The sequence below is a fragment of the Schistocerca americana genome, chromosome 7 (assembly GCF_021461395.2).
Source record: "Schistocerca americana isolate TAMUIC-IGC-003095 chromosome 7, iqSchAmer2.1, whole genome shotgun sequence".
Classification (NCBI taxonomy): domain Eukaryota; kingdom Metazoa; phylum Arthropoda; class Insecta; order Orthoptera; family Acrididae; genus Schistocerca; species Schistocerca americana.
The window spans coordinates 427,971,708-428,093,687 of NC_060125.1; the positions used below are offsets into that span (position 1 = coordinate 427,971,708).

At 42.1% G+C, this 121,980-nt stretch overlaps 1 protein-coding gene across 1 annotated transcript; it reads right to left on the reverse strand.

Moving 5' to 3' along the window:
* Positions 1-7,176: 7,176 nt before the first annotated feature.
* LOC124622582 (acetylcholinesterase-like) lies at positions 7,177-116,820 on the reverse strand. Its single transcript, XM_047148329.1, has 10 exons — positions 116,677-116,820; positions 112,609-112,743; positions 85,733-85,997; positions 69,398-69,583; positions 57,344-57,549; positions 44,848-45,013; positions 37,596-37,777; positions 29,864-29,987; positions 17,036-17,162; positions 7,177-7,397 (listed from the first exon to the last, which is right to left on the reverse strand). Exons 1-10 carry the CDS (start codon positions 116,755-116,757, stop codon positions 7,250-7,252), a joined length of 1,620 nt encoding a protein of 539 aa, XP_047004285.1. The 5' UTR covers positions 116,758-116,820; the 3' UTR covers positions 7,177-7,249.
* Between the last annotated feature and the right edge of the window lie 5,160 nt (positions 116,821-121,980).

The window sequence follows — 121,980 nt, forward strand, 5'->3', positions numbered from 1 at the left end:
CTCTCCGCTGATCACCGTACGGTGGCTTGCGGAGTATCTGCGTAGATGTAGATGAAGTAAGATGTCTCACCGTGTATGACGGAATCGCAGCCAAATCATCCTCAGGAGCCGAAATCATAGAAGATAGTTTTTTGTACTCTGGCATTTTGACCAACCTCGCCTTGCTAACTCATCACAAAGGTGTTCCATTGCCATCAGGTCGGGATTCTGGGCAGGTCACTCCATTTCAAGACATTATTGTCCACAAATCATTGCCTCAAACATGACGTACTGTAATAGTGTGCATTGCCATTCAGGTACAAACATCGTCTTCAAACCGTTTCTCTCTTGTAGCTGTATACTTGTGGCTGTATACAAAGCTGTACCATAACCTCCCGCAGTTAGCAATGTCGTAAGTGTAATAAGCGGCTACATCCTAGCCATGAAGAACACCCCATACTGTAACACAATGTCCTCCGTGTTTCACTGTTAGTGCCACACATGATGACACGTAATGTTAACCAGGGATTCGCCAAACTCAAACCCTTCCATTGGACAACCACCCTCGGCAGTGCTTGATGGTCAGTGTCCGTCAGTGCATAAGGTCAGATATGGTTGTTCCTTCGCGTTTCCATTTCACAATCACGTCACTTCGGCAAATGTTGAAGAGTCATAATGCTCCTAATGTATTTGTTAGTTAGGTTACACCCAGGTTCGAGGTCACTGAACACTGCCGATCCCTCGGCCCTTACTACTTCTCTACTGACGATACAACACACCCCACCCACTTTTATAGTGTTTGGTCTACTTCTCTTGACATCTAGTGGTTAATTCCGCAGTAGACAGGGGTTTATGGATACTTTTGTTCAGATAGTGTACATTTGAATATACGGTATACACAGGGTGGTCAATTGACAGTGACCGGGGCAAATATCTCACGAAATAAGCATGAAACGAAAATACTACAAAGAACCAAACTCGTCTAGTTTGAAGGGGGAAACCAGATGGTGCTATGGTTGGCCCGCTAGATGGCGCTGTCATAGGTCAAACGGATATCAACTGCGTTTTTTTAAACAGGAACCTCCATTTTTTATTACATATTCATGTGGTACGTAGAGCAATATGAATGTTTTAGTTGGACCACTTTTTTCGCTTCGTGATAGATGGCGCTGTAATAGTCACAAACGTATAAGTACGTGGTATCACTTAATATTCCGCCAGTGCGGACGGTATTTGCTTCGTGATACATTACCCGTGTTAAAATCGACTGTTTACCAATTGCGGAAAAGGGCGATATGGTGTTGATGTGTGGCTATTGTGATCAAAATGTCCAACGGGCGTGTGCTATGTATGCTGCTAGGTATCCTTGACGACATCATCCAAGTGTCCGAACCGTTCACCGTATAGTTACGTTATTTAAGGAAACAGGAAGTGTTCAGCCACATGTAAAACGTCAACCTGCAACAAATGATGATGCCCAAGTAGGTATTTTAGCTGCTGTCGCGGCTAATCCGCACGTCAGTAGCAGACAAATTGAGCGAGAATCGGGAATCTCAAAAACGCCGGTTTTGAGAATCCTATTTCAACATCGAATGCACCCGTACCATATTTCTATGCACCAGGAATTGTATGGCGACGACTTTGAACGTCGTGTACATTTCTACCACTGGGCACAAGAGAAATTACGGGACGATGACAGATTTTTTGCACGCGTTCTATTTAGCGACGAAGCGTGATTCACCAACAGCGGTAACGTAAACCGGCATATATGCACTATTGGGCAACGGAAAATCCACGATGGCTGCGACAAGTGGAACATCAGCGACCTTGGAGGGTTAATGTATGGTGCGGCATTATGGGAGGAAGGATAATTGGCCCCCATTTTATCCATGGCAATCTGAATGGGCAGTGTATGCTGATTTCCTACGTACTCCAATGTTACTACAAGATGTTCCACTGCATGACAGAATGAAGATATACCGGGTGAGCAAAGAGTCAGTATAAATTTCAAAACTTAATAAACCATGGAACAATGTAGATAGAGAGGTAAAAATGGACACACATGCTTGGAATGACATGAGGTTCTATTAGAACAAAAAAAAAAGAAACAAAGACACGTCGTTTGGTGATGATCGTGTGCTCAGCCGCCACTTTCGTCATGCTTGGCCTCCCAGGTCCCCGGGCCTCAGTCCGTGCGAATATTGGTTTTGGGGTTACCTGAAGTCGCAAGTATATTGTGATCGACCGACTTCTCTAGGGATGCTGTAAGACAACATCTGACGCCATTGCCTCACCATAACTCCGGACATGCTTTACAGTGCTGTTCACAACATTATTCCTCGACTACAGCTGTTGTTGAGGAATGATGGTGGACATATTGAGCATTCCCTGCAAAGAACAGCATCTTTGCTTTGTCTTACTTTTGTTATGCTAATTATTGCTATACTGATCAGATGAAGCGCCATCTGTCGGACATTTTTTGAAATTTTGTATTTTTCTAGTTGTAATAAAACCCCATGTCATTCCAAACATGTGTGTCAAGTTGTACCTCTCTATCTCCATTATTCCGTGATTTATTAAGTTTTCAAATTTATACTGACTTTTTGATCACCCGTTACTTCCAACTTGATGGATGTCCGGCCCAAATCTCGCGTGCGATTGAAGCGGTATTGAATACCATATTTCATGTCAGGTGGATTGGTCGTCGACGCACCATAACATGGCCCGCACGTTCACCGGATCTCACGTCCCTGGATTTCTTTCTGTGGGGAAAGTTGAAGGATATTTGCTATCGTGATCCACCGACAACTGACAACATACGTCAGCGCATTGTCAATGCATGTGCGAACGTTACGGAAGGCGAACTACTCGCTGTTGAGAGGAATGTCGTTAGACGTAGTGCCAAATGCATTGAGGTTGACGAACATCATTTTGAGCATTTGTTGCATTAATGTGGTATTTACAGGTAATCACGCTGTAACAGCATGCGTTCTCGGAAATGATAAGTTTACGAAGGTACATGTGTCACATTGGAACAACCGAAATGAAATGTTCAAATGTACGTAGGTTCTGCATTTTAATTTAAAAATCCAGCTGTTAATCTAAAATTGTGAGCCATATGTTTGTGATAATTACAGTGCCATCCATCACAAAGCGAAAAAAGTGGTCCAACTAAAACATTCATATTTCTTTACGTACTACACGAATATGTAATAAAAAATGGGGGTTCCTATTTTTAAAAAAACGCAGTTGATATCCGTTTGACCTATGGCAGCGCCATCTAGCGGGTCAACCATAGCGCCGTCTAATTTCCCCCTTCAAGCTAGACAAGTTCAATTCTTTGTTGTTTGTTCGTTTGACGCTTATTTTGTGAGATATTTGGCCCGGTCACGATCAATGGATCACCCTGTATACTAGCTGATAAATCCGGCGCTGCCCGGTTATTTATTTTGCCACTTTTCTATTAGAGACGAAACAAAAAGTGAAATGTGTTGATAATGTAATATTCAGTGCACTTTCTGTACGCTGGGAGCAGCCGCTTCACTTGTCTGCAACATCATTTCGTAAACGTCTTTTATTCTAACGTCTCTTCCCAGCTTTATAGATGGCAGTTGAGTTCACCTGCAAAATCATTTCGTAAACGTATTTTATTGCAACGTCTCTTCACAGCTTTATAGATGGCAGTTGTTTTCACCTACAGCCGCTTATCCTTTCCAGTTGAAAGCTGCGAAAAGCGTTTCGGTGTCAGGGTCTGCCTTAATTTGACTCGACTGTAGAAGTGTCTTAGTAGTAAAGGATAAATGCACGAAAACTTCATACATGACGCGTTTCGTTTCATGCATCTCTGCTTATGACGTCATATCCCTTAAATTATGTATCGAACAATGATGTACAGTATTTGTGTAGGCAGTCAGAGGCATATGTGGATACTGTCTGCAAAATATATTGCAAACGGAGTTAGTAGCAACCAAGTAACAAATTGAAACTTCATGCACAATACAGCATATTCCACGCATCTCTTTGCTTATGATTTCATACTTCTTGAACTACACACATCAAAAAAAGTTTTACATCACCCTGGTTCCCAGAACTCCTGAAGATAGACGTTGACTGTGGTTATTGTATCACAGACACAGTCCCTTTGACTGTTCAGAGATGTTACTAAACCCGACCGAAGATGTATACAACTATACATGATCAGAGCCTTTTAGACGGAGGGGGTCCGACAGCTGATCAGTAGTTCAACCATGCCTAGATGGCAATACCGCGGTTCGATCGCGCCCGCATTGTTACTTTGTGCCAGGAAGGGCTCTCAACAAGGGAAGTGTCCAGGCGTCTCGGAATGAACAAAAGCGATGTCGTTCGGACATGGAGGAGGTACAGAGAGACAGAAACTGTCGATGACCTTCCTGGCTCAGGCCGCCCAATGGGTACTACTGCAGTGAACGACCACTACCTATGTATTACGGTTCGGAGGAGCCCTGACAGCAACGTTATGTTGAATAATGCTTTTTGTACAGCCACAGGTCGTCGTGTTACGATTCAAACTGTGCGCAATAGGCTGAATCAAGTGCAACTTCACTCCCGACGTCCATGGCGAGGTCCATCTTTGGAACTATTTCACCATGTAGCACGGTACAGATGAGCCCAACAACATGCTGAATGGGCCGCTCAGGTTTGGCATCACGTTCTCTTCACCGACGAGTGTCGCATTTTCCAACAACCTGACAATTGTCCGAGACCTGTTTGGAAGCAACGCAGTCAGGCTGAATGCCTGAGACACACTTTACAGCGAGTGCAGCAAGGTGGACTCTCCCTGCTGTTCTGGGGTGGCATTATGTGGCGCTGACGTACGCCGCTGGTGGTCGTGAAAGGCACCGTAACGGTTGTACGATACCTGAATGCCATCCTCCGACCGATAGTGCATCCATATCGGCAGCATATGGTCGAGGCATTCTTCTTCATGGACTACAATTCGCGCCCCAGCTTGTGAATGACTTCCTTCAGGATAACGACATCGCTCGACTAGAGTAGCCAGCATGTTGTTCAAACATGAACCCTATCAACATTCCTGGGATAGATTGAAAAGGACTGTTTATGGACTACGTGACCCACCAACCACTCTGAGAATGATCTACGCCGAATCGCTGTTAAGGCATGGGACAATCTGGACCAACAGTGCCTTGATGAACTTGTGGATAGTATGCCACGACGAATACAGGCATGAATCAATGCAAGAGGACGTGCTACTGGGTATTAGAGGTACCGGTATGTATAATAATCTGGACCGCCCCCCCCTCCCCCTGAAGGTCTCGCTGTGTGGTGGCACAACATGCAATGTGTGGTTTTCATGAGCAATAATGATCTCTGTTCCAGTTTTCTGTACAGGTTCCGGAACTGTCAGTGATTCAAAACTTCTTTCGATGTTTATAAAAGAAATCATATCTACTCCAGTGACTGTAACACTTTCATTATTTCAAGGTTGCAATTTCGGCCTTAGGCCGTTATCAACTGTAGATTTTTGTGGATTTAAGCCATGTCATCTTAATAAGAGTTGATAGATTTGTATGTCTTTTTTTTTTTTTTTTTTTCATTTATTGAATTTCAATTCCCCCCGAAGGGGGCGGGCTGGCAGCAGCTTAGTACGCCGCTCTTCAGCCGACAGATTTTGTATGTCGTTGTCATTACTGTTAAATACATTCGTGACGCTGTTACATGTTACGAGCACATGTACCCATATGACATAAAACAACATAGTCTGTAGACACTCATGTTCGTTAGGCCATCACTAGTCACTTATACCCGGTCAGGTTTGATGCCTTGATGAACTTGTGAATAGTATGCCACGTATCGTACAGCCGTTAATGGGGCGTTCCATGACCACCAGCGGCGTACGTCGGCGCCACATAATGCCACCCCAAAACAGCAGGGAACCTCCTAATTCTTGCACTCGCTGGACAATGCGTCTCAGGCGTAAGTAACTAGTGATGGGCTAACGAACATGACTGTCTACATATTATGTTGTTTTATGACATATTGATATATGTGCTCGAAATATGTAATAGTGTTACGAATGTATTTAATAGTAATGACAGCACTTATGATTGTGTCAGCTCATTTTAAGTTGACATGTCTTAAAGCCACAAAAATCTGCATTTGATAATGGCCAAACCCCAGGGCCCCCTTTTTTCCTCTTCTCTTCTTCTCCCAAAGCAGATTTTCCTCCTTCTCCCCCCCTCCCCTGAGACCCTGCACCCCATACTTTCCTCTTTCCTTCCCACATCCCTCCCTACCTGGCCCTCTTCAGCGCACCCCCCACTCATTTCCCCCATCTCTTCCCCTCCCTCCCTTCTTCCAGTCTCCCTCATCTCCTTGCACCTGGCAGATCCTCCGTTTTGATAATCGTCAGTGTGCCACATCAGTGTTGTGTTTAGTGCTGTTCCTCCTGTGCGGCAAGAGGTGTGATTTTAATTGTGTACTGCCTTGAGGTTCACCGTCAGTGCTTGTTAAGTGCTACGCCATCCGTCGATACCTTTTATGCTCCAGTCATACTGTGCCTTATGTTCTTTTAATTGTCGCAGTGTGGGGCTTTGTGTGTGTGCTACTTTTAAACAGTTTTCACAGTTTTTTATCTCCATTTTGCGGTCACCCCATTTTTTTGGTTATTGTCTTCCATGATGTTCCCCCTTTTTATATCTATGTTCACCATATTCTCGCCTTTGTTATTTTTAAATGTCTTCTCTTGTTTGTTCTATGTCTTTCGGCTGAAGAGCAGCGCATATGCTGCTGCCAACCCGCCCCGAAGGGGAATTGAAATAAAATAAAGGAAAAAAAAATGGCCTAAGGCCCAAATTGCAGTCGTGAAATAAAGAAAGTGTTAGTCACTGCCGTAAATATGATGTCTTTTATAAAGTGGATCCCAGATATAAAAAGTTTTTTTTTATGTGTGTGTGTGATGGGTAAGTGGCTCTTACCCCGACAGCGATTGTTGCTAGATATATTTACCAAGTTTGGTTGAAATCGGTACAGTGGTTTAGGAGATGTGCAACATAAAACACATACACATACATACACACACACACACACACACACACACATACACACACACACACACACATACATTTTTATAATAGGTAACGGACTTTGTAGAGAATGATAATGCTTTGCTCTTCTAAACAGCATTACTGTACAACGCCATTTCTAAGTTATCATTAGAGGGTAAAATTTATTCACACATTCAGCAACATACAGAGTACTGAGAGGTGGTATTCTACTGGTGCAGGATCTGTTTCCAAAAGTCCATACGCTCCTTGAGGAGATCCTGCCGTGTGACAAACTCCAGCTTCATGTCCAGGTAATTCGCAGTGTCCGCCGTGAACGGGTCCCACGTTACTGGACTTCCACCTGGCGCCGGATCGCTGCAAAAACAAAATATACATAATTAAATACGATGGTGCCACTACCAGCGGACAGGTATGCCTCCCATTTATAAAGATGAACTCACCATGGTACAGCCTGTTTGCTCATACATAGGATGCTCACTCCCACTTATATAACATCAGTGACTATGAAAACATATAATCTGCTGGTTCATGGTACAATATTTTATAGATTATGAATGAAAAACACATTACGTGAATGAGATAATGTGAAAAAGTTGTCTGCCTCAAGTCTCCGTGTTCTGGTAGGGCAGTATCCATCCGCTACAAGGAACACTATTGATGCTGGAGGCTTAGAAAAACATACTATTTTTGCAAGCAAGCTGCTTCAGGAGGACCACAGGTACAAGGTGGATCATCCACAAATGGAAATTAATGAACACATCCTTATTTGCCCAAATTTCTTACTGAATGATCAGACACAGTATCCTCATTCACAACTACTAACAGCAGACACTGCAAATAAACCCTTCCAGATTACTTCATAGATTTTCCTCCTGCTTATATATTTAACCGGATCGGATTAGTGGCTTCAGGCCCTCTCTGTTATCGGACCAGAATTTCACATATGTGGTATTGTTTTTATATTATTGTTACTTGAGAAGTAACAATAATTTTACGTGACAAACAATAATAAAATTGGGTTTGTGTGAGTAAAAGAGATTTGATGTACGTATACACAGTGTTAATAAATACACCGTTAAGTACCATCCAAAAAAGGACGCGGAAACGAAATGAAGCTTCTTTGGTGAGGTTGAGAGGGTATGAGGGTATGTGATGTTTCAGTCATTAGAAAATCGAGTCAAATTTACAACTAGCCAACTTAACGGTATGAATGATGTTTCACATCCTCTGGTCTGAATGTATGCACTGATTAGGTTGAGTATAGTTTCATAGTCTCTGTATCCTCTCCTAAGGCAAAATTGCTCCCAACTGTTGTAAATGGCCCATGATATCCTGGATGCTGACACTAGGACGGAGACATGTCCGACCTAGTTCCATATAGATCTGGGGATCATACTGGTCACTGGAGTACCTCAACATCACGCGGATGATACGGAGAGACAACTTCCATATAGACACGAACACTGTCGTGTCGAAAAAGCGAACTACGATACTGTCGCATGAGACATAACCCGTGAGGGCACACGAGATGAGTGACATTCCATTTTGCCGCCCGAGTTCTATCACTCACCAAGCTGTGACCTGACGGTATACCCAACGGATACTAGCACCACGACGCCAGGGGTAACACCATTGTGTCTCTCCAAATCATTGAAAGAATGGGACCTCTCTCCAGGCTGCTGCCATACTCGTCGATGATAGTCATCACCAGTAGTGCAGAAGCGAGATTCATCGCTGAAGCCTCTGCGATGTCGTTCATCAGTAGTTCATGCTTCCTTGCCACGGCAACACTTCAAACGCAGCAGTTCGTGTTGTTGTGTTGTAACACCTATTTTTGATCTATTTTGTACCTGTTTCGATATTTCTAAAGCAGTTTGTAGTATTGCTGATGTATAATGTTGTATCTGTCATGGAAATTCTTTGACTATGTATACATGTTTAGTTATGTGAAACTTTTGAACGATATTGTTTAAATTAGGGTTGTGGATTTAAATACCTAATGGAATGATTGTTATGTAATGTATTGTAGATGACTTGGTCCATAATTAGGGAACACAGAGTTGAATGTGAAAGTTGTGGGGAAGCCCCGCAGCTACGGAAGTAGCCTGGCGGAGTGGAAAATTTGTGGTTGGCGCTCAAGTGGAAACTCGTCCTTTGTGATGAGTAAGGAGTTTGGGCTGAGCACTGCTATGGTTAACACCTTGCTAGCAGTAGCTCATATTTTTGGAGTTCTGAGGCTAGAGGAGCTTAAGGGCAGTATTTATGAGTTTCGGATGCTGCATTTCGTGATACCATTATCACGACATGGTTTTTGGCCCTATAAAAATATAATTCCGACGCCAAGAATATATGTAACAAGGCGAGACCAAGAGTATTGCTACGATTGCATCGCCACCAGGTTAATAGCCAGTACCATCAGCCTTCCACTAAATTGTCTATATTTGGCACTCTGTAAATGGACCAGGTATTTGTGAAATTTGGTTGATTTTAATAACAATCGTGGTGTTGCTAAAAACTCTATCTTACACCCGTGCTTAAACCAAATCGCAAACCTGGACAGGAATCCTATCCTAGTGAATCTAATTCCGTGTTACATTTATTGTTAGAAAGTGGTTGAACTTGAATTTAATGTTGCGTTGTCATTTGCACAATCAATTACACTTTTGAGTAGATCAAAAGACTGCTTATGAAAGCACATTTGATATTTAAAGTGTTATAGTTTGTTCTGCTTTACTTAATTAGTAATTAATGATAAGAATACTTACCATTTCTCTTACATACTTGTGAACTTTTGTTAATGAGCATGGTTCTTCAAACAATGAAAGTTTAAGGGTCTTCATGTACTAGGATAGTTAATGAAGCAATGCAAGGGCCCCTACAGAGACAGCGTAGCTAGATTTGGATTCTGTTTAATTGCTTCAAACCGAGTTCACGAAAGAACTATTTACTGTGTTATCTATTCTAATGCATGTCGGTTAATCCACAGTCATGCAGAAGCTGTACTAAGCAATGAAGTTAGAGATTATAATCATTAGCAGACCCCTGATTTAAATTCAGATTCATTTCAAGCTTTTCCCTTTTCATTGTTGCTACTAGTTTCATGTGTGTCGGTAATTGTTTTATAAACTTTTACACCCAGTTAATTTGAGGAACGTGTTGTTGAGAGCCATACGTTAATGGTTACTTTCTCATTGGCAATTTGTTTGTTAGTAGGACATTTATCTGCAAGGTTAGAACAGGTATAAGGGTAGATTTTAGCGTGTGTGTCGATGAAGTTTAGGTTAGGCTTAGCACTGCCCTCTGCTTTATCATTTTGCTTGACACAAGAATGCCTAAATAGGCTGGCGACCTGTTATAATATGTAATGTCACAATTTACTTTTGTGCTGGGAGAATGTCTGTTCCTGACCCACCTGTTTACTGTTGTTTATGCTCTGCTGAAGAGTTTCGGAAACGAATCCAAGTTTGATTCTTCTGTTTCTATTAGGTTATCTCACGGTCACAACTTTAAAAAAATTCCTCGCAAAGGTATAATGTTAGCAACGGTTGCCTTTTTAAGGTTACCCGTGGAACCGTTACAGTGTTAACGGAAGGCTACGCACGGGACGGTAAGTGCCTATTCTGGCTACTACTTGTCTCGCACCAATAGAGCGGGGTGACACAGAATGTTGCAGTGAGTCCGTTACGTGTTCTGGCATAACAGTTGTAGATATGCAGTGGTTACGACATGTTTAGCGTGCAGTCGGCGATCGTCCCCTGTGATGGTCAAATGTAGTCGAACGGAACCTTGACGGCGATTATGCCGTCCTTCATGTTCCCACATTGGCCAACATAGCTCCACTGTCAAAGCCGAATGCTTCACAAATCTGGATACTACACATTTCGACCAGCTGGCCAAAAGGAGACCCTCAGTAAGACCCCTGTCAAACTCCGTCGCGTGCTCATAACGCTGTCTCATACGAGTACGGGATTCCCTATGCCCTTCGCAGCCGTCACTCTTCATCTGACGCAGTTCAGCCCCTTATATACCCTAGAGGTCTCGTAAGAACACTCAATACCAACATCTCTGATACACTTGTGTGGCTATTCCACCTGTCACAGAGAATTTACACGCCCGCCGATGCTGTGTGGAAGGATGAAGCTACATTGGCACCAAATTAAGTCTTCTCGTATCTTAACTCTCTTCGTCAGACAGTGCAGCACTGACTAAGAGTTAATAAAGTTGGTACTACGAGTTCTAGCAGTACTCTGCTACTGCTGCTATTGCTGCTGCTAATAATAATAATAATGACGATAATAATGATAGTGGCAGATATAGATGTATTTATAGGGGTACAAAACACCTATTTTCTGACTACTGGGAGATGAGGGAGAGAAATTCAGGTGGACTGCACCATCTAGTAGCACTGGGAAATGAAGAAAATTTGGTAGGAAAGAAGTAACGTAGTAACGGGTACTTACAGGGACAAAGGTAGACATATTACTGTTGTTTCATTAGATACGTCATTAACTATCTTTTGAAGCTATAGGTGTAATCCAGTTCTCTGGTGCAGTGATGGAAGTCACTCCAGAACCAGGTTTCTGTAACTGAAAAGGACTTTGTGAAAACGCCTGAGTGATGGACTGGGGCAGAAAGTGTTTTTCTCTGATGGAAACATCGAAATGGCAAATATTGAAATAACCGATCGCGGAATTGAAAAGCAGCTACAGTCAGTCAGTAGCGGAAAGACTTCAGGACTAGATGAGATACCTATCAGACTATAAAGATTATGGGAAAGAACTTGCTCCCTTTCTAGCACTAATTTATCGTAGATCGCTTGAACAACGAAAGGTACCTAACGGATGGAAAAAAGCGCAGGTCATTCCCGTTTTTAAGAAAGGCCGTAAGACAGATCCACACAATTATAGGACTATATCGTTCAAATCAGTCTGTTGTAGCATTATGGAATATGTTTTATGCTCAAGAATTACGACGTTTTTGGAAACTGAACATCTCCTCCATAAAAATCAACATGGATTCCGCATTGAGAGATCCTGCTAAGGCCGGCCGCTGTAGCCAAGCGGTTATGGGCGCTTCAGTCTGGAACCGCGTGACTGCTAAGGTCGCAGGTTCGAATCCTGCCTCGGGCATGGATGTGCCTGATGTCCTTAGGTTAGTTAGGTTTAAGTAGTTCTAAGTTCTAGGGGACTGATGACCTCAGATGTTAAGTCCCATAGTGCTCAGAGCCATTTCGGCCAGATCGTGCGAAACTCAGCTCACTCTGTTCTTCCAGTGGACAACGGCGCTCGGGATGATGACGTGGTCCTTGATTTCAGTAAGGCATTTGACACTGTCCCGCATTGCCATTTAACGAAAACTGTACGAGCCTATGGTATATTGGACCAGACCTGCGATTGGATTCAAGACTTCCTTGCAGATAGAACTCAACACGTCGGTGTTAACGGAACTAAATCGGCAGATGTAAAGGTAATATCCGGAGTACCACAGGGAAATGTGATAGGACCGTTGCTGTTTACAATATATGTAAATGATCTAGTAGAGAGCGTCGGATGCTCTTTAAGTTTATTCGCAGGTGATGCAGTTGTCTATAACAAGGTAGCAACTCCAAAAGTTAGTAAGAATTTGCAGAACGACCTACAGAGAATGAATGGTAAAGACACAGGCAGTTGACCCTGCACGTAAATAAATGTAACATATTGCGCATACATAGGAAAAGAAATCCACTATCGTACAGCAATGCTATTGATGGCAAACACCTGGAAACAGTGTCTGCTGTAAAATATCTAGGCGTAAATATCCAGAGCGATATTAAGCGGAATGACAATATAAAACAAATCGTGGGAAAAGCAGGCACCAGACTAATCGGAAGAATCTTAAGGAAAAGTAACTCATCCACGAAATAAGTTGCTTATAAGGCGCTTGTTCGCCCGATTATTGAGTATTGTTCATCTATCTTGGATTCCCGTCTGCGTAGGACTGATAGAGGCGATAGAGGAGATCCAACGAAGAGCAGTAGGTTTCACCACCGGTACCCTTAAGCTGGCGACTGAGCATTCGGAGATGCTAACCAAACTCCACTAGCAGACGTTAAAAGAGAAGCGTTGTGCACCACGGAGAGATTTACTATTGAAATTTCGGGATAGCACTTTTCAGGAGTCAGACAACATATTGCTTCCCCCCACATGCATCTCGCCTATTGACCACGAGGAGAAAATTCGAGAAATTAGAGCTAATAAAGAAGCTAACCGACAATCATTCTTTCCACGCACCATTCGCGAGTGGAACACGGTTGGAGGGACCAGTCAGTGGTACCGAAAGTACCCTCCGCCACACACCATTAGGTGGCTTGCGGGGTTTGATGTAGATGATGTAGCTATTACAATACATTGAAAAAAGAATTTAAAAAAGTAGTTGACCATGAAAAAGCAACAAATTAAAACAATCGACGGACGGGACTCATTTTTCTGTACACCAAGAAACACATTCTGCTAAATTTGCGAGCATGGATGACGTAAAGAAACTGGTAATGCGAATAACAAAATTTCTGAAGGCACACGCATTATTCCACTGTCAGTTGCAACAGTTGACGATGGAACTGTATGAAGAGTGCGGAGGCTTGAAGTATTACTGCAAAGTATGTTGGTTAAATCAGAATGTCCGCAATGATTTTCAATTTGAAACCCACTTTTCATTTCTGAAGGAAAAAAGAATGCAGGACAGATAATTAGGACGTCCGGATTGCATTGCAGGCCTTGAATTTTACGTGTACTTGACTGGCCACTACCCGGAATAAGGCATTGCAAGGTGAGAAATAACTTCTTTCTGATTTGATGAGTATGCATTTAAAAAGAGATTGTAGAAGGAACAAATTCTGACAGAGTCTTGTTTCCCAACCTCACTGGCGTTAAAGAAAACGCAAGGTTTGATGAATTTATTACGGTCGTGAAGGAATTACAAGGATAGTTTTCTAAACGTTTTGAGGACCGACAATCTTATGTCTGTTTTCCTGCTGGTTTCGAGACCGTTTGCCGTTCCATTTGAAAGCGTACCTGTGCATATGCAGCTGTAACTGATTAATATGCACTGTAATTCCCGTTTTTGTGACAAATCGTTTTATGTTAGAACTGTCCGGACATCTACATTGTTTTCCTCAGATAAGGTTTTCACGCCTGCTTGATGAGATTGCGAAAGTACTAAAATATTTAAGATCTTTCTTCGATTACGAAGGTAATAAATCACGGTTACGTGGCAACCTGCGTGGGAAAATCCGTGAAATCGTCTGCACCTGTCCACATACCGACAGTCTGTATCAGATAAAAATCATATTATGTCTTCCGTGCGCCAAAATTGATTGTTTGTGACCTTCGTTGTTGAGAAATGTGAAATGTCGAACGAAGTTGTATGCAATGCGAGTACATTGCCACTTTAGTGCAGAGCAATCTCAGTTTCGCCCTCCTCATGGTCAGTGTACAGTGGCGGTGGGGGAAATGTGTGCTACGTCACTTGTGACAGGGCACGGCTCTTGAGGAGAATTCTTGGTGCCCTGTCCTTGAGTGATATCGAGAAACTTTAAGATAGCGAATTAATAGAAATGACAGACGTGAACGTTCACGGAACTGCCATACTTCAAATGTCATACTTGAAACGCCTTTTCGGTCAACGTCGTTTGGGTGGTGCTCATCATATTCTAAAACCGTGTGACAAGTGGAGAAATATATTATACTACTTTTAGGCGATCAACAAACAATACTTCCAGTCATTAGAACTGTTAGCTTCAGAACAATAATGAACATGAGACGAATTCTGAGAAACTTTAGGAAGTGAACTGTGCCAAGTACAGCTTAGATTAGTAAAAACTAATGTGTTTTATAGAAGTTTTGTACTTATCAAGCAATTGAATTTTTGGATATAATTTATTGCCTATAACAATGAAATTTTAATTTATCGCCATTTCTTCCGTAGTCATTTCCAAGATAAAGACAATGACTAACATTTTCAGTTTAGGCGATTTGAAATGTGGATCATTGGAATAAAGTTAGGCTACTTTCTGGATGGTTATCAAAGTAAGTTACAAATTCTTGCGGGCTAGTTGTGCCGATGACGTGGCAAATCCTCCCCTCTACACCTTTTTAAAACATTTGATCTCACAAAACTTACAGACACGCAGTTTTATCCTGGAACCTGCTGGCCTACTAGCAGGAAACCGGGCAGTTAAAACTGAATACTGTAAAATATTACACAAGCGTTGTGTGTTTTTAATTCATTATTATAAATTTATAATGAACTGTCGCTTGAGAATGTTTCTACCACTGCATTTGTATCAACCACAAAAATGGGTTCTGTTTAAGTGAGGGAACTAATTTGGCATGTGCTACAACAACGGGCTCAGTCGGAAGTAGAGCTGTTTCAAATGCCTATCTCGCCATCCAGACTTATGTTTTCATTTTTTCCCCAAATTGATTAAAGTCAATGCTGGGATGGTCATTCTGAGGAGAACACAGCACGTATTTTCGCGATACTTCCACATTCCACGCTTGCACTCCGTCAGTTACGATCTCGCGGTCGACGGAATGCTCAGACGTGAAGTTCCTTCTTTGTTATATTGCGAGGTTTAGTAGAATTTAAACGCAGAACCATCCAAAAATAGCGTGAGAACATGTATGGAACCTACCACTAACGTGTGAAGCAGTTCTTCATTCGATTTACACCTATATTCGACGTCGACGCGCTCTTTTCCGCACTCAACTTCATTGTGACGTTATGGCGGTAAAGAACATAGGCAATGTGCGCTCTATACATTCACGAATTTATCTGAACCGTTATGTATAGGCGTTCCTTTTTACTGGTTTTGCCCGGTCATATGTAATGAATTCGACCACATTTCCAGCTGTGTATAATAGAACGTTAATTATATTGATATTACATATGAAGATGGTATCTGTTCTTTCGGACATGTCTGAAAGAACAGATACCATCGGTGACCATACAGCGAGTTAGAATGTAATTACAATGAAATGAATACCCATAACTGCATACAGGCGTTGATCTAAGTCAACGGGGACAGTTGAAAATATGTGCCCCGACCGGGACTCGATCTCGGGATCTACTTCTTATAGGGCAGATACTCTATGCATCTGAGCCACCGAGGACACAAAGGATAGTGTGACTGCAGGGACTTATCTCTGGCACGCCTCCCGTGAGGCCCACATTCCCAAATTATTGTCCCGCACTATACTCATATATGAAGATGATATCTGTTCTTTCCTGCAGTTGGACAGAGCGTCTGCCATATAAGCAGGAGATCCCGGGTTCGAGTCCCGGTCGGAGACACACATTTTAAACTGTCCCCGTTGACTTATAGCAACGCCTGTATGCAGATACGGGTATTCATTTCATTGTAATGTACATGGTTATTAATTAGTCGTGAGAAAATTTTTATGTTATTGAGTAATTTACGAGTAATGCATACTATGTGGCGCTTTAAAGAATAATGTATATAATAGCTGGTGACTGAAAGAATAATTTGAACTGTTCTGAAGCTGTTTTAAGAACAATGGAATGAATGAAAACATAACGAAAGAATAATGGAGCTTTTCATATTTTACCGTAATGGACAGATCTATAGACAATGTTGGTCGTTGAAATAAGACAGAATTGAAAGAGAGAAAGAGATAGAGAGAAAGAGAGACAGAGGAAGACAGAAATGGCTGGGTTTGAGAAGGGATATTAAGCTCAAACTAACACGACGTGTGTGTGTGTGTGTGTGTGTGTGTGTGTGTGTGTGTGAGTGAGTGTGAGAGAGAGAGAGAGAGAGAGAGAGAGAGGGGGGGGGGATGAGGAGTCTGTAGTGGCTTATAGCTCAATTAACGTTATATAAAATAAAAATGTGGAGTTTTGAAGTAAAATAGGCACACTGTACCTCCAGCTATGAGACTCATATCCGAAACCAACATCAAAATAATTAACTGAAATAACAGCGTGTATTTACTTACCCGTACTTAGCGAAATTTGTCCACAGACTGGTCAGCAGCTCAGTCACCTTTCCGTCGTTAGAATTCGGATCCTTGTCTGGCCCATTCTGGAGGAAAAGGTAACTTGCTTCTGCTGCGTGGCCCATACCTGCAATAGGCATCTGTGTCAGAAAAAATGTCTCTTGATGCAAATTAAAAATACGTAGAAGACAACACTTTCATTCAAAACAGATTTATTTCATGTTAATGTAAAAGATGAGTTTTGGGGCACGGTTGTAGCCTGTCGCTTCCTGAATCGTCCAACTTCTTTTCTGGACCAGATACATAATAGCGAGGGGCCAGAAATCCTCATTTATTTCTAGATTAAATTCTTTCTCAGACACTTAAGGAAGGTTGGGTTCCATACATGTATATGATTGTTTGTCTGCGATGAGACTGATGCAGAAGTGTGATAAAACTTAAAGTTTCCTTCCTGGAAGATCAATTTTTGTTTCTTTCTACATTCACAGTTTCACACATTGCGCTAAGTTTCTATACACAGTTAAATTTAAAGATAACAACGCGATTGTCAAATATAGCCTCTAATAACCACGTCGTCTACAATACGTTAAATTCTAATAAGTATCAGTGCCAACAACAGCGAGTATTCTGTAGGAAGCGAAGGAGGTCGTTCGTCAACGGCAGTGAAAAAGACAACGGGTACCGCGACTGGGGAAACACATTCCAAGACTATATAGTCGTAGATTATCTTGTATGTATCGAAAGCCGTTACATTATTGTCACAACCAACAAGCAACATGGCCATTCTACGGCTTCTGCACCAACGTCGAAGACATTCCTACTGACTTCTACCTCGTTTCCTCTAATTTCTACCAGGTCTAACTGGCTTGGTAGAAGTTAATTTTGTTTGCAGGAGCTATTTATTTCCGACGTGGTATTTTAATCTAAACGTCTGAATTTTGTGTTAATCTTTGAGAGAATAGATTATCCATATGCCGATCCCGTTGTCTGTCGCCCAACGTCTCAGGGACGTGTAACATCTGATAGGATACTTATAGTCTGAAGTGTATTTTTCGATGGAACATAGCATTCTTTCTATTTGCCTGCCGCTGTGGCTGTCTTTATCAATGGACATGATTATCTTAATGCTTGTGTAGTCTTATTTTCACACCCACGAACAGCGATTTGCAGCAGGACTTTGGAACATATATTGCGTTCGAACATTATGAATTACCTCGAAGAAAACGGTCTATGGACACACAGTCAACATAGATTTAGAAAATATCGTTCTTGTGAAACACAAGTAGCTCTTTATTCGCATGAAGTGTTGAGTGCTATTGACAAGGGATTTCAGATTGATTCCGTATTTCTGGATTTCTAGAAGGCTTTTGACACTGTACCACACAAGCGGCTTGTAGTGAAATTGCTTGCCTATGGAATATCGTCTCAGTTATGTGACTGGATTTATGGTTTCCTGTCAGAGTGGTCACAGTTCGTAGTAATTTTCGGAAAGTCATCGAGTAAAGACAAGTGATTTCTGGTGTTCCCCAAGGTAGTGTTATAGGGCCCTTTGATGTTCCTTATCTGTATAAACGATTTGGGAGACAATCTGAGCAGCCATCTTAGGTTGTTTGCAGATGACACTGCTGTTTATCGACTAATAAAGTCATCAGAAGATCAAAATAAACTGCAAAGCGATTTAGAAAAGACTGGCGGTTGACCCTAAATAACGAAGGTGAGCTCATCCACATGAGTGCTAAAAGGAATCCGTCATACTTTGGTTACACGATAAAACAGTCAAATCTAGAGACGGTAAATTCAACTAAATACTAGGAATTGCGATTACGATTAACTTAAATTGGAAGGAACACACAGAAAATGTTGTGGCGTAGGCTGGGGAAGACTGCGTTTTATTGGCAGCACACTTAGAAAATGTAACAGATCTACTAAGGAGACTGCCTACACCACGCTTGTCCGTCCTCTTTTAGAATACTGCTGCGCGGTGTGGGATCCTTACCAGATAGGATTGATGGAGCACTTCGAAAAAGTTCAAAGAGGGGCTGCACGTTTTGTACTATCGCAAAATATGGGAGAGAGTGTCACTGAAATAATACAGGATTTTGGCTGGACATCATTAAAACAAAGGCGTTTTTCGTTGCGACGGAATCTTCTCACGAAATTCCAAGCACCAACTATCTCCTCCGAATGCGAAAAGATTTTGTTGACACCGACCTACATAGGGAGAAATGATCACCACGACAAAATAAGGGAAATCAGAACTCGTACGGAAAGATGTAGCTGTTCATTCTTTCCCTGCGCTATAAGAGATTGGAATAATAGAGAATTGTGAAGGTGGTTCGATGTACCCTCTCCCAGGAACTTAAGTGTGATTTTCAGTGTATCCATGTAGATGTAGATATACGAGGGTCGGTCAAAAAGTAATGCCTCCCATTTTTTTTCTACTTAAAGAAATTAAGTTAAGTGAAAAATTTGAATTTGGCGCCATTCCTCAAACCTTCTTCTGCAATCCACTGCAGTAGTAACTTTCTGTGTCAACAGGTGGCAGCACAGCAGAAGTTTGTAAGATGGCCGACATCGATGTTCGTTTGAGACAGCGTTGTGTGATTGAATTCTTGAATGCAGAAGGTGAAACGCCCATACGCATTCATGAAAGACTGAAGAAGGTGTATGGTGTTGTGACAGTGGATGTCAGCACTGTTAGACGATGGGTTCGTCGTTGTAAGGAAGCTGAAGGGCAAACACCGTTGACTGACGAAAAGCGGAGCGGCAGGCCGGTGAGTGCAGTGACTCCACACAACATTCAGCAAGTTGATGACATCATTCGTGGTGACCGTCGGGTGACTGCAGATGAAGTGTGTCGCATTATTTCTCTTAGTAAAGGCAGTGTGATCACGATTATTAAACAATTGGTGTACTCAAAAGTTTGTGCACGGTGGGTTCCAAGAATGTTAACCGATCAGAATAAAGAGGCAAGGAAAACAATAGCCTCCCAACACTTGCAGCGCTTCCGTTTGGAGGGAGATGAGTTTCTGAAAAAAATTGTGACCGGGGACGAAACATGGGTGCATTTTTTTGAACCCGAATCAAAGAGGCAGTCAATGGAGTGGCGTCACACAAGCTCGCCGAGGAAAAAAAAATTCAAAACTGTGCGATCGGCAGGGAAAGTTATGGCAACAGTTTTCTGGGATACAGAGGGTGTGATTCTGGTTGATTTTTTGGAGCAGGGATGCACAATAAATTCTGTTCAATACGTCACAACCCTCAACAAACTTAAAGCACGTCTTCAGCGAGTTCGCCCAACAAAATCAATGGCAGATGTTCTTCTTTTGCATCACAATGCAAGACCACACACCAGTCGTCACACCTCTGACGAGATTGTCAAAATTGGATGGGAAGTTTTGCCTCATCCCCCATACAGCCCTGACCTGGCACCATCAGACTTCCATCTGTTCGGGCCACTAAAAGAAGCTCATCGTGGGATTCATTTTGAAGATGAGGAGGCCGTCAAAACATCCGTGCGTCAATGGCTTAGGAAGCAGAGCTGTGATTTTTACCGTGCTGGGATACATGCCCTTGTTCAAAGATGGACCAAAACTGTAGAGATGGGCGGAGATTACATTGAAAAATGACAAAATGATCCTCAATGTTGTGGTTTTCAACCTATGTAATTGCATTTAAATTTCCTGACAATTAAACGTAGAAAAAAAATAGGAGGCATTACTTTTTGACTGACCCTCGTAGAAACTGACGTGAAATGATGATGAGGTCCCATAATCCGAGGAGCGGGGAGATCCGCAGCGCCGACGAGGCAAGGTCCTAGCGGAGGTGGTTTGCCGTTGCTTTCCTCCGACCGTAATGGGGATGAATGATGATGAAGAAGAGGACACAACAACACCCAGTCATCTGGAGGCAAGGTGAATCTCTGACCCCGTCGGGAAACGTAACCGGGACTCCGTGAGCGGGAAGGGAGAACGCTACCGCAAGACCACGAGCTGCGGACTGAGCGATAAGCCAGACCTGTTGAAAGATTGGAACTCTTGTTGCGAATCTACCCTGCGGGAATGAAGCACGTGTGGCTTACATGTGGAATCCCTCTCGCACAACGTTTACTGGAGGAAGCGCGCGAAGGAGACGGTTGCGTGATGAAAACGGTGGCAAGTGTCAGATTCCAATGCGGGAGGTCTGCTTGCAGCTCACTTTCATTGCCATGATTTTTAAGAGCAGGATTTAGATATCTTGTCAATACTCTGCACTCCAGTCATAGCAATAAATACACTCCTGGAAATGGAAAAAAGAACACATTGACACCGGTGTGTCAGACCCACCATACTTGCTCCGGACACTGCGAGAGGGCTGTACAAGCAATGATCACACGCACGGCACAGCGGACACACCAGGAACCGCGGTGTTGGCCGTCGAATGGCGCTAGCTGCGCAGCATTTGTGCTCCGCCGCCGTCAGTGTCAGCCAGTTTGCCGTGGCATACGGAGCTCCATCGGAGTCTTAAACACTGGTAGCATGCCGCGACAGCGTGGACGTGAACCGTATGTGCAGTTGACGGGCTTTGAGCGAGGGCGTATAGTGGGCATGCGGGAGGCCGGGTGGACGTACCGCCGAATTGCTCAACACGTGGGGCGTGAGGTCTCCACAGTACATCGATGTTGTCGCCAGTGGTCGGCGGAAGGTGCACGTGCCCGTCGACCTGGGACCGGACCGCAGCGACGCACGGATGCACGCCAAGACCGTAGGATCCTACGCAGTGCCGTAGGGGACCGCACCGCCACTTCCCAGAAAATTAGGGACACTGTTGCTCCTGGGGTATCGGCGAGGACCATTCGCAACCGTCTCCATGAAGCTGGGCTACGGTCCCGCTCACCGTTAGGCCGTCTTCCGCTCACGCCCCAACATCGTGTAGCCCGCCTCCAGTGGTGTCGCGACAGGCGTGAATGGAGGGACGAATGGAGACGTGTCGTCTTCAGCGATGAGAGTCGCTTCTGCCTTGGTGCCAATGATGGTCGTATGCGTGTTTGGCGCCGTGCAGGTGAGCTCCACAATCAGGACTGCATACGACCGAGGCACCCAGGGCCAACACCCGGCATCATGGTGTGGGGAGCGATCTCCTACACTGGCCGTACACCACTGGTGATCGTCGAGGGGACACTGAATAGTGCACGGTACATCCAAACCGTCATCGAGCCCATCGTTCTACCATTCCTAGACCGGCAAGGGAGCTTGCTGTTCCAACAGGACAATGCACGTCCGCGTGTATCCCGTGCCACCCAACGTGCTCTAGAAGGTGTAAGTCAACTACCCTGGCCAGCAAGATCTCCGGATCTGTCCCCCATTGAGCATGTTTGGGACTGGATGAAGCGTCGTCTCACGCGGTCTGCACGTCCAGCACGAACGCTGGTCCAACTGAGGCGCCAGGTGGAAATGGCATGGTAAGCCGTTCCACAAGACTGCATCCAGCATCTCTACGATCGTCTCCATGGGAGAATAGCAGCCTGCATTGCTGCGAAAGGTGGATATACACTGTACTAGTGCCGACATTGTGCATGCTCTGTTGCCTGTGTCTATGTGCCTGTGGTTCTGTCAGTGTGATCATGTGATGTATCTGACCCCAGGAATGTGTCAATAAAGTTTCCCCTTCCTGGGACAATGAATTCACGGTGTTCTTATTTCAATTTCCAGGAGTGTATATTTATGTACGAATAACAGTAACCTAGGGGCGAAATGTATACAGATAAAATTATGTTGCACTTATTTACATTCACTCTATTGCAAAAGTTATTGAACTTGTAGATAAGAGTAACTATTATTCGCCATTGGTGACTTTATCTCTTTTTGTTTCCGTCGAAAACTTTTTCACCTAATCGTTTTAGGCATCTCCAGCGGTGTACAAAGGAGATAAGTACATGTTACCTGAACTAGAGACACTTTGTTTACATATTGTTTCATAACAATATCTTTAGCTTTAGTTAATATTTACATAATTCACAACTTAAGAATGAAGTATTAGTATTTACTTTTACGTCTCCTATGTTTTATGTATTTTCATTGGTTCTTCTGTAAACGCTCCTATAGGCATTTCTGAAATCGGAACTCTTTGGTGCAGATATTCCTTGAATTGCATGTCAGCCGTGCTGTTCTCTGCACTTGACCTTGCTGCTAGCTTAACTGAGAGATCATGAGAATTGTAAAGGGTAGCAGTGTCGTGGAATGTTGGGCTGGATATCAATGGAGGATGTGCGATAGTGGAAGTGTTAAAGTATGTACGCACGTGTGTGTGTGTGTGTGTGTGTGTGTGTGTGTTGTATTTTTGTTTCTTTTCAGATATGTAATTTTCATTATTTATAATGTACAGTATGTGCATTACTTAGTGGTCTGCTGTATGTTAGTGTGTATATGGCCTGTGTGAAACGACTTTCTGGGAGTGTGACTATTTTTTTGTTTTCTTATTATAACACAGGATTTCCGTGTTAAAAGCTTCGGCAATCAATTCAATATATTTACAATTGCAGCTATTATATTTGAGTTCATGGATCCCTAAGCTTTTACATTTACCTTTCTCTCCTGTCGCTGTTTTTAATTTATTTGGAATTATACTATTGTTTTTAAAGGTTAGTTTAATTCCATCTCTTCTTCTTAAGTTGGTTCTGCTGTTCTAATAATTGTGATATGCCATGGGGCACGGTTTTCTGTTTTTGTTGCAGAATGATGTTGTAAATTGATTTAACAGTAATAAATAATATCGTCCCACGTTGTGCGCCAAACTGTGGTAAATTCAGCTCTAATGTGTTATATGTTCACCTGAAAACGTCGCTTTTAGTGCCACGAAATCGATAGTGACCTAATAAGGAAGGACTAAGTACAGCTGAAGCGCTTTATTAATACTCAAGATAAATACGAACTGATTGAAGATAAATTTGAACTAACCAGGCTGCTGTGATAAAACACTGATTTAAATATTTAACACTAAGAAACATTTACATTCATTACTGGATCATAATTCGCTGATCAACGATACAAGTGAAAATTTAGATCACTCTGACTGGGCGCAGACATAACTCAGCAATTGTGCCAACGAAATGGGGTGAAGAACATTTTCATCTCACCACTCGGTGAAGTCAGTTTTACATGAAGGCATGTGTGGCTGATAGGATGTTGACACTATGTGTTGATCACCTCACATCTGTGTGGCTACCGGATGACAACCGGCAGCTTTGATCTTCCGCGTTCAGTGGCGTTGAGGCAAAGCCTTAATTCAACAATCATTCTGCGCTGAATAGCCACTAGCCTTAACCCTTGCATGTAGAAAAAACCCGACAACCAACGTTGTGTTATCATCTCAGCACTCGGTGTTTGCTATCAGCAGCGACATTCCCTCCGAGGTGGTGTCAATGCAATTTTTTCAAGTTGAGATCAGAGAAGGCAGTGGAATATGATGCTTAAGGTTTTCAGCTTCGGACGTGGGGAGTCCATTTGAGATGGAATGAAAAATTAGTACATCGCAAGACAATTGACAATTTAATTAATGTCAGAGAACTGAGTCGACAGGTGGTTGATCTGATTGCAGAAAGCAAAGATACAACGCTTTCTGCGAAGCAGCACTAAAAATCACATCTTCTTTAGTATTTCTGAGCTCTCCTCTCACTTACCGATCACTTACAGTCCATCTGACTGCTTCCCTTATTATTTTTCTCTTTCTCCCTGTCTCATTGTCTACTGTGAGTCAGTTTTATTGATGGGCCTCCACTCTATCCTTCATGGTATTGAAATTCCCTTTGTATCGCTATTGTCATTGACAGAATCAATTTACAGTCTCAGTGACTAATCAACGTGGCATAAACAAGCCTCCTAGTATTCACATAGGGTAACAAGATTTATGACCTTGTGGTGGCTAGCAACATAAAACTACAGTGCCACCATCTACACCTGCCATGATCCAAATTAAAGTATCAAGAGTTCAAACGCAGTAATCAGCATGATTTTGCCTGCTAGTTGAGTGAAAGCTTTTTTCATCAAAGACGTCTGAGTCCATACCTGCGTGCAGAGAAACTGTTCGACACATATAACACAAAAGAGACATACAATCAAGTTACAATACTGAGAATTTGAATAGTAAATAACGCAAAACTTTTAACCATCCCAAATGTGCTGATGTTAAACAATATGTACCGTACCTCAAAACAAAATATTAATAACGAACGAATGAATTATTTCTTCAATTTCCTTTGTTTACGAACAGAATTAACCAAAAAAATACGTGATACAAATTCGAATAATAAAATATGAAATTGTGTATCAAAAGACAAGTATGAGACATTCTTATCAACAAACTGAATGACACAATCTCGTTAGCAGGCACGTCCATTGTCTCGTAAATTTGGCTGGTGTTATGATGTTCCAATGAGTTGTGTTTCAGCGCACAATAGAATAGTTATCTGTTGTAAACCTTAACGTAAATGCAGATGGTATTTCTGTAGACTGTGTAAGAAATACAAAATTTCTAGTAATGCATAGTGATTGTCTTTTAATCAGTGTAAACATAGAAAAATCCTGAGAAAAACAGTGTCATCAAAGAGTTATGTCCATAGAGTCATGATGTAGCCCCTTTCCATTATATATTTCCGTATTTACAGAGAGTGAATTTTAGACATTCTTTTTAGGGAAACAAATGCACGAAAGATGAATACAACTTTGAAACTACAGCAAAAGATATTGTGGATAAGAGAAATGCATTGGCAGTTGCGAATATGGACAACTCTTAGCTATATAATGGAATGAAGACAATGAAAATTTGTATCGGAGTGGGCCGAAATCGGAATTCCCGCTTTAAGTGAGGGGTCACCTGAACCACGTTGTCTACCCGTGCGTGACTCACGACCAGACCCAAACTTCCATATGTGTTTCTTCATGCGTCGCAACCAGCAGTGGTCCACCTTATGTAATTCCCGTAGTTCGGGGGGAGGGGTGTGACACATTTTAATTGAAAGTCACTCCCTCGTATCGGCGGACAAACACGGTATAGGAGTACCTATGTTCTTAAGAAGTACGGCGCAATATTGTTGGCTGTTCGTGCACGACTCACGGCCAGATCCATGATTCCATATGTTGTCTTTCATGCCTCAAAATCTGACTCATGGCCAGATCCATGATTACATATGTTCTCTTTCATACCTCAAAATGTGCACTCATATGCATTATGTAATTTCAGTACAGGGAAGGGCAATTTAATTGAAAGCAGTTGCATGCATGTCAGAAAGAGCATTGCATTGCACTTCTTAAGAACACAGGCACTGCAATATCATGTTGTGGATATTCACCAGAAATATTAAATACGTTCATTGTAAAGATCTGTTCTTAGCAATTGAGTTTTAAGTACATCATGTGAGTATATTTACAACTCAGTTAAGCACATAAAATAGCTTCATGATTAACACAGAGTCATCTCTATCTCTGAGAATTTAACTGGTACCAAGAAGGTATAAACAAAAATCCCACTACAACATTTTCTACGGGGAATAAAACTGCACAGTGTACTACTTAAGGAAATAAACTAATTTGAAAAAGCAGATAAAAAGTACCTCTCCAGGAACAAATTCTATAAGATGAGGGATTACTTCAATGTAAAGAGTAGATGTTTAGTAAAAAGAATGTAACAACAAAATTGAGATTGGCAATTTCGGGCCGAAAAATCCATTTTACATTACTGATATAGAGAACAAAATGTTATCATAAAAATTTTGATCAAAATGCACTACAGATGTAAAATACGTAGTAGTAGGAAATATGGAACTCAAAAGTATTCCAATACTTATCTGCATGCAAAAACATAGGTAAAAATTATATAGCCATCTTAAAAGAATGGAACCAATCATATTAACTAAATAAATTGTAGTACTGTATCCAATTCACTGTAGAATTAATACTAAGACCATAAAAAGGACTGCGGGAATGACAAAAACATGGGCACAAAGATGGACTAAAAAAACCTGAAATTCTCTTTGTTTGTACGTCGTTGTATGCTCTAAACGAGAGTAATAATAATACGACTGTGGCACATCGCGAAACATTTTCGTGTAGCAACACTTGTGTGTGTGTGTGTGTGTGTGTGTGTGTGTGTGTGTGTATGTGTGTGTATGCAGTGAAGGTTGTTAACAAATGAAGGTAAAGTGTAGCACTACCATTTTTATATAAACACAGTTCGTGGAAGCAGTTAGTGTCGAGACACTCACAGAAGCGACAGAAACCAAAACCGAGGGTAGCATATTGAAAATCTAAAATTCTGCTCTGTTTTCAAATCTTCCTTTATAGAGGAAAATCCAGAAGTATTACGGCAGTTTAAGTCTCCTAATACTCCGAAGATATGTGAAATAGTTATTACTGTCAGTGTCATTGAAAAACGGCAGAAATAGTTAAAACTGAACAAAGCTCCAGGCCCAATGCAATCCCTATGAGATTATATACCGAATTTGCGGCTGAGTTACTTATCTTCTAAGCTTATACAACGAAAATCTCTCGAACATAAAACAGTGCCTAATAGCTGGAAGAAAGTACTGGTGACTTGTATTTACAAGACAGGTAGGAGAAGCGATCGGCAAAATATATCTTTCACATCCATCTGCTGTTGACATTGGAACTATTCTGAGCTCAAACGTAATGAGTTACCTCGTACAGAATTAATTCCTCCTTGACAACCAGCATCGATTCCGAAAACATCGGTCATGTGAAAACCAACTCGCACTTTCGTCACAAAATATCCTGAAAGGCATGGATGAAGGCAGTCAGGTATATTCAGTTTCTTTTCCTAAAAGTGTTTGACTCAGTATCGCACTTACACTTGTTATCGAAAGTAAGATCGTGTTGTCATGGACTGATATTCTTCGAGAGATGTAGTAGTAACTTAAGGCGTCCCACATTCAAGTGTGTTGGGACTCTTGATGTTCGTGTTGTGTATTAATGACACAGCATACAATATTGCCAACATTGACTCTTCTTAGATAATGCAGTTACTTACAGCGAAGAACTGACTGGAAAGATATACACAAATATTCAGTCACATCTTGATAAGTTTCATACTGGTGGAAAGTCTGGCAACTCACTTCAAATGCTCGAGGATGTAAAACCATGCACATTACAAAACGAACAACGTAGAATCGAATGACTGCAATCTCAATGCGCCAATACTAGCATCACTCAACACATATAAATACCTGGTACAACAATTTGTAGGGATGTGAAAATAAACCATCAGGTGGGCTCAGTTGTAGGTATATCAGGTGGCATTCTTCGACTCTTTTGGTAGAATACTAGGAAAAAGCAGTCAGTCTGCAAAGACGATTGCTTTCAAAAGACACATTCGACCTATCCTAGTATGTAGCTCAAGGGTATGGGTACCATACCAAATAGATCTAGAGGGGTGTATGTTCAATGTACACGATGAAGGGCAGTATGTGTGGCAACAGGTTTGTTTGACCCATTGGAGGGAGTCACGAAGTTGCTGAAAATCGAGAGCTCGCTGACACATGAAGATAGAGGCCATCTAAGTTCGAAAGCCTACTTTCCAGGTTTTAAGAACCACCTTTTGGTGAAGATTCTAAGAACATATTACAACTCCATTCGTGTCTCTCCCGAAGGGACAGCGAGGGCAAGTTTTGACGTATTAAGGGAACACAAACGCATTGTGGCAATCACTCTCCCCAGGCTACATATGGGAACAGAATGGGAAAAATCTCTTCACGGTGGGGTGCGGAGTGTATGTGTAGCTGTAGATGTCTTTCACGTTTAAGAAATTCTTGTCATGCGTGATACTAAGCCTCTGACGGTGTCGGCTAGGCTTAAGAGGATTACGTACGTATTTTAACGATGAACTTATCCTAAAAGTTGCAACTGGCACTCACTCAAACTCGCCTCACGTACGCTTGTCATCACATAGAAGGAAATCTCTTACTGAATCCTACAGATAGTGTTCGTTTATAAGATATCGGGAGATGTGTTACTGCTCGCGTTTCTAATCTCAAAATCCCTACCTTTTGAACTGAGACAACATCACCCTCTATCTGCTGTGCTGTTCCTCAGACTAATTCCATTCCATGTTGACATTACTTGAGGTGTACAGAGCTCACACATCAATTTTCTGAATTTTAAATTTATTCAAACTTTGAATTTAATGTCTTTGTCGCGAATTCTTTGACTGCAGTTAGTCACAACTAATACACAGCCTTTTGGCTCAAAATTATTTTTAACCTTTCTTTGATTTATAGATCCATTCTATATTGAATCATGAACTCGTCATCGAAACCGTCACTGTTACTATCTGCTAGTACTATGACGTGGAACCTAAGTAGGTGAAGCTGTAAAGGCAAAACACTCACCTGTATTTGACCATTCTTGTTACGACATTCTCACATTTTCCAGCCTTCTTTCTCCTATCATCTCACTCTGTAGTCATTACATTTCTTTGAGCCCCTGCGAGATATCAGACTGAACAATTTCTAAATTTAAATTCAACCGTAAATCTCTAGGAATTTCACAGTTTATTGTCTTCCTGTTTCCCATATGCATAGACTTTTCCCCATCCGCTAAACGTTCTGAAATCGTATCTAATAGCTCGCCACAGTTTGGAAATTACTGCCATCTCGTTATATATTTCCTTCTGCTACATAATACACTATTTCCCTTTAACATTCATTCTTCCTAGTATATCGCATCATCTAAAGCATATTCAGATTACCTCTGTATCACCTCACCTTGATACGCCGTTAATAAATTTTGCTATAGCAAGGCCACCAGCGTAACTGAAAATCCGTTTCATCACAATACCTACCATATTGTGTAGCACCGTAGCCATCGTAGTCGAAGTAATACAAATAGACTGGTAGGTCGCTCGTATTGGCCACTGTTCTGGCGAGTGCTTCAGCTGGTTGTATGAAGTACATGTCCGAAACCATCTGCAAACAAAAGAAACAGAAAATTTCCAATACGATCATAGTGTGGATAGAATTCTGACATTGTCTTTTACGGTTACGAATAAGACTTGGTTTTTAAATATTGTACATCAAAATCATTTTTTTAAGATATTGAAAAAGTACCAGCACGCTATTGTTTCACAAACTTAAGGAAATTTCAAAAAAAGTTTTATGTAACGAAATGAAACAGTTTTGCTTCACTGGCTCGATGTTTTAAGTGCTGTAGGGATATGTGTACCAAATGTGATTGAAATCGGTCCAGTGGTTTAGGAGGCGAGATGGAACACACACACACACACACACACACGTATTTCTAAATCCTCCAAACAAACATTGCATTTATATTCTCTCTGTAAACATAACAATATAAACAGCATGCCAAAATTATATAGAAATTAAACCGATCCCTCGCTCACAGAACCACAGAGCCTTACTAGAAAGGGCCTAATGGGTGATGAAGGTCCTTATTATCTCACAAGTGAACTGATTTACTTAGCCAGATATAAGGGGCAGAAATCATGGCGCAATGTTTCACACAAAAATGCAAACCATTGGCAGTTGCGAAAACATTAATAAGTGGGAAACAAATACTGGGACTGCGTGAGAATCAAATCCCATCCCAGGCGTTATTTTATATGTTATATTTCAGTAATTCTTCCGTTGTAAAAATGCTAGTAAGTCACAACAAAGACGAAGCCTTTAATTGCTGACTGATGCCTGTACTCTTCATTTCTTAAACTGATCACATGTCATACTGTTCCAGCAACTCTGTCGACACTTCAAATACTTCATGATAAGTTATAATTACTGGCTGTCACATATCCGATTGAAATGAGATTTGCATCCGACAATTGATTTAGCTATCCTGCTATAAAGGGACAAACAGTTTATCATAAACTTCATATCATGGTGAAATGTGGATTGTTTCCACAAGAGTAATAAAAACCTCAGCATCAGTAACCGATGACATTGTTACTAATATAGATAGGAAACACAGCAGTGTACATGTAAAAGACCTTGGGTTCCCTGATACTATATGAAAACTATTAAAAGCAAAACCTGAATTCTGTAAGTACACCAAATGGCAAATCTACGAAAAATCTCTTTCTCAACACAAAATTTTTTTTTTTTTCTGGTGCTGTTAGACGAGAATTGGGATGAAGTGTATACAGAAAACGATTTAGATGAGAAATTCTGTAACTCCTTTAGAACATTTAAATTATGAGGAATCATTTCCGAAAGCACCACATCGAACAGCAGTGACCAATAAAAGAAACTAGATTACAGCAGGTACAAGAAAAATGGTGGGCAAAATGCAAGTAAAAGTAACAAAAAAGAAAGAAATTCCTGGGTTTTTAGAAGGATTCAATTTAAGTACAATCAGTTCCATGGCCAGCATACCTTACGTAGGTAACGTTCCTCTGAAAACAGAAAACTTACGTAGGTCATGTCAATTGAAAGTAGCTTTCTCGACAATCAACAAATTACAACAGAAATTAGTATGTACCAAAAACAACAACAAAGATATGTACTCAGACTCAGGAATGAACAAAATCACATATAAGACTTGTTAAAGCTACGTCATAGGACAGACTTTCAAGGTTTCTCAAAGTGGATGCACTGAACATATCAACTGTTCCACAAGAAATCAATTCACAAAATCAACTGTAGCAACATACGTAAAATGTATTGGACATGCATTCAAAGACACCGAAGATCTTGAGATACTCCACCGCTTCCAAAAATCATATAAAATTCATTTAACGAAGGAGGTGGAAATTTTTGTATGCCTTAAAGAAATCAAGGAGTAAAAATTCTCAGTGAGAAAGTAGACAGCAAACCAGTTACTTTTTTCATATGAGTCATCATCTCATGATACCTGCAGTAATTTAGATAAACATGTATATTTCCTCATAAACTATACTCAGTATTTACAAAAATAGGAACATAATCAATAATTCAGTAGTCGACAGGTGTAAAATAAATCTTGTAATTTGCAACTTTAGATATATAAAGTAATCTGCAGAAAATGTAACACCTCTAACTGTTTACAGACTCTTTCTAAAACCATAATATCGTCATAGCTCTGTAGCGTAATGAATGCAGTATTCTGCGTTATGATGAAGGCACAATACTTGCAAGCAGGCAAACAAAATTACTATCTCTAACATTAGCATAAAAAACATTACAAGATTTCTTTTATTTTCCGATTGAAGTAAAATACCGAAAATAAAACTTTAGTGCAAGAGAGACAGGAAAACATACACAGAAATATCGCAATAAATTTGCAGGTGAACAAATGCACTTCAAGATGAAAATAAATTCTAGAAACGCGTTGTGTTAAGCATGAAAAAAAATTAAGAAACTTGTATAGTTTATCATGATGATAACCAGCTGAAGCTAAACCCTCGAAAGATACAAGTTTCTGCATTTTATCTAAGGAATAGGGAAGCAAAACGGAAACAAAGTATCACTGGGAGGTGAGAAGAAATATCCCATTTTGATACTCCTAACTGCCTTGAAGTAAAGATGGACCGTTCCCTTACATTCAGAGCCCACTGTGAAGGAGGGAAGCTCGAAGCATCTGCTTACTGTATTCATCTCTTGGTCTCCCTCCAAGATTTGTACCACCCCTGATCCCCACAAATCCCTTCAGTACTAAATTGGTGATCCGTTATTGCCTTTCTTTCCCCTAGTCCATATTCACCTACTCACTTCTCCTTCTCTTCCTGACTGAAAGAGGAAGCCGCCTAGCAGAATTTTGCACAGAGCATTACTTAATCATAGCTAACACTTGGTTCAGGTATCATGAAAGAAGGTTGCGTAGATGGAAGAAGACTGGAAATACTGAAAGGTTTCACGTAGATTATATAATGGTAAGACAGAAATTAAGGAACCAGGTTTTAAATTGTGAGACATTTCCAGGGGAAGATGTGTACTCTGACCACAATCTATTGGTCATGAACTGGAGATTAAAACTGAAGAAACTGCAAACAGGTAGGAATTTAAGGAGATGGGACCTCGATAAACGGACAGAACCAGAGATTGTGGAGAGTTTCAGAGAGAGCATTAAGGAACGATTGACAAGAATGGAGGAAAGAAATACAGTAGATGAAGAATGGGTAGCTTTAAGAGACGAAATAGTGAAGTCAGCAGGCTGGTAGAAATCCTTGGGTAACTGCAGAAATGTTGAATTTAATTGATGAAAAGAGTATATATAAAAATGCAGTAAATGAAGCAGGCAAAAAGGAATACAAACATCTCAGAAATGAGATGGACAGGAAGTGCAAAACCGCTAAGCAGGGATGGCTAGAGGTCAAATGTAAGACAGAGGCATATATCACTGCTAACAGAAAAATTAAACAGGCCCTTGAGAAAAGAGAACCACTAGTATGAATATCAAGAGCTCAGATGGAAACACAGTTCTAAACAAAGAAGGGAAAGCAGAAAGATGGAAGGAGTATATAGAGGGTCTATACAAGAGCGATGTACTTGAGGACAATATTATGCAAATGGAAGAACATGTAGATGAAAATTAAATGGCAGATATGATACTGCATGAGGAGTTTGACGGAGCACTGAAAGATGTAAGTCGAAACAAGGCCCCTGGAGTAGACAAAAAATGGTTCAAATGGCTCTGAGCACCATAGGACTTAACATCAGTCCCCTAGAACTTAGAACTACTTAAACCTAACTAACCTAAGGACATCACACACTTCCATGCCCGAGGCAGGATTCGAACCTGCGACCGTAGCAGTCGCGCAGTTCCGGAGTGAGCGCCTAGAACCGCGAGACCACCGCGGCCGGCTGGAGTAGACAACATTCTATTTGAACTACTGATAACCCTGGGAGAGCCAGCCCTGACAAAACTCTAACCATCTGGTGAGCAAGATACAGAAAACAGGTGATATAGCCTCAGACTTCAAGAAGAATATAATACTTCCAATCCCAAAGAAAGCAGATGTTCACAGATGTGAAAATTACCGAACTATCAGTTTAATAAGTCTCGGCTGCAAAATACTAACACGAATTCTTTACATACGAATGGAAAAACTGGTAGAAGCCGACCTCGAGGAAGATCAGTTTGGATTACACAGAAATGTTGGAACACGTGAGGCAATACTAACCCTACGATTTATCTTAGAAGATATATTAAGGAAAGGCAAACCTACGTTTCTAGCATTTGTAGACTTAGAGAAAGCGTTTGACAATGTTGACTGGAATACTCTCTTTCAAATTCTGAAGATGGCGGGGGTAAAATACAGGTAGCGAAAGACTATTTACAATTTGCACAGAAACCAAATGGCAGTTATAAGAGTCGAGGGGCATGAAAGGGAAGCAATGGTTGGGAAGGGAGTGAGACAGGGTTGTAGCCTATACCCGATGTTATTCAGTCTGTATATTGAGCAAGCAGTAAAGGAAACAAAAGAAAATTTCGGAGTAGGAATTAAAATCCATGAAGAAGAAAAAATAACTTTCAGGTTTGCCGATGACACTGTATTTCTGTCGGAGACAGCACAGGACTTGGAAGAGCAGTTGAACGGAATGGACAGAGTCTTGAAAGGAGGATATAAAAATGAACATCAACAAAAGCAAAACGAGGATATTGGAATGTAGTAGAATTAAATCACGTGATGCTGAGGGAATTAGATTAGGAAATGAGACACTTAAAGTAGTAGAGGAGTTTTCCTATTTGGGGAGCAAAATAACTGATGATGGTCGAAGTAGAGAGGATATAAAATGCAGACTGGCGATGGCAAGGAAAGCAATTCTGAAGAAAGGAAATTTGTTAACATCGAGTGTAGATTTAAATTTCAAGAAGGGGTTTCAGAAAGTATTTGTGTGGGGTGTAGCCAAGTCTGGAAGTGAATCATGGACGATAAACATTTTAGCCATGAAGAGAATAGAAGCTTTCGAAATGTAGTGCTACAGAAGAATGCTGAGGATTTGATGATAGACCACATAACGGATGAGGAGGTATTGAATAGAACTGGGGAGAAGTTTGTGGCACAACTAGACTAGAAGAAGGGATCGGTTGGAAGGATATGTTCTGAGGCACCAAGGGATCACCAATTTAGTATTGGAGGTCAGCGTGGACGGTAAAAATCGTAGAGGCGGACTAAGAGATGAATACACTAAGCTGATTCAGATGGATGTGGGTAGCAGTAGGTACTGGGAGACGAAGAAACTTGCACAGGATAGAGGGGCATGGAGAGCTGCATCAAACCAGTCTCTGGACTGCAGACCACAACAACACAAACCGTGTATTCAGCTGACCAGAAGCCCTGTTCCTCCTGCCACCGAACTTCATTAATTCCCACTATATCTAAGTTTAACAAGTTCATTTTCCTCTTTGTGTTTTCTAACATATCTGCCGATTAAGGGATCTAGCATTCCACTTTTCGATCCGTAGGACGCCAGTTTTGTTTCTCTTGATAACGGCGTACTCCTGAGTAGTTCCCATGCAGCGATCCGAATGAAGGACTATTTTACATCGCGAATGTTTTACCGAAGGGAATGCCATCATCATTAAATCATCCAGTAGAACTGCATGCACTCGGAAAAAATTATGGCTTTAATTTTCCATTACTTTCAGCTGTTCGCAGTACCTGCACAGCAAGGCCGTTTTGGTTGATGTTACAAGACCAGATTATTCAGTCACCCGACTGTTGCCCCTGCAACTACTGTAAAGGCTACTGTCCCTCTTCAGGAACCACATGTTTGTCTGGCTCTAAACAGATACCCCTCTGTTGTGGTTGCATCTACGGTACAGTTATCTCAATCGTTGAAGCACGCAAGCCTCCCCACCTACGGCGAGGTCTATGGTTCATGGGCGGGTGGTGATGGTGGTGGGGGAGGGGGGGGGGTAGTTGGAAATACTATTGTTTGAATAAATCAATTCTTTGAAATGAACAAACACTGGACTAACTAATTAACTACAGTAACTCTATGTACATATCACATGTTTCTCAAATTGATATGTATTCCCAGTCGGCCTTACTTTTTCTTTTATGATTTCTTTAGCTGAAACTATATGCTGAGAGAAGTGTTTGGCAGCCAGTTCTTAAATTATGTATAATTTGATAAACAGACTCAATACATTTTTGTACTATTAGATCTTAATTTTCAAAAATTTTCTCCAATGTGATACACTGTTTACGATTGGTTTGGTACATGTCTTTTTTCTACAGTGCAGAATGTTGTAAGTGCTCTAATGCAGTAAACACCTTTTGCTACCTTTCTAGATACAACGTAAATCTACCTTGATTTATAAGAGGGTCTTTCAACACATTTAATTCCTGCTCCCGTTTGCTACCTACTTCTCTCCTGTTCTTGATTGTTTTCTCAGCCAGTTCTGTCACCACGAAAAGGTTATTGGTGTGACTAATTCCTGTGGCTATCGTTCTTTTCCTGAAAATATAATTTCTCTTTTTGGTACCAACTTGTACAGTTAGTATCAAGGAAAGCTACCTGCTAATAACGACTGTGTAAGGTGGACGCAAACAGATATTCATCGCCACTTATGCAACTTGACCACTGACTTCTGGACAGCTACGAAGCTCGTGAAGAGTCGGCAACGTTCTGTAAGGGGTCAGCCACCCCTTACATATTGAGGAAAATATATCTTTGCCGCCGGCAGGAGTGGCTGTGCGGTTCTAGGCGCTACAGCCTGGAACCGAGCGACCGCTACGGTTGCAGGTTCGAATCCTGCCTCGGGCATTGATGTGTGTGATGTCCTTAGGTTGGTTAGGTTTAATTAGTTCTAAGTTCTAGGCGACTGATGACCTCAGAAGTTAAGTCACATAGTGCTCACAGCCATTTGAACCATATCTTTGCCTCACACAAATCGCAGTAGGTACTATCGATAGTCGACCACCGTGAGCGCCAGAGTAGTCAGTGTTGAGACTCCGAGCAAGTGAGTTTTGGTGGTTAAGGGAGCAGGGCGACCGCGCATACAATTGTTTAACGTCTGTGTGTGTCACTCAAAGCCATGGGCCTGACCTCCAGCAAATACCTAAATGGCATTAATTGAGTGACTTGTTGATGTGTTTAAGTGTTCATTTGTGTACCGTTTTTACTCGAAAATCGCGCCGGCCACCCACGATTTGAATTGCAGTGAGAATTGTGGATTCAGTGCCACATGAAGAATATTGGCGTGTGACGACATTTGTAGGCGACCTGTGATGAGTTAACCGATATTACTTTGTCAGACGAAGGGAGTAACTGCTTCATTCATGCTGTTTAGCCATTATGTATATAGAACCTTAAGAACAAAATATGTACCGATTATTGCTATCTGACATCCTAATTAGCTTCATTGGGTTTGATATGAAACAACTCCCGTGAAAATATTAATGTAGGCTATAATCCACTACTCAATAACAGCGAGTTAGTAAGGGTGTGAATCAGTTCGGAAACCCATTGTAAGAACTAAAACTTCAGTAAAAATTCCTTCAAAAGCGGAATGATACTAAAATGTTAGAAACAAAGAATTTTTACTTATTTTATGTCCTAAATGCATACCTGTCTGTCATTTCCGCAGCACCTATTCTGGAAATGAGATAAGAGCTATAGTGAGGCAGTACTTACGTCGTAAACGGCTTGAGTATTGTCTATGGAGAATCCTTCATCTCCGAAGTAGAAGTTCTCGAGCTTTACAGCCGCGTCGGTCTGCTCTTCCACTGTTGGCAACTGTAGCTGGGATCCCACCAGCTCTGTGAAGTTCTCTCTTACGTCTGCAGCATAAGCGTCGTTCCACATGATTCCCGACGCTGCAACAACACACACGTTTCCCGTGAGTGTCTAACTCTCTTTTGGCATTTAGTTTTCTATGGATTTTATTGCTGTGCAGATGTAATCACTCTTTTGAATAGCTAAGGGTTGTGATTAAACAAAATTCAGTGTTTGACAGGGCTTTGTAGTACGTCAGTATTGTATTAGGCACTATAATTCCATTATCTTGAGGGAAAAGAGGAAAAATGAGTGTTGCTACACCACCCAATCACTCAATTTTTCTTATTTTACCGTGGAAGACATCACATTAAACGTGTGTTGGTGTAAGTTGACTGACTCATACCTACTTATTTCCTTAAATGTCTTCCAGTTTTTCAAAGGTGAATCATGAAGCCTTGTCTTCTTTTGTCCCTTCTGAGAACAGAGTTTAAAAGGCTACCAGTTTATCAAATTATAAGTATCGGTGTGACAAAAATTTTGCATGTGGCATTCTTCACAAATTGATAATACTCCCTTATCATTTCCTACGTCTCATAGAACTGGGTTTGTGGAGCAGTTCCATGTTGTATCCTATTTAGTTACTGTTACTGACTGCAGAAGATGAGACTCCAAAAAAATATTGTTCCTTACGCTTGCTTAATTACACCGTACAAAAACTGACTATTGTGTAATCTGCGACAATATTGTCACATATCGCACTGTGATGTTGTTACATTTTTGTCACCATTTCACAATTCATTTTATCTAGAGTTTACAGAGCAAATGTGCCAGGAGGGAATCCATGTGTTTTTCTCACTTGAACGGTGTTTTCCCGGTGTTGTCTGTGAGTCTTCTTTGTCAGCAGGAGGCAGTCAGTAAATCTCACCAGGAAGGACGAAATTCTCCTGTGAGCTGGGCATTTTTCGGTTCATGCTTTTGCCAGCAGATCCGGTGCGTCTCCTAATTATGAACGCCATTGTCATCCCCAGAAATAATTGAGCATGACATATTGGTCCGTTCTGTTGAGGCATCAAAGGTTGGTGTACCCCAACGAATTGAGTTATCACACCACTGTGATTGGTGCGAAGAAGCCGACCAATCGATGGGACACTGCGCATCCTAATACCAACCTCATATTCTTTAAGGAAGCCTTTTTACGTCATGTGTGGGATGCTTTAGCATCAAATCCCATTTTTTCATGAAATAATCTAAATTCTCGTTTATTACAGTGGAAACAGCACCTAGTCGTCTCCTCCTGATAGGACTTCTTTCTAAATTAAAGACTTACGGAAGGAGATTATGTTTCGTGGCCATTTGATCACCACCCGCCTTTGAGTATCACTCATCTCCCCATCACTATTACAAGTTGGTGGGCACAAAGTTTGCAGGTTTTTGGGAATGTTAAGTTTCGCAGTTATGGTAGCAAGATCCTTATTCTAAGGAGCTCGTCACTTGCTCACTCTGACACGCAACTTATGATGCTTAATTTCGTTAGAATTTACAGCATCTTGTGTCGTTAACTTTGATTTTGCGAGCTACCCAGATGAGGAGACCCTATTTAACTTTATCCATATATTTTTCCACATTTTTGTTGGTTTTCCCCATCATTATCATAATTTTGTAATTTGATTTCTGTTTTAGAGAAATTTGTTCTCTGTTATTTTTTATTGTAAATTTTGTCAGTAGTTACAGCAAATACCCCATTATCTCGGTCTTGACGTAGAATCCAACATCCTTTACATTGCCGTACATCTTTCCATGATCAGCGATTAACTAATAATATATATAACATGTGCACACCGTAGCTTTTTCTTCTCAGTGTGACGGCGTTATCGCTGTACACACTGGCCAAATTCAAGGTTCAGTTACATTGTGAACTCAGAGAAAAGAACGATAATTGCACTCGCTCGTCTTGAATGATCACAGATTTGTATTATAACGAGCATTGCTCTTACTCCTCGCCTCCGACGCAGACTGAAGGTGGCCGAGATGAGTAACTTATATGAGATTTGGCCGACGGTATCACTGGACACGGCGTAGTGGCACATTTGCATTGTAACAGGGAAAGGCAGAGGCCTGTGTTAAAGAAGTATCCTGTCATTTCCCGAAGTGATTTGGGGGAATTACGAAAAATGAATTCAGGACGCCAAAAGGTACACTAAACAGCTCTCTGCCTGGGTACAAGTCCACTTCTTTTGATAAGTACCACTCCTCTGAAGTTCAACTGCCAGTCCTTGCTACAAACGCTGATAATATGCGTGCTTCCTTCTTACCAGAATTTCGTAATGATGTGACTGGAAAAACGAAGAAACTACGCATATCTACATCACTTTAACCTTATTGTTATCCCTAACGCAGATGAACTTCAGCAATGAATAGAAAAAGTTAATAGAGAGAGTTTGAAAGTTGGTAAGACTGGTAGTTTTTCCGAAATGAGACGTGTACAAAGGATGATTAATAGTAAAAGAACAGCAGTATCAGCGGCTTCTTGAGGCTGCAGGTCATTCATTATCAAATACTAAGAGGGGTTGGTGTCAGCCAAAGAGATGTTCTGTACACGCTTCATAAATGTAAATATTGCCAGTTCCACGTTTCTCTACATCAAGACGTATAGGGCAGTGATTTTCAACATCGTTCAGAAAGTTTTCAGTGGATTCAAAAATGATTCAAATGGCTCTGAGCACTATAGGACATAACATCTGAAGGCACCAGTCCCCTAGAACTTAGAACTACTTAAACCTAACTAACCTAAGGACATAACACACATCCATGCCCGAGGCAGGATTCGAACCTGCGACCTTAGCGGTCGCGCGGTTCCAGACTGAAACGCTTTGAACCGCACGGCCACACTGGCCGGCTCAGTGGGTTGTTCAGCAAGAAAAAAATGTTGTGAATAAATTCTTGTTTATTACCAGAACGTAAATTTGTGAAATATTCTCAACTGGTCAACGGAAAACTCGTATCATCTTTGTCAGGTTTTCCAACAACGACAGCCGATGGTATATGTCTGGTGAGGTATAATCGGACAGCATAGGAATCACTTTTATTTCGCTGATAAAGTGTTGGACGCGGAAAAGCACATACCCAGCATGAACATCTGACATGACGCCATTTGACTTCAGTCTTTGGGATCATGTACGACATGTGGTCTACAATGAGTTTCCAGCTACTGTGACTTATGTTTTATCTACAAAAAAGTCACATCGAGTAGTTAGTTACATCGAGATTTTCTGTTACAACATCAAAACGTTGTACACTACTGGCCATTAAAATTGGTACACCAAGAAGAAATGCCGATGATAAACGGGTATTCATTGGACAAATATATTATACTAGAACTGAAATGTGATTACGTTTTCACGCAATTTGAATGCATAGATCCTGAGAAATCAGTATCCAGAACGACCACCTCTGGCCGTAATAACGGCCTTGATACGCCTGGTTATTGAGTCAAACAGAGCTTGGATGGCGTGTACAAGTACAGCTGCCCATGCAGCTTCAACACGATACCACAGTTCATCAAGAGTAGTGACTGGCGTATTGTGACGAGCCAGTTGCTCGGCCACAATGGACCAGACGTTTCCAATTGGTGAGAGATCTGGAGAATGTGCTGTCCAGGGCAGCAGTCGAAGATTTTCTTTATCCAGAAAGACCCGTACAGGACCTGCAACACGCGGTCGTGCATTATTCTGCTGAAATGTAGGGTCGTAACACATCTGAAATGTAACGTCCACTGTTCAAATTGCCATCAACGCGAACAAGAGGTGACCGAGACGTGTAACCAATGGCACCCCATACCATCACAACGGGTGGTTCGCCAGTATGGCGATGACGAATACACGCTTCCAATGTGCGTTCACTGCGATATCGCCAAACACGGATGCGACCATCATGATGCTGTAAACAGAACCTGGATTCATCCGAAAAAAAAGACGTTTTGCCATTCGTGCACCGAGGTTCGTCGTTGAGTACACCATCGCAGGCGCTCCTGTCTGTGATGCAGCTTCAAGGGTAGCCGCAGCCATGGTTTCCGAGCTGATAGTTCATGCTGCTGAAAGCGTCGTATAACTGTTCGTGTAGATGGTTTTTGTATTGTAAACGTCCCCATCTGTTGACTCAGGGATCGAGACGTGGCTGCACGATCCGTTACAGCCATGCGGATAAGATTCCTGTCATCTCGGCTGCTAGTGATACGAGGCCGTTGGGATCCAGCACGGCGTTCCGTATTACCCTCCTGTACCCACCTGTTCCATATTCTGCGAACAGTCATTGGATCTCGACCAATGCGAGAAGTACTGTCGCGATACGATAAACCGCAATTGTGATAGTCTACAATCTGACTTTTATCAAAGTCGGAAACGTGATGGTACGTATTTCTCCTCCTTACACGATGCATCACAACAACGTTTCACCAGGCAACGCCGGTCAGCTGCGGTTTGTGTATGAGAAATCGGTTGGAAACTTTCCTTATGTCAGCATGTTGTAGGTGTCGCCACCGGCGCCAACCTTGTGTGAATGCTCTGAAAAGCTAATCATTTGCATATCACAGCATCTTCTTCCTGTCGGTTAAATTTCGCGTCCGTAGCACGTCATTTTCGTGGTATAGCAATTTTAACGGCCAATTCTGATTCGTGTGTCTCGTTTATTAATGAAGTTGGGAGAAACCAGTGCTATCTGTTTCAATAAAACAGTTAATTCTGTCCTTCTAGGTGCAAGCTCTTAAATTTTTGGCAACTGTCTAAAGTAACTTCAGGTTCAAATAGCTCTGAGCACTATGGGACTTAACATCTGTGGTCATCAGTCCCCTAGAACTTAGAACTACTTAAACCTAACTAACCTAACGGCATAGCACACATCCATGCCCGAGGCAGGATTCGAACCTGCGACCGTAGCAGTCTCGCGGTTCCGGACTGAGCGCCTAGAACCGCTAGATCACCGCGGCCGGCTGTAACTTCAGGTAAATACTAGTTACTTCAACCTGTATTTTACAATGAGACATTACTGCATCTCCGCGTTGTTAGCTATGCTTCTGAACATAAATAATGCGTTGGCGTCGATGTCCTAGGTTTTAACATATTCTGGTAAAGAGGTAAACAATTTACTTCATTCAAACTTACAAGTAGAGAACAGCACCAAAAGACAATGTCTTCAAGTAACTTCTTCTCACAGGATACTTAACGTTAGGGATTACAGAAGAAGGGAAGGTGTGCTGGTATGTACGTTGCGCCCAAGAGTGACGAAGTAAGTAGCTGCATAATGAACGTTTACTTAACAGGTGGAACGTACTCCTCAAACTGCATTTATACGTAACAGACATAAAAATACTAAGCCTTTATTTCAATACAAGCAAACGGTAATAAAATACCGATCACTATTATTAAGCAGAGATAAGTGGACTAAGGAACGCAACACGGATGCACAACTCCGTACACACAAAGATTCAAACTCACCGAGCAATCGAAAGCTAAGTTCCCCCCCTTCAACCAGTAAATGGTCCTTCTCCGCAGCTGAGTGGACAGCATAGACGCCTGCCATGCAGAGGACCTGGGTTCAATTTCTGGTACTCTGGTACTGCCAAGGATTTTTCTGAAGCCGACTGAGGAGCTACTTGTTCAAGTAATAGCGGCTCTACGGTCTGGCCACCCCCCCACACCCAATCCGCGTGGCGCCCAAAAGGCAGCAGGTACGTATCCCTTGGGCTCTATGGGCCTTGTTAATTAATAACTGAGTCATGAAAGACAGCACATGACTTACAGCGTAACGAGTTATGAAAATTAACTGAGCACACAATATATCAACTAAATGGCGACTGATTAAGGACCAAGGTCGGTTCCATATGAATTTGCGTCAAATGATACCGAAATCATTATTCACGAGAACCCCGCACCACTCCTACCTATTGAGTTTACTCGTTACAGATAATCCAGACTCATAACGTAACTAACTGCGGTCTAAAAATGACTGTCCACGGGTGTGCACAAAAACAGCACATCATACTTCATTGACCACGGAGTAGCGATTGACTGCTGCGACTCGACTCGTCCAAGCCTCAGTAGGGTCTTCCTAAAATTTAAACTGTCTCGTGTCTGCGTACAGACAGCAAATAAATGTGGTGGGGGCGCACTGATCAATCACCAGGATGAGTTTGCTAGGAAGAGCAGGCGTCTCCTCCAACCAGAAGACAGGAGAGACAGCGCCTTGTTCTTTCGGGGTAAAATTTTCCACTCCATTCAAATATCGAAATTCTATATCGTCCTTACGCTTGGATTCGAAAGGCCCAACCACATGGCCGCACGTCTAGGGACACGCACCCTAGTATGATGACATAGTATAACGACAGGCTGTCGTCATCAGAGCTGGCTTCGAAGATTACATTCAGTTGTCATTCCAGGCTGCTACTTCAAAGCTAACACAAAAACTTCCAGATGAATTTCCCTGATTTCTTGCGTATGTAATTACATCCACATCGCCGGCCGCTGTAGCCGAGAGGTTCTAGGCGCTTCAGTCCGGAACCGCACTGCTACTACGGTCGCATTTTCAAATGGTTCAAATGGCTCTGAGCACTATGGGACTCAACTGCTGAGGTCATTAGTCCCCTAGAACTTAGAACTAATTAAACCTAACTAACCTAAGGACATCACAAACATCCATGCCCGAGGCAGGATTCGAACCTGCGACCGTAGCGGTCTTGCGGTTCCAGACTGCAGGGTCGCATTTTCGAATCCTGCCTCGGGCATGGATGTGTGTGTGATGTCCTTAGGTTAGTTAGGTTTAAGTAGGTCGAAGTCTATGGGGCTGATGACCTCCCGTAGTGCTTAGAGCCATTTGAACCATTTGAACATCCACATCCATTCAAATGAGGAATTATCTACGTTTTGGACAGGTGGTCTTAAGTGCATCTTGTGCTGACTGTCAGTTGTAACTCAGATGACAATGAACAGAAACAATTTAGATTACCTGGCATGGAAAACATGAGCAAATGCAGAGAGAACAGGTGCTCTGCTGAACCTGACAAAACAAAAGCACAACATTGCATGAGAGGTGTACTAATTGACGCCGTTCGTAAGTAGTCGGCTCCAAGCTAGTTGTGTGCTGGTGCTGCAGTGTGTTTGATACGTTGTGCACATACACAGAATAACGACGCTGCCATCTGCAGAGGTGACGCCAGTCATGACGGCGACCTGGTTGTAGCGGCCGTCCCTCAGGATGTCCCCTGGAGACTCGGTGACCACCGCGGTGTCCGACTGCGGCTCAATGACGGGCACGAAGGCGAGTCTGCTCAGATGGCGCTTCTCCTGTGGGGAACAACGGGTGCTGCTGAAGGCACACTGCTGCACTCCAGATCGTAAATGAGAGTGGTAATGATGAAGTTTTCGATACGGAAGCAGTCAAGTGGGGTTACTAGCGCCAATATTAAAATAATATGAGTCGAATATTGGGAAATGCTTTGATCACTTTACATTTAGCATGAAAAACTATTTCAAAGCGTTAACACTTGTAATGCAGCCAAGTCAATGACTCAGTAAGATTCCAACGATACCAGACGCTATGGATATCATGTTATGTGTAAGCATTTCATACAAATAAATGTTCATGGAAACTTAATATTTTATGTGCAATTATTCGTATTCTATATATTTGAAGTAATGTTGAAGCATTTAATTAAAACTCTGTAAATTAATTTTATAAATTTTGTAAAGTTTACCAGATTTCGTTATCGTCAAAGATATAAGGTCTTTGATTTTAATGTTATATCTCTGTTCTTCTTCGTTGTGTACATTCTCGGTGGGACAATAGTTGTAAGGACACTCTTGTTGGGAGAGTTGCTGTAACTGGAACTGGTGGTCTTTCGTAAACGACCGAATCCAGATATATTTTGTGCTACTAGTTAAATGATCATCGCGTCCTCTTGGGTAAAATATTTCAGAGGTAAAATACTCCACCATTCGGATCTCCGGGGGGGACTATTCAGGAGGATATCGTTATCAGGAGAAAGAAAACTAGTGTTCTACGGATCGGAGCGTGGAATGTCAGATTCCTTAAACGGGCAGGTAGGTTAGAAAATTTAAAAAGAGAAATGGATAGGTCAAAGCTAGGTATAGTGGGAATTTGGGAAGTTCAGTGGCAGGAGGAACAAGAGATTTGGTCAACTGAATACATGGTTACAAAAACAAAATGAAATCGCGCTAATGCAGGAGTAGGTTTAATAATGAATAAAAAGTAGGAGCACGGGTAAGGTACTACGAACAGCATAATGAAAGCATTATTGTAGTCAAGATAGACAAGAAGCCAACGCCTACCACAGTAATAAAAGTTTATATGCCAACAATCTCCTCAGGTGTCGAAGAGATTGAAGAAATGTATGATGTGATAAAAGAAATTGTTCAGATAGTGAAGGGAGATGAAAATTTAATAGTCATGGGGGACTGGAATTCGATAGTAGGAAAAGGAAGAGCTGGAGAAGTAGTAGGTGAATATGGAATGGAGGTAAGGAATGTAAGAGGAAGCCACCTGGTGGAATTTTGCACAGAGCATAACTTAATCATAGCTAACACTTGCCTTAAGAATCATAAAAGAAGGTTGTATATGTGGAAGAGTCCTGGAGACACTGGAAGACTTAAGATAGATTATATAATGGTAAGACAGAGATTTAGGAACCAGATTTTAAATTGTAAGACATTTTCAAGGGCTGTTTACTCTGACCACAATCTATTGGTTATGAACTGTAAATTAAAACTGAAGAAACTGCAAAAAGGTGGGAATTTAAGGAGATGGGACCTGGATAAACTGAAAGAATCAGAGGTTGTACAGAGTTTCAGGGAGAGCATAAGGGAACAATTGACAGGAATGGGCGAAAAAAATACAGTAGAGGAAGAATGGGTAGCTTTGAGGAATGAAATAGTGAAGGCAGCAGAGAATCAAGTAGGTAAAAAGACGAGGGCTCGTAGAAATCCTTGGGTAACAGAAGAGATATTGAATTTAACTGATGAAAGGAGAAAATATAAAAATGCAGTAAATGAAGCAGGCAAAAATGAATACAAACGTTTCAGAAATGAGATCGACAGGAAGTGTAAAATGGCTAAGCAGGGATGGCTAGAGGACAAACGTGAGAATGTAGAGGCATATATCACTGGGGGCAAGACAGATACTGCCTACAGCAAAATTAAAGACACCATTGGAGAAAAGAGAACCACTTGCATGAGTATCAAGATATCAGATGGAAAACCAGTTATAAGCAAAGAAGGGAAGGCAGAAACGTTCAGAAATGATCAAATATGTGTGAATTCCAAAGGGACCAAACTGCTGAGGTCATAGGTCCCTAGCCTTACACACTAACGTATACTAACTTATTCTGAGAACAACACACGCAACCCTGCTCGAGGGAGGTCTCGAACCTACGGCGGGAGGAGCCGCACAATCCGGAAATGGAAGGGTATGTAGATGAAGATGAAATGGGAGACATGATACTCCATGATGAGTTTCACATAGCACTGAAAGACCTAAGTCGAAACAAGGCCCCGGGAGTAGACAACATTCTATTAGAACTACTGATAACCTTGGGAGAGCCAGCCCTGACAAAACTCTGCCATCTGGTGAGCAAGTTGTATGAGACAGGCGAAATACCCTCAGACATCAAGAACAACTTACTAATTTCAATCCCAAAGAAAGCAAGTGTTGACATGTGTGAAAACTACCGAGCTACCAGTGCAATATGTCACGCTGCAAAATACTAACACGAATTCTTTATAGACGAATGGAAAAACTGGTAGACGCCGACCTCGGGGAAGATGACTTTGGATTCCGTATAAATATTGGCCCACGTGAGTCTATACTGACGCTACGACTTATCTTAGAAGATAGATTAAGGAAAGACAAACCTACGTTTCTAGCATTTGTAGACTTAGATAAAGCTTTTGACAATGTTGACTGGAATAATCTCTTTCAAATTCTGAAGGTGGCAGAGGTAAAATACAGGGAGCGAAATGTTGTTTACAATTTGTACAGAAACCAGATGACAGTTATAAGAGTCGAGGGCATGAAAGAGAAGCAGTGAGTGCGAAGGGAGTGAGACAGAGTTGTAGCATGTCTGTGATGTTATTAAATCTATATACTGAGCAAGCAGTAAAGGACACAAAGGAAAAATTTGGAGTAGAAATTAAGACCCATGGAGAAAAAATTAAAAACTTTGATGTTTTCCGACTACATTGTAATTCTTTAAGAGACAGCAAAGGATCTGAAAGAGTATTTGAACGGCATGGACAGTGTTGAAAGGAGGATATAAGATGGACGTCAACAAAAGCAAAACCACGGTAATGGAATGTGGTCGAACTAAATGAGATGATGCTGAGGGAATTAGATTAAGAAATGAGACACTTAAAGTAGTTGATGAGTTTTGCCGTTCGGGGAGCAAAATAACTGATGATGGTCGAAGTAGAGAGAATATAAAACGTAGACTGGCAATGGCAAGGGAAGCGTTCCTGAAGAAGAGAAATTTATTAACGTCGAGTATAGATTTAAGTGTCAGGAAGACTTTATGGACTGTAGCCGTGTATGGATGTGAAACATGAACGATAAATAGTTTAGACAAGAAGATTAGATGGCTGATGATTAGATGGCTAGATAACGTAACTAATGAGAAGGTACTGAATAGAACTGAGGAAAAGAGGAATGTATGGGACAACATAACTAGAACAATGGATGAGTTGGTAGGACACTTTCTGAGGCATCCAGGGATCATCAATTTAGCATTGGAGTGAAGCGCGGAATGTAAATACCGTAGAGGGAGACCAAGGCATGAATACACTTAGTAGATTCAAAAGGGTGTAGGTTGAAGTAGGTACTGGGAGATGACGAAGCTTGCACAGGATAGAGTAGCATGGAGAGCTGCATCAAACCAGTTTCTGGACTGAAGGCCACAACACAGTTCGGAACGTAAAATATTGCTGAATATAATTCTTTCAAAGTTCTGTAACTTCGTTTCATTCAGTAATCTTTGGAAGCCACCTGAGTAACACAATCCTTTCATCAGTTAATGTTTCTTCGTTTTAGGATAAAAGCCACGATTGGCAACTTGCCGTACAGAAGACAAAAAGGCCACCAACGAGATATCAGCTAAACAATAACTTACAATTTTAGGTGTGGATGTCCGATTCGATACAACACACCTCAAAAAATGATCAGTGTCTGGTTCTAAGACAGTTAGTTGAAAATCAAGCACTGAAGGTGTGCGTTACACACACTAACATTATTGTCCGTGTTCAGTCACACACTAACGATAAGATATACCATAGTAGCAACTCCAAAATGTTACTGTATAAAATTTCTCTTTATAAAGGCTTAAAAAATACTCACGCAGTTTAAAATTTTGTATGAGAGAAGCGAGCCAAGCTGATCACTTACAACTAGGGTTGTAAATTTACCGTAGCCTGCCGTACACTACCCTAAGTATTCCTACAGTACGGTAGTTTTCCTTGTAGTTTTCCTCAGTTAAGGTCACACACCCATTAACTGTACATGGAGTGTGTAGCATACCGATCGGGCGTTACCTGACAACTATGTCTTTCTTTACATATCCGATCAGTGTCTTAGTAAACACATCAAATAACTTTTGTATCACCCCAGTTCTCAGAACGCCTGAAGATAGGCGTTGACTGTGGATACTGTATCACAGACACAGTCCATTTGACTGTTCAGAGATGTTACTAAACCCGCCTAAAGATGTAAACAACCATGCATGAGCGGTGCCTGTTAGACGGAGGGTCCAACAGCCGATCAGTTCCACCCATTCCACCAGTATGGAGGTACACGGTTCGTGTTGTCTATAGTTCAACCACGTCTAGACGGTCAGTAACGCGGTTCGATAGCGTCCGCATTCTTGATTTGTGGCAGGATGAGCTCTCAACAAAGGAAGTGTCCAGGCCTCTCGAGGTGAACCAATGCGATGTTGTTCGAATATGGAGGAGATACAAAGGGACAGGAACTGTCAGTGACATGTCTCGCTCAGACCGCGCAAGGGTTACTACTGGAGTGGATGACGGTTACCTACGGATTATGGCTCAGAGAAGCCCTGACAGCAACGCCACCATGTTGAATAATGCTTGTCGTGCACCCACAGGACGTCGTGGAACGACTCAAACCGTGCGCAACACGCTGCATGATGCGCAACTTCACTCCTGACGTCCATGGCGAGGTCCTTCTTTGCAGCCACGGCACCATGCAGCGCGGTATAAATGGATCCAACAACATGCCGAATGTACTGCCCAGATTTGGCGTCACGTTCTCTTCACCGATGAGTGTCGCATAAGCCTTCAAACAGACAATCGTCGCAGAGCTGTTTGGAGGCAACCCAGTCAGGCTGAACGCCTTAGACACACTGTCCAGCGAGTGCAGCAAGTTGGAGGTTCCCTGCTGTTTTGGGGTGGCATTATGTGGGACCGACGTACGCCGCTGGTGGTCATGGAGGGCGTCGTAACGGCTGTACGATAAGTGAATGCCATCTTCCGACCAATAGTGCAACCATATCGGCAGCATATTGGCGAGGCATTCGTCTTCATGGACGACAATTCGCGCCTCCATCGTGCATGTCTTGTGAAACTTCCTTCAGCATAACAACATCACTTTACTAGAGTGGCCAGCATGTTCTTCAGACAAGAACCCTATCGAACATGCCTGGAATAGACAGAAAAGAGCTGTTCATGGACGACGTGACCCATCAACCACTCTGAGGGATCTACGCCGAGGAACCGTCAAGCAGTGGGACAATCTGGACAAACAGTGCCTTGATAAACTTGTGGATAGTATGCCACGATGAATATAGGCATGCATCAATGCAAGAGGACGTGCTACTGGGTATCAGAGGTACCGGTCTCGCTGCATGATGGTACAACGTGCAATGGGTGGTTTTTATGGGCAATAAAAAGGGCGGAAATGATATGTACGTTAATCTGTATTCCAATTTTCTGTACAGGTTCCGGAACTCTCGGAACCGAGGTGATGCAAAGCTGTTTTTGATGTGTGTAGATTCCTCTAAAAACTGGAAGCGGTGAACCGTCTAATAAACTGAGCGAGGATATACGAGGTGCATTCAAGTTCTAAGGCCTCCGATTTGTTTATCTAATAAACTACTCACCCGAAATCGATGAAACTGGCGTTACTTCTCGACGTAATCGCCCTGCAGACGTACACATTTTTCACAACGCTGACGCCATGATTCCATGGCAGCGGCGAAGGCTTCTTTAGCAGTCTGTTTTGACCACTGGAAAATCTCTGAGGCAATAGGAGCATGGCTGGTGAATGTGCGGCCTCGGAGAGTGTCTTTCATTGTTGGAAAAAGCCAAAAGTCACTAGGAGCCAGGTCAGGTGAGTAGGGAGCATGAGGAATCACTTCAAAGTTGTTATCACGAAGAAACTGTTGCGTAACGTTAGCTCGATGTGCGGGTGCGTTGTCTTGGTGAAACAGCACACGCGAAGCCCTTCCCGGACGTTTTTGTTGCAGTGCAGGAAGGAATTTGTTCTTCAAAACATTTTCGTAGGATGCACCTGTTACCGTACTGCCCTTTGGAACGCAATGGGTAAGGATTACGCCCTTGCTGTCCCAGAACATGGACACCATCATTTTTTCAGCACTGGCGGTTACCCGAAATTTTTTTGGTGGCGGTGAATCTGTGTGCTTCCATTGAGCTGACTGGCGCTTTGTTTCTGGATTGAAAAATGGCATCCACGTCTCATCCATTGTCACAACCGACAAAAAGAAAGTCCCATTCATGCTGTCGTTGTGCGTCAACGTTGCTTGGCAACATGCCACACGGGAAGCCATGTGGTCATCCGTCAGCATTCGTGGCACCCACCTGAATGACACTTTTCGCATTTTCAGGTCGTCATGCAGGATTGTGTCCACAGAACCAACAGAAATGCCAACTCTGGAGGTGATCTGTTCAACAGTCATTCAGCGATCCCCCAAAACAATTCTCTCCACTTTCTCGATCATGTCGTCAGACCGGCTTGTGCGAGCCCGAGGTTGTTTCGGTTTGTTGTCACATGATGTTCTGCCTTCATTAAACTGTCGCACCCACGAACGCACTTTCGACACATCCATAACTCCATCACCACATGTCTCCTTCAACTGTCGATGAATTTCAATTGGTTTCACACCACGCAAATTCAGAAAACAAATGATTGCACGCTGTTCAAGTAAGGAAAACGTCGCCATTTTAAGTATTTAAAACAGTTCTCATTCTCGCTGCTGGCGGTAAAATTCCATCTGCCGTGCGGTGCTGCCATCTCTGGGAGGTATTGACAATGAACGCGGCCTCATTTTAAAACAATGCGCATGTTTCTATCTCTTTCAAGTCCGGAGAAAAAAAATCGGAGGCCTTAGAACTTGAATGCACCTAGTATAAAGGGCTAGCTAACCTTCGGAACATTTTTGTTCTAGATCATTATCCTACCCTCTGTTACTTAAGAATAAACTATATTTATAGCAAAACTGAAACTGTCAAAGTTTAATTTACGTATTCATTCAAAGATTATTGATTTGTATCGTGAAACAGAGGAATGTTGTAGTAAATCTACATCTACATCTAAATCGATACTCCGGAAGCCACCGTACGATGCGTGACGTAGTGTATCTTCTACTACTACTAACCATTTCCTTTCCTGTTCACTCGAAATTCGAGCGAGAGAAAAACGACTGTCTCTATGCCTCCGTATGAGCCCTAATTTCTCGCATCTTATCTTCGTGGTCCTTACGCACGTTGGCGGCAGTGAAAGCGTTAGGCAGTCAGCTTCAAACGCCGGTTCTCAAAATTTCTCAATAGTGTTCGTCGGGGAGAACATCATCTTCCCTCCAGGGATTCCGACTTGAGTTCTCTAAGCATCTCCGTAACACTTACGTGTTGTTGGAAACTACAGTTAACAAACCTAGCAGCCTGCCTCTGAATTGCTTTGATGTCTTTCCATCCGATCTGATATGGATCCCAAACACTCGAGCAGTGTTCAAAAATAGGTCGCACCAGCGTCCTATATGCAGTCTCCTTTACAATCACTCTTTCCTAAAATACCTAAAATCCTCCGTAACACTTACGTGTTGTTGGAAACTACAGTTAACAAACCTAGCAGCCTGCCTCTGAATTGCTTTGATGTCTTTCCATCCGATCTGATATAGATCCCAAACACTCGGGTTATTACCCGAAGTCAACCGTTCGCCTTTCCTACCATAGTTCTCAAGTGCTCGTTCCACCTCATATGGCTTTGCAACATCACGTCCAGATATTTAAAAACTTGTCTGTTTCAACCAGGACACTGGTAATACAGTAACTGTACATTACAGGTTTGTTCTTCCTTCTCATCCGCATTAGCTGACATTTCTCCGCATGTAGAGCTTGCTGCCAAATATCACACCACTTTAAATTTTGTCCAAGTCGTCTTGTATCTTCCTATAGTCACGCAGCTTCGACACCTTACCGCACACCACACCTTCATCAGCAAACAACCGCAGATTGCTGGCCATCTACTCCGTCTAATCGTTTATGTGTATAGAGAACAACGGCGGTCCTGCCACACCTCCCTGGGGAACTCCTGGCGATACTCTTGTCTCTGACGAACTTTCGCCGTCGAGGACAACGCACTTTGTTCTATTAATTAAGAAACCTTCAGGCCACTCACAGATCTATGACCTTATTCCACAGCCTGCAATTGGGCACCGTGTAAAATGCTTCCCGGAAATCTAGAAATATTGAACCTGGCTGTTGTGGTTCATCCATAGTTCGCAGTATATCATATGAGAAAAGGGCAAGCTGAGTTTCCCCACAAGTGATGCTTTCTAAAACCATGCTAATTCGTGGACATAAGCTTCTCAGTCTCAAGAAAGGTTATTATATTCGAACTGAGAATTTATTAAAGGATTATTCAGGAAACCGAAGTTAGGGATATTGGTTTGTAATTTTGCGGGTCCGTTCTGTTACCCTTCTTATTTACAGCAATCGACCGCACATTTTCCAGTCGCTTGGGACTTTGTGCTGCGTGAGAGATTCGTGGTAAAAGCAAGCCAGGTAAGGGGCCAATGTCGTAGAGTACTTTTTGTAGGCCCGAGTTGTGATTCCATGCGGGCCTGGTGATTTATTTGCTTTCAAATCTCTAGTTGTATCTCTACTTCAGGGATGCTTATTACTATGTCGTCCATACGGGAGTTTGTCTGACGGTCAAATGACGGTATGTTTGTACGATTCGTTTGTGTGAATGATTTATTGAACGTGAAATTTGGAACTTCGTTTTCCGTTTAGCTACCTTCAACTGCCACACCAGACTGATCAACAGAGGACTGAACGGAAGCCTTAGAGCCGCTTATCGATTTTACGTAAGACAAGAATTTTCTAGGGTTCTTTGCCAGATCTCTTGTTAAGGTATGACGGCGATAGTTGTTGCATGCTTCGCTCATAGATATTTTTACAGTGACACGAGTATCTACTAATTTTGCATGTCGTCAACTGTGCGTTCTCTTGTGAACCGAGAGTGCAACAGCCTCTTCTTCTTCAGCATCTTCCGAATTTTGTGAATAACCGTGGTGGGTCTTTTTCATCCTTTATCCATTTTCTAAACACAAAAATCTGAAGACCACGATTTACAATCTGCTTAAACTTTGCCCTTAATTCCTGTACGTCCATCTTACTGGAACTAAGTGATGTGAAATCACTGTCTAAGTGAGATGCAGACATCCACTTATCTGCTCTATCTAGCACGTACACTCTCCTGGCCTTGTTGATTGATTCATTACCTTTAAAAACCATAGTTGCTGTAATGAGATAATTATAGCTAACAGAAATATATCAAACATCGCTTCAGTACTTCGTCGAACTTACATGAAAGATGTTTCTCTATTCGTAAACAATAATGTTCGCATTTATCAATAACAACATGAAACACACAGAAGCGCAGAATTCACGCGACCAACTAATTTTCAGTTTTACATTCTGTATGGATATAAAGTGCACAAAGGGCTAGCAGTGAATGATGTATGGTTTCAATTATATGCAAACTGAAAACTAAAGAAATAAGAAAACAAAGAAAAGTCGTCTGCTCCCATTTTCTCTCTTTTACAGTCATGTATGTTTCTTTCCTGTCAGTTCTACCAATACTACCGGTAATCCTACCATTTATTACGTGGCTTAGAGTAAGTTAAAGTTAGATTAAGTGGTGTGTAAGCCTAGGGACCAGTGACCTCAGCAGTTTGGTCCCATAGGAACTTACCACAAATTTCCAAATGTAGTGAACCAGAACTACCGAACCGAAGTTTTGCTAGAGTGTAACTCTACTTTCAGGCAAACGCTATGAGTTAATAATGTCGTCTTGCTGTCCGACAAGCTATATACTTTATGCTCGGAAAATAAATTACAATCGCTGAAAATGGAACATACTGTAATAGAACGCCAGATGCAGTGCCTATCAATAGTTCCATTTGTCTCTATGTCATCGAACAACTATTCCAAGCCACGTTACAGTGACACCATGCCATCAGGGTGATCAGAACGAAGCAAATCGAGAGTGATAGGTGATTTTCCGTAGGCTGCTCTCCTAAAAACTCTTTTTCTCCTTTTTCCCTTAGGAGAAAGGAGTAGTAAATAATTTGATTACTTGTCACGTGTTCCGCATAACTTGAGACATAGGATGTCAGGATACACTAGTATTTCATTACACACGTTCTACCAACTAAGTTGGTCACTTCAAATACACAAATATATTCGAAATTGTTTAATATATCGTAAGGCTGATATCAGCTTCTCTCGTCGTCTTGATGACATTATTTTTTTTAAATGTCGGGTTTCGGTTCAACGTGAACCATCCTCAGTTCTGAGAGAACCGGTGATGAGAGTAACCTATCCAGCTATCCGCGAATTTACATGATAAGCCACATCATGAAACAGGGTCACTGTTTTGAAATCGCGGCATTTTCTCCTAATAAGACGCAGAATATCGAAATTTGGCTCGAATGTGCGTACAGCCTTCCTACGTAATGCAGCAAAAGCATGACATCCTGCTGCATCGTCTTCCGGCTCGGTGACACTTTACACAACAAGGTGTCGGCACGAGTGAAAAAACTCAGAGCTCATAAGATCATGAGGTGTAAGGTGGATTAACTCCACCACAAATCTGCCCAACGCTACCGTCGATGTGTCACACCATGGGACTGCCATATACATCCCCTTATCCACGTATCACCCCCTTTTTGACGCTTTTGCTACAGAGGTCAGAACTGCGCCACTCAGTGTTGAAATCACGCTGTTTTCTTATGGGTCGCCGAGGAGAACATTTCGGACATACCTCTGGTGAGAATCAACATAAAATGGCCGGTGTCATAAAGAGTGTTAGTGAAACCATCCTTTTCCTTGGGGCGTTCTTTTTCATATAGTTCGCCATAGTAAGTGACGCTGTATAGTCCAAAGTGCAACAGGACGACGTTGTTTACAACCTTTGATACTGTTGACATCCCCGAAAGATTCAGTGCTTCCCTCATGCATGTAGTGTAGCTCTGGTTTACACTGTGGAATCACTAAGCCGTTCAAAATTTGAACCTGATGTGAAACAGAAAAGGGTATTTATGCTGTTTCCTCCGTCCTCTTTCTCGATTCATTGTGGCATTTTGCCGATTAATTCACAGGCATGTCCGTGTCGCATCCCCTCCCTCCCTCCCTGCCACCCCCCCTGCCACCCCCCCCCCCTGTTCACGGCATCGTTGGCACATGCCACAGGAGGACGCGAAAACGGAAGGATGAAAGACTATAAACACCCTTTTCTGTTTCAGATCACGCTCAAATTTCGTCGAATGGTTCCTAGTGTCCTAGTGTTCCACCCCATATATAGAGCAAAAATTTCCGTCGTGAATTGAACGCCTAAAAACAAAAAAAAAAGTTGGTTTCACTCGCGCCTGAGGCCTTTTCATGTCGATTCTGATCAGCAATGTGGCCTAAATATTTCCTTCGTCCACCCGTAAGAAAACCGAATGTTTATAAGGCTATGAGTTCCGGTTCTGACTTCCGCTGCAGAGGCGTCGAGAGAAGGGCTGAGACTTCTGAGAGGGGCTGTGTGACGACCCTCCCATGATGTGACGCGTCCGCGATGGCGTTGGACTGTATGGTGGTGAAATATGGTGCCAATGTGGCATCATTAACCACTCTTACACTTCACATGAATTTATGAACTTTGGCATTTTTTTCGCTACTGTCGACACTTTTGAATCTGAAGCGCCGGCTATCCCGGGAGTAGCGTCGCAAGTATTCTCGGCGCCCTTTTGCCACTGTCGATCTCAGGACACTGAACCCCCTAACAATTTCGGAAATAGAATGTTCCATGTGTCTGGCTACCACTCCGCATTCAAAGTCTGTTAATGAAATCATTTCACATGAATCACCTGAGTACAAAAGGCAGTTCCGCCAGTGAACTGCCGTTTTATGCCTTCTGTACGCGATGGTACCGCTGTCTGTATAAATAAACCTAACTATACCGTGACTTTTTCTCACCTCACCTCAGTGTAGGCCTACTGAAAACAGTTTTTAGAAATGCAACTTATTCTGATAGTGGTTGCAGCTGTCACAAACGTTTAGGCTTAACGACGTGGATACAGTTGGACTCACGAAATCAGAGAGGGCCCTGTTGTCGTCTCTGGTGAGGTCGGAGTGGCTGGCGGCTCTGAGGAACGCCGCTACGGAGGCATCGTTGGCGTCCTGCGTCTGGAAGCCGAGGGCCGCCGCCAGACGGTATGCCTTCTCTCGGGGGTTGGCCTCTACGCCCCAGACGGCGTTCGCTTCGCCACTCTCCATGACCACTCCCCGGAACAGACCTGTAAAAACAAACAGTGGTCTCAATTAGTACGAATAATCACACTGGACAAAAAAATAGTCATGCCACGCTAATACCGTGTGTCACCATCTAAAGCCCTGATAATTCGGCGTGGAAGGGTGCCCACGAGTTTCATCATCCGTTATTCCATGTCCACCTCAAGTGACTCATTCTCATTGATGATTAGATTCTGTAGAGCTACCAGATTTCGGTAAACATGACTGCAACGTTTCATCCACTGTTCCAAACAGTTATCGACATTTTCTATAAGGTTCAGATCACGTAATTTAGCTGGCCAGTCCGTGCTGAATCTGTCACGGGCTAATGATGAGGGCTGGTAAGCCGGACAGCTGGACAGCCTGGATGTGATTTTTAGGCGATTTTCCACTTCCAATTAGCTAAATGCTGCTCTGGGTCCTACTTTTCACCTTGGCAACGTTTTACATCAGCATCACATTTGAGATTTCCTCTAGACATAGACACCTCGGGTACACAGATTCCATCCTGTAGGAACGCCGATTCTCTAGAGAACTTCCTCGTTCCTTATCTTATAAGTCCACCTTATTTTCAAAATTCTTTTGTATCACCACATCCCAAGTGCTTCGAATCTCTCCTTTTCCGATTTTACCACAGTCCAAGTTTCACTACCCTGCAATTCTGTGCTCCAAATGTACATTATCAGTAATTTCTTTCTCCAATTAAGCCCTGTGTTTTATACTAGTAGACATCTATTGGCCAGGAATGTCATTTTTGGCAGTGATAGTCTGCTTTTTATATTCCCCTTGCTCCATCCGTCATAGGTTATTTTGCTGTCTAAGTAACAGAATACCTTAACTTCATCTTCTTCGTGAACACAGATCTTGGTGTTAAGTTTCTCGCTGCTCTCACATGTTTCTCATTACTTTCGTTTTCCTTCTATTTACTATCAATCCGTATTCTACACCAATTGGAATGTTCAGTCCATTCAACGAGTCCTGTAAATCTTCTTCGCAGACAAACGGATGTGAAACCATACGTTGTGTACACAGGACCCTATTCTCCACTCATTAGCCTATCAACAGAAGTCATCAGGGCGGGTAGCTGCACCGAACAGAAAGCTCACCAGACATGTGAAGACCCCACCTGGCTAATACCACGCTGCCACACATATCGTCGTAAAGAACAACATGCCCTGCATTAGATCTCCTCGGGATATCAGCCACATCGTAGGGCTACGTTTCGATCAGTTGCCAACTCTTCATCCTCAGGTGAAGTGTCGTAATCATTTAAAGTTCGTTCCTTTGCAGCAGCTGGGCCACAGACTCGTCTGCCAAGGGGTCAATGTACAGGCGAGTCATGTGTTCCCGGAAGAGATGTTACACTCGGTAGTAGAAGTGGAAGGGGGTCGGGGTGCCAGGTCCTGGTGCTCCTTGTCTCTTCCATTAGCTGCCGCCACCGCTTTCACATCAGGGCGCTACTGCTGTGTTTTTACTGATGCCACCTCTCAAGAGGAACCCAGATGGTAACCGCCGTCACACTTCACAAGATCGTCGTGTACTCATATTTCCACTGTATCCTTTGTGACTGATTTCCAGGACCCACTGGTACAGTGCAGCAGCTTTGTCTGTTTCAAAAGAAACATGCGGCCTTCTTTGATGCTGTAATTTGCCACTGCCGACTTGTCGGTTTTGCCGAGTTGGACGCTCCTCACGTGTTCCGAACAACGATGCGAGTTTACATCATGGTGCCTGGCCGATCTACTACCCGCCGTGCTCGCAACCGATACTCCAGACGCCAGGTTGGGTTTTGACTGACTTCTAGGCACGTTTGACGTCACACAGGTACCACTAGAACATTCTATGTTATTACTAGAGTGTCACTTCGACAGTGACACGGTGAAATTGTTTCGGTGTGTGCTCACCGCCACCTACTTTCAATGTGTTGGAAACTTCTCTGAACAGATAGACGGAGTCACCATGGATCTCCTCTGGTGCCAGGTATTTCAAAACCTATATATGGAACACTTCGATGAAATAACTCTCGAAACTGCGTGCCTGAAATATGGGGACCACGCATCCGTGGTTCGCCTGCATGGAGAGGAGAAACTACAAAAATTCCTACACCATTCTAATAACATACAATTTGAGGTTCACAGTCGACGTAGAACGGATGCAAATAGTTCGTAGACTTTCTGTAAAGAAGAACCCTGGCAGCATATTGGGACATTCCATCTAAAAGAAAAAGACACCATCAATTTCTACCTAAACACCACTATTTGCCACCATCCAGCACAATGCTAATCTGCACTCACCACCCTGGCACACAGATCGTGAGCCATATGCATGAAGGAAAAGTCCGCCTAGCGAGTTAGAGCATCTGCAAGAAACCTTTCTCAAGAACGGCTGCTCTAATGTGTGTGTAATGAAGAAAGAAAACAGTCCAGAAGGAGAAATCAAGCGCCTGGCGTTTCTTCTGTACACAGGGCCGCCCACAGCCAAGATAGCCAGCATAATGGAGAAGCACAAGATAAAAACCATTTTACGCTCAATTGCTGAAAGCAAAAAATTAGAGCTACGGGCTCCTGGGGTCTACAGAATCATTTGCTTGTGTGGAATAAACAGCGTCCAACGCCCAGCGACGCATTTCGCAGCGCTGTTCTGGACATACGAGGAGCGTTTGCCTCGGCTAGAACAACATATCTTCAGTGGCACAACACAGCTTTAACGAAGGACATGTATTTGCTTTTAAAGAGACAAAAGTACCGGGCTGAGATCCAGTGGATTAGCCAGCAAGATATCTCACCGCCTTCGATCAGATTAAAAAGAGAGCGAATGGATCAACGATGAACTGTAACGGGTGTCACGGAAAGACCACCACGAAGAAATGCAAGGAACAAAAATGAGATTAACAAAAAAAAAAAGTCGGGAAGCAGACACTGGAAATGTGAGCACATGACGATATTGTCAGCTGAGACAGAGACTGCCAACTAAGCTCCGCATGGGTAGCGGCGTCAGCAAATACGGGTCAGGAGCGTTGTGTAAGAGTGGTAGAGGCAGCAGACGGAAAAGGCGGGCGACAATGGGACTCGATATCCCGACCCCGCTCTGCCCCGCTGCCACCCACCGCCCCTTCTGCAAGTCCCCACGACAGGCAGCGACATCTCTCCCATATGCACGCGATTGGCTCACACATTGACACATTAGGCCTTCAGCAGAAGAGTCTGCTGACCAGAGTGTATAAAGGAGAACGTTACAGGACCGCGCAACGAATCCCTCTCCTGTGCCAAACTCTTCGACCCAGAGTAGCTCTTGCAACCTATGTCCTCAATTATTTGCTGCATGTATTCCAATCTCTGCCTTCCACTTCAGATTTTGTCCTCTACAACTCCTCTAGTAGCGTGGAAGTCATGTAATGATATCTTAACAGATGTCCTATCATCATATTCCTTCTCCATGTCAATGTTTTCCACATATTCCTTTCCTCTACCATTCTGCGCAGAACCTCCTCATTTCTTATCATATCAGGGCACCTAATTTCCAACATTCTTCTATAGCATCACATCTCAAACGCTTCGATTGCCTTCTGTTCTGGTTTTCCCACAGTCCATGTTTCACTGCTACACAATGCAGTGCTCCAGACGTACATTCTCAAAAATTTCTTCCTCAAATTAAGGCCTCTGTTTAGTCCTAGTAGACTTCTCTTGGCCAGGAATGCCCTTTTAGCCAGTGCTAGTATGCTTGTGATCTCCTCCTTGCTCCGTCCATCATTGGATATTTTGCTGCCTAGATAGTAGAATTCGTTGACTTCATCTACTTCGTGACCATCAATCGTGATATTCAGTTTCTCGTTGTACTCATTCCTGCCACTTCTCATATATTCGAAGTTCTTCGGTTTATTCCCAGTCCATATTGGGTACTCATTATATTGTTCATTGTATTCAGCAGATCAAGTAATTCTTATTCTCTTTCACTAGGATAGACACTTTCACTCAGGATAACAATGTCGTCAGCAAATCGTATCACTTATCAGAATGAGATTTTCAGTCTACAGCGGAATGTGCGTTGATATGAAACTTCCTGACAAATTAAAACTGTGTGCCGGACCGAGACTCGAACTCGGGACCTTGCCTTTTACGTCATGTACTCTGTTGGTAGAGCACTTGCCCGCAAAAGGCAAAGGTTCCGAGTTCCTGTCTCGGTACACAGTTTTAATCTGCCAGGAAGTTTCGTATCACTTATATTCTTTCACCTTCAATTTTGATTCCACTCCTGAATCTTTCTTTTATTTCTTTCATTGCTTCTTCGATGTACAGATTAAATAGTAGGGTCGAAAGACTACGTACCTGTTTTACACCTTTTTTAAAAGGAGCAACTCGTTCTTGGTCGTCCACTCTTATTTATTCCCTCTTGTCTCTTGTTCATACTGCACATTACTCGTTTCTCTGTCTACAACTTACCCCAACTGTCTCAGAATTTCGAACATCTTGCACCATTTTACATTGTCGAACGCTTGTTTGAGATCGACAATTCCTATAAAAGTCTGTTGATTTTTCTTTAGTCTTGCTTCTGCTATCAACCATATCGTCAGAATTATCTCTCTGGTGTCGTTACCTTTACTAAAGCCAAACTGATCGTCATCCAGCACATTATCAATTTTCTTTCCTGTCCTCTGTAAATTATTCTTGTCAGCAAGTTGGATGCGTCAGGTCTTAAGCTGACTTTGCGGTAATTCTTTCTTGAAGTCTTCTCAATTTTATGGATGATATTTTCCCGAAAGTCAGATGGTATGTCGCCAGACTCATACATTCTACACACCAACGTGAATAGTCATTTTGTTGCCATTTCTCCCAATGATTTTAGAAATTCCGATGGAATATTGTCTATCCTTTGTGCCTTATTTGTTCTTAAGTCCCCCAAAGCTCTCTTAAATTGTGATTCTAATACTAGATCACTTGTGTCTTCTGTGTCGACTCCTGTTTCTTCTTCTATCACACCAGACAAATCTGCCCCTCATAGAGGCTTTCAATGTAATCTTTCCACTTATCCGCCCTCTACTCTGCTTTTAATCGTGAAATTCCCGTTGCACGCTTTATGCTAACACCCTTGATTTTAATTTCACCAAATGTTATTTTCACTTTCCTATATGCTGAATCAGTCCTTCTAACAATCATTTCTTTTTCGACCTCTTCACATTTTTCATGTAGCTATTTCGTCTTCGCTTCCCTCCACCTCCTATTAATTTCATTCGTGAACGACTTGAATTGTTGTGTTCCTGAACTTCGCTGAACGTTTTTGTACTTTCTTCTGTTACCCATGGCTTCTTCGCAGTTACCTTCTTTGTACCTACAGGGTATCCAAAAAATGACTCTCTGATTTCAAAATTAAATATCTCGAAAACAAAGATCGATAGAGAAATGCAGTAAACGGTATGTTGATTGTGAAAGCTGTAAGAAGTTCATACAGCAGTTTGAAATAATAGTTACAAAAGCTGCTAACAGATGGCACTGTACGCTGTACAGCTCAAATCAGCATAAATGAAAAAATCGTATGAAAACAATCTTTGCAAACAATCACATCACAATGTTTTCAAAATGTTCACCATTGGCACTACAGAGGTGGCGCAAACGAAGAATGAAATTCGCCATCACATTTCGTAGTGTCTCAACCGAAATGGATTCACATGCCACAGAGATCGCAGATTCAAGCTCGTCCAGCGTGGCGGGATGCTTCGGGTAGACCATGTCTTTCACTGTGCCCCACAAAAAAGTCACAGGGAGTCAAATCCGGCGAATATGGAGGCCAATCTATGCCTGCACCAGTAAATTTGGGATATTCCAAAGCAATGACTCGATTCCCGAGGTATTCCTCAAGAAAGCGATGTGGTCGGGTTCCATCTTGCGTAAACCATTCAGTACCTGGTCGATCCTCTAACGCTTGCTGTGTGGAGACATAGTGTTCCAAAATTGCAACGTAACGTGCACCAGTGACCGTTTCTCTAATGAAAAAAGGGCCAATAATGCCTCTGCTGCATATTGCAGCCCACACAGTAACTTTAGGAGAATACAGGGGTTTTTCTTCACATCAATATGGCTTTTCGGAACCCCAGTTCTGCTTATTCACGTATCCATTCAGGTGGAAGTGTGCTTCATCTGTAAACTAGATGCAGCCAACATCAAATCCTTCATTATCAATCATTGTGAGCATCTGATTAGCAAAGGCAACTCTTTGTTGCACAGCTCGTACGGGTATGGCCTGGTGCGTTTGAATTTTGAATGGAAACATGTGTAGGCTCTTTCTCAGTATTTTCTGCGTGCTGGAACGCTTCAAACCAGTCTCAGATGCAATTCTACGGACGGATGACATTGAATTTTGCTGAATAATTCCAGAAACTGGGGCGATATTTTCAGGCGTAACTGCGGTTTTCTTGCGGCCAACATGCCCCAATAGATCATAAGTTACGCTGCTTGTTGGTTGAAATTATGCGAAAAGCGTACGAATGGTTTTCGCATCGGGTCCTTTTGGAACATTAAATCGTGCTTGTAAACTTCGCCTTGTTGCCGTAGGACTCTTTTCTAACCTGTGGCACTCTAGAACCAGAAAAACGCGTTGTTCAATGGAGTACATGGTTTTAATCTCTTCCTTCGGTACGCTAACCTCCTTTCACGTTTCAATAGTGGAACTGATCGCTCTGGGCTTCGGATCACTATTTATACTAGGCATTACGTATGGAGATTACAGCGCCATCTTTTAGCATCTTTTGTAACTATTATTTCAAACTGCTGTATAAACTTCTTACAGCTTTCACAATAAACATACCGTTTACTGCATTCCTCTATCGATCTTTGTTTTCGAGATATTTAATTTTGAAATCAGGGAGTCCTTTTAAGGACACCCTGTATGTTTTTCTTTCCAATTTATGTGATTGCCCTTTAACTGGTTTATTCTCTACTGCTGTAACTACAGCCTTCGAGAACTTCAAGGGTATCTTGCCATTCCTTCGTGCATCCATATCCTTCTTTGCGTATTAATTCTTCATGACTCATCTCTTAAACTTAAGCCAACTCTTCATCACTACTACACCGTGATCTGAGTCTGTATCTGCTCCTCCGTGCGCCTTACAACCCAGTATTTGATTTCAGAACCTCTGTCTGACCATGATGTAATCTAATTCAAACATTCTCGTATCACCCGACCTTTTCAAAGTATTCCTCCTCCTTTTGTGATTCTTGAACAGATTATTCGCTATTGCTGAAATTTATTGCAGAACTCAACTACTCATTCGAATCTCTCATTCGCCGGTCGGAGTGGCCGAGCGGTTTTAGGCGCTACAGTCTGGAACCGCGTGACCGCTTCGGTCGCAGGTTCGAATCCTGCCTCGGGAATGGATGTGTGTGATGTCCTTAGGTTAGTTAGGTTTAAGTAGTTCTAAGTTCTAGGGGACTGATGACCTCAGATGTTAAGTCCCATAGTGCTCAGAGCCATTTTTTTCATCTCTCATTTCTTGTCCCAAGCATTTATTCTCCTGTGACCTTTTCTTCTACTCCTTTCCTACGTTTGCACTCCAGTCTCCCATGAGTATTAGATTTCCATCTCTCTTTTCATACTATATTACCCTTTAAATATCCTCATATACTTTCTCTGTCTCCTCATCTTCAGCTTGCGACACCGGCATGTATACTTGAACTATAATTGTATCGGTGTTGGTTTGCCGTTGATTCTGACAATACCAAGCCTATCACTGAACGGTTCACAATAACGTACTCTCTGCCCTACCTTCTTATTCATAGCCGGCCGAAGTGGCCGTGCGGTTAAAGGCGCTGCAGTCTGGAACCGCAAGACCGCTACGGTCGCAGGTTCGAATCCTGCCTCGAGCATGGATGTTTGTGATGTCCTTAGGTTAGTTAGGTTTAACTAGTTCTAAGTTCTAGGGGACTAATGACCCCAGCAGTTGAGTCCCATAGTGCTCAGAGCCATTTGAACCATTTTTTTTCCTATTCATAACGGATCCTACTTCCGTTATACCATTTTCTGCTGATGTTGATATTACCCTATACTCATCTGATCAGAAATCCTTGTCTTCTTTGCAATTCACTTCACTGACCCCCACTACATCTAGATCGAGCCTTTGCATTTCGGTTTCCAGATTTTCTAGCTTCCCTGCCACTTTGAGCTTCTGACATTGCACTCCCCGACCCGCAGAACGTTACCCTCTCTTTTCTTATTCATGCTTTTTCTCATAGTAACGTCTGACTTGGCAGACCCCTCCCAGCCACGCGTATGGGAGACTATTCCTGAATCTTTTGCCAATGGTGAGATCATAATGACACTTCTTCAACTACAGGGCACTTGTCCTATGGATACACGTTTTATGTCTTTAATGCAGTAGTTTCCATTACCTTCTACGTCTTCATGCCTTTGATCATTGCTAATTCTTCCGCCTTTAGGGACAGTTTCCCACCCCACGGACAAGAGAGTGCCCTGAACCCTAGCCACTTCTCCGCCCTCTTTGACATGGCCGTTGTCAGAATGAGGGTGACTTCTTATACGACAAGTCTTGGGCCGCCATTGCTGATTATTAATAAAAATTCAAACGGTGGCGGGTTTCGAACCAGGGACCTAGGACGTTTTGGAATACTAATGAAAGACGCTACTCCTAGACTACATCGAATACCAGCCAGCAATGCTACAAATGCCAAAACATCGGGCATGTAGCCAAGGAATGCAGGGGCACAGCTGCGTGTTTGAAATGTGCAAAAGCGCTTTATAGACGCGACTGTGACAAGCCGCAAAGTGCAGCTGCCACGTACGTAAACTGGGGCGGTCCTTATGCCGCAAATTCACGTCTCATATAGGACCAGCAAATCTAAGAAAAGGCATTATAAATAAAGATAATAAATTGGAGGAAAAATCAGATTTCAAGGTAAGGTAACCAAAATAAGCACCTAAAAGAACAACAGTAATAGTTCAAAATTTCAAATAACGAGATAAAGCAGTCATACCAAGGCATGAAAGCAGCAGAAGAGGCGGTTCAAGTAGACACAGCGGCGGACCCGCCGCCCCTTCCAAGAGGGGGAAGCGGGCTGCGCCGCCACGAAGAAGACGACGGTGGTTTCCGTGAAACGTTGCGGAAAGTCACCGACGACGCGGTTGCCGCGCTCAAATCAGCCATGACGGAGGAGAGGGCGGCCCTGAGAGCGGAGCTGGACGAGGCACGCTGTCAGGTGCGGCACGTGACGCCAGACTCGCGAGTCAAGCGCAACACGAGAAGAGGCGCCGGCCCACGCCAGGACGGTCGCCTCGCTGGCCGATACGTAAACGCAGGCGGTCGAGGAGGTGGCCATGGAGATGGGGACTACTGCTCAAGGGACGCTGACTGCCTCTTCGGAAACGGTCGCCTTCCCGGCACTTGCTGAAAGGCGGGAGGCTGAGGAGTTGGTCGTGCACAAAGAGAGGACCAAGAAAGAAGGAGACGAACCGTCCTTTGGAGTTCCTGCCCCTCCCTCACAAGAATAGCATGAGAGAGGTACTCACCAAGAACGCCATACCTCTCAGAGATTGCACCTAGACCCACCATGATTTTACTTACCCATTTACCCAGTCGGATATCCCTCCTCTCCCATACTTACCACGTGACTTCAGTTGGGTGTGCGAACCGTTGAGCTGGAAATTCAAGGAAAAGGAGTTCGTCCGGCGGGCAGATCTGGAGCTTATAAACTCCTGCCCCATCATCACCAACAAGAACTGTTGGTAGATGACGGAAGAAGCCGTCGCGTATGTGGGCGATCATCTGCGGCCACTGGACTACTCCCACCTTACCGAAGTGAAGTTCGAACCGCCAAAATAGATAAGGTAGACGATGTCCACGATGCCCACCGCTTCTGACGCTCGCTAGCTTTCTAGCAGTACATGTTGTCTTTTGTTTCAGGTAACCTAGAGGACAATCCTGTTACGGCAGGATGTAATAAACCATCAAGCTAGGAATGAGGAGGAACAGCACCCATAAGTGCTTAGCCTCCTGCACCTCGAACCAAGGATATGATCCGTCTGTCAGCGACCAGCAACCACGACCCTAAATACTTTTTCTGAAGATAACAAATGGGAAACTCTTCAGAACGCTGAGCCAGTACGTGGCTGATAGCTAGAGAAAATTGTATCAACGAAATTCGCTGAGAAAATCTGCATTCTCATGTAACAGTCGGACCCGTCATGACAACCTCACGAAAGCCAAACACTTGACATCCTGCTTGGAAGACACCTTGGCCATTTCAAATGATCTCAACGTTTATTAATCCTTGGTTCTTGATACCTTTGAGCTCACCACTCGGCAGTTCTATCGACCCTGTTTCCATCCCCGCATATTCAGGCAACCCATTTCTCTTACCAACACAGTGAAACAACCTCAAAACTAAGATACAAAAATGTAACTCATTGATTGGCGACTCCATGGAGTGTTCTGTGCACCACGGCCAAATAGTGGATAGAATTTGAAGGAGAATCAGCATTGGCCGCATCCGCAAAATCGATTTTCGGTCACTTAGTGACCATTCTCAGTGCTGTAATATACAATCAAAATCAACAAGCTTAGAGCGATCACATAAACTCGCTTACATGTGATCGCTCTAAGCTTGTTGATACCAGTGCCTTCCAATTTTAATTGTATATTACAGCACTGAGGATGGTCACTAAGTGATCGAAAATCGATTTTGCGGATAATAAAACAAAAAAATACGGCCAACGCTGATTCTCCTTCAAAATGTAACTCGCAATCAAGCTCTCCTTAATTTCACTGTAGTTGCTAGCATATTTAGATACGAAGCTTTCGTAACACATGTAAAATCCGAGGTCAGATTAATCTAGTATCGCCAGGCAAAGTAAATATGGACTTATAAAATTTGTACGATGGTTACCCGTAGTTATTCAGACCAGGTTTCCATTGTTCGAACAATTTTTCTACGCCGAAGTCACTAAAAATGTATCCAAAACCACACGATCATACTCTTTGCAATGAAAGAACGCAGGAAAAGAACTACGTGATCGATTACAAAGGTGAGAACTAATTCCGCAAGTATCAACCCATAATTAGGTTTCATCCATAGCAACAGCAGGCCTATAACAATATGTTGAGTTCTTAAAGCAACTATCAACGTCCAATAGAACATAGACCAATTCCACATACCTCAAATGGATGAGATATTAATGAAATCAGCGAGAGACACATACAGGAAAATGTTTTTACTATAAGTAATCTTCTGGATCCAAGTAATGTGAAAGAGTTGGAATGTTTTCTGTGTAAAATAAATTATTAAATTCCACATTTTCTATCCCAATAACGGGATGTGGAAAAATGGAGTAAAAAATCTACGCTGCGAAACATGTCACAAAGGACTCCTTATTAAAAACAATCGAAAAGCCTCTCTTTATTTGGAACTAGTACATAGCGAAGTCTGCGGTATTGGTGTCATAGTCGGAGTACAGAACAGGGCGTTGTGAGAATTTAAACTGGCTACAGTATGTAACAATCAATAACTTTCACCTAAAAACAGTCATGGACACAAAAAGTATTTGCAAGATGATAATGATGCCATGGCGATTACTTACGACGTAAAGAAATTTCACTGTTTCCTGTGTGGTACAAGATTTCATTTACTTATGGGTCGTAATTTGCTAATTGTCTTGTTTGGATGTCTGCTAAAGCTGCCAGTTGAAAGGCGCATTGGCTGCAGATGTGGGCCATATTGGCCAGTAACTATTGTTTCTGGCAATATGTGTTGTCCCACATCCCATATGATACAGAGAGTTCTTTCGACAGGTGGTAGGCAATTTTATTTGCGATGGATGTCGACAATGAAGCTCATCATAGACATGACTCACCTTTGGCTGCCGGAGAGAAGAACAAGTGCGACGTAGAGGAACCGCCTGCGCTCTCCCCAAAGATGGTGACCTTGCTCGGGTCGCCTCCGAAGGCGGCGATGTTGCGTTGCACCCACTGCAGCGCGAACACCTGGTCCTTGAGGCCCGCGTTGCCAGGGATGTCGTCATTCTGAAGGCTCAGGAAACCTGGCACATGCCACAGCGGCCGAATGCATGAACATCATTCACTGTGACAAGGGTTTGTTGTTTGAACAAGTGATACTATGTTTGGTAATTTCTTACTACATATGTGCTTACAACACATGAGCGATCTAGAAAATAGCTTCCATTTTCTGGTCGGGTGGGAATTAGTGGGTGGATCTAGTAATGATAGCAGGTCTGCTGAGGGCTGCTTCTCGTTCAGCTATAGTTGCCGTTCCAAATTGACTGCTGCAGTTAAGAATCAAGTCAAATGAGGAATTCGTTCGGTAATACGTATTTGGTGGCAAAATTCTTGAAAGTGTGGCTGTTCACAACAAATTTTGTGCTGCTTACGACCAGACGTGATGAGTGAAGGTACTGTAGGTCAGTGGGGTTTTTCGGTTTAGAATGACAGAACGAATATTCGTGACGATGACTGGAGGGGCCACCACGGAAATGCGTTGAAAAAAAAATTCTGGAAACCAACGTTTCCCAATCTCTCAACTATCCGTCAAGTTTTCTCAGATTTACTGGAGTGTTTCCCATAGGGTCTTCACCAATTCATTAGGATATCACAAGCACTACGCTGCCTGTGTTCCCAGATTCTCAGGTGGTATAATTTTATGCACTCAGATTAATCAGCTGTTTAAGGCATAACAGAAATGCTTAAATCTGTAAGGAACTCTGTATGTTGTTGTAGCTCTCTTCAGTATGAATATTGATTTGCTATCTCTACCATCGTCTGTCCTGTGAAAATATCTACATTCCTACATACTTACAACATCCCACGCCCATTTGGACCACATTATTGTACTCAAGTCTTGGTCTCGCTCTGCAGTTTTACTTACCAGACATCCCTGCACTATCAGACTTACGAATGTTTGATGCCTCAAGATGAGTCCTATCTACCGAGCCCTCCATTTAGTAAACTCGACCTAATTTTTTTTTTCAATTTGATTCAGTACTTGGTCGTGAATTATTGGTTCCTCCAATGCAATCTTCAGTATTCGTGTGTAGGAGTGCATTTCAAAACCATCGATTCTTTTTTGGGTTTAGTATTAATCATCTGCTTTCACTGCTGTAAGAAGACTTCCAGATGTTCAAATTTATATTCCATGTTAACAAACGTCTTTTTCCAGAATGTTTTCCTTGCTATTGCGCCCTGCGTTTCGTATCTTCTCTAGTCTCTACTTCGGCCACAATCGACTCTTTTGCTAACCAAATAGCAATACTCATCTTCTACTTTTAGTGTCTCATTTCTTAATCTACACTCTGGCCCATGTGAAATATCATAGTTTTCTTGGTGTGTATTTACGTCAATATAACATATAGTTAGCTATTGTTCACATATTGTCATTGCTGAAAATTCAAACACAATTTACTTCTTAAGAAGTATATCATTGGCGATGCATTGCTGAAGACGTTCGTGTAAGCTTCATCATTGTGTTCACAATCATCTCTTGGGAAATGGCATCTGTCTCTTCCTTAATCACAGCCTTCAGCACATTAGTGATGTGGAGTCGTTGTAAAAAGCCTTTGTTCTCGAGGCAATGCCACAGAAAAGTCAGGGGCTGAGAGATCAGGAGACGTCACGGGGCATGCTTTGTATCTGACAAATATACAACGTTCCGATTATTGACAAGCACATTCAAATTTTTCTTCAGACTTCACAAGAAATGCCTGAAATGTGTGATCCTGGTCAGTCGTGTTTGAGAATGTTGTGTAGAAATTGTGTCTTTTCACTTTATCCCCTGGTCATAACTGTTGAGCCATTTGACGCTTATAAGGATAAAACTTAAACTTCCTAGTGCATAACCGTCTGCATAGACCTGTGACTGCTTTCTAATGTTCTGTAATGATGACTGAGGGATCGCTACGGGCGTAGTTGCAAAGCTGCAAGAACTCGTCGCATATTTTCCGGCGTTCGAACTGTCCTTTAGGGTCCCTTATGCTTCACACTGGTTACAAAAGCTGCCTCATGCAATTGTTTTATCCACCTGGATATTGTTCTCCTCTCTGGAACACGGGCGGCTTGTGCGTTGGACATCCGCAACGCTCCGCACATGAGAGAACTACTCAGCTGCCTCAGTACACACCTACACTGGTCAAGTTCCATACAGCGGTGAATGGCATTCTATCTGGATCCGATTAGACATGGTAGACGACATGAGCATATCTACAAGTTTACTGGGAGACCACCAGTTGCAGTTATTTCCACACTGCAATTCCCTCGGCATTGACAGAATTGATTCTACTGTATTCCATTAGCCTTATTTTACTTTCATTTGACGTTCAGCGTATGATTTCCTTTCATTATATGACCCGTTCCATTCAAGTGATTATCCACCCCCATTGAAGTCACTAATTACAAAGTGACCGGAGAACCCTCACTCACTCTTTTTTATTTCTTCCTTAATATTAACGCTTATTCCTAATTTCTCCTTTGTGCCGAATAGGCTATGTCCCTATGTCCCTGACTCTTCGTTTTCAAGTGCTTCGACTCTTATAACATCAGTCTGGTTTCAGCACAAGATGCAAAAACTCTTTGATCCCTGTATTTTTACACTTGCCACCTTCAGAGAACCGATCAGTGTATTGCAGCCGACTTTGTCAAAAGCTTTCCCTAAAGACAGAAATGCTATCTTTTCAGAGACAGGCTTCTAGTAATTTTTCCTTTCTTCTGCAGATAATTCACGTCACTAATATGAAATCAGGATTTGTTAAACTAGTTCGGTAATATTAACACCGACCAACATTTCATTTGAATTGTAATTATTAAGTTCAATTTGAAGTCTGAGGGAACTTACCCTCTCATATATCTTGCACACCAGGTGGGACAGTTGTGTCATGGTTGAATATTCTAAGAGTCTCAATAATTCTGTGTAAACGGCGTTCACGCAGGGCCCTTGTTTCGGCTTAGGTCTCTTTATGTGGTCTGTCAAACTCTTCAGGCAACATCATTACTCCCATGTCATCCTCACCTACTTTAATCTCAATTTCGATAAGATTGTCTTCAAAACCATTTTTCCATATAGTCCTCCTGTATATTCGTCTACGTCTACGTGATTACTTTGCTATTCATAATTAAGTACCTGGCAGAAGGTTTAATGAACAACCTTCAAGCTGTCTCTCTACCGTTAGACTCTCGAACGGCGCACCATCCCCACACCGGAAAATCTCATACCAGACGAGTGTAACCCTTAATGTTTGCGTGGTAGAGTAATTACGGTGTACGCATACGTGAAGGCAACGTTTGCGCAACAATCGCAGACATAGTGTAACTGAGGCTGAATACGGGGAACCAGCCCGCATTCGCCGAGGCAGATGGAAAACCTCCTTAAAAACCATCCGCAGGCTGGCCGGCACACCGGACGTCGACACTAATCCGTCGGGCGGATTCGTGCCGGGGACCGGCTAGCCAGAACATTCAACATGTCCTACAATTAAACCTGACTTTCATTAAGGATAAAATGTTATCAAAAAATCTCATCACTGATATTCTTTCACTCTGTACTTTAATCCCACTCTTCAACCATTTTTTTTTTTACTTCTGTGATTGCTTCTACAATATACAGATTGAACAGGAGGGCGAAAGACCGTATCCTTGATTCTGCTCCTCCATTCTTATTGATCCCACTTGGTACTTGTACGAGAGAAAATCGGGAACTCTTTGTCCCTGTTTTTGTTTTAGCCAAATTACAGCTATAAATCAAAGTCAACTTATTCATTCCTTGGTTCCTGTCGGCCTTATCTGCAGGCAGCTTTGCTACACGGTGCCGCTGCCAGGTTGTTAAAGATGGCGGTTATGGTTCATATGTCCACGGCGTGTGATATGTTTTCTATGGAGCAAGAGACGAACGTCCAACGAGATCTACAAGGAAGCACAGCCTGTTGTTGTTGCTGTAGTCTTCAGTCCAGAGACTGGTTTCATGCAGCTCTGCATGCTACTCGATCCGCTGCAAGCTTCTTCATCTCCAAGTACCTACTGCAACATACATCCTTCTGAATCTGCTTTGTGTATTCATCTCTTGGTCTCCCTCTACCATTTTTACCCTCCACGCTGCCCTCCAATACTAAAATGGTGATCCCGTAAAGCCTCAGAACACGTACTACCAAACGAGCCCTTCTTCTAGTCATGTTGTGCCACAAATTTCTCTTCTCCCCAATTCTGTTCAGTACCTCCTCATTAGTTACTTGACCTACCCATCTAATCTTCAGCATTCTTCTGTTGCACCACATTTCTAATGTTTCTATTCTCTTCTTGTCGAAACCATTTATCGTCCATGTTTCACTTCCATACATGTCTACACTCCATTAAAATACTTTCCGAAACGACTTCCTGACACTTAAATCTATACTCGATGTTAACAAACTTCTCTTCTTCAGAAACGCTTTCCTTGCCATCGCCAGTCTGCATTTTATATCCTCTCTACTTCGACCATCATCAGTTATTTTGCTCCCGAAATAGCAAAACTAAATTACTACTTTTAAGTGTCTCATTTCCTAATCTAATTCCCTCAGCATCACCCGACTTAATTCGGCTACATGCCATCATCGTTCTGCATTTGTTGACGTTCATCTTGTATCCTCCTTTCAAGACACTGTCCATTCCGTTCATCTACTCTTCCAGGTCCTTTGCTGTCTCTGATAGAATTACAATGTCATCGGCGAACCTCAAAGATTTATTTCCTCTTCATGGATTTTAATTCCTCCTCAGAATTTTGCTAAATATACAGATTGAATAACATTGGGTATAGTATTCAACCCTGTCTCATTCCCTTCCCAATCACTGCTTCCCTTTTATACCTTTCGACTCTTATAACTGCCATCTGGTTTCTGAACAAACTGTAAATAACTTTTCGCTCCCTGTATATTACACCTGCCACCTTCATAATTTGAAGCAGATGATTCCAGTCAACTTTGTCAAAAGCTTTCTCTAAGTCTACAAATGCTAGAAACGTATATTTGCCTTTCCTTAATCTATCTTCTAAGATAAGTCGTAGGCTCAGTACTACCTCACGTCTTCCAACATTTCTACGGAATCCAAGCTAATCTTCCCCGTGGTCGGCTTCTACCAGTTTTTCCATTCGTCTATAAGGAATTCGTGTTAGTATTTTACAGCCGTGACTTGTTAAACTGATAGTTCGGTAATCTTCACATCTGTCAACACCTGCTTCCTTTGGGAATAGAATTATTATATTCTTCTTGAAGTCTGAGGGTATTTCGCCTGTCTTATGTATCTTTCTCACCAGATGGTAGGGTTGTGTCAGGGCTGTCTCTCCCAAGGTTGTCAGTAGTTCAAATAGAATGTTGTATATTACTGGGGCCTTGTTTCGACTTAGATCTTTCAGTTCGCTGTCCAACTCTCCACGCAGTATCATATCTCCCATTTGATCTTCATCTACATCCTCTTCCATTTCCATAAAATTGCCCTCAAGTACATCGCCCTTGTATAGACCCTCTATACACTCCCTTATTTCTGGTTTCCCTTCTTTGCTTCGAACTCGGTTTCCACCTGAGCTCTTGATATTCATACAACTGGTCTTCTTTTCTCCAAAGGTCCCTTTAATTATCCTGTAGGCAGTATCTATCTTATCCCCAGTGATATATGCCTCTACATTCTTAGATTTGTCCTCTAGCTATCACTGCTTAGCCATTTTGCACTTCTGGAAACATCCCTCAGGCTGTGGCTAAGCCATGTCTCCGCAATATCCTTTCTTTCAGGAGTGCTAGTTCTGCAAGTTTCGCAGGAGAGCTTCTGTAAAGTTTGGAAGGTAGGAGACGAGATACTGGCAGAAGTAAAAGCTGTGAGGACTGGGCGTGAGTCGTGCTTCGGTAGCTCAGATGGTGGAGCACTTGCCGGCAAAAGGCAAAGGTCCCGAGTTCGAGTCTCGGTCGGGCACACAGTTTTAATCTACCAGGAAGTTTCATTTTGCACTTCCTGAGACGTTTTTTATTCCTTTTTGCCTGCTTCATTTACTGCATTTTTATGTTTTCTCCTTTCATCAATTATATTCAATATATCCTCTGTTACCCAAGGATTTCTACTAGACCTCGTGTTTTTACCTTCTTGATCCTCTGCTGCCTTCACTATTTCATCCCCCAAAGCTACCCATTCTTCTTCTACTGTATTTCTTTCTTCAATTCTTGTCAAACGTTCCGTAATGCTGTCCCTGAAACTCTGGTTCTGTCAGTTTATCTAAGTGGCATCCCCTTAAATTCCCACGTTTTTGCAATTTCTTCAGTTTTAATCTACAGTTCATAACCAACAGATTGTGGTCCGCATCAGCCCTTGAAAATGACTTAAAATTTAAGATATAGTTCCTAAATCTCTGTCTTTCCATTATATAATCTATCTGAAACCTTCCAGTACCTCCAGGCCTCTTCCATGTATACAACCTTCTTTCATGATACTTGAACCAAGTGTTAGCTATGATTAAGTTATGCTCTGTGCAGAATTCTACCAGGCGGCTTCGTCTTTCTTTCCCTACCCCCATTCCATACTTACCTACTACGTTTCCTTCTCTTCGTTTTCCTACTATCGAATTCCAGTCACCCATGACATTTGAAATTTCGTCTCCCTTCACTATCTGAACAATTTCTTTTATCTCATCACACATTTTGTCAATCTCTTCGTCATCTGCGGTATATAAACTTGTACCACTCTGGTAGGTTCCGGCTTCGTGTCTATCTTGGCCACATTAATGCGTTCACTATGCTGCTTACCGGCACTATTTTTTATTCATTATTAAACGTAGTCCTGCATTACCCCTATTTGATTTTGTATTTATAGCCCTGTATTCACCTGACTAGAAGTATTGTTCCTCTTGCCACCGAGCTTCACTAATTCCCAGTATATCTAACTTTAACCTATCCATTTTCCTTTTTAAATTTTCTAACCTACCTGTCCGATTAAGGTATCTGACATTCCACGCTCCGATCCGTAGAACGCCAGTTTTCTTTCTCCTGGTAACGACATCCTCCTGAGTAGTCCCCGCCTGGAGATCCGAATGGGGGACTATTTCACCTCGAATATTTTACCCAAGAGAACGCCACCACCATTTAACCAAACAGTAAAGCTGCATGCCCTCGGGAAAAATTACGGCTTTAGTTTCCCCTTGGTTTCAGCCGTTCGCAGTAGCAGCACAGCAAGGCCGTTTTGGTTAGTGTTACAAGGCCAGATCAGTCAATCATCCAGACTGTTGCCCCTGCAACTACGGGAAAGGCTGCTGCCCCTTTTCAGGAACCACACGTTTGTCTGGCCTCTCAACAGACACCCCTCCGTATTGGTTGCGCCCACGGTACAGCTATCTGTATCGCTGAGGCATGCAAGCCTCCCCCCTCCCCCCCCCCCCCAACGGCAAGATCAATGGTTCTTGCGGGGTGGGGGGGAGGCGAGGGGGCAACTGTCTCGCTGTGAGAACTATGAGATGATGGGGCTGTGATTTCGACAAAGACCGTGAAGTCTTGCGTAAGAATAAACGGTCGGGGAGGCCGCGTTCTTCGCTGTCTGGTTCCAACATTTCTCACGTGGATGCAGTGGTGATAGCAGATCGGCGTTTGCGCATCACGGCCATTTCCCGGAAGCTTGGCATATCATATGATAGGGTTTACGACATCGTTCACGGGTCCTTAGGGTACCGGAGGCTTTCATGTAAATGGGTGCCTAAGCAGTTAGATGACATGATGAAAGACAAGCGAATGACGTGTTCACTGAAGCATCTGGAACGGTACTCCGAGGAGGGTAATGTTTGCTCGGCCGCATTGTTACTGGCAGAGAAACGTGGATACTGCATTTTACGCCAGAATCCAAACAGCAGAGCATGGTGTGGAAACATCCCTGTTTGTCTGCGCCGTCTATTGGGAAAGAGATGCTACGGCCCTCTGGATTTCATGCGACGAGGTGTATCATCAATAGCGACATTTATTTATCTACACTGTCACGTCTGTGGGCGGTCATCAGGCGAAGAGATCGAGGGATTCTCGTTGTGGAAAACGTGATTCTGTTCGACGACAATGCGAGACCACATGTGGCAATCAGAACTGCCCAAAAGCACTGGGCACTGCGCTGGGAGATTCTGAAACATTCACCATACAGTTGAGACCTTGTCCCTTGTGATTTTCACGTTTTCGGACCGCTGAAGAAGTTTCTGGCAGGACAGCGATTCACAAGTAAAGATGAAGACAAGACAGCAATCCGATAGTGTTTCTATATAGTCAGTCAGACGAATTCTACCGCAGCGACATCTCAAATTTAGTGCTGTGACGGAACAAATGCGTGAACAGGTGTGGGGACTATGTTCAAAACTAATGTATGATACGGAGAATAGGATGTGTATTTGTCATTACCTGTCTGCGTCTTACTTAGGGGCAAAGATTTTCTGATTTGCCCTCTTACATATTGTATTTTGCCCGTCTTTCGCTATAGCTTACTTCTGTTTCTCTCAGAATTTCTAACGTCTTGCACCGTTCTACATAGTCTAACGCTTTGCCGACAAATCGTATGAACGTGTTTTGATTTTTGTTAAGTCTTGCTACAATTATCAAGCGCAGTGCCAGAGCTGCTTCTCTGCTGTATTTATCTTCCCGTAAACCAAACAGATTGTCAGCTAATATATACCGAGCGAGGTGGTGCAGTGGTTAGCACTCTGGACTCGCATTCGGGAGGACGACTGTTCAATCCCGTCTCCAGCCATCCTGATTTAGGCTTTCCGTGATTTCCCTAAATCGTTTCAGGCAAATGCCGGGATGGTTCCTTCGAAAGGGCACGGCCGATTTCCTTCCCAATCCTTCCCTAGCCCGAGCTTGCGCTCCGTCTCTAATGACCTCGTTGTCGACGGGACGTTAAACACTAACCACCACCACCAGCTAATATAATCTCAATTTCCTCTTCTTCTCTTCTGAATATTATTCCTGTCAGCAACTTCAATATATGAACTGCGATAGTTCTGGCACTTAACTGTCACTGCTATTTTCAGGGTTGTGTGGATTATATTATACTGAACGTAGACTTACACACAAACTTGAGTACAAAACAGTATTGGCTGTGTTATTAAGAAGTAAAATACAATGCTCCTTCAGATGGTATACATTCATGTCCAAAACAAGAGACCCTAAACGGGACATCGACAATACAGGAACTGTATCTACAATTACCGTTATGCACCACAATCGGCCTTATACGGGACCGCGACTAGAACCCGGATTTCACGCTGCATTTACTTTCCCGAAAACCAAACTGATAGTCACCTAATGTATTCTCAATTTCCTCTTCTCTTCTTCTGCATACTATTCCTGTCAGCAACTTCAATATAAGAACTACGATAGTTGTGGCACTTAACTCGTACGTTACCCATATTTCCTTTCAGGAGGAACATATATTTACTGAGAGTCGACGGCCTGGTATTGGTGAGTAAATACGAAATAGCAGTGTCTGTGTTATTAAGTAGAACCACGCAATGTTCCTTCGACATTAGTGCAAGTCATTCAAAGCTCTGCTGAAATGTGATTCAAAGCTGGATCCCCACGTCTTGTATATCGACTCCCCTTCCTAAATTACACCATTAGATACGTTCTCCCCTTCGTAGGCGTATTTCCACCAATCCACTCTCTCCTCTGTATTTAGCAGTGGAATTACCATTGCACTCTTAATTTTGAAGATTTTTCTTTCAGTTTCATCTAAGATTGTTCTGACTTTTCTCTATATTGTACCAATGTTTCCGAGGAGCATTTCTTTTTAAATTTTTTCGCATTTTTAGTGTACACATACTGACTTCGTTTCACAGCACCTCCTATTTATTTCATTCCTTAGTGACATATATTGTTGTAGATCCTTGTCTTTTTTTTCCTGAACCTTTCTATATTTACTTCTTTAGTAGATGGACTGAATAATTTATACGATTACCTAGTGTCGACTCTCAAATTTTGTGATTACCATTTCTCAGAGATGTCCATTTCTCTTCTACTGTGACGCATATTGTGCTCTTAATCATCTTGTTCCGTATATGAGTAATTTTTAGATTTTTTCAATAAATGGCTTTTTTGTTTCAACCAGCATGAGAACTATCACGAGTGATGTAACTGTATTATTTATGTGGGTGGCCACAGCTTTCGCTCCCATTATCGCAAAATGAGACACAACGGAACAGATTTACCGCTATTTATAACTTGTATCTGTATTGCGACATTGCACCAATTACTTATGCTTTGATAATTCTGTAATGGCGAAATTTCAATAGCAAGGCAAAACCTTTACAACCGTTAGGTCAGTAAGACATCGATTCAGCAATTCATTCAGATTGTGGACCAAATTTACAAGTAGTAGACAGATAAAATTTTGGTCTCAAATTTATATGCATTGCATACCTGACACCAATAACATAGGCCTTCTGTATTTTTAGCCGAATCATACATCTCAAATTGCTTTCCGAAAACCGAACGTACAAACTAGACAACAATCTGCTTCTTTGTTTACACTGTTTTGGCAATAAAGGTAACTAGTTGTACATTGTAATTTGAAGCAGACAATAATCTACGTCGTCGTTCACACTGGTTTTGACAATAAAAGCAACTAGTTGTACATTGTAATTTAAACAGGAGCCGTGGGAGTCATTTATTGAGAGCGAATCTGTTTCTATTTCAGTCAAAACCTTTAACAAGAGAATACTGAGTTCAATGAAATGACTGCTCTAACTGGTGGAATGAACCAACCATAGCTTTGTAGAAGTATCCCGTAGCTCACAAGTGAAGTTATTTATAAACCAGAGAAATTTTCTGTCAGTGTGGAAGTACATTTACTCTGAGACAAAGAGAGAGCTGTGAAGAGGTCAGATCTTACCTTTGGTTAAAGGAGGTTTTAAATGCAGTATTCATTAGGAGCCGAGGTCAGAATCTGTTCAAGTCGTCTGAATTAGGTTTATCATCGTCTCTACATAACATTCGTTTACACTGATGAGCAAAACCGTTATGACTAATAGTTATTAGCGTGTTCGCATACCTTTGCAAAGCCATACATATGGCCTGTGATCGAAAAAGTCTCATGATGATCTCTCTATTGGCAAAAGATTCCGGACTAGTCGTCCATTCGGATCCCTGGGAGGGAACTGCCAAGGGGGAGGTGACCATGAGAAAAAGATTGAATAGCCAGCGGAAGGATAACATTCTAGGACTTGGGCGTGGAATGTCAGAAGTTTGAATGTGGTAGGGAAGCTAGGAAATGTGAAAAGGAAAATGCTAAGACTTATTCTATATGTAGTGGTACCAGTGAAGTGAAATGGAAAGAAGACATGGATTTCTGGTCAGATGAGTGTAGGGTATTATCAACAGCAGCAGAAAATGGTATAATGAGAATAGTATTCGTAATGAATAGGAATGCAATGCAGAAAGTGAGTTACCGTAAACAGTTTGGTGATATGGTTATTTTCATCAGAACAGACAGAAAACCAAAGTCGACAACGATAGTTCAGGCATACAGGCCCATGTCAAAAGCAGAAGATGAAGACATAAAGTACATGAGGACATGGAACGGGTACTCATTACGTAAAGGGAGATGAAAATCTAATAGCCACTGGAGACTAGAATGCGGTTGTAAGGGAAGGAGTAGAAGAAAGGGTTACAGGAAAATTTGGGTTTGGGACAAGGAATGAGAAAGACTAACCTAGTTCTGTAATTAATTTTAGCTAGTAAGCTGGGTTATGTAGGGGAGGGGGGGGGAAGATTTCAATTAGTTTACACCATGATCAGACAGAGATTCCGAATCAGATGCTGAATTGTAAGGCGTACATAGGAGCAGAGCAGTTTAGTAGTGATGTAGAGTATGCTGAAGTTTACAAGAGACTAGTCAGGAAGAGTCAATGCTCAAAAAAGCGGGATTTGAAACTTTTTGACTTGTATTCGCTAATTGTGCTGCAAAATGAAAGATACATGTACATAAAAATTTTTATTCGTACTATGGTTCAAAAAAATGTATCCATCACAGGAAACAGTAAGTTATTATTTGATTTGTACGGCTTTTTCAAAGTCACATTCACAATGTGCCACTTAATAACATGCCATTGTAATTCTAAAAGAATCAGAATCAACTTAAATCCGAAAAATAACCGATGTAAAATGTCGAATCAGCTGAAGTTCGGTCCCCAGGTCTTGACATCAGACATAAAATAAAATTTCGACAGTTTCCTTATTGTTATGTGTGATAGCGTGGAAACATCACATAATTTACTACCCATTGTTTCCTGCATGGTTGTAGCTGCATCATTAAGTGTATGAGTGTGTGAGTGTGTGAGTGTGTGAGTATAGACAAACCGTTTTTTGTCCACACATCCACACCTAAACACATGACCTGCTCCTCAGGGGAAATAGGCAGTATCAGCTTGCTCTTGCTACATGGATTTGGAAGTACTAACGAACCTAAAAACATGACTTCTAATACCTATAATTAGTAGTCTGCAAATGACGTAAATTCTGATATATCGTTGTTTATACATTCTCCCCAGTTATGGTAGCACAGGAAAGTAGCACATAATGTAGTACATAATGTTTTTATAGACCAAGATAAATTTAACCAAATAAGAACTTTTTGTGCCGACCTTTGTGGCACAGTAGTAAGCACAATAGATTCGCATTTGGGAGGATGATGATACAGACCTGCAGTCATCCATAATGATTTATGTTTTATGTGACTTCCCTGATCACTTCAGGCAAATGCCAGGATGGTTCCTTTGAAAGAGCATGGCCGATTTCCTTGCCCATCCTTCCCTAATTCGAGCTTGTGCTCCATCTCTAATGTAACATTAAACACTAATCTCCTCCCCCCTCTAAAATCTTTCCCTGCTAACAATGCTATTTCTGATCATGACACACAGGTAATTACAGTAATTGGCTTAGCTCCATACATTAAAGCAAACCAGTCCTCCAAAACAGTGCACTGAATAAGGATTTAATAATTAAAAATTTAAGGGAATCTTGTAACAGTTAGACTGGGATAAGGTGCACAGGGAACCTGATGCTAATTTCAAATTTAACCTATTTCATGATACCTTTAAGAGTATATCTGAAAACAATTTCCCTAAGAACACAGTGAAACATAGCTGTAAGGAACCATCTAAAATGATGTGGCTTGCTAAAGGGATAAAACTTCTTGTAAACAAGAAATGCAAATGTCTCTTACAGTCAGAAGGAGTAATGATCCAGAAACAGTCAAACATTATAAAAACCACTGCACTGTATTAAGAAAAGTTATTAAAAAGTCCAGAATTATGTGCATTATGTCTTAGATTAGCACCCATGATAATAAAATTAAAACAATTTGGAATATTGTTAGAAGTGAAACAGGGCAACTGAGAGCACCAGAAGACTGTTTTCCTATCACATTCAATAGAAAGCTTGTTAACAGAAAGTCAGAAGTGGAAAATATACTTAATTATAATTTTTTGTTGTAGAGAAAATGCTATCCTGCTGCTTATTAGAAAATTCAAGGCTGCATATGGAAGAGGCATTACCTATGCAATGTGAAAAATTTGAAATTCAAACCACTTCTCTTACTGAAATTAGGAAAATAATGAATTCACTCAAAACTAATACATGATATGTAACTGGGAACATTTCCTTCTGTGTATTAAAAGCTAGTTCCAGCATGTTTCTCAGCCACATATGTAGAATCTCACTGGAACAGGCCATTTTTCTGCATAGACTGAAATATGCTATTGTTAAACCATTACATAAAGATGGGTATAACTGACTACCAACTTACTTACTTTTCACTGTTTTACCAAAATTCTTGAAAAAGTGATGTACTCAACAGTAGCTTCACATGTTTGTAAAAATGAAGTATTAACAAAATACTAGTTTAGTTTCCAGAAAGGCTTTTCAACAGAAAATGGAATATATGCTTTCACTGATCAAATATTAAATACTCTGAATAGCCAAACATCATCCTTTTTTGTGATCTCCCAAAGGCTTTTGATTGTGTGAATCATGAAATTGTTTTAGATATGCTTCAGTCCTGTGGTGTAAGTGAGAAAGTGCACAAATGGTTTAACTAGAAGAATGCAGAAGATTGAAATTAACAGTGGAGATAGTCTAAAAAACTCAGCAGAGACCTCTAACTGTGGAGGTATCAAGAATGATGTCCCACAGGGTTCAGCCTTGAGCCCCTATTATTCTTAATACACATCTGTGACTTGCCACTCTATATTCATGAAGATGCAAAGCTTGTTCTTTTTTGCTGGTGATGCAAGTATAGTAATCACACCCAAAGAAACAGGGATTAGCAGAGCAAATTGTAAATAGTGTCTTTCTGAAAATTATCAAGCGGTTCTCTGCAAATGGACTCTCAATACATTTTGAGAAAGCGCACTGTACTCAGCTCTGTACTGTAAATAGCATAATACCATTGTTAAATATAGACGTCGAGTAGAACTGAGGTAGTAAGGCTGCATATTCAAAATTTTTGTTTCTGTGCACTGATGATTTGGAAGAAACACATTGATGACCTGCTGAAATGTTTGAGCTCAGCTGCTTATGGTTTTAGGGTTATTGTAAATTCTGGTGATAAACAAATCAGTAAATTAGCCTACTGTGCCTATTTTGATTCGCTGCTTTCATATGGCATCATTTTTGGGTAGTTCATCATGAAGAGAACAATTATTCATTACATAAAGCTCGTAATCAGAATAACAGCTGAAGGCAACCCAAGATTATCTTGTACATATTTATTTAAGGACCTAGGGATATTCACAGTACCTTCACAGTTTGTACAGTCACTTATGAAATATCTTATCAGTAACTCATGAAATTTCAAAAATAATAGCAAATTGCATAGCTGCAACAGTAGAAGAAGGGATAACATTCACTATTCATGGTTAAATTTGACTCTGGCACATAAAGGAGACAATTATGCTACCACAAAAATCTTTGGTCGTTTACCAAATAGCGCTTAAAGTGTGACACTTACCAAACCAGCATTTAAAAATAAATCAAAATTATTTTGGAATGACAACTTATTCTACTCAAGTTATGAATTTTTAGATATGATGTAGCAACTGTAAGAAAAAGGAAATGAATAATATCACTTAAAGAAACGTTATATTAAACTGACACATTCCACATCATTTCGAAATGTCGTACGCGTGATCTACGTAATGTAATGTAATGTGACACCCGTTATTCTCCTTACTGTGTCACGCACCAACAACACCAGACCAATTTATTCACTCTCGTTGTATGTATCCAAGGTTCTCGGGTGTCCAGCCGGGTCCGTTCGTCGAAGTTCCACGATATTTCGGCGGATAAACCTTCCGCCATCATCAGGTGGTGCTGATGGAATGATCTGTCTGCGCTGTGTCCGTGGTATTTATGTCCGCGGGATCCCGAGTCCCACCCCGGCGCGGGCGGCCGGTGGTAGGCGCAGTCCATCTCCGTCCGCCGTGGCGGAAGGATCTCGCGTCCGCTCGTGCCGTTGCTCTTTGATGGTGTTTAATAACGGTTTCCAGGCCTTGCTAAGTTGAAACCCGGTGTCCCTGTTGATGAGGTTATCTGTTACTCGAATTTCTATGGCCTCCTTGCAGATACTGTCCCACTAGGCACTTGTGGCAGTCAAGATTTTTGTCTCTTCGAATTTCGCTGTGTGTCCGGTTTCAATGCAGTGTTCTGCTAGGGCCGAATGGCTGGGTTGGCGTAAGCGGGTGTGACATTCGTGTTCTTGGCATCGGTCCTCGACCGTGCGAACTGTTTGGCCGATATAGGATTTGCCACAGCCGCACGGGATTTTGTATACGCCCGCTTTCTTCAGCCCTACGTCATCTTCTGCCGTTCCTAGCAGGTCACTCTCGTTGTTGGCAATAGTCATTATGTTTTGTCTCATGTTACACGTAAATAATGAGATATTGTGGGGTACAGGGACATGTTATGAATAGGTACATGAGCTTGTAAACCTTAGCCACTGGTGATAAAGAGCGTAGAAAAAGTTTAGGACAATGTGGAACACATCCTACTCGAGCATGGGTTATTGCCGTATTCGTGATTGGAAATTACGACAATTGGTCTATCTTCTTAAGTGCCAGCAAAAATTTTATTCAAACTGACGTTTCTATGCAGACATAAATTGTTAGATTTTGTTTCTAGGAACTGGGGGAGCATAGCCATGGAACTACTCACCAATGGAGCCGACGCGATAATTGAAAGTGACCAGCAGCACACCCTTGTCCATGAAGTAGTCGGGCGCCTTATATGTAGAGGAACCCCCCGTGTATGCCCCACCGTAGATGTTGACCATCACGGCCAGGGGAGAGCTGTCGTTCACCAAAGGTACGTACACGTTGACGTACAGGCAGTCCTCAGAGCCACCACCTCCCTGAGGACACTCCGAGCCGTATGTCAGCGCATCCCGAGTTCCAGACCAGTTGGCTGCTGGCTGCGGCGCCTATGGACATAAATGACACAACCCGGTAATGACACTTGGATTTTGAAATGCTATTCTGGTCGGCAGTAAAACAAAGAGCTTGCTGACAAGAATGAACGGCTTAGTTAGCATAGATTGCAACTGAAGAGTGAACAAGGCAAAGACGAAAGAAATTTGGAAGAATACGTTTGTGTAAAAATTTAACGAATTCTTGTTTCAGAAGCAATATTATGTCGGATGACTAAAGCAAGGAAGACAGCCAAAGTAGTTTGATACAGTCAAAGAAAGCTTTCTTCAATAAAAGAACTAAACTGATTCCAAATATTGATATGGAATTGAGGAACAAGTTCCTGAATGTGTATGTCCGAAGCGTAGCATTGTATGGAAGAGGAATAATTACCATTTGGAACGTGAATAAGAAAACTACTGTTATTTGCAATGTAGTAAAAATAAGGTAGCAAATCAAGAAGTACAAAAATGAATAGAGGAGGAAAGAAGTCTACATAAATTCCTTACGAAAAGAAGGGACAGATTAGTGGTAATGTAGTACGAAATAGTGCTCTAGGAGCTGCAAAGAGGAATAAGGAAAAAAATAGTAAGGTTAGATGAAAATTAGAGTACGATGGTGTGTGTAGTAATTACGGATATATGAAAAGAAGCAAATGGTAGGATAAGAGGAATGCAATAATAACTACCCTTAACTCTGACGACGTAAGAAAAATGGTCAGTATAATGTTTTTCAGGTCACCACAAAATGTGAGCTAGAGGTACTTCTATTGTTCAATGTATTAGTGATCCTTCAGTTCAATACTGATACCTGGAAACGCAGCTCTTATCATGCATATCGTACCTTCGTGAAAGGCAGCGGTATACAGACAGCGTGAGAATACTTGTGGATTTAGCCCAATAAACTGTTCTTGGAATTATGAGTGCAAGTTTTGAAACCAGTCGGAAACACGGTATCTATATGGTAGCTTCCACAACGGAAAAGGCGTAGTACTGAATAAAATACTAAAAGATGTAAAACAAACAGAAATAAAGTTGTCTACTCCGTCCATTCTACTCTGACCATAAGAAATAAATAGAAATAAAAGAATGGATAATCCACATGGATTATCCTAACAACAGTTCACCCCGCTGTGGGAAGTTTGCATGAAGTCAACAGAAAGTGCCTGAAAAGGTCAGAAAGCTGTATCCTGCTACAATACATGGAAGTAACAATACTCTGAAAGCTAAGAGACACTACATTTCACTCAAGCACCCCATGAGCCTGTGGATGTGTTTCCACAATCATCACGAATATCTGGAATCCACTGTGGTCACATTAGAAACATAGGTACAATATGTGGGTCAGACAGGACGAAGTGTCTGGACTACATTTATAGAACATAACAATTAATTTAGCTAAAACATCCCAATTAAATCTACCATAAATCTATCGCCGCTGCCCATCTTAATCAAACTTGATATATTTTTTGACATTATAAATGGTAGTCTAGTAATAATTCATATACTAAACAAAGGAAACGAATGTATCTCTGAAGTATTGCAAATTTTGATTGAAAACGGAGAATATTATATACGGAACATGTCTAATGACAACGATGAAACAGTGGCAGTGGTGTTTTTGAAAGCTTCTCAAGAATGGTAGACGCTATACGATAGCTTTTACTGCCATCTATTCTTTAGAGAGTGAAATTATGGAAACTTGAACCCCGCGAACACGCTATCAAACGATTCTTTAACAAATACGGTTTCTTAATAAGGCTACGTTCATGTGACATGTGACAAAGCTGTAAAACTGTAAGCACGCGCGCACGTGCGCGCGATCGCACACCCACCCACCCACAGACACACACAAACACACACACACACACACACACACACACACACACAGACACACACACGCTATATTTGGACAGTTTTTTCGTTTTTGTTTAAATTTTTTGCTATTCAGAGATACAAATGTGTAACTTATCGATCTCCATGATGGCTATCACTAAACTTTCGCTACTTGAGAGGGTCGCCACGAAATGCGACTGATCGTAGGACAATGAATCTTTGTGAAAACATTTGTAAGGTCGTTTGGAAGAGAAATAACGAGTAAACCATTGGAAGAATCACATTTTAATTTCCGCATCAGAGGGTAACATTTGTTACTTTCATACCATGCTCACTTTCTTGCTTAATGTGACGACCGTCTAGATCCACGAAAGGCTGGAACCACACTAGAGACTGCCCTACTTCTGCCTGAAACATCTCAGGTGGGATGTTGTCTACCTCCATCGCTTTGCTCATCTTCAGCCTCCGTATTGTGATCAGCATTCTCAGCCATGGGAGCCGGCCGGAGTGGCCGAGCGGTTCTAGGCGCTACAGTTTGGAACCGCGCAGGTTAGAATCCTGCCTCAGGCATGGATGTGTGTGATGTCCTTAGGTTAATTAGGTTTAAGTAGTTCTAAGTTCAGGGGACTGATGACTTCAGCAGTTAAGTCCCATAGTGCTCAGAGCCATTTGAACCATCTCAGCCATGGGGATAGTAACTTTTTGCAAATTTGTGGCGCATTTCACTTTCGGTCTCTTCCAGGAGCAATTCCCACATCGCCAGTTAATTCGAACTTGCAAATACGTTTTTCAACCCCGGTGGCGAAAGAGGACCTCTCCATATTCCTTTAATGTGTCGGTACACGCGAAAAAAGGCAGTACTATTGCAGTCGTGTTGATAACACGGCCTTAAGAGTAATAACCTGCTCACCCTTTCCGTTACTGAGCTGAAAAGAGCTATTCAGGAGGTCATCGACAACATCATTGTTCCGACACTTCAGCGGGTCATGAAGAATTTCGCTATTCGTCTGAACCACATCGTGGCCCATGATGACAGGCATATCGAACATGTCATACCGTAAATATGAATACCTATAGGGACTTCTACATGTTGAATAAAGAATGTGCACGCCGTAATTTGTAACTAATTTTTTTCATATGTTCAAATAATTGTGAGGCTGTACATTTGGAAGATCACCGCTGTGACGGATCGCTTGCAACGCGCGTCGAAGTTTGATGCAGATTAATTACCGGGCTGCCGGTATAATGGAATTTCCTAAACACTTACGTACGTGAAAAGTATTTCAGAACGTAGAACGCTAGAGCTACGGTACCCTTTTTGCGACCTGTGGGCTGACACTAGCCTGCCTCTGGCAGGAAGCAGCTCGACAGCGATGCGGCAACGACACGGCCGCCAACGAGCACACCGAACTGCGGCCGCAGAAGACAGATGTATGATTTCAATAACAGAATACCATTCTTGTGCGAATTCTTGCATGAAGCCTTTATTGTGTAGTAGTATAATGGAACGTAGTATGTTGTCGTCGACGGTGAGTGCTCATCAGAGAAAAGGGTATCGTCAGCAGTGCTGCAGGCCAGTATGGTAGGACCGCTATTGTTCTCTATACACATAAACAGTTTGGCGGACAGGGTGGGCAGCAGTCTGCGGTCGATTGCTGATGATGCCGTGGTGTACGGTAAGGTGTCGAAATTAACTCGCTCACAGAAAGATCCATACCTAAAGACTGGAAAATTGCTCAAGTCACACCAATACCCAAAAAGGGGAATAGCAGTAATCCACTGAATTAGAGGCCCATATCACTGACGTCGATTTGCAATAGGGTCTTGGACAGATACTGTATTGGAACATTGTGAAGTACTTCGGAGAAAACGATTTATTGATACATAGCACGGTTTCAAAAAATATCGTTTTCGTGAAACACAAGTAGCTCTTTATACTCATTAAGTAATAAATGCCATCGACAGGAGATGTCTGATTGATTCCATATTTTTAGATTTTCAGAAGGGTTTCGACACCGCTACTCACAAGCGTCTTCTAACCAAACTACGTGCCTACGGAGTATCGCCTCAGTTGTAAGACTGGATTAGTGATTTCCTGTCAGAAACGTCACAGTTCGTAGTAATAGACAGAAAGTCATCGAGTAGAACAGAATAATATCCGGCGTTTCCCAAGGAATAGTTATAGGCTCTCTATTGTTCCTTATCTATATTAACGACATAGGAGACAACTTCAGTAGCCGTCTTAGATTGTTTGCAGATGATGCTGTCATTTACCGTTTTGTAAAGTCATCAGATGATCAAAACGATTTGCACAATGATTTAGATATCTGTATGGTGCGAAAAGTGGAAAATTGATCCTGAAGAAGGAAAAGTGTGATGTTATTCACGTGAGTACTAAAAGAAATCAGCTAAATTTCGATTACACTATAAGTCACACAAATCTGAAGGCTGTAAATTCAACTAAATACTTAGGGATTACAATTACAAATAACCTAAATTGGAACGATCACATAGATAATATTGTGGATAGAGCAAACCAAAGACTTGTATTCATTGACAGAACACTTAGAAGGTGCAACAAGAGACTGCTTACACCAAGCTTGTCCACCCTATTCTGGAGTACTGCTGTGCGGTGTGGGATCCGCATCGTTTTGTACTATCGCAAAATAGGGGAGATAGTGTCACAGACATGATACGTGAATTGAAGTGGCAATCATTAAAACGAAGGCGTTTTTCATTGCTACGGGATCTTCTCATGAAATTACAATCACCAGTTTTCTCCTCCGATTGCGAAAACATTCTGTTGGGACCCACCTACATATGGACAAGTGATCGATAAAGTAACAGAAATCAGGGCTCGCACAGAAAAATTTAAGTACTCGTTTTTCCCGCGTGCCGTTCGAGAGTGGAACGGTAGAGAGACAGCTTGAAGGTGGTTCATTCAACCCTCTGCCGGGCACTTTATTGTGAATAGCAAAGTAATCATGTAGATGTAGCTGTAGATGAGTGACTGTAGGAAAAGACAAGGAGACAGAGGAAATTTGCAACTGGTGTGGTGAATTGCACGCAACCCTCAATGTGGCTTGCTTATTATCTAAGTAGATGTAGATGTAAATGTAGATGTACGTCCACGCCGGGCCAGATTGCTTGATAAATCTTGATTGGAAATAATGTTTACTAACAATAGCCATTTAATCACTGCGCAATATCTACTGAGAAACTAAATAATGTATTGTATATGACTTAAAGCAATTCTTGAATTGTGACTGGTAGATTAACTCTACTGAAGAGAATTTCTTTATGTGTCAGCTGGAATGAAATTTTCAACTTCTTATAATACAACTGCTGCACGGCGATCTACCATATCTTCTTTTATTTTCGGCTCCTTTCCTAAATTAATGCAACTGTTACGTTTTACTTGGAATCTGTCTGACTTATAAATTCCGATTATTGTTTCGCTCTGATCTAGAACTGCTTTTGCTAACCTACTTTTCAACACAAATATTAAACTACGTAAATTACTTTCGATGAGTGAGATGTCAATTACTCTAAACTAGCAGAGGTTGAAAATACCGCTTCAGTTGTGAATTACTTTATTTTAACACGACCGGTTTCGGACTGTTATAAGCCCATCCTCAGGTGTCGTAACTGTGCTGTGGTCCCCGTGCGGCGCGTATACCAGGCGCGGTGTGCTGCCTATGAGCGCCGTACAGCGGTTGTATTATAAGAAGTTGAAAATTTCATTGCAGCTGCCGTATTAAGAAACTCTCTTCAGTAGAATTATATTACCAACCATAAGTCAAGAATTGCTTTAAATTATATACAATTAAATACTCTCTGTTCTATGCTCATAGGCAGCACACCGCGCATGGTACACGCGGCGCTCGTGACCACAGCACAGCTACGACACCTGAGGATGGGCTTATAACAGTCCGAAACCGCTCGTGTGAAAATAAAGTAATTTACAACTGAAGCGGTACTTTCAACCTCTGCTACAATGCTCGGTTGTGGATGTTCTTTCAACAGGATTGTCTGTAATCTAAAGTAAATCTGATTATCTGGAAATGAAATTAAATGTAGAGAACAGATATCAATAATACTCAGAATGACTTCGAGTCATTGCATAGGCGATAATATGCCCTGTCAGGAAAACGCATCTACGAATTTATATGAAATTTGGCAGATGAATACTGTTCCTAATATTGCCTCAAAACGTTCGTTTAGGTCGTACAATATATTCTTACTTTTGAAGTGCTTAGCTCAACTCTACTCTGTCTGCGTACTTCGTAAATATGAAGAGCTGAATTGCATGTAGCTGAAATAAATCGCTGCACCTCAGACTGCCTTGTTTTGTTTTATTTTAAGCTGCTTTCGTAAATTTAACTTTCCTCGTCATTTCTAAAATTCAGCTCACTGTCCGCGCAATAGTGCAATACAGGGCAGTGCAATTGTGACCAGATTTACTTTTCATTTAACAGAGAGGATTAACTTCAGAGAAATATTTGTAAATGAATTACAGCCTTTCCTTAGCGTTGTCATACATCATAAAAATTACTTTTACACACAATATTCAAATTACGTAAAATTTAATCCGTGTTTTCCTGAAGAGGTATATGTGGCTAAAAGTGTACAGAAAAAGATCATTAGAATACTGAATGCTGGTAATTTTCCCTGGATACCGACACTAAGATAGGCAGACAATGAAATCTTTACATGTTCTACCAAGAACCGACGGAAGATTCTGTTCATATGATCAAATGTGCCACAACAGCACAATTATCCGTCTATTATAGTAGACTACCATAATTACTTGGCTAGCCCTTGCAGCAAAAAAATCATTGCAAATTACCTTCTTCCAAAAGCGTCTTCTCCCTATAAAATTGTCAAACCTCTTCCGTCATCTCAATCATACATCAGGGAGCATCTCAAAACAAATTCCATTTTCTGTGCTGCTCGTCCGCAGTCCAAGCTCCTGATTCTGTAACGACTCAACACCTTCTCTCTCTCTCTCTCTCTCTCTCTCTCTCTCTCTCCCTTTCTCTGCGTATGATTCTCTCTCTTGCCCGAGCTCTACTCAATATAGAAACTCAGATAGCCAAAGAATACGTAGGCCTACCATTCATGTGTTAAGGCATGCAAAGATGCTTATAGTGGCAAACATACCAAACACATTGATATTTCTCATGATAAATGGACACACCTTTCAAGTTTAAAATTGTTCAATTTTATTTTTATTCTGTGTGAAAATAGTTGAGTGGAAGTGACAGTCGATTTAGTCCTTGGACGTGATAGATGTGGCCTGGAAATTTCAGCTCCTATCAATCGCGGTAGTCCCTATTTCTCTGTATTTAACTTTAGGAAGTCAGATAATTCAAAACATTTCAGGGCTTCTTAACTAGTGCAGTTAGCGAATATCTGGAGTTTTAATTTAGGCCCTTCCCGTGAAGTAACTGAGTTGAGTTGAGGACAAGAACATCGTGTAACCGGTTTAGTGCAGCCATCAGATTAGCCACAATGTACGGGGAACCTCTTCTCCTGACCGTGGGACAGTAATCTACGCCGATGTTATCTTGTTATTGTTTGATCAAGCCTTCTTCGAAAACACTTTCCAGTGCCACACGAAAACAGAGTTCCACTTAAAAACACACATCAGTGTCGTAACTGGACAACTGTTAAAGTTAAAAATAACTTCGATAGTTATTCACCAAATTGTTCCTTGTAGCTTAGTGAATTTCAGACCTCTATATGCTCGTATTTACTTTTTCTCAAAATAATTGAGGTGGCCTGTTTCAGTTGGCTCAGCATCACTAGTAAGTAACGTCTCACCTAGTAGAATCACTGTAAATACTGAACTTTAGCCGTCCGTCGACACCGAGGTCTTTAGAGAATGGATACTAGATCAGCTCGAATAGTATGGGAAACGAAATCTTGCACTACCTATTGGAGAAAAGCATCGCAGCTTTCGCCTGCAATGATTCAGAGAAAACATTTGAAACCTAGACCTACAGTCAGTTCCAAAAGAAAGTGTACGCCATAATTTTAAATATAACATCCGCAGCGACATCGCTGGTTGTGGTATTGTATCTGTACTCAGTGCTCTTTTGAACAGTGTATAGATAAACAGCGTGAGAGCTCAATGTTTTGTTTTGTCGGTTGCTGTTTAAAGTGAGTACGAAATATCTAAAGCGTCACGAGGCAATATTTATCAAAAATACCTTCGGGGGTCCGTTAAGAAGCTGCAAATTAGTTCGAACAAGGCGAATTGAGTGCTACAAGAGGATAATGATCGGAAACATCGCAGCCGTCTCTGTACAGAGTGGAAACAAGACAATGGGATGCCCATGATGAATTGGCTTGCAATGTCTCCAGTTGGAAATCCGATCACAAATGTTTGGTTGTTTATTAATATGAAGCTTAAAGGAAAGTCAATAAGTGCTTTGAAGCAGTTGGCATGTAAAATCAGGACGACATGGAGATCGTTACCGAGAGATTATACAGAAAATCTTGTGAAAAGGGTGCCAAAAACGCGCAAAGCTATTATCGATAATGGCGGCGACTGGGTTAACTAATAGGTAATTGTGCAAATAGTAATAACATGTATTTTCATGTAAACATATATTTGTAGTAGTGTCTTTTATTTCACACAGAGAATGGCGTATATTTTCTCGTTGAACTGACTGTAGACGGCATCACTGGAATTCCTAGACTCACGAATTTCAGGAAAACTTTACTGTTACTTGTCTCCTTAATTTGGTTGGACAGTTGCTGTTTAGGGTTTTAAATTTGCATTTATCAATCAGTGACGGAGAAAATCGTTCCTCATTTTATTTGTGAGCATTGTTTTGTACGAGCATTTGGATGTATGAAGGTCCACAGGGTTTTAATATAAGAGGAAACAGCTAAGAGTCTGAGATAACTTTGCGAGATATGGGTACCGACAAAGATTACATCTTTATGGGCATCGATAAAGATTACATCTTCAGCTTTGAATCAGAAAATAACTAATTAATAACTTCTTTTGCAAACAACAAGTTGGTCGGTGATTATCTTTTCATGGTCATCTGTAATACAACAGGTTGATAGATGGACACCTTTCCTCGTTCACGTCCGACCCATATTTTAGTGTGGTCTTCAGTCCAAAGATCGGTTTGCTGCAGCTCTCCACGCTACTCTACCCTGTTCTAGACCTTTCATCTCAGAGTAACTATTGCAACCTACATGCTTCTGAACCTCCATACTGTATTGATTTCATGCTCACCCTCAACAGTTTCTACACCTCACACATCCCTCAAATAATAAACTGGGCGATCCCTTGTCATCTCAGAATGTGTGATACCTACTTTTATTCACCTTACGCCACAAATTTCTTTTCTCGTCAGTTCTGTTTGTTACCTCCTCATTGGTTTCTCGATCTGCCCATATAATTTTCAGAACTGTTCTGTAGCACCACATTTCAGTAACGTCTATTCTTTTCCCGTTTGAACTACTTACTGTCCACGTCTCACATCCACACAAGATTACATTACAGACAAATACCTTCAGGAAAGACTTTTCAGCACTTCAGTCTTTATTCGATTATAGCAATTTTCTGTTCTTCAGGAAGGTTTTTCTTGCCATAGCCAATGTACATTTTATATCCTCTCTACTTCGCCCACCATCAGATATTTTAATTCCCAAATAGCAAAACTCATCTACTACCTTCAGTGTGCCGTTTCATAATCTGTTTCCTCCAGCACTGAATGATTTAATTTGACTGTATCCCATTATTCTTGTTTTCCTTTTGATGGTGTTCATCTTATGTTCTCCATTCGATACTATGTCCATTCCTTTCAGCTGCTCTTCCAAGTCTCTTACAGATTTAAATCACGTGAGATATGTTCCACACACATTAAGTGTCAACTTTATCTGTGATAATGAACACAAGCCGAAACAATGAATTAAAATTTGTACCAGGTACGGGATTGAAAACCACGTCTCCTGCTCACTAGGGCAGATGCGCTAACCACAGCACTATCCTGGTACTTCTGAAGCTAACATACCTGCACGGATTACCCTAGCGCGTCTCCCTCCCTAATACAAACTCCAGTTCACGTCTCAAACCAATCTGATGTTTCCCTTGTTAACTCGTATCAGTATTGCAGAAGTTTTCCAACACAGGAATAACTAAGATGGTATTCCAGTGTTCGTGAGGCCCGGAAATACTGATACGAGCTAAGAATGGGAACGTCAAGACGCACAAGGACATGAAATGGAGACACAGACGTGATTTGGAGTTTGTGTTACGATGGGAGGCCAGAGATATGTACTGGGATAATTCAAGAAATGCCATGGTGACGATTTGCAGCACATATGTCTAGTGAGTAGAAAACCCTGGTTCGAATACTGGTTTTGGTACAAATTCTGTTTCATTGGTTCGGCCCGTATTCATTCTCAACGTTTTTACTCGTATTTCTTCTCCCTGGAGTTAAATTTCTTCTCCAGATTTTTCTGTGGTTTCCTTTACTGCTTGCTGCTCAATGTAGTACAAGTTGAGTAATCGGAACAGACTAACAGGCTGGAACTCTGTCTCACTCCTTACTCTCTTCTCAACTGCAGCTGCCCTTGCAAACTCCAAACTCCCCACTCCACGCTCCACCCCACGAGACTAACTGACGTCTAGTTTCTGTACAAGTTGTACATAACGTTTCGCTTCCTGTGCCTTATCCCTGAGAGTGTATTCAAATTGGCATTGTCAAAAATTTTCTCCAAATCTACAAAAGCTGTAAACGTAGACTTGCCTTTCCTTAACCTATCTTCTATGATGAGTCGTCGGGTCAGTATTGGCTGGCGCTGTTGTTTTGAAACCATGATTTGTTAAACTTATAGCTCGTAACATAAACACCTGTCATCAACTGATTTCCTTGGAATTAAAATTATTACATTCTTCTTGAAGTCTGTGGGTCTCATACATCTTTCACACTAGTTGGAAGAATTTTGTCATGACTGGTATTCTCGCAGATATCAGTGGTTCTGACGGAATGTTGTCTACTCCAGGGACCTTGTTAGGACTTAGGTCTTTCAATGCTCCATCAGATTCTTTCCGCAGTGTATCTCCTCTCTTATCTTCGTCTACATCCTCTCTTCTTACTATAACATTGCCTTCAAGTACATTTCGATTGTACAGCCCATATGTACACTCCTTCCAACTTTAATTTTCCTTTCTTTGTTTAGCACTGGTTTTGCATCTGAGCTTTTGATATCCTGCTGCTTTTCTTTTCGCAAAATGCCTCTTAAATGTTTTTATAGGCAGTATCTAACTCTCATCTATTTATACGATCATCCATATCCATACGCTTGTCCTCAAGCCATTCCAGCTAAAGCATTTTGTGTTTTCTGTCAATCTCATTTTTGACTTTGGATTCCCCTTCGCCTGCTTCGTTTGCTGCATTTCTGCTTTTATTCCTTTCATCAGTTAAATCTAGTATCCCTTATGATATCTTACCATTTCTACTAGACCTTGTCTTGTTACCTATTTGTTTCTCAGCTTCCTTCACTATTTCGTCCTTCAAAGCTACCTATTCGACTTCTTCTGTATTCCTTTCCTTTGTTTTCGTCAGCCGGTACCTAATCTACATCTACATCTACATATATACTTCGCAAGCCACCGAACGGTGCGTGCCGGTGGCTACCCTGTACCGCTAATAGTCATTTCCTTTCCTGTTGCAGTAGAAAATAAAAAAAATGACTGACTATATTCCTCCACATGTGCCCCTATTTCCCGTATTTTATCTGCGCGCAATAGCATAATGGCTGACTTTATGCCTCTGCATAAGCCCCTATTTCCCGTATTTTATCTTCGTGGTCCTTAAGCGCAATGTATATTGGTGGCAGAAGAATCATTCGGCAGTGAACTTCAAATGCTGGTTCTCTAAATTTTCTCAATAGCGTTCCTCAGAAAGAACGTCGAATTTCCTCCAGAGATTCCCACTTGAGTTTCCGAAGCATCTCCGCAACATTTACATACTGTTCGAATCTACCGGAAACAACTCAAGCAGCCCGCCTCCGAATTGCTTCTATGTCCTCCTTCAATCCGACCTGGTACGGATCCCAAACACCCGAGCAGTACTCAAGACCAGGTCACTCAACCGGCCTAGTGCAGTTTCCTTTATAGTTGAACCATACTTTGCTAAAATTCTCCCAAGAAACCAGAGCCAACCGTTCGTCTTCCCCACCACACTCCTCATATGCTCGATCCATTTTATATCACTTTGCAAAGTTGCGTCCAGATATTTGAACGAAGTGACTGTGCCTAGCAGTGCACTACTAATGCTGTATCCGTAACAGTTTTGTTTTTCCTATTCATCCCCATTAACTTACATTTTTCCACATTTAGAGCTAGCTGTCATGTATCACACCACTTGAAATTTTGCCTAAGTCGTCTTGTATCTTCCCGCGGTCACTCAACTTGAAGACCTTACCGTACAGCACAGCATCATCAGCAGACAACCGAAGATTGCTGCCCACCCTGTCCGCCAAATCATTTAGGTATTTAGAGAACGACAGTGGTCCTATCACACTTTCCTGGGGCACTCCTGACGATACCCTTGTCTCTGATGAACACTCTCCGTCAAGGACAGCATACTGAGTTCTGTTACTTGAAAAGTCTTCGAGCCACTCACCTATGTGTGAACCTATTCCATATCCTCGTAGCTTCGTTAACAGCCTTCAATGGGGCACCGTGTAAAATGATTTCCGGAAATCTAGAAATACGGAATCCGCCCTGTTGCCTTTCATCCATACTTAGCAGTCTAAGATGTGAGAAAAGGGCAAGCTGAGTTTCGCGTGAGCGATGCTTTCTAAAACCTTGCTGATTCGTGGACATAAGCTTCTTATTCTCAAGAAAATTAATTATATTCGAACAGAGAATTTGTTCAAGGAGTCTGCAGCAAACCGAAGTTAGCGATATTGGTTTGTAATTTTCGGATCCGTTCTTTTACCCTTCTTTCCTAATGGAGTCACCTGCGCTTTTTTTCCTGTCGCTTGCGGCTTTGTGCTGGGCGAGAGATTTGAGATAAATGAAAGCTAGTTAAGGGACAAGTGCCATAGAGTACTCTTTCTAAAACCGAGTTGGGATTCCAAGCGATCCTAGTTACTAATTCGCTTTCCGATCTTTCAGTTGTTTCCTACGCCAAGGATGCTTATTAGTAAGTCGTCCATATGGGAGTCTGTCGGATGGTCAAGTGACAGAACGTTTGTACGATTCTCCTGCGTGAATGAGTTCTTGAACGAGAAATTTCAAGTTTCGACTTTCCTTTTGCTGTCTTCAACTGCCACACCAGGCTGGTCAACAAGGGACTGAATGGAAGCCTTAGACCTGCTTAGCGACGTTATGTAGGACCAGAATTTTCTAGGGTTCTCTGCTAGATCTTTTACAGATGTGTGGAGATGGTAGTTGTTGTGTGTTTAATGCATAGATCTGTTCACAGACGCATGAATCTCTACTAACATTTGCTTCTCGTCATTTGTGCGTTCTCTTTTAACCGAGAGTGCAACAGCCTGTGCTTCCTTGCATCTTCCTAATTTCGTTAGTACACCATGTTGGGTCTTTTCCATCCCTTATTCACATATCTGGCTACAGGTCAAAGCTAAAAATCTGCTTGAGCATTGCCCATAATTCCTATACGTCCATCTTACTGGAACTAAGTGACGTCAATTCATTGTCACGTGAGATGATAACAACTGCTTATCTGCCATATCTACCAGAAAACCTCCCCTAGCCTTCTTGACTGATTTATTGACTTTCGTAAATATAGTTGCTATAATGATACCAAGACTGCTAATCCCTTTTTCTATACCGACATTGTCGATAATATGTGGCCTGTTTGTAGCTACAAGATCTAAGATATTTCCATTACGTTTGTGCTTCCGAGCTAGTTGCTCAAGACAGTTCCAAAAGACGCGTTCAAAAATATTTCGCACGACTCTCTGTCTGTACCCCCCTAAACTGAACCCATACAAATCCCAGACCATACTTGTTAGCTTAAAGGCACCTCCCGCTAGTACTGTATGATCTGGGTATTTACGTACTGCTGACCATAGACTTCCTTTGATTGGCTCTAGAACTGTTACAGCTGGATCGGGTGGCCGTTAAAAAATATAACAATTAACTAGTTTTCACCTGCACCTGTTACACTCGACCAGATAACTTCAGTATCGCACTCCATTTGGATGTCAAGAGACACAATATTACTGTCACCTGCATTCCTCTTACTGTGGTCTTCAGATATACGTTCCATGACTCGCTAAATATCTCATAAGTTTCAAATTTGGGTTTCATCCAGCTCTCGGTCCCAAGAATAAGTCCTGGAGTGCAGTAAATTCGGGAACTTTGCTACGAATGCGTCGCCAGTTTATTGATAAAATTTTGACAGTCGAATCGTCTTTACTCTGAAAGCGTTCTGACTTCCCTTGCTGCCTGTCGACTAATGAGTGTTCATCAGAGTACCTCAATCTACCGTCTAGCCTTAAAGACACCTATATGGATTTAAAAAATACTCTGCTAAGGAAGTAGCTGCTTCCTTCGTGTAGTGCACCCTTGACATATCAAGAGGAGTCCAACAAACCCCACCCGTTAACGCAGGTCTAGAAATCTGCAGCCAAGAACATCACACAATCTTCGTAGCCTTTGGCTGAGACCCTTCACTCGGCTCCAAAGCAAAGGACTCCGATCAACTCTGGGAACAATGCTGCAAAGCATGCCTTGCTTGTCTGCTTGCACCTCACACGCTAGGCTGCTGTCTTCACCACGCCCTCCAGCCGCCTGTGTGAACAGAAGATGGCCTCAGAACCCATGCGACAGTCGTCGTTGGTGTCGACATGAATCATAACCTGTAGACGACTGGAACCTGCACGCTCGTTAGCTCCAGGTAGGGTCACCTCCACATCTCTGTTGAGGTCCTCCAGCAGACATACCGAATGCACATTGGCCTCCTTGCCAGCCCTGAAATCTATATGTCTAAGGGGCTCCATAACACGACTAGCTTTGGAGCTCCCGATATCTAGAAGCCACCGCCTCCTCCCCCACCACACCCCTGTGTCTCTGATCGGTTCCTCCTGAAGCAGCGACTACATGTCCACTCACAGGGTGAATAGGCAAGACCAGATGGCCAGTCTCCTCCACATTGGTCCTCCGCCTCGAGCAACGCAAAATTGTTACTACCCGCCACTCATTGAGTTGGGTGCATTAGGAAGTGCCTCGACAGCAGCGCTCCTGTGCAACAAAAGCGACCCCTAAGATGTCATATGGGACACACCAGATTCTCAGCCACCGCTACGCCCTGAGGCAGCAGCCTGAAGGTGGCTGCAGCCAAAAACGCGTTCGTCTGTTCACAAAGAATTCACGGCTCCCCCTGCGTTTGCACACAGCCTGCACACATCCTAACCGTCCTAGTTAGGCTAACTGAGGAACTAATCTGTAATAGCAGACAGATATGCAACTTTCTGCCCTTCTGATGTGTCAGCAATGGCAGACGTAACGAGTGCACGTCGACTTTCTTTCGAATCCTGAACGCTAAGTGGCTCCATAGTGTGCATAACATTGGAGTTCCCGATAACTAGTAAACCCCTCCCTCCTTGTGTCTACTCGGACCCTGCCAAAGCAGTGACCACATAGGCCCCCTGTTTCGAGAGACGTGAACGCATTACCACCCGCCACTCACCCTGCAGACTGATCGACCACCTGGGATACAGTAGGAAGTGCCTCGACAGCGGAGACCATGGGAAAAGCAGGCGTCACCCGAGATGTCCTATGTGACGCGCCAGATTCTCCGTCGCCGCCACACACCTAGGACGCAACCTGTAGGGGCTGACCGAAGCCAAAAGCACATAGAGATGTTCGCGAATCGCTGCTAACTCCTCCTGCGTCAGCACACAGCATGCAAACCTCCTAACCATCCTGACTAAATGAGGAATTAAACTATAAAAGAAGACGGAATTCAGATATGCAACTTTGTACCCACCTGATTTGTCACCAACGGACGCTGAAGCGTTAATGAGCTATGTAGATGGCTGTTCGATGAGTAACTACTGCGCTACAGACTTTATGAATTTAGCCTCACAAAGACATGTGATTAAACCTTCTAAACAGAAAAACACTCACGAAATTTGAGAACTATATTACAAAGAAAACACAGGAAAAGCCAAACAGTTAACTTTCCGCTCTGTGGATCTGTGTCAGCCGAGAACTGGGGCCGATAGCTGCTCTCTCTGAACCTCTCGACAATATCTGGATCTTTCAACTTATCCAGGTCACAACTAATATTTCATAGTTTCGGGAGTTTCTTTAGTTTTAGTCTACAGTTTATTGCCTATAAACTGTGACCAGAGTCCATAACTGCATCTGGAAATGTCGTACAATTTAAAATCTGGTTCCGAAACTTCTGTCTTTTAGTTATATAATCAGTCTGAAATCTTTCGGTCACCCCATGTTTCTTCTGCGTATACAACCTTCTTTTATGGTTCTTACACAGATGATTAACGATGATTAAATTATATTCTGTGCCAAAATCTGCCGTTGGCTTCCTCTTTCATTCTTTTCCTCATTTCATAGTGTTCTGTTATTTTTCTTATCTTCCTTTTCTTACTATCGCTTTCCAAATGCGTTCACTATTCTGAACATAGTAGATTACCTGCATTAACATTTTCTTATTCATTATTAGACCTACTCCTGCAGTAACCATACTTAATTTAGTTTTCGTAGCGCCATACTCACCTGACCAGTGGTGATATTCTTTTTGCCATCGAACTTCACTAAACCCTACCACACCTAATTTCAACCAATACATTTCTCTGTTTAAATTTTGTAACCTACCATACCGATTGATGGATATAACTTCCCACGCTGCGAACTATAGACTGTCAGTTATGTTTTTTATGATGATGACATTCTCCTGAATAGTCTCCACCCGGTGATCGGAACAGGGAACTATTTTACTTTTGGATTAGTTTATTTAGCAGGATACCATCATAATTTAAGTGTATATCGAGCCGTAAGCTCTTGGAAAAAATAACGGCTGTGGTTTTTCCCCGTGCTTACAGCCGCTGGTTGATTTTGTAAGGCCATGTAAGTCACTCATCGAGACTATTACCCTTGCGACTACTGAAAAGACTGCTGCGCCTCTTCAGGAATCTCACGGTTGTCTGGCCTCTCAACACATTTCCCACCGTTGTGATTGCACCAACGGTACGGCTGTGTCGTTGAGGCACGTAAGACACACCCCACCAGCGTAACGTCCATGATGAACTGAGTGGGAGGCGCGGGATGGGCGGGAGGGGGTGGGGGGGGGGGGGGTTTGGCGGAGGAGCGGGGGGAGGGACATCATTAAAGAAAAAAAAGTATATCCTTGCGGAAGTGTTCGAGAAAAGGTGTGGTCAGAAGCTGAAGTTGCGGATATATTGGATGTAAAAACTGTAAATAAATTTAGAATGTTTTGGAGACACTTTTTCATGTGACAGAGATGTCACAAGTACACCGTTTCTCCACTATGAACCCGTGATTGTTTGACGCTAGTGCTGTTGAGAGACAGTGTTCAGACAATCGTGTGATGAACATTTTTCTAGAGTAGTAAGAGATGTCGTCCGTTATATTAATGCAAAGTATTCGACAGGCAGTAGCAACCAGATGTCAATTCGGCTTCAATGTAAATGGACAACATATCCAGCAATATTTTGAGAACAATAATCATCACACGGAGATTCGAACAGTCTCTGAACAACATTGGCTTCAGAGTCTTTATGGACCCATTTCGGTGCACATGTGACATTTTTTGTCACATAAAAATGTCTTCCTTTTATTTACACTAAAATTTTTTTCGTAGCAGAGGCATTTGAATACAGAGAGGAATACAGTGAGGTGACAGGTTACGGGATAGCGATATGCACATATACAGATGGCGGTAGTATCAGGTATACGACTTATGGAACGGCAGTGCATTAGCGGAGCTGCCATTTGCTCTCAGGTGATATATGTGAAAATGTGCTACACACGAATGTTGGAGATGAGGTGTACTGATAAGGTTAAGAATGAGGAGGTTCTGCGGGGAATCGAAGAAGAAAGGAATATGTGGTAAACACTGACAAGAAGAAGGGAAACGATGATGCGACATCTGTTAAGACATCAGGGAATTGCTCCCAAGATACTTGAGGGAGCTACAGGGAGCAAAAACTGTAGACGAGGACAGAGATTGGAGTACATCCAGCAAATAACTGAGGGCGTTGTCTGCAAGTGCTACTCCGAGGTGAAGAGTTTTCCACAGGAGAGGAATTTGTGGCGGGCTGCATACAGGTCAGGAGACTGATGAAAAAAAAATATGAAAAAGTTTACCAAGTGATTACGGCCGCACGTCAGGGATTAACAGACTTTGAAATCGGAATGATAGTTGGATTGGATTGGATTATTTGGGGGAAGAGACCAAACAGCGAGATCATCGGTCTCATAGAATTAGGGAAGGACGGGGAAGGAAGTCGGCCGTGCCCTTTCAAAGTAACCATCGCGGCATTTGCCTGGAGCGATTTAGGGAAATCACGGGAAACCTAAATCAGGATGGCCGGACGCGGGATTGAGCCGTCGTCCTCCCGAAATGATAGTTGGAGCTATACGCATGGGACATTCAGTTTCGAAATTCAATACTGTTATATCCACAAGGCCAATAGTGTACCTACAGTACCAAATTTCAGGCATTACCTCTCTCCAATCAACATTGGCGGCCGAAGACTTCCGGCATAAGAAGTCAGCCTCATTCTGCCAAAGGCCTTGTCAAAGAGGGCGGAGGAGCGGATAGAGGTTCAGGGCACTCTCTTGTCCTAGGGGTGGGAAATTGCCCCTACAGGCGGAAGAATCAGCAATGATCAACGACATGAGGATGCAGAAGGCAATGGAAACCACTGCATTAAAGACACGTAACGTGTATCCACAGGACATGTGCCCTGTAATTGAAGAAGTGTCATGATGATCTCTCCATTGGCGAAAGATTCCGGAATAGTCCCCCATTCGGATCTCCGGGAGGGGACTGCCAAGGGGGAGGTTACCATGAGAAAAAGATTGAATAATCAACGAGAGGATAACGTTCTACGAGTCGGGGCGTGGAATGTCAGAAGCTTGAACGTGGTAGGGAAACTAGAAAATCTGAAAAGGGAAATGCAAAGGCTCAATCTAGATATAGTAGGGGTCAGTGAAGTGAAGTGGAAGGAAGACAACGATTTCTGGTCAGATGAGTATCGGGTAATATCAACAGCAGCAGAAAATGGTATAACAGGTGTAGGATTCGTTATGAATAGGAAGGTAGGGCAGAGGGTGTGTTACTGTGAACAGTTCAGTGACGGGGTTGTTCTAATCAGAATCGACAGCAGACCAACACCAACAACGATAGTTCAGGTATACATGCCGACGTCGCAAGCTGAAGATGAACAGATAGAGAAAGTGTATGAGGATACTGAAAGGGTAATGCAGTATGTAAAGGGGGACGAAAATCTAATAGTCATGGGCGACTGGAATGCAGTTGTAGGGGAAGGAGTAGAAGAATAGGTTACAGGAGAATATGGGCTTGGGACAAGGAATGAAAGAGGAGAAAGACGAATTGAGTTCTGTAACAAGTTTCAGCTTAGTAATAGCGAATACCCTGTTCAAGAATCACAAGAGGAGGAGGTATACTTGGAAAAGGCCGGGAGATACGGGAAGATTTAAATTAGATTACATCATGGTTAGACAAAGATTCCGAAATCAGATACTGGACTGTAAGGCGTACCCAGGAGCAGATATAGACTCAGATCACAATATGGTAGTGATGAAGAGTAGGCTGAAGTTCAAGACATTAGTCAGGAAGAATCAATACGCAAAGAAGTGGGATACGGAAGTATTAAGGAATGACGAGATACGTTTGAAGTTCTCTAACGCTATAGATACAGCAATAAGGAATAGCGCAATAGCCAGTACAGTTGAAGAGGAATGGACGTCTCTAAAAAGGGCCATCACAGAAGTTGGGAAGGAAAACGTAGGTACAAAGAAGGTAGCTGCGAAGAAACCATAGGTAACAGAAGAAATACTTCAGTTGATTGATGAAAGGAGGAAGTACAAACATGTTCCGGGAAAATCAGGAATGCAGAAATACAAGTCGCTGAGGAATGAATTAAATAGGAAATGCAGGGAGGCTAAGACGAAATGGCTGCAGGAAAAATGTGAAGACATCGAAAAATATATGATTGTCGGAAGGACAGACTCAGCATACAGGAAAGTCAAAACAACCTTTGGTGACATTAAAAGCAACGGTGGTAACATTAAGAGTGCAACGGGAATGCCACTGTTAAATGCAGAGGAGAGAGCAGACAGGTGGAAAGAATACATTGAAAGCATCTGTGAGGGTGAAGATTTGTCTGATGTGATAGAAGACGAAACAGGAGTCGATTTAGAAGAGATAGGGGATCCAGTATTAGAATCGGAATTTAAAAGAGCTTTGGAGGACTTACGGTCAAATAAGGCAGAAGGGATAGATAATATTCCATCAGAATTTCTAAAATCATTGGTGGAAGTGGCAACAAAACGACCACTTTGGTGTGTAGAATATATGAGTCTGGCGACATACCATCTGACTTTCGGAAAAGCATTCTCCACACAATTCCGAAGACGGCAAGAGCTGACAAGTGCGAGAATTATCGTACAATCAGCTTAACAGCTCATGCATCGAAGCTGCTTACAAGAATAATATACAGAAGAATGGAAAAGAAAATTGAGAATGCGCTAGGTGACGATCAGTTTGGCTTTAGGAAAAGTAAAGGGACGAGAGAGGCAATTCTGACATTACGGCTAATAATGGAAGCAAGGCTAAAGAAAAATCAAGACACTTTCATAGGATTTGTCGACCTGGAAAAAGCGTTCGACAATATAAAATGGTGCAAGCTGTTCGAGATTCTGAAAAAAGTAGGGGTAAGCTATAGGGAGAGACGGGTCATATACAATATGTACAACAACCAGGAGGGAATAATAAGAGTGGACGATCAAGAAGGAAGTGCTCGTATTAAGAAGGGTGTAAGACGAGGCTGTAGACTTTCGCCCCTACTCTTCAATCTGTACATCGAGGAAGCAATGATGGAAATAAAAGAAAGGTTCAGGAGTGGAATTAAAATACAAGGTGAAAGGATATCAACGATACGATTCGCTGATGACATTGCTATCCTGAGTGAAAGTGAAGAAGAATTAAATGATCTGCTGAACGGAATGAACAGTCTAATGAGTACACAGTATGGTTTGAGAGTAAATCGGAGAAAGACGAAGGTAATGAGAAGTAGTAGAAATGAGAACAGCGAGAAACTTAACATCAGGATTGATGGTCACGAAGTCAATGAAGTTAAGGAATTCTGCTACCTAGGCAGTAAAATAACCAATGACGGACGGAGCAAGGAGGACATCAAAAGCAGACTCGCTATGGCAAAAAAGGCATTTCTGGCCAAGAGAAGTCTACTAATATCAAATACCGGCCTTAATTTGAGGAAGAAATTTCTGAGAATGTACGTCTGGAGTACAGCATTGTATGGTAGTGAAACACGGACTGTGGGAAAACCGGAACAGAAGAGAATCGAAGCATTTGAGATGTGGTGCTGCAGACGAATGTTGAAAATTAGGTGGACTGATAAGGTAAGGAATGAGGAGGTTCTATGCAGAATCGGAGAGGAAAGGAATATGTGGAAAACACTGATAAGGAGAAGGGACAGGATGATAGGACATCTGCTAAGACATGAGGGAGTGACTTCCATGGTACTAGAGGGAGCTGTAGAGGGCAAAAACTGTAGAGGAAGACAGAGATTGGAATACGTCAAGCAAATAATTGAGGTCGTAGGTTGCAAGTGCTACTCTGAGATGAAGAGGTTAGCACAGGAAAGGAATTCGTGGCGGGCCGCATCAAACCAGTCAGCAGACTGCTGACCAAAAAAAAAAAACCTCTCTCCAAGGACAACGCAGTGGCCAACAGCCTCCAGTTAATCACCGGGAGCAGCGGCGTTTGCGTACAGCTGTCAGTGCTAACAGACAAGTAACACTGCGTGAAATAACCGGAGAAAACAATGTGGGATATACGATGAACGTATCCATTATGACAGTGTTGTGAAATTTGACGTTAATGGATTATGGCAGCAGACGACCGACTCGAGAGCCTTTGCTAAGAGCCTGGAAAGCCTCTCCTGGGCTCGTGACCATATCGGTTCAACTATACACGACTGGAAAATCTTAGTCTATTCAGATGAGTCCAGAATTCAGATGGTAAGAGCAGATGGTAGGATTTGAGAGTGGCAGACCCCATGAAATCATAGACCCAAATTGTCGACGAGGCACTGTGCAAGCTCCATAATGCTGTACAGGGCGATTACATGGATCATTGACTAGAAATGGTTACATTAGACTAATCTAAGACCATTTTCAGCCATTCATGGACGTCATGTTTCCAAACAACTACTGAGTATTTGTTGATGATAGTGCGCCATGTAATCGGACCACAATTGTTCGCGATCGGTTTGAAGACCATTCTGTACAGTTCAGGCGAATGATTTAGCCACCCAGATCGTCCGTCATGAATCCCATCGAAGATTTATGGGACATATTAGAGAGATCAGTTCGTATACAAAATCTTGCAACGGCAACGCTTTTGCAATAATGGACGGCTGTAGAGGCAGCATGGCCCAATGTTTCTGCAGGGGACCTCCAACGACATGTTGGGTCCTTCGCATATGGAGTTGGTGCACTACTCCGGGCAAAACGAGGTTGGACACTATATTAAGAGGCATCCCATGACTTTTGCATCTCACTGTAAATGCGCATTGCAGTATTAGGTTTTAATAATTGGCACCTGGTGAAGAAACTAGCAACTCATCCACAACACAATTACACACACATAGAAACATTCACATTCTTACGTACATACAGTATATATGTAAACATAAAATCATGGGGGTAAACTGATAAATATAGGAGATGTCGTTAGGTAATCAGTCACAGAAATAAATCACTACTGTGAAGTACCTATAAGCACATAGCCATAACACTTCAGCAAAGGCGGGCCTGAGGGAACGGCAGTTACTAGACAGATTTGTTAGAATAAACCTAATTATGTGTAATTCACCTACAAAAGAGGTTACTTACCAAACCAAAGTGCTCGATTCATAGGAGGTTACTTGCAATGCGCAAGTGTTCGACTTGTTCTAAGAAACTGTTCGTCGGTTCAGGTCCCTTACCAGTGTTAACCGAAGACAGAGAGGAAACTGACGTCTAAATCTGCATGTAAATGATTAGTTTGCAATCCTCACTTAAGTGTGAGGCAGAGAGTTTAAAGAGTCACGTTCAGATTACTTCTCGACCGTTCCACTCTCGAATAGCTCGTGGGAAAAATGAACGACTAAACCATTCCGAACTAACTTTGACTTCTCTTACATTATCAAAAGAATCATTTTTCTTTATGTAAGTAGGAGTCAGCAAAATATTTTATAATGCGTGTCGAAAGTTGGTTTGACGTTTAAGACTTTCCTGTCACGATAACTGCTTGAAAGTTTCTCGGTGTTGCATCAGATGGTATTTTCTAGCCTGTACAACATTTCTGCGAGGCAGTGGCCTGTAATTTTCAGGTGCGACAACATTAGAGGACTGCTTATATTCGAAGGTAAGCGCGCTGCGTCACAACGACACAAACGTTCTCAACAAAATTCAAAACGAAACGCTACAAAAAAACTAGCTGTTCATTGCCACAAGCCTTCCTCTCAAAATACGATATCCCCGTTCAGATCCGAATCATTGAACATATTATACCCATTAAAGTATGCATTAAAGTATGTATCTCATGCAATCATCACGAGGGAAAATGTAAAGAAGATTCTAGTGTACATAGAGGTGTATTGACAATCTATTTTCGCGTGCACCAACCCCAAAAGTGACGGGTACTGCGCACCACACACGGTATCTTGCGAGCTGCAGAACTGGAAAGACATTTCTGTAAAGCCAAACATTTGCGTGCAGTTAACAGCGGCAAAGTCTCAACAGGTGATTATATTACATAAAATCAGGACTTCAACCACCTACAGACATTGAAATACATCAGTGATTATGGTTGAAAATTTATGCGGAATAGCAATTCGAACCCAGATGCTCGCTTATCTTAGAATGTTTTTCCTAAACGACTCGGTCATCCACACACGTTTACCGTGAAACTCACGATCCCAACCTGCCACGCACAAGTAGCGTCCCCGTCCATTAGCCCCACTGATCGTAACATCCAGCAAGTCCTGCAGGGGTTTGGAAGATATTGTGAAGACACGTTGGAAGCACCAACAGCCGTCCTCGCTCTCGTGTATATATACACACATTAAAAAAAGTTTTGCATCACCTCGGTTCCAAGAGTTCTGGAACCTGTACAGAAAACTGGAATAGAGATCAACATAAACATCATTTTAACCCTTTTTATTGCTCATGAAAGCCACACATCGCATGTTGTACCACCATACAGCGACTCCTTCAGAGGTAGTGGTCCAGATTGCATTACACACTGCTACCTCTAATACCTCGTAGCACGTCCTCTTGTATTGATGCATGCTTGTATTCGTCGTGGTATACTATCGTCAAGTTCATCAAGGCTGTGTTGGCCCAGATTGTCCCATTCCTCAACGGCGATTCAGCGTAGATCTCTCAGAATGGTTGGTGGGTCTCGTCGTGCATAAACAGTCCTTTCCAATCTATCCCAGGTATGTTCGATGGAGTTCATGTCTGGAGAACATGCTGGCTACTCTAGTCGAGCGACGTCGTCATCCTGAAGGAAATCATTCACAAGACGTGCACGATGGGGCGAGGGGGTGGCCAATTGTCGTCCATGAAGACGAATGCTTCGCTAATATGCTGCCGATATGGTTGCACTATCGATCGGAGGATGGCATTCATATATCGTACAGCCCTTACGGCACCTTCCACGACCACCACCGGCACACGTTGGCCCCACATAATGCCCCCCCAAAACAGCAAGGAACCTCCACCTCGCTGCACTAGCTGGACAGTGTGTCTAACACGTTCAGCCTGACCGGGTTGCCTCCAAACACGTCTCCGGCGATTGTCTGGCTGAAGGCATATGGGACACTCATCGGTGAGGAGTGTTGCCACTCCTGAGCAGTCCATCCGGCATGTTGTTGTGCCCATCTGTACCGGGCTGCATGGTGCCGTGGTTGCAAACATGGACCTCGCCATGTACGTCGGGAGTGAAGTTGCACATCATGCAGCCTATTGCGCACAGTTTGAGTCGTAACACGACGTCGCGTGGCTGCACGGAAAGCATTATTCAACATGGTGGCGCTGCTGACAAGGGTCCCCCGAGCCATAATGCGTATGTAGCGGTCATCCACAGCAGTAGTAGCGCTTGGGCGGCCTGAGGAAGGCATGTAATCGACAGTTCCTGTCTCTCTCTGTATATCCTCCATGTCCGAAGAACATCGCTTTGGTTCACTCTGAGACGCCTGGACATTTCCCTTATTGAGAGCCATTCCTGGCACAAAGTAACAATGCGGACGCGATCGAACCGCGGTGTTGATCGTCTAGGCATTGTTTAACTACAGACAACACGAGCCGCGTACCACCTTTCTAGTGTAACGACTGGAACTGATCGCGTGTCGGAGCCCCTGCGTCTAATATTCGCTGCTCATGCGTGGTTGTTTTCATCTTTGGGCAGGTTTAGTGACATCTCTGAAGAGTCAAAGGTTCAAATGGCTTTGAGCACTATGGGATTTAGCTTCTGAGGTCATCAGTCCCCTAGAACTTTGAACTACTTAAACCTAACTAACCTAAGGACGTCACACACATCCATGCCCGAGGCAGGATTCGAACATGCGACCATAGCGGTCGTGCGGTTCCAAACTGTAGCGCCTAGAACCGCTCGGCCACTCTGGCCGGACCACTACGGTTGCAGGTTCGAATCCTGCCTCGGGCGTGGATGTGTGTGCTGTCCTTAGGTTAGTTAGGTTTAATTAGTTCAAAGTTATAGGCGACTGATGACCACAGAAGTTAAGTTGCATAGTGCTCAGAGCCATTTTGAACCTCTCTGGCCGGCAAGAGTCAAAGGAACCGTGTCTGTGATATAATATTCACAGTCAACGTCTGTCTTTGGGAGTTCTAGGAACCGGGGTGATGTAACACTTTTTTATGGTGTGTATATGTATAAATACTTAGCGAATTCTGCGAGGAGAAGAGCTAATGGATGGGGACACTAATTGCGCGTGGCAGGTTAAATATTTGAGTTCGTTTAGAACCATTTCCGGATGACAGACACCGTTAAGATCACTGTTCGACTGAAGTGTAGCATCTAGGTTTGAGTGGCGGTACTCCAGACAAATTTTGAACTTTCACCACTGACTTACTTCATTGCGTGCAGGTGGCGGAAACTCTTCTTTCTCTTACTGTACGAATGCTGTACCACCACTACCACATATCCATACTTAACATGTGAGTGATACTTACCAGTTAATTAATGCTATTCACTGGGTTCGATATGTCCGTTTCAACGTTTTCCCTTGTATTCCGGCTGCTGAACACTTCAAAATCGGTGTAAGAATCTACAAGAGAATTTTTACGTGAATGCACGGGAAACGGTGTTATAGTCCAGTTAAGGTACTGGTTGTTTGTTAGTCAGGGTGTCACACTCTATCCAGTGAAGGTACTGGTTGTTTGTTAGTCAGGGTGTCACACTCTACAGAGTCTCCTACACGATCGGACAGAGCCCTAAATTTCAGCAAGGTTACTCACCATGAAGCGGAGGTCTCCCAGCGGCGGGGTTGCGAACGGGATGCCGACGAACCTGTTGTACAGCGTGCCATTGAGCGACGTGGCCACCACGCCCCTGAGGGCACCCGTCTCCACCGTCACAAACACGTCCTCCCCCTGCAACAGATCCACGTGTGACGGACTCTGGAACAGAGTGAACGTTATGTACAACAACACAAACGTGCAAGCGTAACTCAAGATCCTGATGCGACGGTTAAGATCTGCATATTAACTTGGACAGTCGCAGGTAAAGCAGAATTCAATACCGTTGCTACCAAAATTTCCAGAATCTGTCCCTAAGTCTTCAGGCAAATTATGGAGAAGGAAATCCCTTCCCCTTTTAAAACTGTAGATCCCCTGTCCGAAACTCAGTTCGCGTCTTGTCTAACTGAAAAGAAAACAGCTCCACAACGGGACGAGATCCGAAACGACATGCTCGAAAAAAAAAAAGCACCTCGACCTTGTTAACGAATTGATTCTGTTAGAACATACAAATACACATATTAACACTAAGTTGTTCATGTCTGGAAGTTCGACCTAGAATCAAAATAAAAATAGTTGCAATCCTCCACTTGCGACCAAGATTATCTGGAGGTTTTCTTTGATTCTGAGGCATTGATCTGAACAGGTAATCCTATCCGAAACACTTGTTGTTGGAAACCCATAAGTTCCACTTTCATCTCATTGGGATTTGGCTGATAGAAACCGAGCTTAGAAATTTACTACATATCCAGCAGAGCAAACTTCTTTTATAAAAAGGAACATTATATCTTTCAAATATTGGAAAAAACATTACTGTTACATCGTTTCGTGGTCGTTATGAATGGAGAAACACATAGAGTGAAAGCTTGTTAAAGACGACACTCGACATGCGTATTAGAATGACTACGATCCAGGACAGAATGTGGAAGGTCAAACAGAGGGTGGTGATAATTCCTGACACTTAATATAGAATAAGATACACGAATTATTAATACCTAAGGCGGGGTTTCACTTCATTTCTACCATTATGAATTTTTTGGAGGTTAAAGTATTGTTTAGTACTTCTGCACCTGATTCAAAATGAAATACATAATACACGCTACACTTCTGGTCAGGTCAGTATAGGATTATCAACACTCAATCCAGCAGCAAAAATTCAGGAATAGATCTAGCAATGAATAATAAAATAGGAATTTGCGTAAGCTGCAACGAACAGTATAGTGAATCCATTACAGTAGCTAAGATAGATACAAAGACCACACACTACAAGAGCACAAATTTATATGCCTACTAGCTCTGGAAATGATGAAGGGATTATGAGAATACACGACAGTAAAGGAAATTATTTAAAAATGTAAACCACAGAAGAATGTAACTGGTATGAGGTAATGGAATTCGATAGTACGAAAAGAAAAAGAAGGATAAGTAGTAGAAGAGCATGGATAGGAGAAACAGAATGAAAGGGGAAGCCGCATGATAAATTTCGGCGTTCTCTCGTTAGATAACCATGAAACAAGGTCGTATATGTTGAAGAATCCGAGAGATGCAAGAAGATTTCAGATAGCTAAAATAATGGCAAGAAAGAACTTCCAAATCAGATTTTAAAATGCAGTACATTTACAGGGACAGATATAAACTGCGAGCACAATTTCAATTATGAACCGCTGAGTAAAGCTGCAGAAATAGAAAAAGTTAGTAAATTAAGGTATGGACGTGAGAACTGAAAGAACAAAAACCTGCTGAGAGTGTCAAACGCAACATTAGGGAACGGTTCACTGAGACATGGAAAAGGAATGCAAGATAGGACGATTGTATAACTTTCACAGGCGAAGAACAGTGAAGGTAACAGAGTATCAAATTGACAGAATAACAAGGTGCACTAAAAATCATCAGATAAGACAGGAGATACTGAAAGTAACTGACGGACCGATAAAAAATAAAAACGCAACAAATGAAGCTGGCAGAAGGGGATACAAGCGTCTAAGAAATGACACTATGAGGAAGTGAAAATGACAAGACAGGAATGGTTGGACGATATGCAAGGCTGTATGTGTATGCACGTCTATGGGAAAAAACAGACGTCGCCTACACGGAAATTAAACTGACCTGTGGAGAAAAGAGAAGTGGCTGCAATGTTATTCAATCTGTGTATTGCGCTAAGAGTGCAGGTAACGGAGGGAGAATTTGGAAAGGGAGAAGAAATTTTGAGGTTTGCCCATGACACTAATTCTTCAAGAGACGGAAAAGGTCTTGAAGGACTTGGAAGTTCTGTTAAACAGAGTGGATGATGTCTTCATGAGAGGCTATAAGATGAACAGCAACGAAGACAAAACAGTGACAATGAAATGTGGTCGAACTGATTCAGATGATGCTTATAGAACTAGATTAGAAAATGAGAAACTAAGAGTAGTAGATGAAACTGGTATTTGAGCAGCAAAATAACTCTCTAACCCCTATAGGGAGAGCAACGTAATTCAGACAGACAACAGCAAGAAAAAGAGAGATTTCTCAACATCTAATAAAAATTTGTTGGGAAGTGTTTTGGAAGATATTTGTGTGGAGAATAGCCTCGTACGTGTTTGAGACGTGGTTAGTCAACATGGAATTCAATAAATGGAATGGAAGCTATTGAAAAGTGATGCTATAGAAGAACACTGTAGATTAGATGGGCAGATCGAATAATGAGGATATACTGAATCGCATAGGGGAAGAAAAGAAATTAAATCCACAACCTGGCTAAAAGAAAGGATTGATGGTTGAGACATATGTTAAGGCATTAAGGAATCACAATTTGGTATTGGAACGACGTGTGGTGTGCAAAACTTTTAGAGGGAAACCAATATTCGACCAAAGTGTGCAGCAGTTATACGGAGATGAGGAAGCCTACACAGGATAGAATAGCATGGAGAGCTGCATCAAACCAATAATCGGATTGAATACCACAGAAAAATCTCCACAGAATATTCAATTTCTTCATTGCATTAATCGAGCAATATATCTAAAGAGAAGAATATCATCAACTGGAATATTCTGTGAGTTAACCAAAGTCTTTACTGTAATCCTTTAGGGTAAGATAATACAAACGTTGTGGTATCAAGCATGTACACTATTATCAAAATCTCAGGTACAACAAGAAAAGAGAGAAATAGTGAGACAACACGTAAGCACCACAATAAGTGACCGCTGAGATTGCTACACAGATGCCGCTTTCTCTATAGGAAGCGAGTTCAAATGGACTGGTTATGGACTAGTAACGACAAGCAGTACCGTAAACTCGAAATGTTCCCTTCCACGTTCCCCGCTTTTGTGAACAGAGCGTAGCCTCTTGCTGACATATACAACGTAATGTCACAGAGACGTCATTTAGCCGCTGTTAGGCTGTAATCGTCGGTCGATTGGTGGCAGGTCATACCACCATTTCATCAGCTGTACTATAAAATGTCATTTCAGACCAGTGGTAACGGTTCCGAATCACTGGAAAAGTTCAAAGCCGACCGTAACAGGGTCGTCATCTGCTATTAACTGACCGACGACATCCAAAAGTTTCCGCAAAAGACCTTAAATTTAGCTTAAGGATATCCCATAGTGCTAGAGATTTTGGAGCGCTCTTAGTATGCCACGTCGCACTTACTGCAAACAAGCATATCCCCTGCTAAATGCTATGTCCTCCTGCAAGAGACTTCGTAAGCTTGATTCTTTTCAGATCAAATATATCTTGTGATTAAAAAGTGTTTCTAATTACGTGACTCGCAAGACATTTGGCATACAGCATTGGACTACATCCAGAAAATAATTAAGGACATAGGTGCAAGTGCTACTGTGAGACGAAGAGGTTGGCAGAGGAGGGGAATTCGTGGCGGGCCGCATCGAACCAGTCAGAAGAAGACTGATGACTCAAAAAGAGAACGTGCAAAGGACATTCATCTGACTAGTTGCGAATACGCAACTAACAAGACTCTGGTTACGAATACAGTCAGACAAGTGCCAATACGGAGCAAAGTATGCAGTATAAAGGAACTAAGGGTGAAGAAATTAGTGATGAAATGCTCGAAGAGTCGGTCAAAGTACCTGGAGAAGCTGGGGGCGCGGTGCGGAGTCTGCGACTCCCACAGAGAGGACAGCGACCAGCAGTATCGCCACAGTGCGCATGTTTGCGTCTCTGACCGCAGTGACTGCCTACTGACTGCCCAATAGCCGGCAGCTCACCTTACAGCTTCTTTAGTAACGGAGCTGTCATATTTATCTCAGAGTTACATAAAGCACTTCCTATCAGTCTTCGTGTTGGGAACGTTTTAACTTATCGTATCGTATCTCTACTGAGATTGCTACAAACTGACTCATTTTAAATCATTTTGATACGAGTCAGGCACTTAATGTGAGAAACGAAATTGTCATCCTAACTAACTGAAGCAGCTACCGTACACGGTAACTGTTGTATTTGGAGGTTCACTGGGATACAGAGAACAAATGCCTGACAAGAGAGCACATTGTCATCCTAAGAAAATGAAATCGATATTTTGCATGGTAATTTTTGTTATCCTTGTGGGTGCTACCCTCGGAGTCACAAGATAATTGGGGTCACGGACGTGCCGAGACTGTGCTACCAACCACTTTCAATAGACAATGGTTTATCCAATCCCTTTCTGGTGAACAGGATTCTAGAGAAATGTAAGCGAATGGTAAATCTATCGCTGCCTCGAATCTCATTAGAAACTAACACCTTATCAGTTTGGTCCCTTAGGAATTCACACACATTAGAACATTTGGAAACTAACGACATCAAATTCAAAGTATCGGATGAGAAAACGGAACAAAATTAGTACCATTTGAAATCCCGCCCTTTTACTTACTTTTACCCGAAAGTTCACATGAGCCTATGACCCTGATTTTATTCTCTGAAATCGAACTGAAATTATTTAGGTTTGGGAGTGGTAACGTCTTTCGAAAAGCGCAACAGATTGAGAAAAGGAGGCTTAGCCACAGTGAACCAAGACAAAACTGAAATTACAATCCTCGTTTTTAGATTTCATGCATTTGTTAACTATATATTTAAAGAAATTGCATCCTATTGATAACATTTGTGCAATGAAGATGTATTTTATATCTGTGCCGTATTTCACCTAATAATCCGAAAACACTGAGCTAGTGTAACACCAGAAATTATCTCGCAGCCTTTGTCTCTGCTGGCATGTGTCTGTACGTTCAACAGCGACACACACTTATCTGCACACCCACAATTTTTATTTAATAAATCTGCAGTCTCTTCTTAAGGCAGGCTACTTCACGCTAGCTTTGTATACAATTAAAATGAATAGAATACGTTTCGAGGACTTGGTTTCTTAGCGAACACCTGTGGACGTATGGCACACGTGAAAAAATTAGTTAAACACAGACTAAGGGCAGAGGACAATAAGTTTGTAAAAATCGCAATTATGCTGAAAATTTATGTAATGATTAACATTAAAATTTGGATAACATACTTCATGTATAAATACATTTCAATGGACCATGCGCCTTTACATTGCACTCGGATACAAAGACTAAAGAAATCGCAACATACTACGTTTAATTGCTGAAACACTGCTTGGCAAGTGTCATAAAATTGTAATAATTCGACTGAAACAAAGGATGAATTAATAAAAATTGGATATTGACCCCGAGGTGTTCTACGGGAGTTGGAAGCGTAAACAAAGACCTAATAATTTGCATATTATTTAAGCCTACAAAATGTATTACGGTCACAATTCTAACTGTGCCTGATCTGAAAAGCCATCTAACTTGCAGTTATGTTCAAAACGAAGCGTCTGTATTACGGGGTAATTCAGCAGACCCAGTCATCACAGCAGATGAAGAAGAGAAGAGTACCGTGTCAGTTGATACGAGACGTCACAAAACGAATTCTGCAACCTCGCATTCCTACTGATTGGTTCCAATCAAATCTTGCTCGGTCCGACAAGACAAACCTTACTGTTTCCTGCCACAGATGTAAGGCTTTAGCAGTCTGACAGTTGGCTACACATCTTTTAGGCAGACTATCGTTGCGACCACGCACGAATATGCGGCATGAGAGACGGTTTGTACCACAGAAGACTTCTTTCACGTTGACTGGAGCTTTCAAGGTGAGCATCTTGCAACACATCCTTTCCATACCGATATAGATGAACTGTGCTAGGATAATAATTCGATCTGGATTTTGATCCAGACACTAATTTTATGCACTGTAATCACGGTTTGGCAGACCACCCTATTCGCTGACGAGTTGAAGCCATTTTGGCATTTTCGGAAGATTTTTTGAAGTGCTCGGGACCTGGGATACTTCTTATTTTGGTAGGTTCAGGAAGATTCCCGGGAAAGGAAGGAGAGGAGGTTTACCCGGGAATGCACTCACAGCACTGAGTATTCGGAGTGTATATAGTGAAAGGAACTATTATGTACATAAAGTTTCGGAATTCGGTTACGCAAGTGTATTTGTTGTTATTAGCTGCAGAGGAAGTTTAATCTATGAGGACCCCAGTAGATGAGAAAAATTATTGTGCACCTAAAACATGTGTTTTTCTCTTTTCTTCTGTACATATCTAAGTGGAAAAGAAAGGAATGATGCCAAGGGATGACCAAAATTCAGAATTTACGAACCTGTTTTGCCGTACATGGCTCACCTTTGTGGAAAACTGCAAATCAGGCCTTTCCTTTTATCGTACACTTTAATTTCTTCACAGAGTAGTGCCATTTCAAAAATCTCACATTTAGATTTCGGTTAAAATTTTTCAGTTCAAATTACGTTCCTGAGTGTCAGTTTCACTATAGCTTGTAATGGCGGTGAAATAATGTGTGGGACTTCGAAAAGGCAAAGTGCTTTGTTTCATTTTCACTGACAGCCATTACTTGATCTTTTTAATAGTAGACATTTCATTGTCGGCAGTTTTTCTTTAATATTAGTGTAATAAAGTAGTTCTCCATTTATTTTGAGTATTTTATTCTAACAATTTTTAAAAATAGAGAGAAGCGAACAAGGTCAGCCAGCAGTAAACCTGCAGAACAAACTTTCGATGTATTAAAGACATTTGAAATATTCACTGTTGCCATTCAAACTCTTTCGAATACTCAGACCAAGTTTAAATCTGAATTATTAACTAAAAGTGAGCAAATTTCTCATGCACTGAAGGACATTCCTCATGCATAGGAAGAATCATCTCATGCACAGGAACAATTTTTTACTGCTAGAGCAGGCTGATTTGTTAACAGTATAAAAAAATATTGAGTATCAGGAGAAGCATAATACCAAATGAAGTGAAACATGGCCAATCGTCTATAAGAAAAGAATAAGCAAATAACCATTTTAATTGATGCAAAATATTCCCAGTGGGAACAAATACAGAATAACAAAAACAATACTTAAGGCCAACAAAGAAGAAACTGACAGATGTCTAGATAAACTTATGGGCAAACGATTTAGTGCAATCAAGAAAGAGCATAGTATTAAGGTAGAATATCTCAATAAACAATTTACAGGGAGTGAAGATTCCATTATTCCAAAGGAGTGGCGTGAATATGTATGAAAAGAAATCACAACCATCAGCGAAGCCATAACTATATTAAATCAAGTAATTTAAGCCAATCTGTTATCAGAAGTTAGTGAGGTTCACAATACATCCATTGTGAAAGCTATTTATACCACGAGGGAGACCCAGTTCACAAACAACTTACAATATTTTGTCCAAGAAGGTGAAGGAGCACATTGGCAACAGAGGCTGCAAATAACTGCCAAACTCATTAGGAATTTTAAGGGTATGTACCTGTAAAATAACGATTCCATAATAATATTTTCAATCCCAAACTATAATATCTGGTTCTCCTTCGAAAAATGCATTAACAAGACTGATTGTTGGGATGACACAGTTACAAATGGTGATGTGATTCATATTTTGGAAGCCAAATGTCTTCTCCAAATAGGAGAATAATCAATAAATGGACCAGTCAGATATTTGGAGGAGGAGGAGATTAGTGTTTAACGTCCCATCGACAACGAGGTCATTAGAGACGGAGCACAAGCTCGGGTTAGGGAAGGATGGGGAAGGAAACCGGCCGTGCCCTTTCAAAGGAACCATCCCGGCATTTGCCTGAAGTGATATAGGGAAATCACGGAAAACCTAAATCAGGATGGCCGGACGTGGGGTTGAACCGTCGTCCTTCCGAATGTGAGTCCAGTGTGCTAACCACTGCGCCACCTCGCTCGGTCAGATATTTGAATGCTTGTCTGGGTGTCCATATTAAGTAACACCAATATAATACAATAAGTCACAAGAGTAGTCAAAGCACGTGACTCCATTGACCAGAGAATGACGATCAGTCATAAAACCAAGGTAATCAAGAATGAGAGCCTACTGAAAACCGTTACCAACATAGGAAGCAGTGCAGATCAGACAGTCATTCTCCACCCACATAGCAACAGCCTAAGATATGAGACATATGATAATTACTATAGAAATCGTGATAATGATACTAGGTGCAATGGCAACCGTTTCTATTGCCCATCAAACATACTGCAGCAGCATAGATAAGTTAACGAGTTCACCAGTCTAGCAGGTATGACTCCAGAGTGGACATAACAGAAATTCACCCTGATTCGACAGACAATAAGTCAGAAAACTAGATGAAGTCAGAATGTATAATACTGTTGCAGCCTCTGAGAATGGTAGGGTAGGGACAAGCAGCATTAATTAAATTAAGATGTAATGGAATATACATGTAAGATGTAATGGTCACATGTACCTTGATTGCAATGAAAATGCTGAACACAAGGCGCAGTCAGCAGTAAAGACCACAGTCAACAGATTACACATAGTCCTCATTTTAGACCCAAGTGGACAATCAAGTATCGTATCTGCTGGGGTGTTCAAAAATTGATGACAAAAAGAAGGTGTGAACAGTTCTTGGGACTGGATGCAATATTGTAGGAGCAGTTAGCTCCAAATCTAAACCAACAGAAATCTAGGCTCCATTGCAGATCATATTAGGGGGAATGTTTTCATGCTTATTTCTCCTTTTATTAGGTCTGACAACTGACTGCGTAGTGGAAAATGACTTTTTAAGTGAGAGGTACACAGGTATCAATCTTTCTGCTATGAACTACATGTCAAAATAGGTTGTCATGATATCACTGTGGATTTGATTATCGATAAATTTCATCAGGGAATTAAACAAAGATTTATGGGCGAGTTCACTGATGTCAGCCAAAAAGATGTAGACAAAAATAGCACGAATGTAGCAGGTGCCATAAATAAGAAAGATAGAGAATTCGATTATCTCTATGCTAGACACATAATGGAATTGGAAGAAATACAACACTGTGTTTGATAGCTCTCGGTAGATTTA

Excerpts from the sequence above, each read along its gene's own strand:
- LOC124622582 (XM_047148329.1), bottom strand. The coding sequence starts at position 116,757 with ATGCGCACTGTGGCGATACTGCTGGTCGCTGTCCTCTCTGTGGGAGTC. Across the intron at positions 85,998-112,608 it reads TGGGAGACCTCCGCTTCATG|GCGCCGCAGCCAGCAGCCAA; the intron begins GTGAGTAACCTT and ends TTATGTCCATAG. Across the intron at positions 29,988-37,595 it reads ATACTCAAGCCGTTTACGAC|ATGGTTTCGGACATGTACTT; the intron begins GTAAGTACTGCC and ends TTTTGTTTGCAG.